This window comes from Lampetra planeri, chromosome 31 (assembly GCF_965212315.1).
Source record: "Lampetra planeri chromosome 31, kcLamPlan1.2.h2, whole genome shotgun sequence".
NCBI lineage: Eukaryota > Metazoa > Chordata > Hyperoartia > Petromyzontiformes > Petromyzontidae > Lampetra > Lampetra planeri.
The window spans coordinates 654,402-768,141 of NC_136137.1; the positions used below are offsets into that span (position 1 = coordinate 654,402).

Below are 113,740 nucleotides of genomic sequence, written 5' to 3' on the forward strand. Positions count from 1 at the left end.
GAACCAATTATCATACTTTTACTGGCAAATGAGGTTCCCATAGTGTAGAAACTGGGTTGTTGCTTGCAGATGGTCATTTACGTTGTTACTTAATTTGTATTTTTTGTTGCACATTTATTTTACATGTGTAAATATTTTAGGTAAATAAGTTCAGTTCGTTTTTTTAAACAGTGTAATTTGTATCCTTGGTCCCTCCGTTGAAATGTGGGTGGAACCACAATAGTTATTCACATCTAATTTAGCTTATGATAATGGGCCAATGTGTTTTTTATTGTTTATCATTAGAAGTAAAAATCTCCTGACCAAGCAAAACAACTCTTTATATTCGCTACCTGTTTAAATAAAACAAAAAGTGAACTATTAATTATTTTTGTTTAAAGCAAGGGCCATGTTTATAAATATTTTTTAAGATTTTTTAAATCTTTGCAAACTCTTTTTGTGTGTGGGGCAAGTCACCTTGCACATCTTTTTCCTGACCTGTACGTAAAAGTGGTAGCACAGTAGGTGGTGTCAACATGTTCGGCGTTCCTCAGTTTTATACATACAAAAAAAGGAAAAATATTGGTGTTATCATTTTATTAAAAATGTTATGTGATTGTAAGATATAGAAACATGTTTGAATACTTGCATGCTGATATGTAAGAAACGTAAAATAAATAACTAAAGGTTACATTTTACAACAAGTCTGTTACTGTTAAGGCTCGCTTTTAGGAAATTAAGGCGCTTGTTAGGTACAGGTGTGTCCGTTCAGTAAGAAATTTCCCCTATCACGAAAATTACTCCAGACCTCACTCATTCAATGACCTGGCTGCAGCTGTAGCTTTAGGCAATAACAGCGTTAAGTTTAATATCTTCCTTTTTAAGTAAATGGAGGCTGTCACTTCCATTATTTTAAGAAAGGCTTGTACCAACATTCACAAAGGTTGGCTGTGGCAATATTCTAATACTAAATAACCAGTCTCAAAATGTATTGCTCACAACAGAATGGCATCAGTCTCAACAGCAGCATGTTCAGATGTGGAATTTCCGTGTTCCATTTTTATGCATCAGTTATTACATTTAAAACCTCAGTCTTGGCTCATCTATGAACATGTCCACTCTGCCTACTTTGCAAGCCCTGCATTATCTCCCCACTTATGGTTTTCTCATCTGTTGACTTTAAAATAAAAGTGAACAAAACATAGGTGGTTATCTCATCTGAGGAATGGTGCGCAATCGTGTAATTCCATTATAAATCCAAATTGTTAAGAATATTTATGAGTTATGTTTTACTTGGAAGTATAACTTTAATAGAATGTAATCTATGCATTGGCAAAGGTAATCTTTTAAACGTGACAGGGGTTAATGACAAGAATTTTGGCATGAAACGTATACATGGCCTGACCCAAAACGTAGGGGGTCATATATTGGAATGTTTCATTCACTTCGTTGTTGGCTTAAATAAAGGGACTACATTTTTGTGTCTGACATTGCAAGGTTTGGACGCAAGGTGTGTTTTTCCTTTGCAAGTTTAAACAAACGCTTTTAAGAAGTTGTCAGCAGCTCCCATTGGCTGCGTTTCCGTTAATTTTCTAAACACAAGTAGGGCCCTGCCTTTTGTATTATGTAATCGAAATGTTTTATTGCCATTTTCACTGTGCTCATGAAATTTAAGATCAATTGTGAGTCATCACATTATAGATGTGCATTTTACGTCTTCATTTAGCTTATTAAAACTTACATCTTAGTGGACGCTGTTTTGCTTCTTGGGTGAGTTGTATAGGGAGCTTAACTTTTGACAAAATCTACAGGAATTGCCACACGAACAGATCTTTGAACATGGATTCAGGGCTTCTGAAATATGTGGGCATTTGTATATACAGTAAATAAAGCCAGAACAGTTTTCCATTTATTTGAAATGTGTTAATTCTTTGAAGATCTCCGCCCTTTCAGCAAGTGTTTCATTTGATGTATGGCTTTTCAGAATGTTGGTATTTTGTCTGAGGGCTTTGCATACATTTTACTGAGATTTTGATAATACCGTAATTGTAGATTTTATATACAAAAAAAATCTGCCTTTTTCAAGTTTTCTGTCTTATCATGTAGACTCTTTTTTTGACTGGAACTGTAATACCGACTTTAAAATAAAAGTGAACAAAACTTCAAATATCGTCACACTTTTTTAATGCTTTTCTACTTATGCTAAGTGGTGTTTTTTAACGTTTGCGTTTGTTTGTGCACAAGGCAAAGTGACGTTTGAACTAACGTGGTAGTAATTACCACCAACCCCAAATTTGGTGTTAATTGCACAAGTTTAATATGCATGTGCACCCCTGTTGTCAATCCACTGCTGGATGAGGGCTACCCCACGTCGTGCAGGTAGTGAAATGTTATTTGACCATTCTTCACCTTCGTGAACAGAACCGTTGGGCCAATGTTGGCCCAACGGTTCCAATCTCATGCCCAGCGTCGCATGTTTACTGGGACGCTGGTCAGTGCGGCTTCATAAAGGTGTACAGCATAGACATGGGGACCCAGAAGTGCAGCACAACAATGGACTTTGCTGAATTAGCCTCTGCTGCCCACTTTGTAGCCCTGTAGTAACCTGTAACAACCTGTTACGCATGGTGGTCGGTCACCCATTCATCCACGAACTATCCAGGCTTGCTTGGCTTGGTTCATTCCTGGTGCTAACACTGTAACAATTTATTTTTAGTTCCTGGGTAGTAAGTGTTATGTCCTAATTGCTTATGCCTCAAAAGTACAAAAAATGGCTATTATTCCCCACAAACTTTGCTTTTGTGACCAGGACAGTGATATTTAGAAATTTACATATTTTCAATCCTAAAACGGGGGAATTTGTGTCTTAGTTCACATAAAGTCAGAAAAAACGACATGAATGAAAATGAACATGTATTTATACTAAAGTAATAAAAAAATGACTACAAAAGATTTAGAAGTGAGTAGATGGAAACATCACAGCCAGTTATGACTTAAACTGGTTGATGACGTCCTTTCAATGATTACCGTATTCGTCGTCCACATAAGGCAGATTTTAAACACGGGAGGACCCCAACACTTCAGCCGTGGCTGATCATTGTTTTAATGCGGTTGGCTCACGAAATTGATTTCTCTAAGACGAAGGTACGTTGCAAGGCCACTGGCTATCAACAGTGATTCGTTCATGAAGCCATCCATATTTACAGACATACACAATTTCAACCGAGAGGATGGGTACAAACTCAGCGATCATTGGAAGGACGTCAACTACCAGTTTAAGTAATAAATGGCTGTGATGTTTCCATTTAGTCACCTTCCAATGTTAGTTGTTATTTTACTAAAGATGGGATAAGCAATTCCAGTCCCTGCGGTGTCGCCCCTGCGTTGGGCGTACCACAAGTTGTTAAGTTCTCCACGGCTCATGCGTCTACCCTTTTCTTGCTATCCGATCTGACATTTACATAACCATCTCCGCTTGTGCTGGCCCCAGGGCACTTCTACCCATCCACTTCGTTCTGATACCAGGACGCTTGGGCTACGCCCATTATAAACCTTGAAAACAGCTTCCCTTTAGTGGCTCCCCCCCCCTCCCCTTTCTCACCTGATGACAATTGCTTGTGTTGCGATCGAAACGTCATTATTTTTGTTTACTTTTTACTATTTTTTTACTTATCTGTAGTGGTTTAACGCGCGCCAAGGGGGGTAATTGTACACACGTGCGGGTTAGGAACAGTGGGGTCGAATCGGGACATGCTGCTGTTGCTGGGGGCCAACGAGTGAGTCAGAGACGGCCGGTTTGGCAATTATAGTGCAGGGCAGTGATTGGCCGGTTGTTGTTGTTGAGTACAAAGTGGCGCCTCCAAGTCTGGGAATAGAGACAGGTGGCAGCAGGGGCCGGGGGCGCGGGGGGGAGGGCAACTAATTAATTGGGAATTAATGAGGAGGGGGATAAATAAGGGAGCGTCAGAGAAAGACGGGGAGTTGTGCTGGGAGCTGGACGCAGTTGGTCGAGGCAGAAGAAGAAGCATAAAGTAGCAGTAGAGAGAAGCATAGAGTAGCAGTGGAGAAGAAGAAGCATAAGGTAGAAGTGGAGTAGAAGAAGCATAGGGTAGCAGTGGAGAGGAAGAAGAAGTGTAGGGAAGTAGTGGAGTGGAAGAAGACGTATAGGGTAGCAGTAGAGACGGGGAAGCCGAACGAGAGTGATAGTCGAAGTGAGACAGGGAAGCCGAATGAGAGAGACAGTCGGAGTGAGACGGAGAAGCCGAGAAAGAGCGACGGCTGGAGTGGGACAGGGAAGCAGAGAAGGGAGTCGGGAGAGAGGGAGAGAAAGAGGGAGGAATGGAGCGAGCGAGGCCCGGCGGGGCGTGGCGAGCGAGCGGAGATAGTGTTAAAGAATGGCGGCGAAATGTACTGTGTTGGACAAATAAAGTGATGACAGAAACGAAAGAAGTTGTCTGCGTAAAGTTCAGCACTACACCTATCTACGTGACTTACCGAAAGACCCAAAGAATATGAATTCCTGCAGTCACGAAAGTCAAGATATAATCTCTAACACATTAGCCATGGGTGAAATAAATTTATTTTTGTAGGATGGTACAGAGTCGAAAAGAGAGCCATGAAGTTCGCTATCCCAGGAATTTGGAGGGAACCCACTGACCACTCAAGCAACTGCTACTTCTGCATGGTGGACCCTTCCAAACGTCGGACTGGCAAGAATGCACCTGCTATCACGTATCCAGACCTTCCTTCATCCATCGCCCCGGTGCCACACTGGCATGAGCTCCCCGTACCCAATCCACCGGAGAGAGAGCAGCCATCTTTAGAAGAGAGCAGCAAGTCAGAGAGCGAGGAAGATGTAGATCCAGATGACAATTTCAGAGGTGGAGCTGAGGAGAGAAACCCATACTACCCCCAACCAAAAAGATCTCAATGACTTGATCAGAGATCTTGGTCTCAACAAGTGCAATGCTGAGCTTTTGACGTCTAGGCTCAAGCAGTGGAACTTGTTGGATGAAAGTGTTTGCAACTTCTTCACCCGTCAAGATGGGCTCTGCTTCTGCCACAATGTGACCAGTCTGTTTGAGGCCATCGGAATCACCTGTAACCAGAATGAGTGGCGCCGTGCTGCTCCATAATGGTAACAAGGACCCATCTCTTCCCATGGCTCACTCGGTGCACCTCAAAGAGGATTACAACAGCATCCAGACCTTGCTGGATGCCTTGAAGTATGATGAGTATGGCTGTGAGGTCATCGGAGACTTCAAAATGGTGGCATTCCTGATGGGTGTCCAAGGCGGTTTTACCAAGTTTCCCTGCTATCTTTGCCTTTGGGACAGCAGGGACACCAAGGTGCACTACCACATGCGGGACTGGCCACAGCGGACCGAGTTCTCTGTGGGGAGGAACAACGTCAAGTGGGAGCCACTGGTGGACCCCCGGAAGGTGCTGATGCCACCACTGCACATCAAATTGGGCCTTATGAAACAATTTGTCAGAGGTGTAGATAAGAAGTCGGCAGCCTTCAAGTACCTTCAAGACTTCTTCCCTAAGCTGTCTGAGGCAAAGGTCAAATACGGTGTCTTCGTCGGACCACAGATAAAGAAGATCCTGGAGTGCGATTAATTTTCTAAGAAGCTTACTAGTAAGCAGAAAGCGGCTTGGAACAGCTTTGTCGCAGTGGTTCGTGGCTTCCTGGGCAATCACAAGGTCGAAAACTATGTGGAGCTGGTTGAGACTCTGGTGAAGAACTACGGCACAATGGGCTGTAGAATGTCCGTCAAAGTCCATATCCTTGATGCTCATCTTGATAAATTCAAGGAGAACATGGGAGCGTACTCGGAGGAGCAAGGCGAGCGCTTCCACCAGGATATACTGGACTTTGAACGCCGCTACCAAGGACAGTATAATGAGAACATGATGGGAGACTACATTTGGGGGCTGATTCGTGAAAGTGATTTACAGTATAATCGTAAATCTCGAAAAACTACTCAGTTCTAAATCTTTTGTAGTAATTTTTGTTACTACTTTAGTATAAATACATGTTAATTTGGATTCATATGTTGTTTTTTTCTGACTTTATGTGAACGAAAATACACAAATTCGCCCGTTTTCTCATTGAAAATAGGTACATTTCTAAATATCACTGTCCTGGTCACAAAAGCAAAGTTTGTGGGGAATAATAGCCAATGTCTATGCTTTTTAGGCATAAGCAATTCGGAAATAACACTTACTACCCAGGAACTAAAATTGTGTACCAGTGTATTTGCTCAGAGGTCAAAGTCAATTCCTCTGCTGCGGAACGTGTGCAGACGATATGACGTCACTGCGCATGTGTAGAATGACGTCATGCAACACTATGGGGTGACGTCATTCTGCGGGATTTTGGCGCGAATCTCACATTTTGAGAAACCGCGACGATGATGGAGTCAACGACCCTCTCCTGGGGAGCCACGGCGGGCGCGCTCGCTCACCTCGAGGAGCTCTTGGGATGCGCGCTCTGGTGAAGTCGCTGAGATGTTCAGTATTCATTCGAATTTTGACCGAGGCGTCCAAATGGCGAGTTGTTTTGGGGCGGGGAGGAATCGCGGCGTGCCTTCTCGCCTAGTTCTCCCGCGGTGTTTGGTCGCCCCTTTCCGGCTAAGCCGTAGACACCACGTCGGTGTAGGCCTGACCCGTCTCCCACTACAACACAATCGCTGCGTAGCAAACCTCTATACTGTAATTAGCACAAATGCTCACAAGCCTATTGCGAAAAGTATTGTTGTAAATAGTGAAATACGACTGTTGTGTTTAAGTATGCATAACTCAAACCGCAATACGCTGACGTTTTACCACTTAAGCCCACTTTAGAAGTTAGTGCGATGTCTATGAAACGCAAATTACATTTGTATTAATTTTTGACTCCACGATTAAAGCCCACTGGGCTACCCAACTTTCGTCATTCTCATCCCCACTGACCACCGTGTGGTCTAATAACCTCTGGCCAGCACGGTGGAGGAAGGCCGCCACCCAGCAGTGGAGTGACATAAGAGCTGTACGGTACATGTACTCGTATAACATACCTCAGCACATTGAGAGTATCGATATCGTAGGTATCGCTGCTATTGCTGTAACTTGCGACACGCATTCACCGCACCTGCTCGTGGTTTATGTTGATGTCTATTAATCAGAATGCATTTTGTCAAACATCCCAATGCAAGACTCCTGAAAACGTCTCTGACTCATTGAGGCCTTTATGGATATATCAATGATAATACAAATTACGCCCAACTTACGATTAATGGGGTTTGAATTGCATTAATTGTACTGTCCATTGATGGTATACGCAATAACGGTAGCGTAGTGACGTTTGCATTGTCAATCGAGCTTAACATTTTACCACTAAGTTATGTTTAAAGTAAGGGGTTTTAAAAGCAATTTTCCGTATCTTATCACCAATGCCTTCAACACCAGAGTACGTCACTTGCACAACTATAAGCGTGACATGTCAACTTTGGACGCTGTCACTATCTCTACAAACTTTGCTATTTAAAACTAAATGTGTTATTGCGTTGTTTAACAGTTGAATGTGTTCTTGTATGCTGCTAAATAAGGCTAATATTTGGCATTTTACAGGACTGGAATTCATTACGAACATTTTACCAATTCCTTTTTAAGGATTGTTTTGCATGACAAATCCGAGACCCCCCCCTCCTGGCTGTCCTGTCTCCTGTCTACCTTGCAGCTCAACTTAACAGATTTGGGAATCTCATGAATCCCCAATTCCCAAATCTTGTTTGCAAAGCGTTGGATTGCAGGCGTAAATTAAGTACCGTACTTAACTGCCACCCTGGCAAATATTTCATGATGAAACAGGGAAAATGCGATCCCAAATAATCTCCAACTCAGCATCAGGGCTTCTTTTTGTGCAGCTCTTTATGTTATCTTCGCGCAAGTTTGGTTGCATTAAAGAGCATGCATTTCCTACGGATTCATGCTTTAACTTATGTCGTGTCGCCCGTCTGCCTTGTGGCTTGCCAGTGGAGGCACGCTGTGTGAGCCGTGCGGCTTGGGAGGCTGTGAACACGTTTTCTGCCGGTGAGTTTTATTGATTTCTTACACGGCTTCATTGACACTACTTTTGTGCCTCCCATTGAACCCAAGCAAAGAGCAATGCCTATGCTCGCTTCCATCTTGTATTTCTTCCATGTCATTGTTATAACGTGATATGGTAGCATTGTTTTGCCTTTCATTATTTTATTCCGTATTGGGATGTATTGTTACTCTTATGATGTAAATGTTATGTTAGTTTAACACGTAGGCTGGTGAATTGCCCGATGATGCTGGATGCAATTACCAGCGAAACGTCATACTAAAAAATTGTAAATGTTGTGGTTTCACGCTTCAACACACCGGTGGGCTAAAGTAGTGAACTATTTGTCTTTTGTCAACGTGACACTTTTTTGCTGATTGGCCGTGTCGGGTGGTGGAGTGTTACGACACATTTATAAATAACGCGATCTAACCCAAAAAGTTGATTATGATTATGAAGTTTAATATGTTCTCAAATGCCAGTCATTTATAAGTTGATCTTTACCTAATTATTTGTATGTTAAACGACTATCTCGTGACTTGTATTAATTAATTACAGATAAAGGAGAATCATGTTTTGCATTAACCGGTCACCACGTGAAAAAATGGGAAAAAACAGTTAACGACTTGCAGCACATTAAGAAATGTCGATCAACAACATAACATTTTTACCTTTTCAACTCCGAAATAAAGGAGCTTCTGTGGTGTAATGGTTCACACCAATGCATTGAACCAAACTGGTTTTCACCGCTTAATTTTTGGAGCAAAAACTGGACCCCTCTATCTTTTCTTGTCATCCTGGTAATAAGTAAAAAAAAAGTCTGCAATCTCTAGTGCAGTGGTTCTCCGGTACCACCAGTGAACGCTCCGCGACGGTCCTCCACATGGTCCTTGGGTTGTGATGCAAACGCAAGTTGATTCGGAAATAATTACAACGTTTACCTTTTATTTCAGACATTCATTAATTTTTTACTTTTGATTTTAAATAAATAAAAAATGAAGTTGTGTAAACTACTCTAATAATAGCCCTACCATAACCCATCTTAATCCCCCCCTTCCCCCAGAAAAAATTATGGCTGCATTTAAAAAATAGTTTTATGTTCCAGTAATATGCATTATTTGGTATTACTGAAATGTATAGAGATCAGTGAATGCGTTTTAACACCAGTGGTGGGGGACTGGGTGGTCCGTGGAAATTTTGGGATCGGCTGAGCAGTCCACAGGCCAAACAAGTTTGAGAAGCACCACTCCAAACCAGTGACACTCGAGGCCACCTTGACCATTATCACTCAGTCACGAGGTGAAACGTCTTATGCACAGCTACTTACTACGGCTGTAAACGAATCTGCACGTCGTCGAAGCAAGGGTTGAGGGTGAGAGGGTTACACGGAGAGTTGGTGATATAAACATAAAGTCAAGATGCACAAAATTGCAATTTGTAAACGTGAGTTGTTAACTAGCGATAAGCAGAGGTGGGACAAAGTCATTGTTATGCAAGTCCAAGTCGAGTCGCAAGTCATCAAATTCATGACTCGAGTCTGACTCGAGTCCAAGTCACATGACTCGAGTCCACATCTCATAGGTGGGACAAAGTCATTGTTATGCAAGTCCAAGTCGAGTCGCAAGTCATCAAATTCATGACTCGAGTCTGACTCGAGTCCAAGTCACATGACTCGAGTCCACACCTCTGGCGATAAGTAGAGGCGACTACACAAACATTGAAATAGTCCGTCAAGTATATATGAAGGATGCTGAGCAATGTGTATTGTTGTATGTTATTGCTGACCATGTTTGTATTATTTTTTGTACTGTGCTTTAGTGCTTGCAATTAAACAAACATGACGACCAATAAAACATAGCAATACACACTGCACAGAATTCCTCATTCTTTCATGATTATTTTATTGATTAACATGTAAGAAAGACAGCAGTTAATTCTATAAAATGAACATTAAAAAAATATTTATAATATAAAATGTATGCCGAGTGTCTGCTGCTGCTGCTACGTCCTGTACAGCGCTTTGAGATCCTTTATGAAAAGCACGATATACATGTAATTATTCTTATTATTTAACTAACTATTTTAGAGTTACATTTTACAGTTTGTCATTGCGTCTCCATTTGTGTCTCCATCTAATCGCTTCTTGCAAGTTGCAACAAGCGTGAGTACAACACAGGCCTCAAGTTTATCTATGGGACCTTTTTGCCAGTATCCAAATGATGAAAAATATGAATTGGGGTTTACACTTTCTGGCACTGAAACAGGTGTTAAGATGTCACACATTTAATTGGTGTTTGAACATCTTAACACCTGTTTTATTGCCAGAAAGGGTAAAACCTATTCCTATTTTTCACCTAAACTGTAGCCTACATGGTTGCATGAACTATAAACTACACGGGAGCTCTTTTTTTCGAATTTAATATCCAAAAAAGGCCATTTTTATCTAGTTGCACCGTATCCAGTTCATAAGTTTGATTCCCAGGTTTGCACGCTACACTTGCAATCCAGAGGTCGCCGATTCATTTCCATTGCCTGTTGCGGCAGTGGAGACAATGGATGGATGCCACAACTCAAACTCGGGTTACTATGTTCACGGCACAGCCACTCCCCACATTTAATGTGTTATCTTGGATTATTTGCGTCATGATGTACATGTGAATGTTGGAAAACATGAAAAATTTAATGGAATAAAAATGCACCTCTGCAGTCGCTTAAAGCCATGTCCCTTCCTGTGTTCATGAACGAATTCCTCAGGGGTTGCGTGAGCGATCATGTCGGCAACAGCTGCCCCATCTGTCAGGCGCCGTCCTGGGTCAGAGATCTGCAGGCAAATCGGCAGCTTGCCGGCATGGTGACCCTGTGCCGGCAGCTGCGTGAGCTCCTGGCAACCGACACTCCACCCTCTGACAAAGCGTGTTCATTCTCCCTACAGCAACCAGGGCCACGTGAGTGAAACATGCATATATACCCATTTACATGGAGATACAGTGGGGTTATTTTGCTGGGCGGTAGAGGGCAGGGTAGAAACATCTGTTGTACTGAACTAAATTAATCCTGCGCTCGCTGCCTTCACCAACCCGGACTGACCAGTGTGGTGAAGCACGATCAAATTATCCCAAGACCTGCACGGTGTGGAGAGGCACCTATCCATCGTTGGTTGACAAAGGGCTGTATGTGTACTCTTTTGCCTAAAATATTTTATTTTATTCCATAGTCTTTTTAATCAAAGAATTCTGTTGAGTACATTGAACAAATACATTTAACAACATTGACCCAGCAGCAATTGAATGTAAAATACAGATATTTGAATCAGAATGTTAACTGTAAGAATTTAAGTAAATTGAGATTACTAAGGGGAAGAGATGTATGTAATTTCATCCTTCAGAGAATGGGAGTGAATCACTGTGGATTAGTCAGATGTGACACTTGTGTTTTGTACACAGGAGAGAAAGATATCAAGCCATCACCTGAAATTATAAAAACGCCGGAACTGACCAAAAAAGCCAATGTGGTCAGCATGCAGTTCAGTCCCCGCAGTAGGCAGGTGCGTTGCCGCATCAAAAAGCCCACTCAGCCACTTGAGGACAAGGAGAATGCCAAGACCAGTGCTGCAGATGGAAGTTACGCATCGGTGTATGACTTCCAATCCTCCCAGTCGTCTCCTGATCAGACACCGATTCATCCACCACAGCCCAGGAAACTAAAAACGGTACGGAAGAGGCTATCGGCTATTAACAAGTCATGGGGTTTTGGCAAAAAGCGGAAGAAGAATACAAGCGAGAGCACAGATGTTGCCAGTACGATAGAAGTTTTACAAAAAGATCCGGCTGACAACCGCCTCATCTCGTTTGGCCCCGAGCAAGTGTTTCTAATCGATAGCAGTAATGTGACATGTAGTGCTGTAAGCGCGAGTGCCACTCCATCCCCGGACGCTACCAGTGCCGTGGCCGCTGGAAGTACAATTTTCCAGTCATTGTGGAGCCCAACGATGTCAGGAGAGTCGGTCGAGAGCAACCCATCAGGCGGAAACTCTGAGTCAGAGAAGACGACAACTGACTCTGCCTTGGGAGCGACGAGCAAGCGGGCCTTGGAGGAGCCGAGCGGTGCAAGTCCTTCCAAGGTGTGGCTGTTAGGCGCACAGTTGACAGATACAACGGTTAGATACATAATTTGATGTTCCTTAAATGCTACATTTTTTACATCGTACATTAACATCTGTCTCATTCTCACTGCTGATCAGCACTCCGTCACTGACTATACATCACTATTAGAAAATATAAATGAAGTTTATTTTTTTATTTCATTGCATGGAATTTAACTCGTACTTATATATGTAAAGTGAGGTACGTTGACCAAAATGCCATTAATCCCTCAAGGTCCAGGGGTTGCTGTGTACCAGTGTAGGCGCTTATTTATTATCTGCTACAGAAAGCAAAGAGTAGCTGGAATGGAAGCATTTTGCAAAAGTCGCCCCCTGGCGTTGGCGGGAGGCGGAAGGCCGGGGGGAGTGTGGCTGGCTCTCCCGGGACCTCGGAGATCCTGAAGAAGAACCGAAAGGGCGAGACACCGCTGCACGTCGCTGCCATCAAGGTGCCATGACTTAAATAATACTTTACCCTTTATTTCCTCTAAAATGAACAAATGTTAGTTACTAACTTTACACATAGAAGCCACGTCATTCAATTTCAAGCACTTGTTTTTTGTTACTTAACATGAGCAGATTATATCCAGGTTGTGGATTAACTGGTATTGCAAAATAAAGACCAAGAAATGTCAAATCTGCAATTCCACGCTAATTCGTGCCTTTTACACATGCTGGTGCTATTATTAGCTGCTTGCTAACTCGTGTCAATTACTTTACGAAACAACACAAACGACACATTACACCTTCACCCAAAAACGCACATTATCTATTTTGTAGATAATGTGCGTTTTTACACCCGAGTTAACATGTTTGGCATTGTCTGTTTTTGTTTTAGCCATGCTATCCCTTCCCTCCATTTGGCCCAGATAATTTTGAGTTCACTGGAGCATTTTTGTGTTAAAAGTGTTTTAAGTGCTGATATTAAATTTTGCTGTCATGGTTCGTGAGCAGATCTGAAATCGTGGGAAACTTCACAAGCAAAATGAAAGAAGCCAGTGCAGTAAATTACACTGCAATGTTGTCAAGCCCCCGTTGCCAGGCCCTCGTTTCAATCTGTTGTGTTGCGGTCCACTAATGTGTCTTGTGTGCAGGGTGATATTGATGGAGTTGAACACCTTCTAAAGAATGGTGCAGATCCAAACATCAAGGACAATGCTGGATGGACCCCTCTGGTATGTAGAGGATAAAATTATCGCAAGTTTATGTAAACCTTCTCCATTGTCTAATATTTTAAGCCACATTAAAATTAATGTGTGGTGCTGTTTACCAATGAGGTTAAAGGTATCTCTTATGATACTGTGTCATATTTACTTCTGAAACTATAAATTGGACTGTAGCACTGTGTCATCCTCTACCCAACTGGCTATATCAACAAAAATTCAAATGTTTGAACCTACATACAAGGCGTCATCCCCTCCACGTGGTTTATTTTAATGACGCTTGTGGATGCATTTGTTTCGTTTCATAATTGCTTTATTCTGTGCGCACGCGCGCCCTCCCGTGCCGCCCGCACAGCACGAGGCGTGCAACCACGGACACGCGCGGGTGGTGGAGCTGCTGCTGGACCATGGTGCGTTCATCAATGCTCCGGGCTACGAGAACGATTCCCCGCTGCACGACGCCGTCTCCAACGGGCACACGCACGTGGCTGGTCTGCTCGTGGGTCGCGGGGCCGACCAGCACGTGCTGTGAGCGAGCACGCACAGCACAACCCTTACTACCTCTTTTTTTCCACTGAACCAACCCAAGCTGTGCCGAGCCAGTCTTGTGCCGGGTTGTTTTCCCACTTCTGATGCGGAGATGTACCGTTGACATGACGCTCAATGATCGAGTCCAGACACTAATTAACTAACTATTTTTATTTTACCACTAAGGCCCACTGAGCTATGTAGCTCTTTTTTTCAGAAGCGACCTGACCACAAATTATAGCCCAGCAAACTAGCTTATCATGTGCACATTTATTGAAACTAAATAAATACTCTAAATGCAAGGAGATGACAGCAATAATACTACTTTCATTATAAATATCGTCATTCATGCCAACAGCATCCTACAACGCTGTACATACATTTTACATAAGGACCAAATTCCATATACGCGGTTGGCTACATATGGCGCGAAAGAGGGCCAACACACACGTACATACCAAGTAAATGAAAACCCTCCTGCCAAGCTAAATAAAAAATAATAATAAACAAGTTAAGATATTGCATTAAAAAAACCATGAACAAAAAACGTTTTCACAACAAGATTAGCACCACAAAATATTTATTTACCAACTGACTCCTCATGTCTGGGCTTTCACGTTATTTTTTGTTCAAAGCAAAATGGATTTAATCCTGTGCAGGAACATGCTGGGCTTGCAACCGCTGGACTATGCCAAGAGTGAGGAGATGCGCACGGTGTTCACCAGCCAGCCGTTGGAGCCCAGCACGCTGCCCTTCAGTCTGCCCGCGAGCGTACGTACCCTCACCACACAGCCTCCCGATGCCTCATCTCTCCCCACAGGTGGAGGGCAGCTAGCACTGTAGCGTACAGAAGCTTGTCCGGAATGGCTCAATGCTGACTGCTGTTGTGATCATTTATAATCATTGTCAGCCATTGTCTATCCACTGCTTCATGAAATGCCTTCCCCACGCCATTGACATCCCTCATGGTCCAGGGCTATTGCTATCCATCTCACTCCTGCGCATGAGCTGAGCTCATTGCTCCATCTCCATGATGGGTCATCCACTTGGATGCATTCTCTCCATCGGCCACTATTTCTCGTCTGTATTCCTTATGATCCCAAGCTCTGTTCCCTCATCCGTATGTTCCATATTCTGTCTCTCAGTGTAATTCCAAGCATGTATCTCTGTAATTCATACTTATTTAGCATAATTACAGATATCAATTGCTTAGCATCCGCATGAATATTCAGGTACTGTAGTGCAGCAGTCATAAAACCACAGTACCAGAGGAGACCGGCAGAGGGGGTGTGCTTATATTTATCGCGGCACAACAAGCTGCCTGACTTTAATCTGAAAGTGAGTTGCAGTTGAGGATTGGTCGACCAGAACAACTGGTTCCGGTTGTCGAAAATGTCAGGCAGGCTGCTTTAACACGACGTTTGTAATTGATTGGTACTGTAGTAAAATAGCACTAAAGTTGCACCGAATTTGGCATAGCCAAGGATTTTATTGGAAAGTTATGATTTAAACATTGCATTTAAGGGGTCGTGTTGCTGCATTTAGTTTTGTCCAGCAGTGTCCCTCCCATTATAAACAACATTTACATGTCTGTGTGCACGCACGTCTGTGGTGAACACTGTGAAAGGATCGTGAAATAGTGCCGTGTTACACCTGATACAGCCGCCCATTACCACTGTAGACAAGATGAGACAGTGGAAAGATGATACGTGCTGCTTTGAGAAATAAACAATGCATTGATGTCATGTGGTGTGGATTGATGCATAAACCTATGGGAAAATATTTCCCATCAAATTTCTCAAGCCGCCCATGAATAGCCTGTTGCATTTAGGAATAAGGCAACTGCTTATGGGAGAATCACATATTTTGAACACGGCAAGCGGAGCACAATTAGCCGAAGCAAATGGCTACTGTAGAACCAGTGTGTTTTATTTCGACAAAATAGAAAAGTTGAATGAATACTGCCGTTCCAAGCAGCTGGTAAGAGGGTGAGTACACCATATCGCCGGCAGTACCATAGTTCCAAGTGATAACACAAGTCTTAGTACAATGACATGGTATGTAGTTGAAGCTTGTGGATAATTAGAGTTTAAAATAAAAATTTGTCTGCAAATTATCCCTCACTACGTCTAACAGCTTGTATTTTTATGCATCGACACAGAAAGTAGTACATGCCACCTCACTGGCTTTGAGAATCAACCATGGGTTTGATCGTTGACAATTGAATGGCCTTGTCTTATGTGCTCAAGTGGTTCACAGTCATTTTTACAGAAACATAATAGCTAGAATGAAGGTTTTTATTTTTCAACTATAAATCTATCACCTGTTACAATCTATGCGTGGCGAATGCCTACCTAAGCTGTCTCCATCGCTTGTGACCTTGCGGCATAACAGTCCGTTTTCACATGGGCCTATTTCTCACTTGTTCGCTCCTTGGGCTGCCACTCTGTCGTTAGCCTCAACCATCGGCCATCGTTCCTCCCAGCAGCGTCTCATACTGGAGCACAATTACCTTGGTGGCGTCCTTGCTGAGCCTGGCCCTGTATCCAGACAAGGAGAACGCCGGGTTCTCTCTCCTGGCTCGAGTCTGGGATTCACTTCCTCCGCTCACTGTGCACATCCACCTCTCTCACTGTCAGTGTTGTCCTTCTGTCAGACTGACTTTTTCCTGAATATATTCTCCCACGCCTCTGAATGTCCTTTTTAAGTTAAATTGGTGTGTTATAAAACAATTAATGAATGTCATATACTACTGTATTTATTTTGAAAGGATGTTTTCTATATTATGCCGTTCATGAATATCGTTTTTCATGTGGCTTTGAGCATGAAAAACGAAGAAGATATAGCCCATCCTGAATAATTGCCTAGCCCCTCAGGTAATGACTTCAGAGTTTAAACGATTCGAGGATACGCGTTATATGATATGACAAATTCAATATTTGAAAGTGCAGCCTGTTTGGAATCTACACAAATGTATTCCTTCCAGCCACCTGGCCAGACACATTTCTAGTTTATGTTTAGTATTTAATGGCACGGATGTCAAATATTGAAATGCTACCAAGGGGGGGGTATGGTAGCCATTCTTGTTTGTACTGCATTTTAATAAGATACAAATGTGGATACATTTTCAGTTAATGAAACAATCAGTATTATTTAATGTTTTGAACAAAGTTTAGTCATATTATTTGGGTCTTTAAAGTATCTCGCTTGTGTCTCTTGATCATATTGAATGCGAGTGTTTCCACGTCACCTAACTTTGTTCATAGACGTTACATAACCCCCATTTATATTTCAGGTATATTACAAAGGATATGCATCAGTTTTCCAATTCATAATTTGCAAACTTAACCAGAAAGATAACTTGGGAGTTGGAGAAAAATTGCGATTTTGTTGTTGTTGGAAATCTGGCACATGAGACGAGGTATCTTCCCAGACTATTACTTAGTTGGAATGTCAACCATCTATAAATAGTTTTGAAGATACTTGTCATTATTTGAGTGTGTATGGCCTGCGAAAATCAGTAAAATCAAACTTGAGTCGGGCGTGGGGACGCACGCAATGTAACCCAGCACTGGAGGTAAAGGTTGGTGTATCGCATGGATTTATAAAACTTCCAAACTGTAAGGGGGCTAAAATAGTACAGTACAGCAAATTAGATTGTCAACCTACCTGTACATACCTTAGTGTGTTATCTTGTATGCATGTGGTTTCTCTGGCTACTCGGGTTTCCTTCCACACAAAAAGCTAATTATAATCAAATTATCCGATCATTCCATTGGAGGACCCTCCTGAAAAGAATCTTGACACTCGGTGAGGTTGTCCTATATGTATATATGTATATTGTAACGATACTGCTATTTAGTAGTTGCTTCATGACCACTCAATCATGTGCCTTGACAGCTGCAGTGCAAGATGCTGATATTGGTCAATGTGGCTGAAAGACCACCCAAACTCTTGCTTCACAGAAGTTTGTCCAAACCTCACTACGGGTCCTCGCCCCTCTTTATTGGCTTGCCCTCGCTGAACCACAGCAGTGTAACCTGGGGGGCAGCATCAATTCCATAAACATTTAATCGGCAGCATTAAAACTTTCTTCTAAATTATCGAATCGGCTAAGAAGCCTTCCTCTATCGTCTTAGCGAGCCTGATGGCATTACAGTTGTGGATGTAAAGTGTAAGCACATAAAGTGTAGCCCTAATGGCAGCTCGGGTATTTTATAGTTTTTTTTTATTGCTCATGACTCCACAAGGTTACGTGCAATAAGTAACCAGGCAGGTTCTGAAACCCGGCCATGTGGGCCCATCTTCCCTATCTTAGCCTTGAAAGGGACATGGGAGAGACACACCCAGTTTTTATTTTTACGCCTACGATTTGAATAGATTGTGTGGGCTGCTGAAGTGTACCACAAAGCCCAACACGAGATGGAATTTTGAGATTGTAACCACTGCCCAGCTCATGCCAATTCTGAATGTAAGGCAGTTCATTTTACTTTAAAGGTGTATGTGTGTGTGTTGGTATGAGTGGGTGTGTAATATGTGTGTGGGTGCGAGCAGTAACACAGCATGCTGTCCTGCAGTCCCAGTCAACTGGATTACATGCTGTACCAACAGAGTGAATTGTTATCTTACTTGGCACAAGCCTTCTCTCAGTTGACCGTGTCTAAAATGAGCATGCAAATGCCAGCGACATTGAACGTCTCCAATGTATGCATTCCAATCAGATGTTCGCTGATAGCATACATCCAAATAGTTTAACCAGGATAAAAAGGTTAATGCGTGTGTGTTTGACCTGTTTCAGCTTCCGAGTGGTCCCATTGGCCCCATGGTTTTGCTGGACAGCAGACTGTCCGAGCATCAGAAGGAGTCCCTGAAGAGAGTTGCCACAACACTGGGAGGACGAGTCGTCTCCACGTTCAACAACTGTGGTGCGCTATCTCTCACTACAGTCCGCAGTCTTGAGAATTCCTGTTGTTAGCAGAGGAGGTTGGGTGCCTCCCAGGCTGTAAAGGAATGTTCGAGTATTGTGCCAGCACCAATCAGAGCTTGGCTTTGATTCCTGGGCTCCCACCCACGTTTGAATTAGGTTCAAAAGTATGACCTGTTAAGGTTCTCATCTCGGTCAATGATAAATATGTAACATTTCCCGCATCTTTCTTTTTTGATTCCCACTAGGAGTAACGTTTCTCCCAGCCCCCTCGGGTTCCCATGCACGGCTTTCTACAGCTAGCCATCCTCGAAACACCCTTCCATGCAGATGCTCCTACAATTCGGGAAAGTTACATGAGTCACTGGGAGCTGGTCTGGAGAAATAGGCAGGATGCGTCTTCTCCAGTTTCCTTGAAGCGGCCTCTTTAACTCTCGCAGTGTGTACTGCGACACTGCCATTCAGAAACCACAGTGTGGTTCTCATCTTTCCATGGAACTTTTCTTTGATCAATTCATGTGGTCGGTGAAGCACGTCTGTATCATAGTGACCTTTGATCATCTCCTCAAAGTCAATATGAACTGCACCTTTAGCATACCAAAATTAGGTGCAAGTGATCTTGCCTGCATTGTGTGCTGACTTGGATTTCTTGCGTGTTGGAGAAGTTGGATTTTTCCATTGCATCGACTGCCATTTGGACTTTGGAGTCATAATGGTAAATCCGGGTCTCATCACTGGCAATAAATTGATCCCTAAAGCTGGCCTAGTTTGCCTTCATCAGACCAAGATAGTCATGTGGAGTTATCAGACGCTCCCTCGTAGTGTCACGTGCCAGCATGCTGGGGCTCGTATTTTTAGTCGGCATTCGTAACGATTTCCTTTGTTTCATGTTCTCTAGCGTCATAAATTTTATGACAGCAAGATAATAGATGTATTTGACATTTAGCATGTATTATTGTTTACCTGCAATAAATGACATGTAAATTATGAACAAAGCAGTCCAGAATGTTGTTCCCAAGTTGTTTGGGTTTACTTATGTGGACTATAAGTAGCTGCGAGATCGGTCGTCTCTGATTTTTCTGTATTCGGCTCAAACTTTTTGTACCACCTACGTCAAATTATAAGAAAACTCGGCAAGCTTTTGCACATTTGTAGTAATTACATCTGATGCACACAATGGTCCAACGATTCATTACAACACAATTTAATTCACGGTCAGATTTTTTGTGGAAAATGTTTAATACCATATATCTTCGGGCTGTATACATACAACAGTTTGAATGTACCTTCATTCTTATTTGTGTAGAACTGTAAACCTTTATCCTTTCCCTGTCAACAGCAACTCACGTCATCGTCGACTCCACAATGCAAATTCCCCGCACCATGAAATGCTTCTTGGCCATCCTCAACGGCTGCTGGATTATCGGCTTCCAGTGTAAGCATCACCTGCACGCCTCTCCAGTTGCTCGCTGTACAAACTGAGCGCGTTTGCTCTGAAGCCAGGGGCAAAGCTTGGTTCACCGACTGCTGCTCGTTGATCAGGGAGTTTGCACGCTGCAGCACTCTTGTGTGGAGAAGCCAAGCAGAAATGCACAGTTTGTGTGTCCAGAGTCTTAAAGGGAAGGTCACCGGAGGATATTGTCTAGCTCTGTGTGCAGGGGACATTTGTGGGCTCCATTGTTTGTCATGGGATGATCCCTGTAGGTTTAAAAGACAAACATAAGTTAGTTTCAAAATCTTTATTTAATCGTTCTGTTCTTAATACATAATTTTTTAGGTCACATTTTGCATTTAACAGTTTGTGCCGCCTAAATGCGCATTGTTTGCTATCGAGCACTATGCATAATTGCTTAAGGCGGACAAACGATCACATTTGAGATGGCACATTTTTTTGTATCCTGTATAAATATACATTGAATTAAGTACATTTAAATCAAAGGATTCCTTGTCATCGTCACGTTTGTTTGTTTCAGGGGTGCAAGCCTGTCTGGCGAGGCATGAGCGCGTGCCAGAGCAGGACTTCGAAGTGAGGGGACGTGACGGCTCCCTGCCGTGTCGTGGTCCGGAGAGAGGGAGACTCAACAAACTTCAGCAGGTGATCATCATCATCAACAGCCGTGGTCAATCCACTTCTAGATGAAGGCCTTCCCAAGCATCTGCCACCTCCCATGATCCTGCCGTGCAATAATCAACCTTGGACCTGCATTTGAACTAATTCGGTGAACATGACAATGGCCAAAATGGTCTGTCGTGACGTCGCAAGGGATTGTGGGGGTTTTCTATGATGCCGCATCCTTAAATATCTTAAACATGAGCATGTGTTTCAAGGCATTACATGCCAATGGGTTACTACACAATTATACATTGATTGGTTCTGTCTGTGTTTTTGTTATATCTGGGTATTCGTAGTGACTTGCAAATGGCCTGTTGTACTTTGGCCTGTCATTGTCGGGCGTGGTGGCGCATGCCTGCAATCCAGCACTTTGGATTGGAGACAAAGGCTGGTGGATCACGCACACTTCGTCTAAACTGCTGGCCTACGAGAATGACCATACAGTAAATGTGTTCCTGAACCTATCTCTGCAGACCTTACGGTGTGTAAGATGCTCAAAAGTGTCAGTTTCCAACCACACGCAAAATACTGCTGAAAATGGAAATCGGGCAAATTTTCCTAATGCTGGATCCTGATTAATAATATCCTTGAGATTGGGTTAGACTTCTAGTATAAATATATAGATTAACTTTATATCCAGTAAAAAGACCATTGAAACCATAAGTCTCCTTTTTAATGAACATATAGGTAAAATCTAGAGGTACAGCCCTACAATTCCTTGCTCGTGACGCTGCTGGCACAGGGGACTCCACTAGATGGAGCTCTATAGAATCCCTCGAGAGGGTATTTGGCCTACTCTGCACTGGCAAGATGTCTGAGAAGAGGTGAAAATTTTCCACGCTTTTCCCTACCACACATGATCTACCGATTGATCAACTCTGGGTGTATCCATTTAATTTCTGCGCCTGGAGATCAAACCGACGACATCTGGATTACAATTCCAGCGTGCACACAATTACAATTGCAGCAGCATATTTTTTTTCATTAACACCTGGAGATGAAATAACCACAACAAATAGAGAAAAACAAATCCGAATGCTGCGCTGCTGATCTTTTGCGTGAGCGCAGCTTCCGGGCCTCTTCGACGGTTGCCACTTCTTCCTGGGTGGCCCCTTCGACGAGCCCTGCCGCTCCGACTTGGCAGAGATGGTGCGCGTGGGCGGCGGGCACATGCTGTCGCGGCAGCCAAAGCCCGACAGCGACGTGACGCAGAGCGTGCGCCGCGCCGCCTACCACGCGCGCCGCCACTCGGACCAGGAGTTCTGCACGCACTACGTGGTGTATGACGGCGCGTGGCTGGGCGGCCGCAGCGGAGTGTCGCGGCTCGGCAAAGTGTGGACCGTCCCGTCTGGGTGGTTGGTGGAGTGCGTGCTCGCGTTCGAGCTCTTGCCGTTTGACGTGTAGAGGGGAGAGAGGGGGGGGGGGGCGTCGCGAGAGTCGTTGGGTGAACACGGAACAAGGCCTGTGGTGACGGATCGATGTTATTGGGTTGTTAAATTTCGTGTGCACTAAGCCTGCCAACTATTTTTGTCCTTTTGGAAAATTGTCTTTAACTTGGCTTTGACCATTAAGGGCAGGTGATAAGCACCTGGTTGTATGTTGAACTTCTTTCATACCGCACGTAGCCAAACATTGCTAATTGGAGGTTGGCTTTTAAAAAGCAATGATGGATACATCAATTGATGTAAGACGTGCAAACTCTACTACGTTTAAACAACAGTCCACCTCAACCACACTTTGTTCAACATTATCTGTGTCGTTAATCACTTCACAGCTTGGAAAAAAGCATGAGACACAAATCTGAAGGCATGTGATTGCAGTGGGGGGGGGGGGGGGTATGTGCAGTCCCTCTGATTTTTGTTCTACATTATTGTCACGTGATATTTGTGTGGAAAAGGGTTCATAAAGATCACAAATTGCATACTTCATAGTAATACAGCACTGCTTATCAGAAGTTTTGATTTTGACATCATCTAATGTGTTTTATCTATGCCTAATTTACCAGTAGTAACTTGTTTTGTCTGGGTGACTTTAAAAGTTATTTTGCACCGTGCTAATCGGAGGTGTCTGGATGTCCACTGAGGAGATGGAGCAATGAACTCAGCTCAGGTGCTAGGGGGGAGTGTTACATCTCAAAACTAAAAGTTGGCAACTCTTTGGAGAGGCCTTCATCCAGCAGTGGATTGATAATGGCTGATTGTGATGACAAATGTCTTGTAATTACTTTGAAAATCAAGCTTGCACTTCAATAGTAATTTCCAGCTCTTTGTCAGTCCACTGCTGGATGATCGCTCCGCCCCACTCTGTGTCCAGTCATGGGGGTAGTTGGACCATACCTCACCAAGCTGGTCAGTGTGGGTGGGTGATGAAGCTCGTACAGTACTCTGTACTGAATATTTTCTTTTGATTCATTTTTATGCCTGGAAATTGTCAGCCGACTGGCCGGTTGCCCTGCTGCTGCTGCTGTACAAACCAAAGTGGAAGTCGCTCAGGCCCCGGCAGCGATATCCCACCACAGGCTGGCTGAAACAACTTTTCCAATGGAAGAGTTTGACGGTGCAGAATTTGCAGTGAGGTCTGATAGCAAACATGTTTTTTTGAGGTTTTACAACTGCCAAGGCAACTGGCATGGACAGCAAGTCAGGTGTGAATTGGGTTTTTTTCCCTTGCATTTTAAATATTTTGGAGGTTTTTATCTTGGTGTTTTACTTACTCAGGTTGCCTTGTAACCAAATACAATGTTGGAGCCTTAATGCATAAAATGCATAATAAAACATTTTTTGCGTTTGGAAGTGACTTTACTCATACAGCTGGCGTTTAGACACTGCCCCTAAAACGTGACAAGCTCCCACGTGGGGAACACGGTCATCAACAGCCATGATCCATCCACCGCTGGATGAAGGCTTCTGAACATCATTGCTATTGGCCAGTCTCGTGAAAATAATCTTGTTCCGACTTCAGCTAATCTCATCGCTGCATCTCTGCTAGTTTTCCTCTTGGCTGGATCTTTGCCTGCCATTATCATCTGTCTTGCCTACATGACGTCATCCCTCTTAGGATGTGTCCTGCCCAAGCCCACTTTCCAAACGGTCAATATATCTAATTTGTTTTTCTCTGATGTATGTGTTCGACTTGCTCTGAAATTTAATGTTGTCCATGTGTCAGCAGACAATTTGCAGTGATTGAAAACGTTCCTCTTTAGGCTTTTTTTAGTTTTTTTGTTAGTTTTCTAATAAAGTAAAAAAAGTACACCCTGCCTCTGTTTGATTCTATTATATTTTGATCACGGTTTGCCTTCAATCATTCATTGGATGTGCAGTACCTCTACGTATGCCGTGCGTTTAAATATTGTTCCTCCAACTTTTAATTTACCAAGTGTATTCATACTTGTTCTTCGCACTGCCCTGTATACTTTACAAATCACTGGGTTTCCAATTAAAAGAATCCATAATAGAGGGTTTTGGTTGGATCGCGTGTGTGCTGTACGAGTGACGAATTGGCATGTTCTGTTTACGTGGCAACCCATAATAGATGGCTGTGTCGGGTGGTGGCAGGTTTAACGACACATTTACGTGCTCTAACCCAAAACCTCTGATTGATGATAAACCAATTAAAATAAGTTCAAGTTTATTTCCTTTAACAAGCTGAGAACTCAATAGACGGTGGCGGCGCATGCCTCTAATAAAAACCGAGGCCAGGGTTTTGGTGGATCGCACAAATGTGATACCCCCCGTGGGCGTTGAGGTGCCATACCCTGGCTCACCATGAGAAGGCAGTAGAGCGAGTGGACTAATCGCCATCTGTTTCTATCGCTACCGGCATAGTGTTGCCCCCTTGTGTGTGTGGGTGAGCTCCTGTTTCCTCCCACATGTATAATAAACAGGTCAATAGGCTGAAAACATCTTAAAATGAATACTTAAGAGTCCAATTCAGTGGGGCTATCTTGCGTAAATAATTAAGAGATGGGTCAGGATGAGTTTCTTTTGCAATCGTGATGGGTTACCAAAATGACAAGCAATTGAAAATAGTGCAACAATTTGGAAAGCAAAAAACTTACATTATAAGTCGAAAATATTGCAGAAACAAATCAACATTAAATAATAACTTGCATGGGTTAACCTATCGTGAAATTGATGAAGTCGAAACAGTGCATAGGAATAAATGTTGAGGTCGCAAGAGTAAGGCTACGTACGTTTAATTTATCAGAACATTTGCAAAAAACATTCAACAGACGCCCATGATCAAATCGCCTGGAATACGCCAGATTTCGGGAAAAAATCGCTTGGATGGGCGACCGCCAATGCATACCACACGGGTTGCAGGCTGCTGCGAGACTGTCGTGGGTAACAGTGCAACAGGGGGGAAACATTATACTGTACTTCTGTGCTCCTGGACTTTAGCACCAACCCTCTCTGGCCAGCGGGGTGCAGTTGGGTCAGATAACCACTCGCGACCCGCGTACGGTGTGGGGAGGCCGGATCGACACAAGCGGTGAAACAGCAGCACGACACAGCACTTGCCAAACAGCGCTAAATGCGAGCAAATGATCTCATTGGATCCTCCCTCGATTGACGGAGTTCCCCTTTGACCACGAGTAGAATGAATGAATGAATTGGGAACGGGCATTGGTGCCGCTAACGAGCCGAGAGGAATTGGGCGTTGATCCCTCCCAAGTGTGGGAGCCACGACCGGCGCTGTGCGTGCGAGGGAAGGGAGCGCGGGGAACGGCGACGACAACGATCTTGGTCGAGTGGCGGTGGAGGGCGGTGCCACGCGGCTCACTGCGCGCTCTCCGAGCCCCGCCGGGACGGACCCCGCTCCACCGCCACAGCCCGCAGCTCGCAGCAGCAGCAGCAGTAGGTGAAGCAGCAGCAGCAGTAGGTGAAGCAGCAGTAGCAGTAGGCGCAGCAGCAGCAGCAGGTGCAACAGTAGGTGAAGCAGCAGGTTCAGCAACAGCAGCAACAGGTGCAGGTGCCTCCCGTATCCCGGGGCTGTTCCGGGAGGAGGCGGTGGGAGGCGTCGCGCTCTCGGGCCGGGGCACACGGAAGTGCGGCCCGGGCACGGCACGGCTCCGAGGTACGACAGCGCGCACACACACACACACTCTCACACACACACACACTCTCACACACACACACACTCTCACACACACACACACTCTCACACACACACACACTCTCACACACACACACACTCTCACACAGACACACACACACACACTCTCACACACACACATACACAGACACACACACTCTCACACACACACACACTCTCACACATACACACATACACAGACACACACACACTCTCACACACACACACACTCTCACACATACACACACTCACACACACACTCTCATACACACACTCTCATACACACACTCGCACTCTCACGCTCTCACACGGGGTACGTACACACACTCTCACACGGGGTACGTACACACACAGTACAATGTGTGTAGGATACACGCGCGTGGTATACACATAGAGGTTGTACAGTATAGTAGACGCACGGTACATTAGGGTACATGGTACACACAGTACCTATACATAGGGTACATAGCATACACACTGAGTGCAGGTAATAGGGCACATGGTATGTGTGCATACAGTACACGCACACACAGTACATGCTCATACATAGGGGGTGTACGTTACATACTCTACATATTTACGTAGTACATCTGCACATGATACAGAATACAGAATGCATGCTTAATACCTGCACACACGGCGTACTCAGAGTGCACAGCAGATTTACACAACACAAATATATATGGTGTAGACAACACAACCTGTGCATCACATACACAACACAAACACACACTGTGATTAGTGAGTGTACACACTATGATTAGTGAGTGTACACACTGTGTTTGTATTAGGCCCACGCGGTCGAGACGCGTGCACGTCATGGGAGGACAGTGATCACCTACACACCTACACTACCTACTACACTACACACTACACTACACACTACCTACTACACTACACACTACCTACTACACTACACACTACACTACACACTACACTATACACCGACACTACACTACATACTACACTACTGTAAAGGAGAGCCGACACAAGGTTGCAGGGGGTTCATCTTTTAATCCTTTTCTCCCATCCACACCTGTCCCCAGCCGTCCCAATCTCGTTCCCGCCAAATGCCCCTTCTTCCCGCCCGTTCTCCCCTTATATCTCCTCGATCACCCCTCCCACTAACCCTCCTATTGGTGGGAATCCTTCTGCTGACACCCCTACATCACCCCCCCCCCCCCCCCGGAGAAAAAAAAACGTCCTCGGTTCTGCCTCCTCCATGGACCATTTAAGTCTCCCCATGCCTCCCCCCACTGACAGTGACGACCGCCCTTAACCCCCCCACAACCATACAATGCAATATAACGCAACAAAATCAATTGAACGGCCTGCCCGGGTCTCCAGCCAGCGTCCCGTAGCAGCCCGGACATCCACAGGCAGCAGATGACCGTGGCGGCCCCCTCTCGTCGCGGTCCCTGGTTCGGTGGTGCCGGTGTCGCCTCCCAGTAGCGCCGCGGCAACGGCTCGGCGGTTCCCCCCCGCCGCGCCAGCCACCTGGCCCACGGGTAGCGTCCGGCCCATGACCTGTCCGTGGGCTTGGATGGTCCAGGCAGCCCACAGCGAGGTGCGTTCCCCCGGGGTCACCACGGGTATTACAACGCCAGCGCGGCAAGCGTAGGCGATGAGGTGCTCGACCACGAGGTCCTCGAGCGCTTCTTCAGCCAGGCGAGGGAAAGCCCTCCTCGCCAACACGAGCAGCGCACCCCTGTAGGCTAAAGGGGATTCTCTAGCCCCTCGCTGGCGGTCCTGGAACCGTTTAAAGGCGCCTTCAGCTGGGCAGTAGATCTCCCCCAAAGCCTCGTAGGCCGCCTGTAGCGTGGTCTTGCTGTGCGAGGGAAGGGAGGTGTAAGAGGCGAGCGCATCGTCGTCCAGTACGGATGGCAACGCTCGTAGTGCCTCTTCGTCTGACCACTCGAGAGCGTGGAAGGCAGCCACGAATCGGCGGACAAACGCCTTCCAATCTCCTCCCTCGGCCACGAATTTCTCGACGGGCCCCAGCCGACGCGCCCGTCCTGCCACCTGCTCCCCGTGTTGGGTGTTTAGCCCTGGGGGGTTTTGGCGGCAAGCGGCGGTGGCTGGCGTGACGAGGTTGGTTGCGGCTCCTGCCCGGCCGGCTGGTCGGCCTCCGGGTCCCGTGGCCCCTCCTCCCGTAGTACGCGTGGGGGTGGGGGTCCCGGTGTCGGCGGGCCTCCCATAGGGAGCCTCCGCGGTAGCTCCTGGAGTGGCCTCTCCACGCGGGCCATGCGGTCCTCCATGCGGTCCTCCATGCGGTCCTCCATGGGGTCCGGGCCTCCTGCTGCTGCTCCTGGTAGCAGGCCCCCGTGTTGCCGGGGATGGGAAGGATCCCCGGCACCTGCTTCCTCTTCCCTTGGCTCTTTTCCGCGGGGATTCTTCTTTGTAGCCATTGTAGATCCTACCGCTGCCACCAGATGTAAAGGAGAGCCGACACAAGGTTGCAGGGGGTTCGTCTTTTAATCCTTTTCTCCCATCCACACCTGTCCCAAGCCGTCCCGATCTGGTTCCTGCCAAAAGCCCCTTCTTCCCGCCCGTTCTCCCCTTATATCTCCTCGATTACCTCTCCCACTAACCCTCCTATTGGTGGGAATCCTTCCCCTGACACCCCTACACTATCTACACACTACACTACACACCACACTACACACCGAAACACTACACTACACACTACACTACACACTACACTACACACTGACACTACACTACACACCACCGCACGCGTTCCCACTTCACGTGCAAAGCCGCACGTTTACCCACGGGGAGATCTCTGTCTCGATTCCCCACAGAAATAGTAGGAGATTGATCATTATCAAACAAGCCTCATGACACTCAACACGCTCTCCGCGTCTCCCGCCAATCTCGACGCAGACATTGCATCTTCTCACATTGTGGGGAGATGTGGTGGAGACAATCGTGATCACGATATTTGTCAGCTGCTGAGAAGACGGTCATTAGAATCAATGGGGTACCTAATAGGGGCCATCCATTAGGGGCCATTCATTGACTACGTACGCATGGAGGGGGGAGTAAGTAAACCCAAACGCGTTCGCTTGCGTATGGGGGGGGCTACTGACAATGTTCGCATAGGAAACGGGGTGAAGCCTCGATAATAATTTGTCTCCATTGGCCTTCAAGTGAGTTAGTTAGTCCGGCGGTGGACCGTCTGAAACACGTTAATATTATTCATCCTCGATCGTTTCTGCGTGGTTTAAATATCGGCCGCTCTATAGGATTCGGGGGGGGGGTCGAGGGGGGGTCAAGTTGAGAGATCTTCGTGGACCGACTCATTACGCCTGCCATGATTACACATCGCCACCAAATTACTAAACATGTAGACATCACGAATGCGACGTGCACAATGTTGACAGTCAGTCCCCACGGTTAGCCTGACCATGACGCCCGTGATAGGAATGTGGAATTTCCTCCACTGGCGCTCTTTAGTAGGGCTCGCCAATGGATGGCCACGGGTCGTGAATGCACACGCACTGCCATAATGTCACACACGCAGTGCCGCAATGTCACACACGCAGTGCCGTAATGTCACACGCATGTATCGGCACACACACAAACACCGCGCACATCACACACGCGCCACTCGCCAGGCCGGGCCGGTGCCAGGACGGTCCCAGGCGGGTTGCGAGATCAAATCCTGCTTGGTTGGGGACGGGGTGACTCGGCCCATCATCACCATCATCCATCCTGGGTCGATAGCAATATGTACTATTCTGTGGGGAAGGCAAGTGGTTGTCCTATTGGATAGACTCGCCGCCGCCAAAAGGAATGTGGAACTTCCACTACCGAGGGTTGTCAGCGGCAGATGATCACTTGAGCAGGACACCACTTTTAGGTGTTTCTTGGTAAAAAAAAACTCGCAAATTCCCATGGAAATGCCTCACAGTCCGTATACAGCATCTCTGATGTACCTTGATTCCTGGTGTATCATTAGTAGTAGTATTGTTGTTGTTGTTATCATTGCGTTTGTCGACTCGGAGAAGCCACGCCGAGTCTCAAGACCTTTTCAGGAGGGCGCTGTAGGGCCGACTCTGTCGTTTACGTCAATCTTTCAGGATTGAGATTGTTCGGTCAATCACATTGACATTGCGCCTGTTTTGATTGAGCTATGGGCAGCTAACCGGATAAACCCTGAGCAGAACAGGGGGAGAAGTTACAAACTTACAAACGCCTCCACACAGAAGGGCGCCCCAATCGGGAATCTCACCCCGGCTTGTCTTGGTGAGCCTCAAGTGACAGGCCACGGCGCCGGCCTCGATTGTAACCCGACTTGTCATGTCCGTGTATGTTGTGGACATGCACGATGCGTGTATGTTGTGGACATGCACGATGCGTGACACTGCTACCTGTGTGATGCTGCAGCTCTCTTCTCAAGTTGTGCGCTCACCTGTAGTGTGAGGACACCTTGGTTGCAAGGATACCTGGATTATAACGAGTACCGTACACTCGTGTATTGCATATCTGTGTTGTAAGCTACATCTGTTTTGTAAGGATACTTCGCTTTAAATAGCAGCTGTGTTATAAGTAAGGTGCTGTAGACTTGTATGGTAAGGATATCAGAGTTGTAACGATACTTGTTTTATTAGGATACCAATATTGTCCGAATACCGTTAATGCATTAAAATGAGACCTTTAGTGAAGGACGCCTGTGATTGTGAGTACGCGTGTCATTGTAAGTATCGTACACCTTTATTGCAAGTACTGTACTGTGTAACTGTGTTACAGTGTTAGGATATCTCAGTCGGTATACTGTAGCTGTATTGTAAGAACACCTCTATTGTAAATAAACACGTATTATAAGTGTAATGCGGGCTTAAACGACCTTCCGGATGTGACGTCATGAGGGGAGGAGTTACGTCACATGGGGGAGAGGGTTCAGGTCTATAAGGGGAGAAACCGGAAGAGGAAGGGGAGTGATTGGAGACTGGGAAAGAGTGAGGCCACGCAGGGCGGAGAGTGAGTGAGTGGCGAGATCGCCACATACACGGAGAACGAGGTTCGGCACCGTCGGCCAACGGTGACCGACCCCGGAGCAGCAGGAGCAGCGAGGAGGCTGCAGGGAGCAGCGGGTCTGCAAGGGGAGTTTGGCAGCGGGAGTCTGCACACAGAGTTCAGCAGCGGGTCTGCAAGGAGAGGAAGGAGGCTACAATAGTGACAGCAGCCTGGGGCTGCAAGCAGAGGGTCTCTAGGGGAGTGCCGTGAGGGAGTGCCGTGAGGGAAAAGCTGAGAACCCAAATAAAGGACACGGAGTCAGAGAGAAGCGTCCGAGTCTTTTATTACATTGGAGTCAGAAGTGTAACGGCATGGCAAAACAACTGAGAAAAAAGAATATTCCGTCTCCAGCATCGGCTTCATCTTCCGACGACGACGACCTTCCTCCAGCGGGGGACCTGACTCCAATGGAAGAGGAGATGCGTGCTGGGACAAGTGCGGGTCCGGGGGTCCAAGATGTCGCCGCGTCGGCGGACCCTTCTGCACCGCAGGACGCGGATTTGAGATGGAGTCAGATGGCGGAGCAACTTGAGGCACTGAAAAACGTAGTGGCGCAGTTGTGCGAACTCGTCACGCCGAAGACGGCGTTGGGAGGAGACGTTGGTGGGCCGCAGGACTCCGCTTTGCCTTCGCCTTCAACGCCATCGGCCACGCGGCACGAAGACGCCATCTTGGGCGGGGCAGGCGAAGAAAGGCGGGAAGCCGCCATTTTGCGCCCTCCGCGGCGAAGCGCCGCCATCTTGTCTACACTACGTTGCGACGCCATGTTGAACATGCCACCAGAAGAGTCATCGGCTGGTGAGGGCGCGCCAAGAAGTCGCAGTCGTCACTTAACAACTGTTAAGGAATTCTCCATCGGGGGTGATTGGAGTGCGTTCGCCTGCAGATTTTTGGCGGCGGTGCGCTCGGCGAGGTGGACTGACGCGGAGGCATTAGAAGTTCTGCCGACTCTTCTCGACGACGAGTCGGTTAGATTCTTTCGCTCTATAAAGGCCGCGAAGAAGAAAACATTGCGAGGTGTGTTCGACGAAATGGCAGACGCTTACGAGCCACCGGATGATGCCCATCGCCGGTTTGTTCAACGACAACGAGCACCCGAGGAGTCACCGGTGGCATATAGGGGCGCGGTGCTGGAGCTGGCTATGGCCGCTTACCCGGAGACGGAGCCTGACCTGCTGGAACCTCTCATCCTGGGGAAGATGCTGGAGTTGTCCCGGGATCTCAGCATTCCTATGCCGGTGTGTGGTCATGAGAAGCTCACATCCCGGGCTGCGGCTAAATGTCTGGACGCTCAGTTTAACCTTCGCCGCTGGAAACAAGTTACGGCGTGGACGGGTGGGCCCATCGTCGAGGGGGGAGCCTTGGGGTGGGACCCCAAAAAGGCAGTGTACGTGCCTGACGAGAGCAGCCAGCAGGAGCTGTCAGCCGCCTCTGCTCCGTGGCCGGCCCGCGGTGGGCCGGGGCCGCGGGCTGCGCCGCCGATACGGCCGCGTCGGGACAGGGTGCCCGCCGCGCGCCGCAACAACATCGATTGTTTCCGCTGTGGGCGCAAGGGCCATTACGCCAGGTACTGCTGGGCCTGCGTTCCTGGTCCGCCCCAGCAGGAGGCCTTGACAGCGGACGCTCCAAGGAAGGATTCTCCAGCACAACCAAGCCGGCCGTGACGCCGCAGGAGGGAGGAGGCTCTGCTCGGGGGGTGCCTACCACGGCTGCGGAATCTCCGAGACCTGCAGCCCTTCCTACCCCGCCGCGGACGCGATTGCGGGACACCTCTGACGCTGGGCCGTCAGGAATACGGGACCGGGACGGTGGCAGGCCTCCAATAGCGACAGACGAACTTTATCCTGTCGCTCTCAAAACCCTGCCACGTTCCCGCTCGGCGGGAGGGCCGCCGACCGTCCGGGACGGCCCGGCGACCCGCACTCGCTCGAAATCCCTCACATTTCGTTAACTTTTGTGTTGTGTTTTTGTTTCTGTATTGTTGTTGTATGCTTCGTGTCCTTTAACGTATTCGGTATTTTTCGCTCGCATTACTTGTTGGAGTTGTTGTTCAGCCGAGGTCGGCTGGATTTTCTCTACGGGGGAGGGTGGTGTAATGCGGGCTTAAACGACCTTCCGGATGTGACGTCATGAGGGGAGGAGTTACGTCACGTGGGGGAGAGGGTTCAGGTCTATAAGGGGAGAAACCAGAAGAGGAAGGGGAGTGATTGGAGACTGGGAAAGAGTGAGGCCACGCAGGGCGGAGAGTGAGTGAGTGGCGAGATCGCCACATACACAGAGAACGAGGTTCGGCACCGTCGGCCAACGGTGACCGACCCCGGAGCAGCAGGAGCAGCGAGGAGGCTGCAGGGAGCAGCGGGTCTGCAAGGGGAGTTCGGCAGCGGGAGTCTGCACACAGAGTTCAGCAGCGGGTCTGCAAGGAGAGGAAGGAGGCTACAATAGTGACAGCAGCCTGGGGCTGCAAGCAGAGGGTCTCTAGGGGAGTGCCGTGAGGGAGTGCCGTGAGGGAAAAGCTGAGAACCCAAATAAAGGACACGGAGTCAGAGAGAAGCGTCCGAGTCTTTTATTACATAAGTACAATATAGATGTGTAGTAGAGTGTGTGCACGAGTGCTGTATGTCTCCCTGCAGTGTGTATATTGTATACCTATGTCTGTAGGTGTACTGTGGGGTTGTGTGTGTACCTGCACCGCATGCATACCTGTAATGTGCATGCCTTTAATATTTGCATACCTATAGTGTGTGTACCTGGAGTGTGTGTAGCTACAATAGTAGTGTTTGTGTGTGTGTATCTCTAGTGTGTGTAACTACAGTAGTAGTGTGTGTGTGTACCTGTAGTGTGTGTAACTACAGTAGTAGTGTGTGTGTGTATACCTAGAGTGTGTGTAGCTACAATAGTAGTGTGTGTGTGTGTGTACCTGGAGTGTGTGTAACTACAGTAGTAGTGTGTGTGTGTGTATCTGTAGTGTGTGTAACTACAGTAGGAGTGTGTGTGTGTACCTGTAGTGTGTGTAACTACAGTAGTAGTGTGTGTGTGTATACCTAGAGTGTGTGTAGCTACAATAGTAGTGTGTGTGTGTGTGTACCTGGAGTGTGTGTAACTACAGTAGTAGTGTGTGTGTGTGTATCTGTAGTGTGTGTAACTACAGTAGGAGTGTGTGTGTGTGTGTGTAACTACAGTAGTAGTGTGTGTGTGTACCTGGAGTGTGTGTAACTACAGTAGTAGTATGTGTGTGTACCTGGAGTGTGTGTAACTACAGTAGTAGTGTGTGTGTGTAGCTGGAGTATGTGTAACTACAGTAGTAGTGTGTGTGTGTGTGTATCTGTAGTGTGTGTAACTACAGTGGTAGTGTGTGTGTGTACCTGGAGTGTGTGTAGCTACAATAGTAGTGTGTGTGTACCTGTAGTGTGTGTAACTACAGTAGTGTGTGTGTGTACCTGGAGTGTGTGTAACTACAGTAGTAGTCTGTGTGTGTCTACCTGGAGTGTGTGTAACTACAGTAGTAGTGTGTGTGTGTACCTGGAGTGTGTGTAACTACAGTAGTAGTGTGTGTGTGTCTACCTGGAGTGTGTAACTACAGTAGTAGTGTGTGTGTACCTGTAGTGTGTGTAACTACAGTAGTGTGTGTGTGTGTACCTGGAGTGTGTGTAACTACAGTAGTAGTCTGTGTGTGTCTCCTGGAGTGTGTGTAACTACAGTAGTAGTCTGTGTGTGTCTACCTGGAGTGTGTGTAACTACAGTAGTAGTGTGTGTGTGTACCTAGAGTGTGTGTAACTACAGTAGCAGTCTGTGTGTGTCTCCTGGAGTGTGTGTAACTACAGTAGTAGTGTGTGTGTGTACCTGTAGTGTGTGTAACTACAGTAGTAGTGTGTGTGTACCTGGAGTGTGTGTAATTACAGTAGTAGTGTGTGTGTGTGTCTACCTGGAGTGTGTGTAACTACAGTAGTAGTGTGTGTGTACCTGGGGTGTGTGTAACTACAGTAGTAGTGTGAGTGTGTACATGGAGTGTGTGTAACTACAGTAGGAGTGTGTGTGTGTACCTGGAGTGTGTGTGACTACAGTAGTAGTGTGTGTGTGTGTCTACCTGGAGTGTGTGTAACTACAGTAGTAGTGTGTGTGTACCTGGGGTGTGTGTAACTACAGTAGGAGTGTGTGTGTGTACCTGGAGTGTGTCTAACTACAGTAGTAGTGTGTGTGTGTAGCTGGAGTGTGTGTAACTACAGTAGTAGTGTGTGTGTGTGTACCTAGAGTGTGTGTAGCTACAATAGTAGTGTGTGTGTGTACATGGAGTGTGTGTAACTACAGTAGTAGTGTGTGTGTGTGTACCTAGAGTGTATGTAGCTATAATAGTAGTGTGTGTGTGTACCTGGGGTGTGTGTAACTACAGTAGTAGTCTGTGTGTGTCAACCTGGAGGGTGTGTAACTACAGTAGTAGTGTGTGTGTGTCTACCTGGAGTGTGTGTAACTACAGTAGTAGTGTGAGTGTGTACATGGAGTGTGTGTAACTACAGTAGTGTGTGTGTGTACCTGGAGTGTGTGTAACTACAATAGTGTGTGTGTGTACCTGTAATGTGTGTGTACCTGTAATGTGTGTGTGTACCTGTAGTGTGTGTGTGTACCTGTAATGTGTGTGTGTACCTGTAGTGTGTGTGTGTACCTGTAGTGTGTGTGTGTGTACCTGTAGTGTGTGTGTGTGTGTACCTGTAGTGTGTGTGTGTACCTGTAGTGTGTGTGTGTACCTGTAGTGTGTGTATGTACCTGGAGTGTGTGTGTACCTGTAATGTGTGTACCTGTAATGTGTGTGTGTACCTGTAGTGTGTGTGTGTACCTGTAGTGTGTGTGTGTACCTGTAATGTGTGTGTACCTGTAATGTGTGTGTGTACCTGTAATGTGTGTGTACCTGTAATGTGTGTGTACCTGTAATGTGTGTGTGTACCTGTAATGTGTGTGTGTACCTGGAGTGTGTGTGTACCTGTAATGTGTGTGTGTACCTGTAATGTGTGTATATGCCTATAGTGTGTGTGTATATGTAATGTGTGTGTGTACCTGTAATGTGTGTGTATGCTTGCAGTGTGAGGATGCCCGCAGTGTGTAGTGGGTGTACTTGTAGTGTGTGTACCTGGAGTGTGTGTGTACCTGTAATGTGTGTATATGCCTATAGTGTGTGTGTGTATATGTAATGTGTGTATGTGTAATGTGTGTATGTGTAATGTGTGTGTATGCCTATACTGTGTGTGTATATGTAATGTGTGTGTATGCCTATAGTGTGTGTGTATATGTAATGTGTGTATATGCCTATAGTGTGTGTATATGTAATGTGTGTATATGTAATGTGTGTGTATGCTTGCAGTGTGAGTCTATTCAATCATCGCGTTCAACAGCCTCTCTCCACGAGAACCCGACGCATTGTAGTGCGCGGTTCCCATGGCGAGCCTCTAACACACACAGCGACACACAACTACACACTGACACACACAAACACACACCGTGAGACACACTGACACACACAAACACACACCGTGAGACACACTGACACACACAAACACACACCCTGAGACACACTGACACACACAAACACACACCCTGAGACACACTAACACACACCCTGAGACACACTGACACACACAAACACACACCGTGAGACACACTGACACACACAAACACACACCGTGAGACACACTGACACACACAAACACACACCCTGAGACACACTGACACACACAAACACACACCCTGAGACACACTGACAGACACAAACACACACCCTGAGACACACTGACACACACAAACACACACCCTGAGACACACTGACACACACAAACACACACCGTGAGACACACTGACACACACAAACACACACCCTGAGACACACTGACACACCCTGAGACACACTGACACACACAAACACACACCGTGAGACACACTGACACACACAAACACACACCCTGAGACACACTGACACACACAAACACACACCGGTACGTCTCACAGACACACCTACACACTGACACACGGATACAGTGTAGATAGCCACACAAAGCTCCCCCGTCCAGCCTTAACAGACTTTTGAGCAAAGTGCTATTAGCGAGCACCTATTAAAGCCGGTTCGGTAGACGAGCGGGCGATGTTTACACACCGCTCCAGGTACTCATTTAAGGCTACGTCGACCTAGGGGAGGCCCATGACCGGTTCAGAAAATCGTCACCGGTGTTGGCCGTGAGCGGGAATCGAACTCGCGTGGCCGGCTTCGTAGCGCAGGGAAGCGCTCCCCAAACTCGCGCCCCTCCACACACAGAGAGAGACGTCTCTCACCACCACCAACACCACCACCACCAACAACAACACCACCACCCCCACCACCATCAACACCACCAACACCACCACCAACACCACCAACAACAACACCACCACCACCCCCAACTCCACCAACACCACCACCCCCACCAACACATCGTCGTCTCTTCCTCCTCCTCCTTCCTCTCTCTCGCCGCCGTGCGGGAGCTCAGGGCTACCGGACGCGTTACCTGAAAGCGTTACCTGCCGGGGGCCATCCAGCAGCAGCAGCCGCCGCCGGGGAAACCTCTCAGGTGCCAGCAGCGCCAGTCGAGCGGCAGCCCCGTGAGGAGGCGGCGGCGGCGTGGCCGGCTGTGTGGGCACCGCGCTGGCTACTGGCAGCAGCTGCGGCAGCAGCAGCAGCAGGAGGAGGAAGAGGAAGAGCAGCAGTATCAGCAGCAGGAGGAGGATTATGAGGAGGTGTGGACCCTGACTCGCACACGCTGCTCAGCCACATTCGAGCCACCTGAGTTCGCATCGAGCAGGACGCGACTGCGCCGCTGGGGACTCGAGTTGAGTTTCGCCGATGGGATTCGCTTCGACTGCGTGAGAGATCGGGTTAGTCCGCCCGCCCAGACGACTACACGCCGGCACAGGTGAGGCAGACGGACAGACTAATACACACAGACACAGACTAATAGACACAGACACACAGACACAGACTAATAGACACAGACACACAGACACAGACTAATAGACACAGACACATAGACACAGACTAATACACACAGACACACAGACACAGACTAATAGACACAGACACACAGACACAGACTAATAGACACAGACACACAGACACACAGACACATAGACACAAACTAATAGACACAGACACAGACTAATAGACACAGACACAGACTAATAGACACAGACACACAGACACAGACTAATAGACACAGACACACAGACACATAGACACAAACTAATAGACACAGACACAGACTAATAGACACAGACACACAGCCACAGACTAATAGACACAAACACACAGACACAAACTAATAGACACAGACACACAGACTAATAGACACAGACACATAGACACAAACGAATAGATGGACAGACTATGGGGAGTGCGAAAGGGCGGATGTGCGGGTGGACAGATATGCGAAACGGATTCTGTATGACACAGAACGTCCTCTACATGTGTGCCGTACAGGTAACCCGGACACTGTCATAAAAGTGTTCGTGTGCAGGAGAAGTGTGTGAGACATGTACATATAGAGGTGTGTGTAGAGGTGTGTGTAGAGGTGTGTGTGTGTGTGTGACAGGTACATGTAGAGGTGTGTGTAGAGGTGTGTGTAGAGGTGTGTAGAGGTGTGTGTAGAGGTGTGTGTGTGTGTGACAGGTACATGTAGAGGTGTGTGTGTGACAGGTGTACAATGCTGTGTGTGTGTGACAGGTGTGTGTAGAGGTGTGTGTGTGTGTGACAGGTACATGTAGAGGTGTGTGTGTGTGACAGGTGTACAATGCTGTGTGTGTGACAGGTGTGTGTAGAGGTGTGTGTGTGTGTGACAGGTACATGTAGAGGTGTGTGTGTGTGACAGGTGTACAATGCTGTGTGTGTGACAGGTGTGTGTAGAGGTGTGTGTGTGTGTGTGTGTGACAGGGTGTACAGTGCTGTGTGTGTGTAGAGGTGTGTGTAGAGGTGTGTAGAGGTGTGTGTGTGTTACAGGTACACTGCTGTGTGTGTATGTAGAGGTGTGTGTGTGTGTGTGTGTGACAGGTGTACAGTGCTGTGTGTGTGTGTAGAGGTGTAGAGGTGTGTGTAGAGGTGTGTGTGTGACAGGTGTACAGTGCTGTGTGTGTAGAGGTGTAGAGGTGTGTGTAGAGGTGTGTGTGACAGGGCTACAGTGCTGTTTGTGTGTAGAGGTGTAGAGGTGTGTGTGTGACAGGTGTACAGTGCTGTGTGTGTAGAGGTGTGTGTAGAGGTGTGTAGAGGTGTGTGTGTGTTACAGGTACACAGTGCTGTGTGTGTGTAGAGGTGTGTGTGTTTGTGTGTGACAGGGAAGCGGTAGTACAACGGTTAGCGCGCTGTGCTACGAACCCGGCGACTCGAGTTCGATTCCTACTCATGGCCAGATAATGATCTGAATCGGTCATGGGCCTCCCCTAGGTCGACTCAGCCTCAAATGAGTACCTGGTGCGATGTGTGAACATCCCTACCCCCTCCTGTGCCGTGGCGGCCTTTTATAGGTGCTCGCTAACAGTACTTGCCTCACCAGTCTGTTAAGGCTATACGGGGGATCTTTGTTTGTGTGGCAGGTGTACTGTATGTGTGTGGGTTTTACAGGTGGTTAAGACAGGTGAGATAGGTTTATACAGGTGTGTGAGGCAGGTGTACACAGGTGTGAGAGGTGTATACAGGTGTGTGAGTCAGATGTACACAGGAGTGTGAGAGGTGTGTATGAGGTGTGTGAGACAGGTGTACACAGGTGTGTATGAGGTGTGTGAGAGGTGCGTGAGGCAGGTGTACACAGGTGTACATAGGTGTGAGGCAGGTGTACACAGGTGTGAGAGGTGTACACAGGTGTGTGAGTCAGATGTACACAGGTGTGAGGCAGGTGTGTGAGGTGTACACAGGTGTGTGACAGGTGTACACAGGTGTTTGAGTCAGATGTACACAGGTGTGTGAGACAGGTGTGCGAGGCAGGTGTACTGTGTACGTGAGGCTGACAGGTGGTTGACACGTAGTATACTGTGTCAGTGAGACGGGCAGGTGAGTCGCTACTGTGCCGCAGTGAAAACATTTCACGCCTTCCACCAAGTCGCCATTCAGCATCCCAACAGAGTTCATTCCACTGCGTGGATTTCTAGGAACTTTTCCCCATTATGAACCTTTGACAAACGAGGACATCCCCCATCTTCCTCCGGCGGTGGCAGATTCTTTATTTCCCAATGCCTGACACTGACCCTGACTTATTGTATTTGAACCTATCTACGTGACTTTACCGAAAGACCCAATAATATGAATTCCTGCAGTCACGAAAGCTTTAAGTCAAGACTGACCCTGACCCTTGCCCCAAGAGTCTTCCTTGGGCTTAGCTCGAGAGCCACTTGACCAGACGTGTTTTGTGGGCTGTGCACGCGCACAGGTCCGCGTGATGGGGTTTGGCGAAGTGTCTGCGAGACTTGCTACGCAGCCTGATGTGTACGGCATATTCTGCATGAGTTGAGTAATATCAACCAAGACCCCGAGAGCTTTGCTATTGTAGGGAGTATTCATTCGAGTGTAGGGTAGTGAGTCACGTGCCATGTTTGGACACCTGGATATAGAAGTAGTGTACAGGACATGCAACGTTAGGACGAGGATAAACATGACACTCCCTATATGTTTATGAAGCTGGATTCTCCTGTTCGTTTGGACTAAAATGCCCAACAGCAATGTTGCCGTGTGGCCTCGCAGATGCTTTGGTGTAGAATTCTACCGATGCAATTGTGGTGGTGGATCGGGTGGCCCGTGGGTTGGTAGTGCACTGCACTTGTAAACCCGGCCACCTGAGTTCGATTCCCGGCCTCCGCTATTGCCTGTTTGCGAGTGGCATTTGAAGTGGTCCTGGGCACTATCCCATTCACCAACCAAGCCGCACTGATCATCGTGGTGAAGTATGGTCTTTTTATGGTGATTTGAGAATGACTGGAATGTATGATATTTCACAGTTTGTGTTTATACATTTTCCAATTATTTTACAAATTATCTCTTATCGATGACAAGTATAAAACGTTTATGGTCCCTGTAAAATAAGATTGTTTATACGTACGCTAAGCTGGGTTTAATACGTGCCCCAATACGTACGAATAAACTAAACTCCTCCATCTGTTAAATCGAATTGGCCAATATTCTTAAAATGACAGGTCATATTTATCGCGTGCGTTACGCCGGACACAAATGCCACGTGGTAGCTGCTATCAGCTCCGATCCGTGCCAGTGATGGGAGGAACTGGTGAGGAAGAGGCCGGTGTCATTCTCCTCTGAATGACAAACGAATCGTGGTGCGCGCCTGCAGTATGCCCGTGTGCCAACAACACATTGTGACACGGCCATCGGGGATGGAGATCGCATACTGTACACAGCAGCTGTGTTACAATTCTGTTCTTGAAGCCGCATGCAGAACGTTTGTCTTGTCGCGTTTAATTTTCCCTTTCCAGCTCCAGGCTCGAGTTTGCTCGCAGGGGTTTTTGCCCCATGAATTACTTTTGAAAGACTTGGAGTAACCTTTGTAAAGCTCCACACTTTTTGTGTTTAAGTACTGTACAAGTTTGACCAAACGCACTTCCCTGTTGTATTCTCTTTGTAACGCTTCCTGCTTCGCTGTCTGTGTGCTGTGGTCGTGGGCCACAGCTATTGGTTTATCATCTCCTCCGCGTGGGATAAGGAGTCGTCTGTTGTTGCTATAGAGGGTGCCCTCTGTCAGCTATCGTGTGTGAAGTTCAATAGGTCAAATGAGTACACATTTCATTTTAAAACAAATAACTGATCGGCGTGGCGGGTGTAGGGCGAGTGAGTTCGTGTCACGGCGCGCCTCTGCACGCCGTGACGCGGTGTTGGGGTCGCCAGGAAATTGTTCAACCACTGGGTCCATCACTCCGCTGTTCACGTGCAGGGCGGTGGGTGAACGAGAAGCCGCGCGTCTCGTCGTTTGATCATGGAGGCAGCCCAGACTAAAACGTCACGGCCAGAGCCAGGAAGGGCAAGCAAGAGAAACCAGCCAGCCCTCTGACACCGCCTCACTGTGGCACTTGACAAAGCAAAGCTAATTGATGATTGCGATGGTGGTGGTGTGAGACTGGCTGGAGACAATCCCTGGCTTGCCGTGGTGCCACGTCGCTTGCGAGGTGCCCCATCAACTGCCACCGCCTTGTGAAAGGACACGGAAGCTCCCGGCCTTCTTCGTCGAGACCCGGCTCCCTCCCTCCCTCCCTGAGAGAAGTTCGGTTGTCCGTGATGCCGTGCTTGCTCCTTGTCTTGTTTGCGTTGCTGCGCCTCCCTTGTTTTCACAGTCCGACATTTAACATTGCATTGGGGTGACCTAAGAACATTAACATTCTTCTTGATTCAAACAGTCTCGTTTTCTACACAATTGCTTCGGTCCCGAGCGCAGCCATAACCTCATGGGTGCAATAGTCATATCCAGCGCCTTTAATAGTACAGTACTAATCGGCACTGCCGTTTATACAGCAGTCGAAGCCATTGCACTTTGCGCCCACGTTAAACTTTTACACTTTGGCAATTGTTTTTTTTTCAACTGCAGAGTTCATTTATTTTATAGCATTCTCGTTTTTTTATTTATAGCACATCCCCGCTCGTCCCTCTCTATGAAGCTCTCTCTGTACATTGCGGTATCCTGGAGACGTGTAGGAGCTATAGGACCTGTCGGTTTATGTTTGAAATCGGTGGGATATCTGTGAAGGTCCTAGACTCACAGTCTCACGGGTGTGGCCTTGGGAGGCTCGGTGCGTCTGGCTTTGCAAGAGGTTACCACTTGAGCTCGGTGACCATTTACATAGCTCAAATAAATTGACGTGAGCTTTGTCTGGACCAGCCACGTGGATTGATGGTGAAGCAATTGTCTTCCAGGGGTTACGTTGACCCCCAGTTGCTGCCCCCCTTCTAGGGTTATTACTATTCATAATTATTGATGAGTGGTGGCACTTTGGTTTTCACACTGCACGATGAGCTCAGACGCAACGAATTCGATTCCTGGCCAGTGCTGTCGTCAGTGGCAAGTGATATCTGAACGGATCCTGGCCTCCCCATCCATCACCAACTCGCTCTCACTAGTGTGGTGAAGTATGGTTAAACAACTACCACTGGCACAGCATGAGGGAGCTCCTCATCCACCACTGAAGGACTGAAATGTGATTATAGTCGTTGGTAAAATATATTTTGTAAAGCCCTCTCTTTATGTTCATTAGTTAGCCTTGCAGTTATTATGATTTATAATTTGCTGTGTATTCTAGGCGGTCTGTTGAGGCTGCTTTAAACTTGGCCAACGCACCACACAAATGTGTGCAGGGATAAGTTCAACTGCATGTCGGATGTCCCAGTGTCTCGTCTGTTTCTCCGTGTCTCTGTGCTTCCATAACCGCACTTGACTCGGGTGTAAGATTGAAAAATATATACACGAAAATGTCGTTTCACTTTTAATCGGGCTCGTCGCTCTGTGATGGAACACTCATCTCACAATTGAAAGGTTATAAACAAATTTCCTGTTCAAGGTTCATTCATAATCATCTACACCATCCCACCAGGATCAATAAAATGAGCACCACTTAGTGGGTAGGCAGCAGTGCTTGTTCTGGGTACGGACTTGCCCCTACATTGGGAATGTGGAATTTCCACGACTGACTCAGGGCTTCCAATGAAGCGGATTATCACCCAATTCTTGTGCAAGCATGGAGAGATACTTTGGGCCCGGTGCACATCTTGGCGAAACGGCCCATGTTTGTCGGTGAGTGATGGAGACATTGGCACACCTCCGAAAAAGAGACACCACTACCACCACCCGGTTGGGACTATTTTACTCTTTTTACTTTTACGAACCAACCCAGTCATTCTGGAAAACACCCCACGACTGCCAATGCTGCTGATTAATTGCGAGTTGGGGACTGATCGGCTTGCGAGCAGCAGCCCCGGAGCTGGGGCATGTACGTGCCCCATGCCACGCCGAGCGACACCCGCGGAGTGTCCTAAGAAGCCCTCGCCACCCTCGCCAGCGCCGATGCGTCACCGTGCCGCCGAGGGTAAAGTTCCCGCAGAGCGCGTCCCGGGCAGTGGCAATCGCGTGCTGTATCAGGGGACGCGCCGGCGACTCGTAAAAGCTAATATGTCTCCAGCTTTACGTGACCGGCACCTCGACGAAGGATTAGAGTGGAGATAGCGGGCGGGCGGGCGGGCGGGCGGTGCTGGGTGATGTCGGAATGTGGTCGTGGCTGGCGCCCGCTTTCTATTCCTGTCGGGACTTCACCGCCCCTCGCGTCTGCATGAATGGATGGCTTAGAAATGAAAAAAATCCTCTCCTGATGCAACCGGTCACCTTTTCTTTTTTAGTTTTTTGTTGTTCACGCAACTGCTTTAGGCTTGACGGTTTTTGTCACAGGTCACGCCAATGAAGGGCGGTAGCAGGATCACGAAGGTGCGGTGACGGCGCACTTAGCAGCGCTGCGGTTCCAGTTTGCGCGTAAGCATTTGATTCACGTTAAGATGAGTTCGGGGGACACTTTAAAGTTACGTTGCTCATGGAACGGAAGAATAGGGAGTACTTGTGCTGACACCATTACGTTCTGAACTAGATGGCCAGGTTATGTCCCTGTATTCCTGCATCGGGTGATTATCTTCATCTAAATTTAGCACTTTAAACAAAATAAACAAACAAAGCAATGACTGGTTGCAGCCAGTTCCTACGGCACAGCCTAAGCAGCCGAGTATTCTTTCTGCCTGGTGTCTCCAGTCCGCACTGTTCCACGCTGTGACGATAATGCCCTTCATGTTTCCAGGAAATCCTTGCCGAGTCTCAAGACTTGTTTCCAGAGATGTTTGGCTAATTCCTATTTTCAAGCAGTACTTTGCATGTAGGAGGACACTGTCGTGCCCGGAGAAAGCCCACCATGAATACGAGTGGATACAACTCACGAGTTCCTTATTCAGACAAATTCATGAACCCATTTGCTCTACTGCCATCTCCTCTCTACCGCATAGCCCCGCCTGTTTTTGGAGTGAAATCTACTGGATTGACCAACTTGTGTCTCCAGAGCTGTGGATTACAGCCATGTGCCACCACGCTCCAGCTGGGGGGGGGGGGGGGGCACAGTAGAGCTGGTATGTGGGGGGCCACGATAATAACGGCGATTGACCGCTAAGCAGAGTGAACTCAGCTGGTCCAACGTTTGGTGACGCAGGGCTCTCCCCAGCAACCCGCTGGCATTGGCCTTGCACCACACTGGGAACGAGGTGAAGGTCAAAATTGGGTTTGAGAAGCGTGTCGGATCTCGGCATGTCCAGATTTCTCAGACGCGCACGCACGCGGCTCTGTGTACGCAAGGAGCAGGTGATGTGTTTTGATAACGCGACGCAGAAAAAGTCCCGCGGAGCCTAATGCACGTCTGTGGACGCGTGGTCCCGTCTCGGTAATTTGACACGTGCTACGTGTTTGTCGTCTTGCCTCAGCAGCATGTTCGGGTCGCCGTTTCGTAAAGTCATTTACCCCGTACCCGGTAAAGCGCGCGCCCCGTGCGAGCACGCTTTTCAGCCTCGTTGCCTGGGTTCAAACGCGCGCTGCGCACAGCCTTCCCAACAAGAGCGCTCGCGGTCGTTTTTACCACGCGTATCAATTTGCCGGTCATCCTTTGCTCACTGTTGGCCACGGTCGACATGTCTCACCGGCGCTGGTTTCATCAGGAAAAAGCACCGTCGCCGATTCTCCACAGCCAAACTCGACTTCAAAGGCCACGGCACTTCTGCTGTGGTATGAAATGGGCTCCCGTGATAATTCCTACGGCTGATAGCTGCTCCGATATGAGATGCTGTGCAGGGAAATGCAGGCCAGAGTGTTAAATGTCGGAAAGTTAAGCAGGTTGGTGAGTGTGTCCCACCTTTGCGGTTTGTGTGGGTTTAGTGTGCGTGTTTGTGTGTATACACGCGCGTGTGTGTGTGTGTGTGTCTTTCTGTGTGTGTGTCTTTCTGTGTGTGTGTGTCTTTCTGTGTGTGTGTGTCTTTCTGTGTGTGTGTGGCGAGCGACGCTATTGTGGTTAACGCGCTGCACTACGAACTCGGTAACCTCAGCTCAATTCCTGCTCACGGTCAACATCCGTGTCAAATACCTGAACTGGGCTTGGGCCTCCCTTAGGTAAACTCAGCCTTAAAATAGTACCTAGTGCCGTGTTTAAACATCACCATTGGGGAGACAAAGGCGGCCGGGCGTGTTGCTGCCCACCACCCCCTCGTATGTCGTGTCAGCTTACATATGTGCTCACTATGCACTTGCCCAAACAGCCTGTGTTGTCTCTATGGGGGATCTTTGTACGTGCATGTGTACTTTAATTCCTCATCGTAATTTTCTCATCAAGGAGCGTAAACCATCACGGGGACTCCGGTCATCCTCGCAGCGGCTCTTGACTAGCCATCAGATGCGCTTCTGCGGCCGTCTGGAACGCTCTTCCTTCCGATATTAGGAAGCCACTGGAGCTACACACTTCTAAATCATCATCTAGATTATAATTTCATTTCTTTAGAACTGTCTTTTGTGTTTAGTTTGTTGTCCTTCCCTGCAACTCCGATTAATTGGCTACATATGGGGCGAAAGTTCAACATGCGTACAACATACATCTTGCGCACTCGTATAGTGGCGAATTGTATTTTAAAACCAGCTCAGGTCTCCCCTAAGTTGGCTCGGTCCAAAATGAGTACTTGGTCTACTCTTCCGTGCTGACCAAGAAGTCTTGGAAGAGGTGGGAGTAACCACACTCTACCCCACCACACCCGACCTGTCCATTGACTAACTGTGCTATTCACATTTATGGACAGAGGCGGTGGTGGGCGGGGGGGTGTTTCAGAAACTTGCAACGTTATTTAAACTGCCACACCGGCAGATCGAACTGGCGACCTCTGGGCCACAAGTCCGGCGTGCCACCGGTTGCTGCACCGCTGTGGCAGCATCCCCGCACGCCGAATTGGCACAGAGCCGCGTGTTCGATTTGTGCTGCACTCGGAGCGATGTTTGTGACGTCGCCGGGGCGAACGTCGTCGCTCGGTAGGAAGTGACGCTCAAACAATGACTAATTAACTCCGCTGCATACCCGGAACTTTAATGGGCAGCCAAAGGTCAGTCCACAAGTGGTGGCCCCTTTTGTCTTTATGACGCTAATTATCTGTCGTTGAGAATCCCTGTAAAGATTTATAGCACAAGCTGTAGAGTACAGGCCTTTACCAGTCCACTGCTGGATGAAGGCGTCTCCAAACCACGTCAGTCGTGGGGGTTGTTTGACAATATGTCGCCACGCTGCTCAGTCCAGGCGAGGGTGAGGACCCAGGCAGAATTCAGATATCACTCGCCACTGTTAGCCTTGGCTGGGATTTGAACGGTGGTTGCCTAGTTTATAGTGCAATGCACTAACGACTGCACGACAATTGCATTCCAAAATACAATCATGCATACCACTTATTTTCAGGGGTATAAAGACTTTAAGACAAACTAGGAGAACTTTTTTGAGATATCTCTTTTGACGGAGATGTGGGACAATGCTGTGCACGAATGGGTAAGAGCAGAGCCGCCCATAGCGAGGTGCGGGGCCCAGGGAAACTCACATCGTGTGGGCCCCCTGACACCTTCAAACTAAACCAGCAGTGTTACATCTGACACCACCGTGATGTCGAAGCGCGGGGCCCCCCAAAGCACGGGGCCCGGGGAGGTCGCCCCGATTCGCCGTACCCTAGGCATGGCTCTGAGTGCGGGCGTGACACAGAGAAGTGAAAATATTTCTGCGAATCTGCGTTTCCTGGCACAGAGTCGGAGTTCAATTAGGAGGGGATGTGGTGCGTGTGTTGAAGTTTACGGCGCTCTGTCGGAGGGTGTCTGTGTCCTTGTCCTTGTTGTAGCTGTGAATCTGTCTTTGGCCGAATCACAGCACATGTGTCAATAACTATGTGGTCCTAAAAGGAAACAAAAATGTATTTCAAAGGAGTAATTTTGGGCGATGGTTCTTCTTTATAGCAGCGGGTGCGTGCTCTCGTACATTTTACGTCCGATCGTTTGCTCCCTGCGTTGTGGCCATGGAGATCCATTGAGATCCGAATTCGTCGTTGACAACAACAACAGCGTTCATTCATCAGACGCCAAATCACCGAAACAAAGTCTCAAAGCGCCACACGATCGGCGGTGCCGATGGCAGTTGGAGCTAAAGACGACATCCGCAAGATCGGTGCCCAGTTGCATCTCCACGCACTCTCCTCTAGCCCTCTTCCGTGTTCTTGTCGGGGTGTTGATGGGGGCCGCTCCAGGCCTCTTTCCCCTGCTCCTGCGTCGCACCAGCCTCACGGCTTCCTGCACTCGTCGCCCTCGTATTGTTCTAGATCACTGGTCCCCCGTGTCGATGCAGCAGGCATCTTAGCTCCACCTCCATTTCTATGTCTGTGTGCCGGTGCGAGCCACGTGTGGTCTTCGTTCCGGATTCGTTCTGGACTCATGTCCAAGCCACCCGAGTCTCCGAACATTTCACCTCCGCTCAAAAACCACCGACAACAGACAACGCGCACGACGGTACATGCAATCATTGCACGTGGCCCACCTGCACAAACATCTGCTGTCAGCAAATTGGTGAGAATTGTTTTCTTCTAGATTTGTTTTTCCCTCCTTGCATGACAAATGCAGGGCAGTTTCAAATAACGTTTTTTTTTATATATATAACAATTTCCATGCCTTATGTTTGTGTTGCTGCTGCTTTCTTCCGTGTAGCAAATCATAGCATCTCTGCTCCTTCCTACTGGGTAAGGGGTCATCGCAGAGTCACGTGGGTGAGTGGTGACAGCTCCCTAACCGCTGCCCCGCCACTCGCTCGCCTCTCCCTCGCATGTCCCATCTTGCATTGCTGCCTATGTTGATTTTGTGGTGAGCCCTAATTAGGCGATTATCCGTCTAATGGCACATAATCACTACCGAGGGCTCGTCGTCCCATCTGCCCCGTTGGCCTGCAACTTTCTGTGACCGCCACACTCGACGGAATCGGTTGACTGACGAGACACAAAGCAGTCGAAGTCGGCAGCTTGCAGATAGCTGGGTGGCAGTGAGTGGGCACAGCGGGAGGTGTGAGCTCGCCCGCGCTGCCCGTGGTCCGGGCCTTCGCCGAGCGTTGTTGATCGTCCGGGAATCTCGTCTGGTTGAAGAGGGGCAGATCTAGGAGTTTGGACGTACCTCTAAGACACAAATTTTTCTTTTAATAATTTCATTTAATAAATTGTATTCAGTTTATTTTTATTTTATTTTTCTAATTTTATTGTTATTATTTTTCTATCTACGTGACTTTACCGAAAGACCCAAAGAATATGAATTCCTGCAGTCACGAAAGCTTTAAGTCAACATTAGCGATTATTGCGTCATTTATTTAGCTATTCGTATAATTTTCAAACATATATTTGTTTTCCGATTTGCGTTATGGAAACCCAGTTGAGAATGAAACACCGCCGATAATCATAATAACTAGAACAGCAGCAGCTGTCTGCTGCCTCGTTTCCAAGCAGAGCCATCAGAGATGCGGTTCGCGCACGGACCGTGGGGGAATAACGGAAGGGCGTTGGACGAGAGGCTGTGCAGAGACTCGAGCTGTGATTCTCCGGCCCACAACGCTGCACGGGGAGAGGGGGGTTAGCGACTTAGTGGCGCACCAACCCCGGCACGGAGAGGGGAGACGCACGGGCTCGCCATGTTCCATCCTCACGTGGCCCGCCAGCCTCTCGAGTGGCCGGGTTTACGCTCGGCGAGCGCCAGCTCTTCCGTGCCCTCGCATTCTTTAATAAAACTCCCCGAAGATCGTTGTTTACCGAGAAATAATATGACACCACTACAAAGAATGCCAACCTGGCAGCATATTAAGGCGCAAGAAGCCAGCTTACATATGCAGCCCGGCGGTGTTGGGGGGGGGGGTGGAATCTGTGAAAGGGTGTGATTCTTCCGACAAGATGTCACAGCTTTTTGATGTAATAAAGACAGCACTGGCATTCCTAGTTTTTACTAGAGAGTCGTTCTGAGTAATTCTGGTGGTTTGTATTTTTCCGTCAAGAAGGGAAAAGCGTGCATTCTTATCGCGTGAGTTCTCACTTCCAGGTCTCTCTACCAGCCCGGCCGCCACTGCCACCACGAGATGCCTCTGCATGCGTCGCACCTCCCGGTTCGCGCCACGCGTCCCGGTTTGTTTGTCTGGAAACTAAGCGCGGATGTTGCCGTGAGGTTGGTGGCTTCTAGAGTCCTCGATAAATGCCGCTTCGCGGTTATTTCTTCTCATAAATTCCAGTTAGCTCTGTAAGTTTAGATTAACATTTCAATGCAACCCTAGCACAGCTTGTCCAGGTATAATTATTAAACCGATGCATCAAGTCCACCGTGGTCGACGCCTAGGGTTTTTGCGACCGCTATGAAACTGCGTTACACGTTTTGAACAGGTACATGATTTTCTATGGTGAATGGAGGGGAATCCGTTGACTCTTAAAATCAAAAAAAAAAACTATTTTTGTTTTAGTTCTTAATCGTGAACGAGTCGGTTTCCTAAAAATGAAAACTTGGAAAATGAAAATTTGGAAGTTTTCATTTTTGTTTCTGCCGCTCAGGAGAAGCTCTGCACTCGCCGGGCACTGGCGCCCCAGCTGCGCCGCCGACAGTGACGATGTAATGAAGTGCCATCAGGCGTATTTTATTTTATCTTAAGTGGCCGATTTATTTAATGCACACTCTCGTGACCGCAAATCATTCGGCTTCCTCTCCGCGGCAGCCCGATGCCGAGTGAGCGTCGTGGGGAGTAAACGGCTTTGGATCTCGGCGTGCGACACGTTTGTCAGTGGAAGCGCGCGCGCTCAGGTGGTCCCTGCTGTGAACGTGCGGGGCGCGATGCTCCGGCGTGTTGCGTCGGATCTTCGTGGTTCGGATCGTGGATCTCGGTGCGGCTGACGAGCGTGAGGTTATTATCGAGCTCGTGCCCGTAGGTAAACGCAACCGCAGCACCGGGTCTCTCGGAAGGTCACAAGGTCAGGTCATCGCCGAGCCACGGGCCGGGCGCTCTGTGCTCGCTAATCTTGGGACGTGTTCGGTTTTGTTTGGCATTTAGAGAGAGAGAAAAAAACCGGCTGTTTTATAGGAGCATTCTATTCCATTGTAAATCTGCAGCATGGAAATGGAAAGCTCGGTGACCGCACAGCCCTTATCAGATTCGTGCTATTGCTTATTTGTTTATATATTTAAACATTTTAATAAGGGGAACCGTCACCCGACTTCACTTGAGCTGCTGTCGCCTGCTGATGGTATCGCGCGCGCGAGCGCGTGCCAAACGGAGCGCACGGCTTCTGGGTGCCTGGCTGCCATCCTCCGTTTAAACTGCCAGCCTCGCCCGTCATGACGACTCGAATCTCTTGCGAAGGAGCCTTTGGATAAAAGGGATCAATCCTGGGGCAGGGGTGGGCAGCGCAGGTGTGGGTGCAGGGGTGACTTCACAATGCACGTCGGCCGCAGGGCAATGCGCAGAGCCCGCTGCTGCGGTGCAATGTGATTATTGTTTTATTGCTATCACGCTTGTTTACCAAGTGAGTCTCAAGAAACTTTTTCAAGAGGGTTCGGCCACTTGAGTTCGGTATTTGCAATAGGGGGCGACGTTGTTCCGTGTCAATCCCATTTAAGTGCATTTGGAAGTGATTTTTCAACATTGGGATGTTTGGCCATTAGCAGACGACAATAATGATTAATACAAATACAATTTATAATGCGTGCATATTTCTCGAATTAGATGCAATTTTTTTGATCGAGCACTCGGAGGCACAGAGCCAGAGCTCTCCGGCCCTCGTACTCCTGCCTGAATACGTTGCGTTGTGTATGTATGCATGTTGAACTTCTTTCGCGCCGTACGTAGCTAATCGTGCTAATCGGAAGTGTGCTCTCGATAGCGATGGGAGGAGGAGAGTGGAGAACCTGGAGGAAACTCATCCAGGTCAGGGGAAGAGCTATGCAGTCTCCACACAGCCAGGCGCCAAAGTCAGGAGCCAAACCAAAGTCCCATCTTGCTGTGGGGCACGGAGTGTTGGGCAATGGCCCTTCTTTGTAGCACATAGAGAGATCAGAGAGAAAGAGTGGATGATAAGAATTGGAGACTGCACGAGTTTACACCATAGCGCCTGATAATAATTGTTGTAAAATATTTAGTGTTGAGCAGTTTGTAAATTGGCACACGGATAGTTACCTAATCGTAGCTACTGCATAACATCTTTAATAAAAATGAAATAAAGAAATACGACGAAATCATCTAACTGGTATGAATTCATAAAATGTTGCCGGGGCACGATGGGAGGACCGGTTGTCGTGAGGTCAGTGGAGTGATCATTCGCATCATCCACTGAGTGACTCGCTCGACAGCCCTCCACTAAATGACAGTGAACTCATGGGGTTCAAGTGGAGCGTGGCGTGCTGCCTGATAATAAAACAAATTGAGCTGTTGTATTAAATTATTTAAACTATTAAACTATTTATTATTTTATCAGATCAGGCCCACTGAGGTATAGAGCTCTTTCAGAAGCGACCTGGCCATGCGACCGCGGAGACAACACGCAAACTCCAAATACACAGCAGCAGGCGTCAGGGTCGGGATCGAACCCACAACCTCCTGTATACCAGGCGAGGTAGTTAACATCTCATAGCCACCGTGATGATGATGAGAGAGAGACACGCAAACTCCAAATATACAGCAGCAGGCGTCAGGGTCGGGATCGAACCCACAACCTCCTGTATACCAAGTGAGGTAGTTAACATCTCATAGCCACCGTGATGATGATGAGAGAGAAAGACGCAAACTCCAAATATACAGCAGCAGGCGTCAGGGTCGGGATCGAACCCACAACCTCCTGTATACCAAGTGAGGTAGTTATCATCTCGACACCGTGGCGCCCCTTCTGTATAACAAGGCCTGATTAATATGATTGGGCAATTATACAGAAAGGCACTAAAATCGGGAGTCGAACCCAGGACCTTGTTGCTGTGGTTACAAAGTGGGTGACTTGGCCGGTCTGCTCTCCGGTACCATGCCAAAACTTGCGACGATCTCCAACAAAATCAAAACAGAGTCCACACGGACTCCCCGTGGTCATGTCGATTTTTCTCCGGGTCCTCCGGTTTAGAAACATGCGTTTCGAGTATTTGGCTGCTATAAATGTATCCATGATGAGTCACTTCGTTGAGCTGTCATCTGTGGCCAGGTCGCTTCTGAGAAAGGGCTGTGTAGCTCAGTGGGCCTTACCTGTTAAAATAAAAATAGTTTAATCGTAAATAATTAAAAACTGTAAATGCTTCGAGAGGAATTGTCGAGCGAACAGTCTGAAAAAGCCACGTTCAGTCGTGGTCGGTTTTTTTCACTGTGTTAATTTGTCTTCGAAAAATATGTATGATAGGGATTAACAGCCGCACGCACGCACGTGGGCTGAGATAGAGACATTCCGTGTGGTTCACTCTTTCCATGGAACGTGTTGCTGCCTCGCAAGCGCTGACAACTGGGAGACTGCACCCGGAAGAATGCTTTGTACGGAACAGCCCCGCTCGCACGAGCTGCAGCAGCAGTCGCAGCGGTAGCAGCAGCATAGGCAGCAGTCGCAGCAACGGCAGTAACAGCAGCAGCAGTCACAGCAGAAGCAGCAGCAGTCACAACAGTAGCACCAGCAGAGGCAGCAATCGCAGTATCGGTAGCACCAGTAGCAGCAACAGCGGTAGTATCGGCAGTAGCAGCAAGAGCTGGTTCCCCCTTCCCCCCTCTCTTACCCCCCCCCCGCCCCAAGGCCGGAGTTACTTCGTGAGGCACACACAAGTTTTTTCTTGTTATCGCGGTTGCTGAGCACAGGGCCCAAAGGTCCAAAACGCCAAGCGGTCGGGGAAAAACAGCACTCATGAAGGTGTAAGAGATCAGGATTTATTTGTTTCCTGAATTTGAGCAATGTTGTTTTCATAAGAACTTTGTAAAATAGAAGATGAAGCGTTGCGGTTGAGCACCGTGTGCATGAGACGAGCAAGGCGGAGAGTAGACCCCAGTCCTCAATAGGGGCGGAGGAATCAGTGAGTGAAGTTCATGGCTAACGTTTGGCTGGAGTTGCCGTTCAGGTTGAATGTGTTCCGGGTCGCTTGTAGACCGGAGTATGCGGCACGTTACTAGCAGCCACGGTGAGAGAGACACTGGATGTGATGTGCCGGATGACGAAATATTGTCCATATCGCCAACCCTGACCGACCCGGCTGGTTTGAAACCCTGGATTATGGAGACAAGACTCTGAGCATGAGTGTGTGACAAGTGTTTGAAGAGGAGGTGGTGATTGCTCATGAAGGGGGGGGGGGGGGGTGACGCTCGCAACAACGAGTGGAGCCCCGGGGCGGCTAAAACGCAGAAAGGTGGCACAGTGTGGAGTGCAGTTGGTGCATCTGTCAATCATCTCGGTGAACCCATAACAGCCGGGCCTGCTCCGTGACCTCCAGGGAGCCTTCGACACTTCCCTTGGCTTCGAAGTGTACCGAGTATGGCACAAGCGCCTTGGTGACACAGCCTTCCCGTTGTGGCGAATGGTGGTTCATGTTGTGTAAATGTCAGTAAATATATGGAGTGTGGTAGTAGCAGTAGTGATGGGGCAGAGGGGCTGTGACTACGAGTCTAGGACATGAAGGATCTGGGGCAACCGGGTAAGACCAGGACGCAGAGTGACGATGGAACTAACCTGGGGTTGCGACCTGTCTGGGTTTGACTCGTGCAGTCCGGAAATTGGCATCTGTGTTCGGGTGACAGTGATTGATTCGTACGGCGATTTGGTACCGGTGTTGTGTGGAACTTTATCACAGGAGGCTGCATGGTGTTGATAGACCTGGTACTGACTGAGAAATGTGCCCACGAGAATGGCTCACTGACGAGTACTTGACGGATTCCCTCGATGCAATCTTTGCGAGAGCCCACCGAGATGGTCCGTCTCTTCTTGCAACGGAGCCGCGGAACTCGGATCTCACGACATTGAGTTGCTTCTCGCTATCATCAAAGCTCGCTTCCATGCGCGTCAGCAGCTCCTGCCTTCGCCGTGGATGTGGGGATGAAACGTGAGATGGGCTCTGCAGCCGTGGTTGTGCTGGGAACAGCTAAACCAGAGATTAGTATCAGCCGGGTCCATCCGGGTGAATAACACAGTAAAATATTTTCGCACCCGGCACACCACATCCAGTATAGCTCTCGCTGTGACTGTGCCTAACCCAAGGGTCGGCAACCTGCAGCTCCGGAGCCGCATGCGGCTCTCTAAGGACCTCTTAGTGACGTTATATATTAAGGACCATCGTCTCGTATTCACGTGCATTGAAACATCGAGTTTTCTTTTACCGAATATAAAAACAAATATCTCTTCTCGTTATTGTGATTGCCGAGCGCCGGCCTAACCAGTCACGTGCCACCTGAATATATCCGGAGAGAAATGAGGCAGTGGGCCAAACGGCGCGTTGTTGTGCACCGACCGGCGCGAGCGGGTTTCGTCGTATCCGGCAAGCGCCGTGGAGCGCCCCGAGAGTGCCACGGCAGGGAGCGGCAGTCCGGGCAGAGCGCCGGCTGGCGTGGCAGAGTAGCACGCACGCTCGCGCGTTATAGCCATCGCGCATCTCGGCTGAGTGGTGTCATACATACATTATCATTTCTATAATGGAGGTTTTTTTGGGTTAGATCGAGTAAATATATAAATGTGTCATTAAAACCCGCCACCACCCGACACAGCCAATTAGTAAGGGTTGTCACGTAAACAGAACGTGCCAATTCGTCACTAGTACAGCACTAACCGGTGTGTTGGAGAGCCAAGCCACAACATTTACAATCTGAGTAAGACGTTTCGCCAGTAATTACAAACAGCTTCATCATTGTAAATGTTGTGGCTTGGCTCTCCAACACGCCGGTGTGCTGTACTAGTGACGAATTGGCACGTTCTGTTTACGTGACAACCCTTACTGGTTGGCTGTGTTGGGTGGTGGCGGGTTTTAACGACACATTTATATCTTTATGCCATCTAACCCAAAAAAAACTCTGATGGATGATATTGGTCGCAAAAGCCTACATATTATAAATTATATTAAGCGCTTCTTGTTTGCAACATACGGAATGACATTCACATGAGTGGCACCTATTTTTGTTAAGTTGGTTCAGTTTTTAAACATGCAAGATTGCACCCGTGTGCATCCTGCGCGCTAATGCCGGATTCGCGACGTCGTAGAGCGTGCGCGTGAGCGCGTGCGTGATGGAGGAAAATTGGACAAATACTGAAAAGTGCGCAAAGAGGCACGGAGAGATGCGTGCTTGTAATTCCATTAAGAGACAGAGGAAGAGGAGCACACAGGTGAGGAACTTCGCATTGACCGTCAGGATACAGGTGGGTTCTTGCGGGACGCGTCGCTAGCAGGGTAGGTGGCAGCCGACAGTCGAGGATAATGACGGAGTGGGAGCCGAGGGAGGGAGCGCGCCCTAGCGACGTTCACTGCGGAGATGGAGCCATGATATCGGCTTGCGTGCGGCTGCTCGGTAGGATAGCACGTCGCAGGATCGTGAGAGAAGGCAGCAGTGGTGGCTTGGGGGAACCCTTCGTCCGGCAACGGATTGAACATTGCTGACGACGACGATGTTGGATTTGCGGCGGCGATAAATTCCAGCGGAAAGTGAATAATGAACGCAATGTCAAGAGGCGGCGAGGCGATGCGCCGTGCATCGCCTCGCCGCCTCTGTGCTGCACGTCTCGGCTCGCGTGTTCACGCGCGAGCGCACGTGAACACGTGAACACGCGCGCGGCACGGTACTGTGCCGGCACGGTTGGTAAACATTCAGCGGCGAACAACGGCAGCGGGAATAATAAAACGTGGCTTCCATCGTCGCGGTCGAGTTGCGACATTGTCGCGGAGGGGTGGGGGGAGGCAAGCAACCGTCTCGTGATGTCACCGAACGCCCGACGGACGTTGGGTTGGCGCGGCGCTCAGTGGCCTGGCCAGGTACAGGCGTCAGGCGACAACCCTCACGTCCCGAATGACTCGGCTGCTCCGGCGGTGGGACTTCGCGCGGCACGGTGGGATGCCGCTTCACCTCCACCGTCGCAGCGCCGGTTATTCTACGGGCGTGGACTGCCCCCTCCCCCGTCCCCAACCCCAGCGATACGAACGTAGAATCTCCACCCCTGGCGTTAAGGGCAGTCGGTGGAGATGCGTGCCGACAAACGCTCGTTTGAGCGGACGGAGAATGCGTGATTGAGTTTTCAGGTGTAAGGGTGGCGTTAGGGGTTTACTTGTTTTTGTCTGGAATGATAGCCGGCTATTTCGTGGGTTACTGTTCGGGCGTTCGCTTAATGCCTTGACAGGCTTCACGAAGACGCTCGCCACCGTGCCGCGTGCTGGAGAGTTTCGGTAACTCGGGGTTCGTTTTTCGCGTCGGCGGGGATTTGAGGAAGGCGTTTTTCTGGCGCCGAATTGCACAGCGGGTGTTGTTCGCGCGTTCCAGTTTGACTGCCTTCAGCGAGAAGCTGAAGCTGCGGGTTTAGATTTTTTTGCCTAAAATAACCCTGCCGCGTACGCGGACACGGATGCGCCCCCCGAGTTAACGCGCTGCCGTGGACATGCACGTGCCCCATCGTTTAAATACAGACGTAGACGCGACGTCCTTCTAACGAAAATTGACTCGCCAACCAGAGCAGAGGCTTTCAATGTCATCGAAAACTTCGGTTAAAGATAATATCACAACGCCGTCATCACACTTTGCGTGCCGTGCCTCGGTTTTATATTCATATTCTAGTTTTAGCGAATTTTTTTTTACCTTCAGCCATGGATACTGTGATAGGCATTTCCTAAGAGAGAATTTAACGTTCACTGAAGAGGTGGCTGGTTGGTGACTCCAGCGCGATATGAGAATAGATGTGGAATGGGAATCTCCAGCGAGAAATCTGAACCCGGCCATGACCGCCACATCCATAATTCACGGCGGCGGCGGGGGGGGGGACCTCGAGACCTGAAAATGAATTCCCGAGCGAGCGAGCGGCAGAGGGGAGAGTCGTTTCGCAGTCTCTCATTCGACGAAGGAGCCGCTGCCAGTTGATTGGTACCGCATTATTACGCCATGACTGTCAAGAATTAATCCTCGCGTTGAATGTCTCTTCACATTGATGATGTATTCTAGTGGGAAACATTCACTTGAGCTTTATCCGCGACCTCAGTCCCTCTGGAGCCGAACCCTGGGACGCCCGTCAGGGCAGTCCTCTCGCCGTGTTGGTCGCGTTTTGCAGCTCGTTTTTTCGTGTTTTTTTGACTGGGATGATGGGGGGTGAAGAACGGCGCCGTGGCGGTGTCGGCGCAGCGCCTCCCCCCCTACAGGAGGGGGGGGGCAGTTCGGCCCCCGAAGCGCGCGATGGAGAAGCGAGCTCTTCGCTCCTCCACGACGACGAGGACGAGGAGGAGGAGGATCCGTATTGCGAACCCCGTCACCGCCCCGTGTCGGATCCCCCGAGGCAAAGCGCAGAGAATTAAATTAAAGGTGTTTCGACATCTTGGCTGGCATGCGATGCAAATTAAACAATTTCCACCACTTGCCCACAGCGAGCCGTCTTGTAGCATTTTTCTGTTCCGCCCCGATATATGTTTCTGTGCGCGCGCGTGTCTTTTCTGCCTGATCATGGAATGTTTCGGCCACTCCTATGAACAAAAATATTCCACCATTCCGGCTCGGCGGGTTCGGGCTTGGGGCTGCTGGAATAAGCGTGGAGGCTGTGCCTGTCTTACGCTCGTGTCTGGGTTTTTTTAATTATTTTCTATTATTTTATATTTTATTTTAAGAGCGAAGAAGCGAGGTGCCGGCTGTGATTTTACGGCACCAGGGAATTGTACCGATTTAAGAAACTCAGAAGTACCATCTCGAGAGCTTAACATCTTTGGCAGGTACGTTTACCGTGACACACAAGAGACAGTGTTGTGTTGAACTTGCTGTCATGTGAACGTCACGGAGGGGGGTCGTTTGTCTATTTTCTATCGGCTTAGGCACTGCTTGATTTGTACGGGCATTTTGTGAAGCTGGCTGAGAGCGTCGGTCAGCGTCGATAGTTTTACTCACAAGCTCCGCAGATTTAATCGCGTATGATTAGAAAAGCAAGAGAGAAGAGATAACACAGCAACGTAAAAAAAACTCTCAAGCTCAAGTTCGCCGAGCTCGGGCGCTGCAAGATTTTAGCCATTTCGCGTCCGTCCGTGCGAAGTGTGGATCGCGCGGCACGGCGGCGACCAGCGATAGCGAGCCCGCGTCTCTGCGCTGCGGTCGGCGAGCGCGTTTGCCGTGGCCGCGCGTCTGCCACGGTCCGCGACGACGAGGAAGGGGAAGTTTGCCGTGGCCCCGGACCCTGTGCCGGCAGCACGCCGAGAGCCCCCCTGACCCTCCGGCCGTCGTCGCCGCCGCTGCCGCCGCCGGTTGTTTGCGTCGAGCGAGCGCAGTGGTGCAACCGCGTAATCTTTAGTTTGCGATCTTCGATGAAGTACAGTGACTCGTTTAAGAAGATTTGACCGAGAGATTTGAGGAGAAGCCCAAAAGACTTCCGCCCGCGCTGCGCCCACTCTGCCGTGAACTGCGCCCGCTTCAAGTGCCCCTCGAGGCACCTGAGCAGCAGTCGCTGCCGCCGTGGATTTACAAACGCGGTTCCAGCACGTCACCTTGAGTTCTACTGCTGTGCTTCGCACGTGCCTCTGATGATAGTTTTTTTTTTCTTATTTTATCAATCGTTGTGGAGCACACAGAGCGAGACGTCCACTCCGATTGAACCACCCTCGAGGCCGGCTGCTGCCTGAGGCCGGGCGGCGTCTCAGACTCTCCCGGCAGCGCAATGTTCGATCTAGAGTCTTGCGTTGAATAATAGTATTTGATTGTACGTTGAACTTCTTTGGCGCCGTACATAGCTCACTGTACTAATCACAGGTACGGGGGAAGGACAACAAAATTAACACAAAAATAATTTCTCAAGAAATTAATTTTCAATCCAGATTATTTCAGAGTGCATAGCTCCAGTAGCTTTCGAATATCGGAAGGAAAGCGCGCGATGTAGTGGACCGTCTTTATTCAATGGTTACCTAATGATAATCATAACAATCATTGTGTCATTGTGTATCTTGGAATACCTCACCGGGTCTCGCACCGTGAGGGGAAGGTCCTGCATTGGGATGTTTGTCCATTTTGCATGAGTCGACGTCTTTCGCAACAGAAGATGGCATCGTCGCAGGACCGAAATAAATACTTTAAATAATTTTCTCCACTAAAGAATGATGAGAATGTCGAGATCTCTGGACAAGTTAGCAGTCGCTATTTCATCAGGGGCACGAGGAAACGACTCGCGACAGAAAAAGGAGGTGAGGTAAATTATGCCAATGCCATGAACTCGGGGGTGACTCACAGGAGAAGATTTTCGTTTTGGGAGCGCAGACTCAAAATGCCAAGTGACCAGCAACAAACAGCACTGTAGTGGGTGCGGTAGATAAGAGATAATAGGTTTGCCGAGTCGAGCGAGGTCGGTAGAAGAACTTGGCTTGAACACAGCGTGGATGAGACTAAACGGTCAGGGGCTGGCAGTGGCACAAGTCCTGACACACCGGTGGGGGAATCCGTGAGTGAAGTTCATGGCTACCGCTGGGCTACAGTTACCGTTCGGGTTGACAGCAGTGCTGAGTTTCTCACTGAAAATGTTCCGGGTTGCTGCCAGGCTGGAGTAGCCGGCACGTGACTCGTAGCCACAGCCATAGCGAGAGGTATTCTGGATGCGGTGTGCCGGGTGCGGAAATATTGTCTGCTCTCGCCGACACAGAAAACCCGGTTTGTAGCGACAGCACGTTGCACGCGAGTGGGTGACGCGTGCTCGCAGAGGACTCGTGGCTGTGAATTGTAATTTGCGTCTTGGAGCCAATTGACGGCGGCCGTCGCATTTCACAGGTACACGAGGCAGAGCGAGCTCACGTGTGTTTTTTTATCCGACACGTGCTCGGTTACCCGTGCCGCTAATTGATGAGGCTCCAGTTGTGGAATTCCCATGAAACATGCCTGCATGAAGGTCATCGTGAAGAATCCACACTCGTGCAAACTAAGCTTCTCCCAGTTGTTGTTATGGACGGTGTTTTCCAGCGGTTTACGTAATCCACGTTGATGTTGTTATTGTCTGCCCGTCACCTCCTACTACTGGGCAACAGCCTCCCCCCATTGTTCCATTCCTTCCATTCCTGGAATCGCTCCTGCCCGGTCGTGACCTCCGAACTCTGCGATGTCGTCTCCTCCGCCGTCTCCCTCCGCTTCCCTTCTCGATTCGGCCTCCACTCCGTGCTTCTTCTCTCGTCTCTCATCAGCGGTTCTCATCCCGCGTCCTCCTGCCCATTCCTTCCTGATTGCTGTCGCTTTGTCACCGGCGAAGTCGGTGAGCGCTACTTCTCTATTCCTGAGTCCACCTCGCCGACTCACTCACGCCTCACAACCTTCTCACCACAGATCTCTTGCAAACCTGTCGCGTGTGCGTACACGTTCAACCAAGTGACAATAGCCAAGTCGAATGAAAACGCATCACCTTGGGGATTGCGCTCTGGATAATTTCCATTTGTCGTAAAAATATAATGTTTTATTATTCGGTGAGTAGAAACAAGCACTAATGTCGCCCGTTCCTTGAGCTGTAAATGTTTTAAGTTGTGAAAATGTGACCGCTGGAGTTAACATGGGTCCTGGTGCAGAAAATTAAATGCCCCCCCCTTCCCCTCCTTCCCCCCCCCCCTCCTGACCAATTTTTGTCCCTCTCTTGGTAGCCCAGCGCCTGAGCCCCTGTGCAGTTGCACCGCCTGTGCACTCCAAAAGCTGTGCCGCTGTTCGACGTGTATGCTCAGTTAACTATTTAAAACTAAACAATCTTTACTTTACCAGAGCTATATAGCTCTTCTTTCAGAAGCGTCCTGGCTATCACGAATGATAGATCAACGAAGTGGCTTACACGTGGAAAGGTATAGCAACCAAATACTCAAAACGCTTGTTTCTAAATGTGGAGAGAATAACCGCGACCACGAGGAGAGAACATGCGCAAACTCCAAATATACAGCAGGCGTCAGGGTTGAGATCGAACCCACGACTCCTTGTATACCAGGCGAGGTAGTTAATATCTCGCCGCCATGGCACCCAGTTCTTCGATGCCAGCAGCCTTGGGTGCTCTCGACCCATTTCTCGCCGCAGTATGGGCACGGCGCTCTCCCTCCGCACGTTCAGCAGTCTACGTGGTCGCCGTCGTGCGATGCGTCTCAGCACGGCGATGCTCTCCAATTGATTGAAATTCACTCCTCCCAACGAATGCCCTTCTCGTGCGGAGGAATCACGTCGATGTTATTACTTGGCATCAAACTTGCCCACTCCCCGCCCGCCCACCCGCCTCTATCTCTCGCTCTCTCCATGAAGCATTTGCTCAATTGGCCTTACCGCATCCCTTTTGTTAAATAAGCAGCTTTGGCAGTGGTGCACAAGCCACGATGAACAAATACTCAACAGATTCGTCAATGGTGCTGCTCTCAAATGAAAACTACAGTAGACGGCGTTTCGCGCAGTTGCCCTTTTCTGTAGCAGAGATCTCTGTGCAGAGATCGCAACTTGTTATATATACAGAATCTATTTTTCGTTTTGGAGCAGTGTTATTGATGAAAGTGTTCAATAATACTTTTCCTACTACTATAGTGTCGATTCCCACTCCGATCTCTAGGTAGCATCTATTTCCCTCTTCCTGTTTAAACCGCCCCCCTCCCCTCCCTCAGACTCTGTGCGCGTCGTGTTGAGTTTCGGCCGCAGCTCAAAGCTTCGTGAATCCGCCCTGTCTCGCGTGCAGCACCGGCGTGGCGCTCGCTGTCCTTGGGGATGGGGCGCGTCGTTGAGGCTCCGGTGCATTGCTGCATTGATTTCATTTGCGCATTTTGTTGAACTGTCTCCTCCCATGTGTGGGTCTTCTCCGGTCATTCTGGGTTCCTTCCACCGCCCAAACACTCGTCAATGGAATTGGCCAAACGTCGGCGTGTATCAGGACCCTCCTGAAAGAGTCTTGAAAATTGAGCAGGATTTCCTGGCTACATTTCTTTTAGCCAAGCTTTTATGGCTAAAAGAGCGTATTATCCTCGTCATAATCATAATCGTCATCGTAATATTTCTACGGATGATATTTCTACTGCAAAGTAATTGCTTTCCTCTGCATGTCAGCAGTGAAGTAATTTACTCCAAAGGTCATGTAATATGCCTGCACACAACACACACCATTCTTTTAATCTCGTTGACTTATCTGCATTTATGTTTGCTTGGGGATACGCACATCCGTTAATCAGCAGTGGCATGGCTTTGTTCATATAATCACCCAGTCACTCAGTTGGTATTGCTTAAAATGTTTACCGTGGTATTCATAATTTCGTGAGGTGATTTTATTTCTCTTACAATAAAATTTTTTCCAATTTACAGCCGAGTGGAAACTGTGCAGTCAGCCAGATAGGGGTGGGAGTGGGTGGGGGTAACGCAGGGATTTATGGAGGGAGTGGGGGGTAACACAAGGATTTAGGGTGGGAGTGGGGGGGGGGTAACACAAGGATTTAGCGAAGGAGTGGGGGGGGGTAACACAAGGATTTAGGGTGGGAGTGGGGGGGGGGTAACACAAGGATTTAGGGAGGGAGTGGGGGGGTAACACAAGGATTTAGGGAGGGAGTGGGGGGGTAACACAAGGATTTAGGGAGGGAGTGGGGGGGGGGGGTAACACAAGGATTTAGGGAGGGAGTGGGGGGGTAACACAAGGATTTAGGGAGGGAGTGGGGGGGTAACACAAGGATTTAGGGAGGGAGTGGGGGGGGGGTAACACAAGGATTTAGGGAGGGAGTGGGGGGGTAACACAAGGATTTAGGGAGGGAGTGGGGGGGGTAACACAAGGATTTAGGGAGGGAGTGGGGGGGTAACACAAGGATTTAGGGAGGGAGTGGGGGGGGGGGTAACACAAGGATTTAGGGAGGGAGTGGGGGGGTAACACAAGGATTTAGGGAGGGAGTGGGGGGGTAACACAAGGATTTAGGGAGGGAGTGGGGGGGTAACACAAGGATTTAGGGAGGGAGTGGGGGGGGTAACACAAGGATTTAGGGAGGGAGTGGGGGGGTAACACAAGGATTTAGGGAGGGAGTGGGGGGGTAACACAAGGATTTAGGGAGGGAGTGGGGGGGTAACACAAGGATTTAGGGAGGGAGTGGGGGGGTAACACAAGGATTTAGGGAGGGAGTGGGGGGGGTAACACAAGGATTTAGGGTGGGAGTGGGGGGGTAACACAAGGATTTAGGGAGGGAGTGGGGGGGTAACACAAGGATTTAGGGTGGGAGTGGGGGGGTAACGCAGGGATTTATGGAGGGAGTGGGGGGGTAACGCAGGGATGTAGGGTGGGGGTGGGGGGGGTAACGCAAGGATTTAGGGTGGGAGTGGGGGGGGTAACCAAGGGATTTAGGGTCTTCAGATCCCTGGCCTCGAATTTCGAGGCCCACAACTCTCCTGAACAACAATATCGCAGCAGCAGCAGCACTAAGCTGTAGCGCAGCACTGCCGCTTGTATATCACAATGTAGCAACTGGAACTGAAATAACCAGGTGACCAACAGTGGAGTTACTATAATGGGGCATGGGTGGTGGTTAAAGCAGTCAGGGGAAGGACTTAAACCTGCAAAGAGGGAGTGAGTAGTGCATCACCTGGAGGAGTGAGTCGTGCATCGCTGTGATGGCGCTGCACCGGTGTTTGTTTTTCCTACGCAGGTCCCGGTGCTTTATTTATTAATTTGTGTTTTTTGATGACTTCCCAGGTGTGTGGATATGATAATGGAAGCGGACAATGAGAGTGCCGCAGGCAACCAGCCACACACAGGTACGGTCTCTCCCTCTGCCCCGCACAAACGCATCGCTACCCGGCAGTCCCTTTCCCACCGACGTCTCCCGGAGACCTCGTGCTACACTCACGATTGGGGACGCTACTAACGGCGAGCCACAGAAACGCGTGCCCGGCGCGCGGTCGACGCGTCCGTCACGGACGCATCTTACTCCAACGTTCAGGGTTGTCGGCGTTGATACAAATGTAGTGCCCGGCGCGACGAGCGCCCGTGGCGACAGAAGGCTGGCCAGCGTGCCGCACGTCTCGAGGCAGCGCCGCGTGTCGCCTCCTCGAGCAGTGGGAGGTGTGATTGGGCCGACACCCACTGCAGCCAACCCTCAGAGTGACCTTCCGGAGGCTGTTCAAAATCAAAGGCCCTCCTTCGACATTCGTGTCTTTCCACCGAGTAAACCCCGGGATATTTCTAATCCCTCTGGCCATTGTTACGAAGACCGTAGTTGTATCCATAAACACTCAAATGTGAGAGAGCGAGAAAAAATATCTATTTTCTATGGAGGGAGGTAAGAATTTCAGACGTCGGTATGCGACGTTAATATTGCGTGACGGCTTTCAGATTCTTTAGCACGCATTTCCTGAAAATTCTCGAGGCTGCGTCTGTCAGCAGCGAGCTTTTGTACCTGTTCATACTGCCAATGCGGCCATTTTTAGTCCGAGTGCTGCCACTTGTCGCGCTCATTGTTACATTTATCAGCAGCAACGCCAAAGCTATAACGACCTCCACTAAACGCGGGGTGCGGTGACGCGGCCGATACCTTGACCTGATGTTTTCAGTTCCCACCAGCTCGCCACGAGAATGAGTCATCGTGCTACCACTGGTGCCGTGTTTGTGATGGCTGCATACGGGAAAATTTTTGTTCAGTTTAATTTTAATAAAGCACTTTTCGCTTGCGTATGAAATGCATTTGGAGCACGTGTCAATTGCGAATGCGTTTCAGCTTACTGGTGATGCTCGATATTTAGTGTGGCCTTTTAATTTTCTCGTGTGCTTTGTTTTTTATTAATGTATTCGCTTCTGAAAGGTTTTTGCTACTGGCAAAGGAGGCCTCGTGATGATACAGACGCATGTCGTTTATAGCTAACGCGTAGCGGGTATCCCGACACCCGTGGTGTCTGCACGCTCCGCGGGCCGTAGAATTCACCGCGACTAGTTTCCCACGACCACGTTCATGCACCACTGCCCGTGCGAGATCGTCGTTCAAGACCTTCACGGGGGTCCGCACCAGTCAGCTGCGCTCCCTTTACTCACGGCGGACTGACGGTCGCGAGTGATGGCAGCGTTATCGCAACCGTGGCTCGACTCGGCCCATCGTTATTATACCACCATTCCGTCACGGTCGATAAAGTCGGTACCACTTCATGGAAGATGGATCGCGACCGTCCCACGGGGGGAGCCTGGCCTGCACCACAGGAATGCGCGATTCCTACAGTTGGCACAGATCCATCAGTGGACGTGAGCACTCCCTTAACGCTCGTTTGAGCGAGGAGAGACAGAGACGGAGATGGAGAGGTGCGCGTTTGCCGTTGGGACAGCCGGTTTGCTAATGCATCCGGAGCCCCTTTGAAGCGTGCGCCTGTCGTAGGCGAACATGAGCTGATTGCGCGTGCGTGCCTGTGCGCGTGTGTGTGTTTGTGTGTGCGTGTTCGCCCGTGCGTGCGTGCGTGCGTGCGTGCGCGCATCTCTCTTGCGCAGAGGGTTGGACGGACGGAGACCGAGCCGGTGCCGCCTCCTCCCCATCGCCCAGCAGCCCCCCGGGCGGCTCGGATCACATGATCCAAGGTGAGACGGCAGGCCAGCGGCGAGCACGTGTCCGATTACACCGAAGCGCTCCGTTTCTGTCGGAGGGAATGAAAACTTGTGAGCGGCGAGCGGCGGTCTGCTGTGAGCGGAGCGAGACCAAGCGACTCGTCTTGGGGGTTTCCCTTGCGGCGGTTTCGTAGCAGCGCAGGAGGCGGAGTGCGGGCTCTTCTTCGTTATCGTGTCTCTTGTTATTAATTATTACTAATATCTGCGAAGATATCGCGGAGACGTGTTTGGCCGTGCAGCGCTGGCAGGATTGGGCAAGGCTGCGCGGTGGGAGGATCGTTGGCTCACTCCGTAAGCCACGCAATGCTTCGCCTCTCCGCTGAGTGATATCTCGGGATCTGTTAATGTGTGCATGCGCACGCGGGCTGGGCAGCGGGCTTAGCATCCCGTCTCAAAGCTCCGAGGACTACGTTTCCTTTCACATAATCACCGTAAAATGTTTAGCATGCGCATGCAAGGTTGGGTTTGTGTTTTTCTTATCTTGATGCCATGGTGAAATATCTCCTGCTTATTGCTCAAAGGGAACACAATGGTTCGCGGTTCCCCGCTCACGATATACAAATGCAGAATTACTAATTGAAAAGTTAGCAGCTGAGAGCCGAGTTAACAAGCTCTTAGCATTCTTCAGCGAGCTGCAGCTCGTAATGCTGCACGCCCGCGTATATAGGGGGCGCCACGGTGGCGATATGTTAACTTTCGCGCCTGGTATACACGAGGTCTTGGGTTTGAACCCAAACCCTGTCGCTTGCATATTTAGAGTTTGCATGTTCTCCCCATGGTCGCGTGGAATTTTATCCAGTGTCATTACCACTCCCATCTGGCTTTGGGCACCGCGGTGGGAAGATGTCAACTGCCTCACCTGGTATACAGGAGGTCGTGGGTTCAACCCCACAATCAAAATCTTCATCATGATTCTTTATTTATACTGCAGGAATCTGATGAGCTGCAAAGCTCTGTATATTTGGAGTTTGCATTTTCTCCCCGTGGTCACGTTAATTTTTCTCCGGGTCCTCCGGTTTTTATCTCCGCATTTAGAATCAACATGCGTTTATAAGAGTATTTGGCTGCTATCAATGTCCACGTGATAAGCCACTTCGTTTACCTATCATTCATGATAGCCAGGTCGCTTCTGAAAAAGAGCTGTACAACTCAGTGGGCCTTGCCTTGTAAATTTGAAGTAACTTAGTGGTTTTAATGTTTTTTATAGAGTAGGCACGAAGCAATGTGTGTGCGAATATTCAGGGAAGGGAACCGGTCTAAAAGTGGAATATGGTGCCACTCGAGCATCACGAGCTCCTCCATGAGCTGCGACCGCATACAGCGCCTCGTGTTCACGCCCATCCATCAGAATCTGTAGTTATCCTTATTTAACCAAAACGTGGCGCCAGTAGCTGCTCGTCGACGTGAAGCTGTGGCCCTGTTTCCATGGGAGGGACCTCCTCCTCATCCACCTCCTCCACCTTCTCACAAGCAGTCGCATCTCAGCGACGGGTGGGAACGCCGCGGGCTGAGACTCGCCCACGCACGTACTCGCTCGCTACTCGCTCACCCACCCATTCGCTCGTGCGCTCACCCATCCAACAATTCACTCGCTCACTCACCCACCCATTCACTCGTTCACTCACCCACCCATTCACTCGCTCGCTCACCCACCTATTCACTTGCTCGCTCAGTCACTCAGTCACTCAATCACTTCCACTCTCGCTCGCACATGCCCTCACCAGATCTGCTTCCTCTCTTATTTTATCACTCGTGAATTTACTCATGCGCTGACTTGCCTCCTCGCTTACCTCCTCACTCATTCCCTTGCTCACTCGCTCATTCACTCGCTTACTCCACTAGCTCACTCATTCACTCGCTCGCTTTCCCATGTAAAATCCAGATGGTATTGTACGTCAGAGCATGAGTCGCCATGCAAATCCTTTGCTCTCCGTGCAAGTCTGTGATTGCCAACGCCTCTCAGGCTCCTGGGAAACTGCCCAGTGGTGTATCGTGGATGGCGTGGGCTCTGGAGCAAGGAATGAAACGGTAGTGTTCCCCCGTCAGATTTCCCCATTTTGTCCGTGGCACGGCGCTCAGGCGCCCCTACGCCCGCTCTCTCTGCTGCGCCGTTCTTACCAAGCCGATTTCCACCCCTGCGGCGCTGTTTCCCCGCTACCGGGAGTGCGTGGGCGCGGCCGCCTTGCGCAACGCGGCCCGTGTCGCCCCCCGGCTCTCGGGGCGGCCCGCGGGGCCGACTGACCCCCCGCCGGGGCAAAGGTCGGTCGGCGGGGGGGCGAAGGTCGGTCGGCGGGGGGGGTGGGGTGTCCTTATTTCTCTCGTACATACGTGACGATCGCCACCCCGGACTGGGTCGCTCCATACTTATATATGTATGTTGAACTTCTTTCACGCCGTGCTTTGTGAAACCGCGCTAATCAGAGGTGCGGGCAACGGGCAATAAACTAAACACAAAACTCATTCTAAAGACTAATTTCTCAAGAAATGAGTTTTGGATGGAGATGATTTAAGTGCATAACTCAGTGGCTTCCTAATATCAGAAGGAAGAGCATTCAAGACGACCGCAGAAGCGCATCTGAAAGCACCGCGTGATGATGCAGTGACCGTGTTTGTTCGATGGCTCTCCATCGCACACCAACCGTGCGGCGACGATCACGACGCGACAGGTGCAGTGGCTGAGCTGAGCGCACCGCACCTGCACCCGGCCGGCCGGGCGGGCGGCGAGGGTTGCTGGCTCGCTCGGAGATATGGCCCCCCATATGCTACGGGGCAGTACAGCAAGTAGATTTCTGACCCGGCTGTGTGAAGTGTCGATTTTTTTCTCTTCTTACATATTTGGGTTTCTTCCAAGCCCTCTGGTGCCCTCCCACGCAGAAAATTTCTCAAAAATAAATTGGCTCGACCTCCCTGCCATGGATTTTCAGCTAATTGAGGCTCGGTGAATGTTCGCTGAACAACCGCTGCCGACTCCAATAGAGGCAACCGCTAAGTTTGCTTCTTGCACTCCGATGCTCAATGTATATGTACACAAACTTGCTTTTCTTTTTATAACGGGGACCCATCTTGTATATGGAGTGCTCTCTCCAATAACGTCTATAATCCAGCAGCATTGTGTAACAAGGCTCGTTCTGCTGATGGGACCCAGAAAGTTCAAACCTGTCCAGAGTTTTCTTGGTTAAACAAATGTTGCTTGGCCATATTGATCTGGAAAGCCAACAGACCAGGCAGATGGCGATGATGATGACGACGCAGACGAACCCTTGGTGGCAGAAGCGCATAGAGGGGGGTCAACGGGATGGCATCGTGCTACGGAGGCAAAGGTGGTCGTGACGCACGTCACGTCCTGGCCCAAACGGCGGCACGGGCAAGAGCCGTGCACTTCCACGGACGGCACCGCCACCGCAGGCCACGGCCGAGCGTCTAGCCGGACCAGGTGTCCGGCTTCGGCAGTCGGAGGAGAAGAAGGGGGACCATCGGGTCACCTGCCCTCGCTTCGGTTAACTCGGCCTCACCCGAGGCCCAGACGTTTGCGTTGCCGTTTGCCGAGCCGTGCGCCAGTCAGAGGAGAAGGAGGGCATCTTCCTGCAAACGAACGCGGAGATTTTGCCAAGAGGGTTAGAGAGGCATTAACAGAGCGAGACGGAGGCGACGTGAGGCCGCCGGGCCGGGCGCGTGATAGGCAAGGCCGTGCGGAGGCTGCGATTCGTAGGAGAGCCGTTCCCACTCCCGGATTCGCGTCCCAAGGTCAGCGCCGCTGTGCGAGCGTTTTTCGTCTTGATGTCTACATTCCGGGCCCATTCCTCGCCGCTGTTTTGTCTTCACAGCAACGAGGGATTGTGCTCGATTCGGAGCGCGTTCTGGCGCTGGTGCTAGAGCGCGTTTCGTGCCGTCGACCGCCATACGGCTTTAGTGTGGGGGAAAAAACGGTGCCATATCGAGCAGATAGAGCATTGAAATCAGTTAATGTTCAGGTGCTTTGTGCATCTAAGCGGTAGATTTCGTTTTGAAACTTGTTCAATAACTTAATGGTGAGCCGAAAGAATAATAGTTGCCGCGTTAAACGCTTGCACATGCGGCAATTCGTATTATTTGGCGGTGGCGAAGGGTTTGAACGACACAAATTTGGTCAGATAATTACGTGGCCTCGTCCAAAAATCAATTGTGAAGCAGATGCTTGGTGGATTATTACATCACAGGATAGTGACAGCTTGGCCAGGCCTTCATCCAGCAGTGGATTGACCGTGGTTGAGAATGATGACGTTCTAATAGGTTGTACCGCGTAGTTCGGTGTAATGTATGACATTTCGCTCTGCGTGCTGAATCCAGTTCCTGCAGAAGCTGCCAGTTACATGGTGCGAAACGCCAGACTCCACCAGGAACAATTCGCAGTGCTCTGAAAACGCATCGGAGACCTGTGCAACGCAGCCACAAACACCTACGCAGTGAGAATATTTTTTTTGGGAGGGGTATTTTTTCAGGCCTATCTTGCTATACGCTGACTTTTGAGAAGTGGCTGGACTGGGTAAGCAGTGCCGGACTGAGAGCCGGGCCAGTGGGGGGGCGGAGGGGGGGCGGCCCGCGGTGGGCGTGCTGGCCGCACCTTGCCCTGGGAGCGAACTCATCGCTTGGCTTTGTGAGGCCGTGCTCGGGGGAGGGGAAACACAGGGAGAGGGCGCAGACACCAGGTGGTGAAAAACACAGCTCGAGTGAAAAGAAATGATCATGTGCGATATTGGCAGGAACATAAGACGTTGCTGAAGGATGGCAGAAGGTTACGCATTTTATGTCTTATTTATTTTTCGAAATTGCAATTTAACTGCATCCTCGATGGTGCGTTCTGCATCACGTCATGAGGGGAAACAGATTTTTTTAACTCTTGCAAAGCAGCGGCGACCCTGCGTGTTAAAGAACGGCCCACGGAAGTAGATGTCACAGAGCTACTTTTGAGATCCCTTCCAGTGACCTCTGATCCACACACAGTAGGGGGCAGCACTGTGCCACGCGCTCTGCCATATGAGAGTAACGTTTGTTACCTGACGACATAACCGATATATTCTCTCTTTAGCCAAATTAATTACAAAACCAAATTTTGTGCGATGAGTTTTGTATTATTATTTTCTTTAATCATTGGTGACCGGGCTGACTAGGGCGGAGAGCGCCAACTCGCACACGCGTTGGGTCACCTGTGATTTAGCCGAATGCAGCTTGATCCCAGGTGACCTCTGAGCCAGCTGGCCACCTCCACAGATGTTCTCTCCTCTTGCCAGAGGTGTCATCAGCTCTGAGCGGACAAGGACCTGCAGGCAGGAGGCTGCCTCTGCACGTGTCAGCGCTCCATCTGTGGGAGATGAAAGTAATACATTTCCCTGGCAAAATAATAATGTACGAATGTACAGAAACAATGTTTCATTTGCAACTATTACAGTGCAACGTTATTGACGAATTAACCACCCTCACCCATTTTTCGATTTAAAGCTTTTGTGACTGCAGGGATTCATTTTCTTGGTTCTTTCGGTAAAGTCACGTAGAATGGAAACAATCACCCAGTGCAAGTGCTTGCGCACGGTGCCCCCGTGTTAGTTTTTATAGATGTTTCCAAATCTGACCACATGACAACGCAGCGACGCGTTCTCAACATCGCGTACATTAGCGTGCAGTACTTTCAAAGTACAGCACAGTAGTTAATTTTCCCACGCTTAAAAGAAGCTTGCGCTCCAGAAACCAACACGTGCAAGGTCGCCATTTTGTTTGTATAGATATTAGCAGAACCGACGTCGCGTACGGTCCACGAGCCAGCCGCGTGCACGCAACGCAGCCTGCCGTGCATCTAGAACAGTGGAGTGTCTCCGATCTCAGTATTTTCGAGCAGATTTGGTAAATTGTATTTCAGCGAAGGCACCGAGCAAACGAGTTGGACACCAATCCAGTGCAGGCGCATGACAGGTACAGTTTGTGTCTCGGAGCTCTGTAGGGTGGGGGGGGGGGATTGGGGGTTGGAGGGAGGAGGAGTGGCTGTCAAACGAGCCGGTTGGTCGAATTGCACCAAATTTGCCCCGGGCCTTTGTGAGTCAGGCGCCGATCCCGTGGAACATGGGGGGGGGGCGGGGGGCGGGGTGGCGGAACTCTGGCGCACGCAGCGCTGCCAGGCAGCCCGGGCCCTGCCGCCGCAACCGTGGCTGCAGTGGTTCCCAACGTGTCGAACGTGTCACGAATGTTTGGTGGTGACGCATTCCAAACAAACACAAACATCGTTTGTGCGAGGGGAGGGAGAAGATAGGTTTTTGGTATTTTTAATCGAGCCTGCATGGATTTTTAAAAATAGGCCTTTCGTGTTTATTAATAATAAAACAATGACCTCATGCAGAATTTATTTTCAAATCTATTTTTAGTGTTTGCTGACGCATCAAGGGAAGAGTTTTTTGAGCGATCATAAGCTCGGGCTTTTTTAGCCACCCAGTATTGCCTCTTATCAGGGTGAATGGCTTTTTATTTCATTTCATTTTGTTCTCTGCTGATTCTAATAAATCATAAACAATAGCATACTTGACTTAAAGCTTTCGTGACTGCAGGAATTAATATTCTTTGGGTCTTTTGGAAAAAGTCACGTAGATATGTTCAAAGAAAATAACAAAAAACTATGACGTTTCGATCGCAACACAAGCGGTCGTCATCAGAAAAAAGGGGTTAGCTTCTAAAGACAAACTGTTTATAAAGGTTTGAAACAGCCAATGTTAATGTAAGTGGTGGGCAGCGACCGCGATGGTGGTGGGTTTTCCACCAATCAAAGGGCTGCCAAGTAAACAATGAGCATGTTAATGTAAATCGTTGAGCGGCCTCCACAGCCAGCGCCCTGAGGTGGCTATGTTAATGAGAGAGATGATCATGTTAATGTGAGAGATTAACATGTTAATATGAGAGATTAGCATGTTAATGTGAGAGATTCGCATGTTAATATGAAAGATTAGCATGTTAATGTGAGAGATTAGCATGTTAATGTGAGAGATTAGCATGTTAATGTGAGAGATTAGCATGTTAATGTGAGAGATTAGCATGTTAATGTGAGAGATTAGCATGTTAATATGAAAGATTAGCATGTTAATGTGAGAGATTAGCAGAGGTGGGACAAAGTCATTGTTATGCAAGTCACAAGTAAGTCTCAAGTCTTTGCTCTCGAGTCCCGAGTCAAGTCGAGTCAAAGATGAGGCAAGTCCAAGTCGAGTCTGAAGTCATCAAAATCATGACTCGAGTCTGACTCGAGTCCAAGTCGCATGACTCGAGTCCACACCTCTGGAGATTAGCATGTTAATGTGAGAGATTAGCATGTTAATGTGAGAGATTAGCATGTTAATGTGAGAGATTAGCATGTTAATATGAAAGATTAGCATGTTAATGTGAGAGATTAGCATGTTAATGTGAGAGATTAGCATGTTAATGTGAGAGATTAGCATGTTAATGTGAGAGATTAGCATGTTAATGTGAGAGATTAGCATGTTAATGTGAGAGATTAGCATCTTAATGTGAGAGATTAGCATGTTAATGTGAGAGATTAGCATGTTGATGTGAGAGATTAGCATGTTAATGTGAGAGATTAGCATGTTAATGTGAGAGATTAGCATGTTAATGTGAGAGATTAGCATCTTAATGTGAGAGATTAGCATGTTAATGTGAGAGATTAGCATGTTGATGTGAGAGATTAGCAGAGGTGGGACAAAGTCATTGTTATGCAAGTCCAAGTCGAGTCGCAAGTCATCAAATTCATGACTCGAGTCTGACTCGAGTCCAAGTCACATGACTCGAGTCCACATCTCAGAGGTGGGACAAAGTCATTGTTATGCAAGTCCAAGTCGAGTCGCAAGTCATCAAATTCATGACTCGAGTCTGACTCGAGTCCAAGTCACATGACTCGAGTCCACACCTCTGGAGATTAGCATGTTAATGTGAGAGATTAGCATGTTAATGTGAGAGATTAGCATGTTAATGTGAGAGATTAGCATGTTAATGTGAGATATTAGCATGTTAATGTGAGATATTAGCATGTTAATGTGAAAGATTAGCATGTTAATGTGAGAGATTAGCATGTTAATGTGAAAGATTAGCATGTTAATGGGAGATCGCAGAGCAGCAACGTCGAGCTCAGCAAGCGAGGAGGCTGTGTTCGTGTGAGACATTTAACCTGCTAATGTAAAATTAGAGAGCCGAAAATAACAACTAACATGGGAAGGTGATAGGATGGGAACATCACACCCAGGTATGACTTAAACTGGTTGATAACGTGCTTCCAATGATTCCTCAGTTTATCCCCATCTTCTCGATTGAAATTGTGTCTGTATATATGGATGGCTTCATGAACGAATCTTTGTTGATAGCCAGTGGGTTTGCAAAGTACCTTCTTCTTCGAAAAATCTATTTCGTGTGAGCCCACCGCATAAAAACAATGATCAGCCACGGCTGAGGTATTGGTCTTACCGTGTTTCAGATCTGCCTTATGTTCACGAACACAGTCTGAGACATGTCACTTAGTTTCCCCAATGTAACTACTGCCGCAGACACAGCTTCATTTGTAGACGCCGGGGTATTGCAGGTCAGGGATCACATCCTTCACAGATGGGATCAGATCACGAATTTGATGTACTGTGTTAAATCGAACCTGGATCTTGCGTTTGTTCATGATTTTGGAAATCGTTTGGTGACCCTATGTATGGCAAGGTGATGGTTTTTATTGGGTCCTCAGATGGTTCTTTTCCAACGGTTGGGGTGATAGCTTTACGGATTGTGTGGTCTGAATATCCATTCGTCTTGAGAGCTTGGTGTACGTGTTCCAGTTCACTGGCTAGGTGATGATGGTCGGAAATGCATCGAGCTCTGTGGTGTAAAGTTTTGATGAGGGAATTATTCTGGGAAGGATGGTGGTGGGAGTCAGGTTTTAGATATGCATCTATGAGTGGCTCTCTTGTAGACAGTGTCCCATTGAGCCATCTGGTCTCCTTTAAATTGAAACATCCAAGAATGGTAGCTTGCCATCCTTTTCCACCTCCATGGTTTGATGGCTGGGTGTATGGAATTAATATATGTGGGGAATTGGTTCAGAGCTGGTCGTTTATGTGGGCAGATGATGAACGTGTCATCTACGATTAGGGAGAGCCCATTGGGTTACCTTCAACTTGTTTGTAGAAAGTTCCATTCCAGGTGAAGTAAGTGGTGGTGAGGCAGCGTCTCACCAGGGCCGGTACATCAGCATTCAGTCCTTGTTGGACCAAGTCTTCAATGATTGCAATTGTCTGGCACAGGAAGTTTGGTAAACAAAGAGACTACATCGAAACTAACGAGCAAATCACCTGGAGATAGTGAGATGTCCTTCATTAAAGATACAAAATGAGCCGAGTTAAGTACAGCTGAGGTGATCTTACCATTTAAAGCTTTCGTGACTGCAGGGATTCATCTTCTTGGTTCTTTCGGTAAAGTCACGTAGAAGGGAAGTAATAAAATAATAAAAATAAAACATAATAAAATAATTCTCACGACGTTTCAGCCACAACGCAAGCAGCCGTCCTCAGGTGAAAACCAGGTCTGCCGAGCATATATTTAAGCTGGGTCGGAAGGGGGAGAAAGGGCGCCTTGACAAAATAATTTGCATATCAAGAGGAATTTAGCATATTTATGGGAAATGCAGGTATGTGATTAGTACTACTTATGCCCGTGCATTATGCAGGATTAGCAGCATCAAAGAGAGGGGATATGGGAAATGCAGGTATGTGATTAGTACTACTTATGCCCGTGCATTATGCAGGATTAGCAGCATCAAAGGGAGGGGATATGGGAAATGCAGGTACGTGATTAGTACTACTTATGCCCGTGCATTATGCATAATGCATAATTATGCATAATGCACGGGCATTATGCATAATTATTTTCGGATCTCTTATTTTACATGAACAGGTTAAATATATCACACTAACACAGCCACCTCACTTGCTGTGCTCGATCTCCCATTAACATGCTAATCTCTCACATTAACATACGAATATCTCCCATTAACATGCTAATCTCTCACATTAACATGCCAATCTCTTACATTAACATGCTAATCTCTCACATTAACATGCCAATATCTCCCATTAACATGCAAATCTCTCACATCAACTTGCCAATATCTCCCATTAACGTGCTAATCTCTCACATTAACATGCTAATCTCTCACATTAACATGCTAATCTCTCACATTAACACGCTAATCTCTCACATTAACATTTAAAGCTTTCGTGACTGCAGGGATTCATCTTCTTGGTTATTTCGGTAAAGTCACGTAGAAGGGAAGTAATAAAATAATAAAAATAAAACATAATAAAATAATTCTCACGACGTTTCAGCCACAACGCAAGCAGCCGTCCTCAGGTGAAAACCAGGTCTGTCGAGCATATATTTAAGCTGGGTCGGAAGGGGGGGAAAGTGCGCCTTGACAAAATAATTTGCATATCAAGAGGAATTTAGCATATTTATGGGAAATGCAGGTATGTGATTAGTACTACTTATGCCCGTGCATTATGCAGGATTAGCAGCATCAAAGAGAGGGGATATGGGAAATGCAGGTATGTGATTAGTACTACTTATGCCCGTGCATTATGCAGGATTAGCAGCATCAAAGGGAGGGGATATGGGAAATGCAGGTACGTGATTAGTACTACTTATGCCCGTGCATTATGCATAATGCATAATTATGCATAATGCACGGGCATTATGCATAATTATTTTCGGATCTCTTATTTTACATGAACAGGTTAAATGTATCACACTAACACAGCCACCTCACTTGCTGTGCTCGATCTCCCATTAACATGCTAATCTCTCACATTAACATACGAATATCTCCCATTAACATGCTAATCTCTCACATTAACATGCCAATCTCTTACATTAACATGCTAATCTCTCACATTAACATGCCAATATCTCCCATTAACATGCAAATCTCTCACATCAACTTGCCAATATCTCCCATTAACGTGCTAATCTCTCACATTAACATGCTAATCTCTCACATTAACATGCTAATCTCTCACATTAACACGCTAATCTCTCACATTAACATGATCATCTCTCACATTAACATGCTAATCTCTCACATTAACATGCCAATATCTCCCATTAACATGCCAATATCTCCCATTAACATGCTAATCTCTCACATTAACGTGCCAATATCTCCCATTAACGTGCTAATCTCTCACAATAACATGCTAATCTCTCACATTAACATGCTAATCTCTCACATTAACATGCTAATCTCTCACATTAACATGCTAATCTCTCACATTAACATGCTAATCTCTCACATTAACATGATCATCTCTCACATTAACATGCTAATCTCTCACATTAACATGATCATCTCTCACATTAACATGCTAATCTCTCACATTAACATGATCATCTCTCACATTAACATGATCATCTCTCACATTAACATGATCATCTCTCACATTAACATAGCCACCTCAGGGCGCTGGCTGTGGAGGCCGCTCAACGATTTTACATTAACATGCTCATTGTTTACTTGGCAGCCCTTTGATTGGTGGAAAACCCACCACCGTCGCGGTCGCTGCCCACCACTTACATCAACATTGGCTGTTTCACACCTTCATAAACAGTTTGTCTTTAGAAGCTAACCCCCTTTTCCTGATGACGACCGCTTGTGTTGCGATCAAAATGTTGTAGTTTTTTGTTATTTTTTTACCTATTTACGTGACTTTACCGAAAGACCCAAGGAATATAATAACATACTTATTATTCATAAGGTTTGCTTATAACCTAAATACCATTACGGTAACGAGTCTATGGAGAAAAATTCCACGCAATGTTTTTTTTATATCGAGCCATCTTCCACCCAGCTTCCCTAAATCCATAGCTTCAGTTACTATTTAACATCTTTTTTAAGACCCACATAGTGATAATGCTCTTTCTCAGTTATTATAAGTGTGACAATTTACTTCCCCCCATGAAACAAAGAGTTATGGATTGTGTTTTAATCCAATTCAGTAATATTTTTTTTCTCATTTGTGTTCTTGTCTTAAGTGAAGATTTTTCTTGCCCCATGATCCAAAATTTGAATACAATTCGCATGGAATTTGTATGCACCGTAAACATATATATATACATTCTCACACGTAACATGAGCCGCACATCTCCTTAGCGTGAATGCCTGTGAATAAGTGCATCGTGATATTCTAATTATCTACGTACCATAAGTGACGATGCCAAACTTAATTAAACATGGTGGCTGGGTAGGTCAGACGTCAGAACGTTGAGCTGACACCACTGAGCTCCTGGGTCCGAGTCACCTGTGATTAACCCGCAATGTCAAGTGTCACTGTTTTTATGGGCTTAGCCTTGTTACCAATGGCTTCCCAAAAACCGCGGCATGGATACTGTGCAGGAGAAATTTCGAATGTGGGGTGGGGGGCGGAAGGTGAGCCCCACGTTGCGGCAACAAGACACGCTCGTACTGCAGGTGTGGGCACGCGATCTCTGAGTAAGGGGGGCATTGGTGGCATTGGTTGTGTGTTTGGGGCTGGGCAAGGGGGCCGCGGGGACTGGCGCTCTTCACTGGAGACCACACTTCCCTCGGCGCTTTTTGGAGGAAGCGACGGTCGCTGGCGCAACGCTCGCCAGGCGGGGGCATCTCAGGACACTGGAGGAGAGAGAGAGAAAAAAAATAACTCACCGTTGCCCAAAAACGTGGCGCTCGCTCGCAGCCCTCGTGATGGATTATCTTTGCCACGGAACTGGTCCACACGCCCCTTTGATGTGACTTTTACTCCACAAAATATCCGGCTAAACTGGACCGGAGGACAAAGAAGGAGACGCGCAGGCCATTATGCGTCGCGCCCGATTGAGAAACGCCCACCACCGAGCTTTTCCGAGTTGCCTCGTGGACAGCAGGACCCGCGGATAAATAATCGGCGCAATTACGGTCGTCGGCGCTCGTCGCCTGCTAACTGGCCGGGTCACGGAAGGGCCATCCCACCCCAATTACGCTCAATTAGATTGCGTCCCCTTCACCGCCACCGCGCCACTGATGGGTACAGTTAAACGCGCGGGTTTTTATAATTTCTGTTTCACTGAAGCAGGTGAGAGTTGTGCCGGACGTTTTTATCTCATGCAGTGAAGCCTGCGATGCATCACAGTGAAAACGAAATACGAATGTGAACAAGCTTGTAAGATAATGAAATATGTAAATATCTCTTTATTTCACTGGACTTCCTTACGTACATTGGCTGCAAGTCTGTTTGTTCACTGCCAGGGTTTGACAAACCACTCCAGCACAGTGGTGAGTGCGCCGCGCTAAGAGCCCAACAGTCAGAATTCAACGCCCGGCGTTGGCTAACATCAGTGATGAGTGATGTCTAAAGGGACCTTTACCAACCCAGACTGAGCCGAGTGCTATGGTCAAATAATCCCCACGACCGATACTGTGTGGAGAGGCCTTCAATCCAGCAGTGGATTGACAAAGAGATGTACATTAGATTATTAACGGTGCACATTTCCCGAGTTTGAAGGAATCTTCTTTTGTTTGCAAGGCAGCGTTTGACAAACCATTCTGCCAATGCCAGTTCTACTATACATATTTTGACAATGTGGGCACTTTTTTTAAATGTGGTCACGCTGTTCCAATCCCAAGTCGTGTTCTCACAGCATTACATCTCTCGGTGCAGAAACTGCAAACACGAGCAAATAATGTGAATGCGATGTGGCTTGGGCCCCGTAGACCTGAAGTTGGCCTTCACGAGCAACGTTAAAACGAAGCCAATAAACGCAGAAAAACGTGTACACGCAGTCACAACATTAAAACCAAGAGCGCATCTCTGCTTTTTCTCTGATTGCACAACACAAATAATAATAATAATATTATCGCTTTGGCCCAAGTGTAATTTATTGCAAAATAATTGCATTTATATCTCCCGATGAGGTCCCACGCTAGCAAGGGGCCTCTTGAATTATTTATGTCGGGAGCAGATGCAATGGCTCTGGTTGTAGGATTTGGTTTGGCGAGAGCGTTCGTCGTTTATCCGGCATGGCGTGCGGTGCTGTTAAGTTAGGCGACGTGTGTACGGGCCCTGTGCACGTACGGGAAATTACTATTTCCACGTGGAGTGAGTTTTTTTTTCTTTTTCAAAAACCCCAATGAAAAATGTTTTTTCGGAAGTTTCCAGCCCCGGTGGCGAAATTTCATAGCGGTGAAGTGGCCGACGCGGTCGCTCAGAAAGAAACCAGAAGCCAGCGGTGGCAGGTGCCTCATTGTTCCATGTGCCACGTCCCACGTCCCACGTTGTCGCCCCCGTCCTCAACCCGTGCCTCTCACCACAACCCCCTCACCCCATGTCACTCACCACATACCCCTCACCCCATGCCCCCCTCACCATATGACCTCACCCCATGCCCATCACAGAGTGGTCCCACATCCCATGCACCCCCGTCACTCAGTGCCCCCTGTACCCGATGGAACGGGCCCCCCCACTACGACCCAGTGGGGGAGAGCCGTGGGTTTCTTGAGCAACTCCGCGGGGGACCCGGGACCGGATTTTCCAGCCGAGGTTTCCGGGGGGAAGCCAAGGCGCGTTGCGCAGCAGCAGCTGAGGGACGGGAGTTTTTGTGGCCACTGTTGGCGTGGCGCCAGACGCATTCTGAATTTAAAAAAGTTCTTAAAATAGACGTATTCCACAATAGCGTAGTTTTGTGCGGAGCTTTTGTGCGGAAATGTGCACTGCGTGTATCAAGCATCAGCGGGCCCATTGCTATACGTGCGAGAACCTGCTTGGGAACTTCATCACTTGACTTGAAAGGGATCTTTTGTTTAAACATTTAGTGGAGAGGCAAAAGTATTTTTTTCCACTCATCTTGGACATTGCTTTCGGTAAGATTGGACCACCCTCGGTTCCAAAGTTGCCAATTCACTTCCGGCTTGTTCATCCGCAGCGAATGCAGCTTTTCCATCTTTCCGTGGAATCTCAAATTGCGCAGACAAACAAGTTCCGTGCTGCGACCAAACAGCGCGCTTGAATGCGTACAGCAACAAACTGCTTCTGAGGAACCAAAAAAAGACAACAAGTTTGGGAAACCCAAAAAAATGTCACACTCGGCAGAGGGCACCTGTGGCGCAAACCCTCATTTCGTGCCAGTGTCGGTACAGTGAGCGGAACGGCGTAGTGAAATAATAATAAAAATATGCCCGTGGTTGGTTGGTACGCGCCTCCCACCCCCCAATGGCAATGCAGCCACGCAGGAAAGGGAAGAAATTCTCGGGGCTCCCGCCGAGAGGGAACCTCCCGCTCTCCCGCCACTGCGCGGGCCGTGCGCAGGTGGCCCACTCGCTCGGAGCGCGGCCGGCGAACGAGAGCGAGCAGCGAAAGGGCACGCGAGTTGTTTTCCATGCCTTGGATCGGTGAGATTTTGCGTCGTGAGCGATATGTGACCCGATACGAATTCTAATTCGGCGGTGAGTCTCAATTCAGCAGCAGCACCTCAAGATGCCGGACAGCGGCAAGGGAGCGCGGGTTGCAGACAAAGGTGAATGGACGGGGACGGATGTGTGAGAGGGCGGAGGGGATCTGCGTGACAACAGCAACAAGAAGCTGCGCTAAGGTGCAGCTGCAACAGCGTGGAAGATAGGTGATGGTGGGGGAGATGGACAGAGGGGAAGAGGAGGATGGTTTGGAGCGCAGATGGGGCGCCGAGTGTGAACTGAGGAAAGTTAGGGCAGGAAGTTCGTCTGTTGTTACTGCATTGATATCGAATAATTGCAATTATTTCAGTGTTGATGCCTGTGGCCAGTGCATCCATAGGGCACGCTGCACAGGAAGCGTTCTACGCATTCAAAAGAAATAATAACTGTTGTTGTTGCAGCATTATTAAGTGGTGTCATAATTATTTAATGTTGCGATCATGGCATGTTATAGGCCACGCTTTAGTTCTTGCCCTGTGATTTTCATGCCCATTGCTCTGCGGGGTGTGTGGTAGAGCATGGGCACCCTCCTTCGAGAGGGGTCATCAAAGTTCACGCCGTAACGTGTACCAACAACATTACCCTGCAATGAAAATCAGCCCCACGGTAATCGCGCGGTGCAAAACCCCGAACGAAACAAACGTACGTGGCATTTACCGACAGCGCCCTCGAATTAATCCACGATAAAATGTGGCCTTGATGCCAAACGTGGTGGTTGTAGCTGAAGAAGACCAGTGGCGTCTTCCAACGCAGGAAAATAAATGTGAAAAGTTGGTCGACGATCGTTGGGATGCTCGCCATGGGTCGCAGGCCGTCTTGTCGCCGCCGTTTCCTTACATCTGTCTGGCGCGCCCTCGTCTGGGAGCCTCGCTCGCCTTCGTAGGTCTGTGCGCACGTCCCTGGAATGGAGATCGACAGCCGAAAAGGAATTTATGATTCTCGTCCAATTCTTTATTGCAGTGTCTGAGCGGTTGAAGTGTAATTTCTTCGAAAATGTTGGGAAAATAGGATCGTGTTAGGAGCACAAATATCCATGGAGCGTGATTTATTTTTTATTTCCACCCTTATGGTAATCCACTGCTGGTTGAATTAAATCCTAAATTCACACCAAATGTATGGATTTGAAGACAGAGGGAAGAGGGAAGGAGGCCAGGGTCTAAGGCCACAGATGGATTTAAAAGACGGTGTCATGGAGGCCTTGGGAAAGACAGGACAGAGTGGTGAGGACAGAAATAGGAAAGCATGGAGAAACATTGGCTACCCTGGTGGTAGCGCCTGGACACAATGACCAACAAATGACGATGATTAAGTTAATGGGAGTCCACATCCAGAAAATGGAATGCTGTGACTCTGGCTCAGAGTGCTGCGGTGAGCAGAGGTGTCATTTGGTGTAATTAAGGGGAAGTTGTGTGTGGTCAGGACAGCCTTGGGAACACAGATCCCAGGCTGGCTCGCATGGTGTGTATGTGTGTGTGCTTGTCCTTGTGTATGTGTTGTGGGGGGCGGGAGTGTAGTGGTTAGCGCACCCGGCCCCCGGAGTTCAGTTTCTGCTTCTGACCAATAACAAGTGGGGAATATTTTAAAATCGCCACTGGGGAGACAAAGGCGGCCGGGCATGGTGCTGGCCACCCACTCCCAACAGGCTATTAAGGCTATGGGGGGGGGGGGGTCTTTGCCTTTGTACGTGTGGGTGCGAACATGCATGCGCACGCGGTGTCACATTGATGATGTAAACCTGACACACCGGTGCCATGTGAGTGCCATGTGAGTGCCATGTGAGTGCCATGTGAGTGCCATGTGAGTGCCATGTGAGTGCCATGTGAGTGCCATGTGAGTGCCATGTGAGTGCCATGTGAGTGCCATGTGGGCTTTTGGTGACTTTCTGAATGGAGGACGATGTTCCCACCTCAAGTCTGGGCAGCGGACAGCTGCGAGCCAGGTCTGCAGGGCCCTCTGTGGTGAACGGGGAAATCCGTACAGAAGTTAATTTGTACACAGTTGACGTGCGGCAGTGTATATGTATGCATATATACTGTATAAAGCAATAGGGAAGCAATGAGGCTCGGTTTGACTGCAGAAAGTGCCGCCAATCCTCAGCTGAAGCAAAGGGAAGCCTTGACATCTGTTCTCACAAAATATTTTTGTAAAAATCACGAAGCACAAGGACATTTCAGCGTTTTTGTGAGCCTGGCCAATTCGCTTTTTGAAGCAGCATTTAGCGTGTGCCGACGTACAGCACAGGAGCAGGTCGGCTGTTGCGCCGGGCGTTGTCAACCGTGAGCACGGCCATGTGACGGTGGTGATGGGAGACTTCTCGGCATGCGAGGGGACGCCACTCAAAAGGCCCGGGCCCAGCAGCAGTTGCCACTTTGGCCACGAGCCCATGACGAGCGAGGTGGACGATTGACGTCACGCTGCTCTTCTTTCGCACCGTGCTACTCGGAGGTGCGCGGGGAGGACAGCAAACGAAACAAGCACTCGTCGCGCTGACCACGTCATTCGGTGAGAAGAACAAAGCCCAAAGTGCCGTTTCTGTCGGCGGTTTCTGTTGCTTCTGCGAGAGCGTGAGCCGACGGTGTGAAACGCGATTTGTCTTGTGGGTTATTGGATGATGAAGGTTTAGATATTGTAGAGGGGGTAATGACATACAGTCGTGTGTGTGCGCTCTTTTACATAACCAATTGTTAGGCAGCCAGGTGGCTCCCTCGTCTCGTAGTTTACTTCACCTCTGTCGAGAGAAGACCGGCGGGCAAGAGGGTGGCGGTGACTTGCGTGGGTTTCTAGAGGAGGCCCGCCTGCTGCACAGGGTGCTGGCAACCACCGCGAAGGTTGCGCTCCGACGGGTCCGTTCCCAATCTCGGCGGAGTTTCCGTCTCGTCACGCAAACACAACGCGCCGTTCAAACAGCCGCGCGGGGCCTGTTTGAGCTGCCGCGTGTGTAGCTGAACTGGAGGCAGAAAATTTTAAATTGTGACGAAGATTTTTAGGGGTTTTTTTTTCCTTATTCCGCTGGGCGTCGAGGTAGAGGCGGGTGTGGGAGTCTCGGCGTGGCTTTGTTCGAGAGAGGATTATTCGTCGTGAACTCTCAAGACAACAGTCGATGTACGGTGGACATTGTCCCTCCGTTGTCGTCATCGTCGCCGTCGTCCTCATCATCATCATCATCGCACTCGTCTTGCTTTCTGAGTGGCGACCGCAGGTGAGGATTCCGAGTTATCTCCTTCAAATGTTCGAACGTCTCTCATAAATAAACCTTCACACCGCACGCAGGCTCGATTGAGCAATCGGTGTTTGCTCATCTCCATCACTGGTGATGAGACAGTGGTGGGAATTCAGCATTCTTCTGACAAGAACCAGTCTGTCCACATGGCAGCTACTCATTGACTTCCCACAAAGGGGTACTTAATTTATTTACTGCAGACGAATGATGATGATGGGTTGACTCGATCACGGACTCGGCTTTGAACTCCTTGACCTTCTGCTCGGAAGTTGGGCATTTGGCCCTTGTGCCACCTGACCAGAGTACAGTGTTCAGCCACTCAGAGGTCCTTTACAACAACAAATGGGAATCTTAAAAACCGCGGGGGCACTTTTAAGGCGTGATTATTTAATCAAGTTGCTGGCGACCCCAGAGCGGAGCTTCCTCGCTCTACCCCCCCCCCCGCCTGTGCCTTCTCCGTGGCGGAGATTCGTTTTTGTTTTCCCGTAAACTCCCGAGAGCTCCGTGCGGGTCCAGCCAGCGGATTTTTTCCGCTGGTCCCAGCTCTCTTCACTTTCCTCCTTTTATACCAGCTCTCTTGACTTTTCTCCTTTTATACCAGCTCTCTTCACTTTTCTCCTTTTATACCAGCTCTCTTCATTGTTCTGCTGTTATATCAGCTCTCTTCATTGTTCCGCTGTTATACCAGCTCTCTTCATTGTTCTGTTATTATGCGAGCTCTCTTCATTGTTCCACTGTTCCCAGCGCTCTTCACTGTTCCACTGGTCCCAGCGCTCTTCACTGTAAGGTCCACGGGCCACTGGCGGGCCCCTGGTGTCAACCCCGATGGTTTCGAGCGAGTGGCGGCCCTCACACTGACGATGTCTTATCGGCGAAGGTGGTCCCCTCCCCTCTAAAGAACACGGCTCTGTCGGCTGCTTGTGTCCACGTGGTTCCTGTACCGCCCGCCTGTGCCACTCGTAGGCGAGCCCCAGCCCCAGGCGCCTCCTCCTCCTCGCGGGGCGCTGCGCTGTTTGCCGGCGGGTGCTTTGTGTGCGGGGCCGCTCCGAGTCCAAAGGTGCGCGGCAGCGTTGAGCGCGACCGCTTTGCCTTTTATTTGTTTGCGTTTCTCTGGGAATTTCAAACTTCGGGGTGTGTGTGTGTGTACAGTACGCCTTTTACAATCTTCACAGATGCCATACAACATGTTTTTAATGACTATAATTAACGCAGGATTATTCATGGATTTAGAAAACAGCCTCCTATGTTTTATTTTGATGGAAAGTGCAAACGTATGGGTGGGGGGGTCGTTATTTCATAGTGAAATATATATTTAAATACATTTGTATGTATCCCTGATCGCTGGGGAAATGTGTGCATCGGTTATGCGTCCATCGTGTCCTCGCCACTGGCCACATGCGCTTTGTACGGGGTGGTTCAGATGTACAGTATTGTGACCCCATTCAATTCTCTTCAACGTAAATGTTTTCGTATACCGATGGGTGTGAAAACAGAAATGAATAAACAGAGGACAATGTTACCGCTCAATTAATTTGGGGGTCACGAGACATCTGGAGCACCACCCTGATCAATGCACGCCCGTGTGCTGCTGTGTGCGGTACATATTCACGTAACGTTATTCGCGTTAATGAATTCGTGTAAAGTCCGCATGTTGAGAAATGTGGTGTCCACGTCTGTGCACTCGTGCCTCGACATGCGCTGCTCGCCTTATGCACGCGCAGCACTGTGGTGTGTATACTCTTGTGTACTATTGTGTAAACTGCTGTGTAAACTGTTGTGTAAGCAGTTGTGTATAATGTTGTGTATGCTGTTGTGTATGCTGTTGTGTAAACCGTTGTGTATGTTGTTGTGTATGCTGTTGTGTAAACCGTTGTGTATGCTGTTGTGTATGCTGTTGTGTATGCTGTTGTGTAAACTGTTGTGTATGTTGTTGTGTATGCTGTTGTGTAAACTGTTGTGTATGTTGTGTATGCTGTTGTGTAAACTGTTGTGTATGATGTTGTGTATGCTGTTGTGTATGCTGTTGTGTAAACTGTTGTGTATGATGTTGTGTAAGCTGTTGTGTATGATGCTGTGTATGTTGTTATGTATGCTGTTGTGTATGCTTTTGTGTATGTTGTTGTGTAAACTGTTGTGTATGCTGTTGTGTATGCTGTTGTGTATGCTGTTGTGTAAACTGTTGTGTGTGCTGTTGTGTATGTTGTTGTGTATGCTGTTGTGTAAACTGTTGTGTATGCTGTTGTGTAAGCTGTTGTGTAAGCTGTTGTGTATGCTGTTGTGTAAGCTGTTGTGTATGCTGTTGTGTAAACCGTTGTGTATGCTGTTGTGTATGCTGTTGTGTATGCTGTTGTGTATGCTGTTGTGTATGCTGTTGTGTAAGCTGTTGTGTAAGCTGTTGTGTAAGCTGTTGTGTATGCTGTTGTGTAAACCGTTGTGTATGATGTTGTGTAAGCCGTTGTGTATGCTGTTGTGTATGTTGTTGTGTATGCTGTTGTGTAAACTGTTGTGTATGCTGTTGTGTATGCTGTTGTGTATGATTTTGTGTAAGCTGTTGTGTATGCTGTTGTGTATGTTGTTGTGTATGCTGTTGTGTAAACTGTTGTGTATGCTGTTGTGTATGCTGTTGTGTAAACAGTTGTGTATGATTTTGTGTAAGCTGTTGTGTATGATGTTGTGTAAGCTGTTGTGTATGCTGTTGTGTATGCTGTTATGTATGCTGTTGTGTATGTTGTTGTGTATGCTGTTGTGTATGTTGTTGTGTATGCTGTTGTGTATGTTGTTGTGTATGCTGTTGTGTATGTTGTTGTGTATGCTGTTGTGTAAACCGTTGTGTATGATGTTGTGTAAGCTGTTGTGTATGCTGTTGTGTATGTTGTTATGTATGCTGTTGTGTATGTTGTTGTGTATGCTGTTGTGTACACGCTGTGACTCTATGTTGTCAACTTGGCGTTTATCTTACGTGTTTATGCACTGTGACCCAAAATTCCAAACACATGCGATTGTTATATTGATTTATTTTAACAAATTACATAGGGTTATTGAATATGTTTTAATAAATCGTCATACGGACTTCCATTAACGGTAACGCACACGTGAATTATCTTTTGAAATTAATTCAGGATTTTTTTTTTTAAGTTGCCAGCTGTGTAATCTTTGAACATTCATCATCCGTTACGTTTTGTTGTTTCATATTTGAGGTGAAGAAGAAACGTAGATATGAATAAAACATTAACTTAAATAATAAACAGTTTAAATGTTTTAACGTCACCGCACGTGTTCGGAGGTGGGGAGGAAGCGCAAGAAACTCAACAACACAAAAGGCACTCGTAGAGAAATGAGTTTTCAATCTAGAAAATAAATAAATAGCCAATGTGCCCTGACTTTTGGGTCACCCTGTATGTACAAAGGGCTCGACTTAAATGTTTATACACACACGTGCCGTTGTGTCGTGCGACAGACTAACAATGTCGATTTAGACAGCGCTGTCTGAATTGCGACCGCATCTCAAGACGCCGTCCCGAACCGGCGGGCACGTGGATGTTATTGGGAGCGGCAGTCGGACATGGGCCGAGGACGAGAGGGAGGTGTCGAGTCTGGACTTGAACGGGGTTAGAGGGAGGAGTGGTAGACCGGCCTGTGCTGTGGATGAGCGAGACCAGCGGTTAGCGTCCTACCTGACCATTATGACACGTGATTGCCCTGTGCACGGAGGCAGGGAGTGGATGGCACACGGGTGCCTGGGGGAAGGGAGTTTCAGAACATTGTGTGTACAGAAATGTATTGTTGAATCTCTCCGTGCAATCCTGTGAGTGTTCATGCTCTAGTACGCGAGGGTTTTCCTTGGCTCACTCAGGATTTCTCCCACAAGCAAGGCACTCATTCATTCACGAAATTGGCCAAACTTCCCAGGCCTGACTCTTGCTGAATTCAGATTGGGGGAGGGGTAGTAGAGTCGTAATGGGAGGCCACAATAACAGTGACACATCGCTAAGCAGAGCGAACTCGTGAGGGCTAAAGGGACCTTTGGTGGTGCAGGACCCCCCCCCCCCTTGCACAGCCCTGCCTGAGACTCCAGAGGGAGCCTGTGCATTACAATGTCCGTGCGCGTATGCGGCTCTTTCCCTCCCCTAGCGAACACCATCAAGGTGGAGGCGCCGAGCGATGACGAGGAGCTGGAGCCGGGCGCCGGCGTGGCGGCGCCCGGCTCGCGACCCGGGGGAGACGCGCGGTGGAGCGGCGCGCGGGACGCAGCGGGAGGGGACCACGGAGCCCTCGACGGAATCGGCGGCGGTGGCGGCGAAACACCGGGGAGCGGCAAGCTGGCGTGCGACATCTGCGGGCTGGTGTGCGTGGGGCCGAACGTGCTGCTGGTGCACAAGCGCAGCCACACGGGTGAGTGAGTGCGTGAGCGAGTGGGAGTGAGTGGTGAATGAGTAGGAGTGAGTGGTGAGTGCGAAGGAGCGAGCGAGTGTGTGCGAGCGAGTGGGGAGTGAGTGAGCGAGTCGTGAGCGCGAGCAAGCGAGTGGTGTGTAAGTGAGTGAGTGAGAGCGAGTGGTGAGTGAATGAGCGTGTGGTGAGTGCGAGCGAGCCGATTCCCGTGACAATAATAATAATGGGCTGTGGCGTGGCCCAGCCGTAGCGCATTCCCCCGCTTGTTTGCAGAGGTTCGCGGTTATAATTTGGCAAGCCACCCCGGTGAATACTGCGGTGGGTGTATTATCCGTAAATATGTGCAGTCTGCTTCACAGTGGGCGTTAATGATCCCGTGACGCCGTCGTTCGAAATGAATCCGCCATTGTTTGGCAGTTACTCAATTGGGATCACACGGCAATCATTGGCGCCCGGCTGGCAGGCGAATGACAACGTCCAGGCCCAGTGCTGCGTCGCCTTGTGCCGCACAGGGGGACACCTGCCCGGGGGTGCCCACGGAATATTTGAGATGAGTTGTGATGCGAGGCGCTTTGAGCTGCCGAGGCATTTACGCAGCTCCATATGAATACAAAAATATTCTTAATGTGAGCAGTGACGTTGAATCTGATCGTGATGCTGATTGCCATCGCCCCGTAGGAATCAACGTCACAATCAGCATCGCAATCTGACATCGTCGTTAGAAGAAACGTTCCCTTCGTTTTCGGAATTGTCATTGTAAGATCGATGAGTACAAGAGTCGGTGTCATTGTCATGGTAATCATCATCAGATGACTTGTGAGTCGTCATCAATATCAGAATCATCATTGACGTGAGTAAAGAGTATGAGAATGCCCAGGTCGTCGTCATTGCTTTTCAAAGCAGGGTGCTTGGGAGAGTGCAGCGCCACCTAGTGTACGGATAAGTGACATCATGTTTAAAGATCTCAGAAGTAAAGTCATATCCCACTGGAGTACAACGTTTAGACTTCTCTCGAAAAAAAACAATAAATCATCCTTTTATGTACAATCGCAACATGCCCATTGTCTCCCTTGGCCTGCAGCGTCTTGACATGCGGTCTTACTCGCAGGGTCGGCAGTGCCGCTGGAGGGGTTCGGTGGTACACTGAAGAATGCTCATTGGTCCAACATTGTGCCATAGGAAGGGTGTTGGTGGTAATAATTGGCTGCTGATTGTGGTAATAATGATTATCATCATTAGCACAGTTGGCTACGTACGGTGCGAAAGAAGTTCAACATTCATGCATCATAGGAGTTGGATGATGAAAATGCTGATGGATCCATAATACAGGTTTTTTTGGGTTAGATCGCATAAATATATAAATGTGTCTTTAAACCCGCCACCACCCGACACAGCCAATTAGTAAAGGTTGTCACGTCAACAGCACACGCCAATTCGTTAGTAGTACAGTACACATGTAGTATGGGTGATATCGGTCGCGAAAACCTACTTGTTAAACTGATGCTGATGGATGTTTGGTAACGATTATTACGAAGATGATGATAGGCACTGGATAATGATGAAAGGCCATTGGATGATGATTATTATAATGACGATAATGGGCATTGGTAGATGTTTGGATGATGACGACGATGGTGGCGACGGTGCTGGGGTGTCTGTGGCTCACTGCTGCTACTGCCGCCGCCGCCGTGTTTTATGCCACGCAGGCGAGCGCCCGTTCCAGTGCGTGCAGTGCGGCGCGTCGTTCACGCAGAAGGGGAACCTGCTGCGCCACGTGAAGCTCCACTCGGGGGAGAAGCCGTTCAAGTGCCACATGTGCAACTACGCGTGCCGCCGTCGCGACGCGCTCGCCGGCCACCTCAAGACTCACGCGAGTGCGTCGCCCGCCCGCCCGCACGGGCTCACACGGTCATGCTCGGCTCGGTTCCTCGGGAGAACGGTGGTGTGAATGAGGCCCGAGAGTTTGCGTGGGTCCGGCACGCTTCCCGGCGTGCCGCCGTGCGGGGACCGGGCCACGTTGTTGCCGGTGGTCGGTGCGGTGAAGTCGGTCCTTGTGACGTTCTCACCTCCCCTGCTGGACATCTGTGAAAAAGAGCTTTCTAGCTCGTCGGATTCCTCCAGCATAAATAAATATTCTGATTGTGATTCTGTCGTGCTGTATTATGTTTCAGGAGGCTATGCTCCTCGCGTTCAGCAACCCGCACTGGCTAGCGTGGGTCCACTCCGATCGATTGACCTCCACCACCTGTGTGGCCCGTTTAAGGCCCTCATCCAGGAGTGGATCGCACCTCCGACTAGCGCGGTTGGCTACGTACGGTGCGAACGAAGTTCAACGTCCGTACGGCAGCGAGAGATGCGGCTGAGTTTTGTCGTCGTCTCTGCCCGCAGTCGGGAAGCCCCACAAGTGTGCCTACTGCGGGCGCAGCTACAAGCAGCGCAGCTCCCTGGAGGAGCACAAGGAGCGCTGCCACGCGTACCTGCAGCACGCGGCGCTCAACGGCCCGCACGCCGCCCCACCAGGTGCCGCCCCCCACCCTCGCCCGCACCCACACGCACCCACCCACCCACCCACCCCACCCTCGCTCGCACCCACACGCGTCCACCCACCCACCCCACCCTCGCTCGCACCCACACGCGTCCACCCACCCACCCCACCGCACGCTCGCACTCGCACGTACGGATGGCTACATACAGAGCGAAAGAAGTTCAACATACATGCCTACACCCCCCCCCTCCCGCAAACTCACTCACACCCACACAGGTCCGCCCCCTCCTCTGCCGCGGGGCGAGGAGAGGAGGAGCGGTGTCGGCAGGAAGGAGGGCGGCGTTCATACACGCACTGACCGGCGGCGGAAGTTCTTTTGGGGCAACGTGTGGTCCGAGATCGTGGTGGTCCGAGCGTAGTCCGGGAGCGTGGTCTGAGCGTGGTCCGGGAGCGTGGTGGACCGAGTGTGGGCCGCGTGTGTGGCCCGGCCAAGGCGCTGGTTGCCGCTTGAGTTGGGCCGTTGGCGAGGTGTGGGGTGGCATTCACGGTTTTTGCCATCGTCAAGTCTCAATCTCGATGGCAGTGGCAGTGAGAGGTTTTCCATCTGCGGTTAAGTACTGTGACTGAGTACGTAGCAATTACATATTGAAGACATTTTTAATTACCTCATGATTTAATGAAGCAATTCCTCATGACATAAGAGTTACCTCTAGATGCATTTGTTGTGAGGACACCCAAGGCGCTTCCTGGGTAGGATGAGGTCCGTGGTGTTGAACTCTGCGAAAGTTTTTTCTACATTCCTCATACCTTGATACTTGAAACTACGGCATCCAGACATTTTTTATTGTTGTTGCAGAACACCATATGTAACGCGATGTGTGTACTGCAGAATTAAACACACACTTGGAAAAGCGGAGGGAGTAGTGCTGGTTGGCACACGTGGTGCGCAGGGTGGAGGAGGGCAGGTCACTGAGACGGGCATTGGAGTGGGGACCGAAGGGAGGACCTAGAGTCAGACGATGGTGATGCGGCTGTAAGAGCGATCCTCGAACGATGCATCAACCAAAACTATAGGGAAGATCTAAACTTGACTTAAAGCTTTCGTGACTGCAGGAATACATATTCGATGGGTCTTTCGGTAAAGCCATGTAGATATAAAATAATATAATATCACGACGTTTCGATTGCAACACAAGCAATCGTCTTCAGGTGAGATTGCGATCGAAACGTCGTGATATATATATATATATATGTTTTTTCTATCTACGTGACGTTACCGAAAGAACCAAGAATATACTTTTCTACTTTACCAGGTAAGGCCCACTGAGCTATAAAGCTGTTTTTCAGAAGCGACCTGGTCACACATAAATGCTCAACGAAGTGGAAATTGACTCTAAACGCGTGTTGTTGATTCTAAATGTGGAGGGGAAAACCCAAGGACCCGGATAAAAATCCACGTAACCACGGGGAGAGAGACACGCAAACTCCAAATATACAGCAGGCGTCAGAGTCGGCATCGAACCCACGAACTTCTGTATACCAGGCGAGGTAGTTAACATCTCGCCACCACAGTGCCAAAGCCAGATGGTAGTGGTCATGCCCCTGAGGTTGGCTGTAACAAGTGCGTGATCTAGCAGACGGAAGCTATCGCTCTGGGTTTGGTGGCATCTGCAGCATTGGGTGTGATGACCTCTTGACCTTGGCCATTCATTGATAGAATCGGGTCACTATGAGACGATATTCACAAAAGCACCTTGACAGCGGCTGTGTTCGTTGCCGTGACTCACAGTGGCCGATGGGGCCATGAGAAGGGTCACCTGGGCCTCGTGAGTGCCACTCTGGACGCGGTCTCCACCAGTCAGGGATCGGCCCTGGGCAGTTTCAGCGCAACAATAATAACAATGAATGATTTAGTTCATTTGGTAATTATCACGCCATTGTTACAGTGCAAGGCTATCATGAAGGCGCTACTTTTCACAGACATTGTTTGCGATAGTTACAGTCGAAAGTGACGATGCTGCTACGTGTAATCCCGGTGTGACTTTTCTCATTTGGCAAATTTGGACCGTGACGCCGGCACACAATGGCCTTCTACTCGTTCCGAATGATGTCAGGAGATCTTTAACGTCCACTGTGAAGCAGACGGTGCACGTCACTTTACGCTTAATACACCCACCGCACTATTAACCAGGGCGGCTGCTGGATTCGAACCGTGAAGCTCCGTAACAAGCGGTGAAGGCGCTACCGCCGGGCCACGTCACCGCCCTGCTAGACCAGATGATTAGAAACGGCAACACGCAAAGGTGCTGCGCTCAAAAACAGCAGGAAGGCACAACTCGCATGGTGCCGTGCATGCATATCATGTGACCACCACACTGCACAATGCTATCAGCCTTGTCTCGGGACCACCTGCTGAAAAACGAGCTGGACGTGTGGCCATATTTGTTTCCAGCCAGCACGTGTTTTGTGCTGTTTCACGTCTGCCGTCCTGTTTCTGATGGTTTTATAATCACTGAATTCGCTGTGACCGCGTCACTTGCAGAGCTCGCGACGCTGGAGCCCAAAGTTGGGATGCCAGAATCTCGCTCGCCATGACGCTCACAGGGTCACGTGTCCACGGTGGCGGTGTGCGAAAGGGCGGGGGTGGGAGGGGGGGAGTTTTTATGCTTGTCAGGAATTCAGAGATGTCAGCCCAGATTAATGACGAAATGCATTCTGCGCATGCTTCCTTAAGGCACAGGAGGTTTGTTTTGCCGTCTGTGCGCGCGTCTTCGTGTGTTGTGCTCACGACAGGGTAAGCAATAGCGTGGGTCCGCACGGCGCACTGCGGAGCCCCAGTAGCTGGTGTTTCCGGTTGAGTTGAGGAGCACCAGGTCATTCTCCAAATTAGACCCATTCGGGTCTCTTGATTTCTCACCTCGTTAAACAAACAACGACCTTCACTTGATTTCAGGTCCTGGCCTCGGCTAACGTCGGTGGCGTCAAAACTTGCCTCGGGCATCTTTTAGGTTGACTGAGCCTTAAACGAGGAGTGAGTGCAATGTGTGAATATCAGTGGCGGTGGAGTCGCAGGTCTCGCGCACATGCCGGCCTTGAATGGGCGCTCGCAGCTCGTGCCCCGAGTCGGAATGGCTGCCGAGGAGGGTGTTTGATCTTTGTCTGGTAGAATGGGAAGGAAATAATTCACCCGGGTCTGTTGACTCACAACACTTTTGTCTGTCCTGAGACATCCTATCAGTGAGCTTTAGCCACGCTATGTCAACTCAAAGTACACCTAGCCTGGCACAGGGGCATTGTGACATCACGACAGTGCCTGGCAGCTGGCATCTGTTTGTTATCATGAAAGTCCCCGGCAATGTGAAGCTAAACGTCGGACATTGTTCCGAAAGAAAACACGTGGTGCAACCTGACCACACAGCGGAGAGCTGTGAAAGCACTGATATTAATTTGACGCATCTTTACACACGCACGTACACCCTTATACCTGGTTCTCCTGGTAAGCCGATGCTCTGGTGGCGGTGGCGGCGACACGATGTTTTCCGGCTCAGTCTGCCAGAGCCAGTTGAGTTTTTGGTAACACACACATGGCCACATTCCCACGCACGCGTAGCCGCTCCCCCCAGGCGATCCCATCACCTTGGTGTAAAAAAAACGACTTCAAAGTTCCTGCAGGGTGACCCTGAATTTCCAAGAAGTAAGGCCGCTGCGGGCCGTCGATTGAACTCTCGTCCAATCACCAGCAGCCACCCAACAGATGGATTATCTCAGCAGCCAAGGGTAATACAGGTGCAGCACCCCGCGAGTGGACATTGGCAGCAGGCAAAGCCCAGTGGATGCGGCACAGCCTTTAAAACACAAGCCCCGTTCTCTGGATTGTATGACTCTGCAAAGTTAGAGGACACCCCAAACTTGTGCCCGGTGTCAACAAAGTTTTACAAATCTGGTCACACACGCACCCACAAGCACCTACCAGATCACAAGACGCACCCACAACTTCTACTTTAAATACCCTGTTGAACACAGTGCGTGTTATAATGAAGAGAATGTGGGCTATTAACTTTTCCCCATGACACCGCTCTCTCGATGTGGATCATCGGTGCCACCGTGATTCATGATGGGACTTTTGGGTCAGGCCCCGTAATGATCTGAGACCAAATCTCTGCCATTAGAACCCTCCACCACAAGACACAGCCAAACACATTCAATTGTCACGTGGTGTCAAAGCGTTTAACGACGTGCCAATTTTGTTCTCTGGATTGTGTGACGCACTTTGTTCCCTTGAATTTTAAATCAGAAGTTGTGGGTGCGTCTTCTGACCCGGTAGGTGCTTGTGTGTGTGCGTGTGGACAGATTTGTATAACTTTGTTGAAACCGGGCACAAGTTTGGGGTACATATCATTTTCCGGAGCCTCTTATGATCTGGAGAATACAGTTTCTATTTGTTCAAAAGTTTGATTAGCAACGGTCGCGCGGAGACACGTCATGACCATACCAGCAGCTTCACGTTGCCCCTGGGCACTACAAATGCAACCAGGTCCATGTAAACACTTGTGTCGCCGTCCAACCTCATTTCGGCAGCAGCGGCGATAGCGCCAAACCACGGACCTCGGCCGGGTGCCATCATTCAAGCTGCCGCTCGTCCACTTGCGGGCTTTGCGATGAGACACGGGCGTAATCAATCAGTCGGTCAACTTAGCGACCGCCCAATCGACAGTCACCCGGTCACCGCGCACCTTTATTTTACACGGCGCGCAATTTATGGGCGTCACGAGACGAGTGACGTGCGACCGCAAACAACACCGCGACGCGTGACTTTGCGGCGAAGTGAAACACCCGCAGCCGTCCGCCGCGCGCCCTTCGCAGGGGGCTGGGAGCTGTGGGCCTGGAGAGTCGCCGCCGACGCGTTGTACAATGGACAAGCCCGGGCACGACAGCCTGACGTTGACAAAGGCCACGAGACAGAGCTACACTGACAGTGCCTATGAATAGCTCTCATTAGGTGAACCCTAAATGGAATGCGGCACTATTCTTTCTCCGACCAAATAAATAAAAGCAAACTCTGCACCCCACACCGCACACCGCAGACAAAATAAAATACAAAGGCAACGACAAGAACGGTGGCGGTGGTCTCTACGTCTCACGGTTGTCGTGTTGCGGACGTTCTCTGTGTTGTGCATCCGTGGTGTTGACCGGGTGAGCTCAACAAAACCCACGGCCGTTGTGTAGAATGACGCCGCCTGTTTGAGTCACGGTCGTCAAACAAATCGACGTTCCACGGCCCCCTTCAAGGTTTCCCGATTGGCGAGGGAATTCGCGTGGAGCAGAGACTCGCCGCACACGCGCTGGCTCCTGTAGCGCGCGGCGCGTCGACGCACGTGCCGTACGGCGCACACCTGGCGCAGAGATTTGTAACACTCCCAGAACCCCCTGCCGGGCTGTGAAGGTAGCCAGGGACAGCGGCTCGGCGAGTCTGTTCATGAATCGTTGCTTGCGGGCCAGTGGGTGCTGTCCCCTCGCATCGCATGGATTTCCTCTCATGGGCACAACGTTCCTGAAAACAGGAGTCGGTCAAACGTGTGAGAGCAGGAGCCTCATAGCACGATCTTGAGACTCGGCGAGGCTTTCCTGGGGGAATTCAACGAATGAGCAAATTAATAAATGTCAGACGGTCGGTGGCTTGCGTGCGGCTCACACGGAACAGTGCAGAGGGACACGTGCCGGGTGATTGTCAATCAGGATTCTGCACCTGTAATCTGGTCGCTTGAGGATTATTCTTCCATTTTATTTTCATAACCGTTTTCTCTTGCAGTAAAAAAAAAGTATTTGTGAGTAATTGGTACGTATCATACGTGTATGGTTTAACCAAAGGTTTTTTAAACTTTTAGGTAATTCAGCAAATGTCTGTTAGTGTTTTTTTTTTATTATATTAGCAAATCATAGATTTAGTTTCATGCGTTTTTCTCGTGCTGAGTGTCTGCTTGTCTTGTGCAGCACTTTGGGACTCTTGATGAAAGGCGCTCTATGAATAGAAAGATGATTGTGTTAATGTGTCCCGGACGTGTCGCGTTGATTGGCAGCAATAGAAACACAACAGTTGCACGGGAATCCTTTGCCTCACTGGCGCAGGTATCACCAACCCAGCCTCGCGATGTGTTTTAATTTCTCTCTCTGTGTCAGCCGGATTGGCAAAGGGCAGCAAATTATAATAAAACTATGCTTGAAGAAACGCCTGAAATAAGAGGAGTGGGGGGGGGGTGTTCCCGGTTCACGAAAGTGGCCACAAGCAGCACAGATGCCCACCAGGGGCCCCCGCGCCGTTGGCTTGACACCTTTTGGGAATCCGGTTGTTGGATCTCGCGCATTTAAAACCCCCGGGGTCGAACCCAGGCCGCCTCGGCAGTGGCGGCGGCGCCTCTGACGCGGCGTCGTCCCCGGTGGGCCACGGTGGCCGTCCCCCTTGGGATTGCGTCGCGGCTGACGAGTGGATCCTGTGTGCCGCTCTCACGCCGGGGGCCTTTCCCAGACGCCGAGAGCCGCCCTGCGCAGGAAGGACGCGGCCGCGGAGCCGAGCCAGCGCAGGAGCCGGAGCATGGCGGCGCTGCGCCTGCAGACCGCACTCCCGCCTCCAACCTGGGCAAGCGCAAAAGCTTCACGCCGCAGAAATTCATCGGTGAGCGGCGGAGGAGCGTGGCGCTCGGCAGCGTGGCGCGGTGTGGCGTGGTACAGTGTGACGCTCAGCGGGGTGGTGTGGCGTGGCGTGATGTGACCTGGGATGTAGTAAAGGGGAAATCTTTTCGGGTTGTCCCCTTCTATTTGTGGGTGATCTCTCGGCATACCCGGATGTGCTGATTCAGACATTTATGATAAATAAAGATGTTAAGAAGCATATAAGATTCATAGATAATAAAATAATAATAATTCACAGCCCTTTGACCATGCTGGTTAGTGTTGGTTGGTGACGTGGAGGTCTTTGGACCGTAGAGCAAGATGCGCATTGGGCCGTGGCACGCGATGGATATAGTGGGGGACGCGTAGAGCGCGCGACACCAGGCCCCGTCTAACACGCCCCGTCTAACACGCGGCGTCACGTGCGAGGTGCCGCCGTGACCTCCCGGTAACCTCCCCGCCCCCGCCGAGCCCCCATTACCCGTGCGGTCGCCGTCTCCTGCCGCTGGCCATCAAACGTCCTTCATTTCGCATTTTTATTGCGCGGCTTTTCCAAACGGGCATTGTTGCCGTCCCTTGGGCGAATGGGTTAACGGTCAAATCGGCGCTGTTCCCGTGCCGTTTGACACCACGGCACGGCCTCTAATGCGCGCTTCCGTTTGGATCGCACAGCTCGTGCGTGGAAGGCAGAGCAAATCCCGTTACTTTGGAATTTGTAAGTGCGTTTTTTTGGCACTTGCGTAATGTCTGGAGTGTATAAAGCTGCCCTCGGAACGTAGTCATCATTTCGGCCTAAGGTGTCATTATATCCATTTAAATATAGAAATTGCCGGGGACCCTGATCCCTAACGGCGCTCCCAAAGCTGCCATTCCCACCGTCTGCACACAGATTACGCCAGTCTGTGCCACAAACAGATGTGCAATATATAATTAAAAGAGCAAGAGGACAAAAAACATCATCACGTTACTTTATTACCATGGAGAGAGACGCATTATAATTCGTGGCCTAATATTTGTATTTTAATATGTTTTGCTTTAGATTAATTTAGTTTAAATAGTACAATTTACATCATCACTACCGTGGCGCTCATTATTTTAGCATTATTTAATACAAATATAATTCCGGGGGCTGCGTTGTTAGCATCGGAGAAACGCGTTGTGCAAACTCTTGCCGCTATCACCGTCAGAAAAAATGCAGACTTATTGCTGACAAAACAAATATACAATCTCCGTTGCCCTAATGTTAGTGTATTTTTTTTATTCATTGCAAGGCGGTGTTCAGTTTATGACAATTAGGAAAATATTCTCAGCGTTTTATAAAACCTATGATACATGGATGAAAATATGGACGGTGCCAAAGACAAATCTGACGAGTGCACAAGCAAGCGTGGAGAGCTGCGTGCTTGGAATTACACCAAGTGACAGAGGGGAACATGAATTGTAGAATAATTACCGTTCGCAAGTTACGTGGCGTTGGGCAGATCACATCGCTAGATGGGATGATGGCTGGTGGTCGAAACTAATGATGAGAGTGGAAGCCAAGGGCGGATGGATTGTGGCCGATGGCGATTATTTTATAAAACATCGGTCCGCCGCTAAAAGTGAGCGAGAGCTACAACGACAGCGGGCGGCGGCGCTTTGACGTCACGCCTGACGCCGTGTCGCCCCTCGCCCCGCGTGTCGTCCCCCCGTCCCGCAGTCGAAAAGCACTGGCGGTCGAGCGGCGGCCCCGACGTGCGCATCCCTGCCCCGCAGCCGTTCCCCAAGGAACAGGAGCTGGTGCCGCCGCTGATCATGTCCTACCTGGGCGCGAGCGGACTGGCGGGCGACCTGTCGCACGGCCCCTACGCCGGCATGGTGTGCCAGCCGTACGGCCTGCCGTTGCCGCTCCCTCCACGGTCCAACACTCCGATCAACCGCGGCGGCGCTGTCGACGGCCACGGCGGCATCGCCGAGGGGCTGTGCTTCCCGACAAAATCTTCGAGCCGCGCGGCGGCCGCGGCCGCGGCCGCCGACGCGTCCTCGCCCGACAACGGCGAAAACAACAACAACAACAACAGCGGCGGGGCCTTCAACAACAACAACAACAACAACAGCGGGCAGGAGTCGACGGACGAGGACGGCAGCCTGGCAGGCGACAGGAACGGCGTGCAGGAGATGAAGGACGAGGAGGAGGGGGCCAAGCAGCAGCGCAGGCCCCAGCGGCGGCGCGACCGCGACGTGTTCCGCGTGTTCCGCCCGGACGGCACGGCGGTGCGCAGCTACCGCTGCACGCACTGCGAGGTGCTGTTCCTCGACCACGTCATGTACACCATCCACATGGGCTGCCACGGCTACCGCGAGCCGCTCGAGTGCAACGTGTGCGGACACCTGAGCCGCGACCGCTACGAGTTCTCGTCGCACATCGTGCGTGGGGAGCACTCGCGCTCGCTCGACTGACGGCGACGAAGACGGCGTGAGGAGGAGGAGGAGGGAGCAGGAGGTCGTTGGTGTTGTTGTCGTCTTTTTCTTTTGGTGAAGGAGTTTGTTAGGGACTGGCAAGATGAGGTGGCGAGTGGATGAACCGTGCAGGCCTGTTGGCGAGGAGAATTTGAGGCAAGAAGTTTCCTTTTTACTGGAATGAAAAAAAATGTATCCTGGTCGATTGTAAAATTCAGGTAACTGTTTTATGTTGTTGCAGATTACTTAAATCAGCGCAATGTTTCTGGTGGGTTTTTTACGTTTTAATCGTTGTTTGGTACTTTCATATCGTTGGCCTGAGAGGCTGTTGTCGGGACTGTCCGTGCTCTTGCCTGTGGTGGTGCACAGGCGTCGTAGCTCGTTTTTAGGGCAAAGCGAGTGACCAACTCGGGTGCGCGCGTGCTGACAATCTCAAAAAGCACAATCCGTTAGCGCCCGTTGCGTTGCACAATTGCCATTGGCAATTGCTGACCATGAAGGTACGTCGACCAAAACAAAAGTTGATTATTCTTTATTTTAGGAATGCATTTTACATTTGTAAAAGAAAATAATATATACTGATTTGATTGCTACTGTTCTTGACGTCTATGTGACGTCGTTCACCACTGTTTTTGTGTTGTGATATCGCTTAGGAGTTGCTGATGCTGCAGGTGAGGATGCAGTGCGAGCTAAATGGTAATGGATGTTTGAAAATATCATGCCAAAATGCCTAACGCCTATGGGATTGGTTTCACGTTAAATAAGTTTGTTAGACCGAATTGGTTACATTTGACTCAATTAGCACTACTCAAAAAATCCTGTAAATTCTGCTCCTTAAAATGTTCAATTTACACTTATTGGATCCCCCTTCACAAAATGGCTTCTTGCATCCGGACGTATCTTAGGTGTTATTGCAAGTCGTATTTTCCCTCCAAAAGTTGACAAACACGAAACCCTTATGGTGCTTCTGTGGTAAGCGTAGAATGAGCTGCATTTAAAAAAAATGCTGTGATCACAATAGTTGCACACATCCCTTCAGAATAATAACTGGTACAGAAGTGTATTACCTATCAGTAGGCTTATAATTATCGTTGTTATTTTCTTCTGTTAAGCTGGGATATCAAATTATTTTAGAAATCGATTACTCTCCCCATTTTGGCTTAATCACTTCGGCTCATGGGGAAGAAAGTATCCACGTGTGCCTCTGGACGGGAGGTCATTGGCGGGGCATGGCGAAGGCCTCAGGGCCATCAACCGCGTCACGCTGGCCGTGGCTTTTAGAGGGATTCGTGCCTTTGGAAGGCAGGATTTCGGGGCTGGTTGAGCTTTGAAAAAGGGCCTCTGTAATCGACCACAAAAGAGAAGCTGATTACAATTTTTTTAATCGATGAATCCACTCATCCCAGCTGCAATTTGTTGCACGCGTTTCCTTCCACATTCTCCTGCCTGATTACGTAGTCGGTGGACTCTACCAGCATTTGGGCCAAACTTGGAGGGCTTTTCTCAACCAACCCTGACTTTGACCTTGAGGATGATCACCTGGTAATCAAGTACTGTAGTTTTTAGTGCCAGAATTGTGTCCACCTTTTGAGCACCTTTTATACTGTGCAGGCCTTCCTCCCTCGGGCCTCCTTTGGCCTCTGTGTAAGAGAGGGCCTCAGACGGACTTTGTGTGGACCAACTCGAGTCACTATTCCGCTCACCGGCTGGACGGCACGTCAGGCAGATTTGCTGCCACCAAACAATATTTGTCGTCTTCGTACACACGAATCCCAAAGTAATTTGCTTGCCTACGAAGCAACCCAAACGGCTGTTGTGTGCAGCACATAGCTTTAAAAAATGAAGATTACGTTTGATTTATATAATGTATATATTTTCTTTATCAGTCCTTGACTATTGGTGTTGCTAAGAATAAGCAAACTCAGAAAATGTTTACCCCCCCCCCCAAGTAGCTCAAGGGGAGTCAGGTTAAAATAGAGGTGCACCAAATATCAGTGCCAACTCAGATCCTTATCAAATAAAATAATTAAAATGATACTATTAAAATAATAGTAATTAGTTTATTTCCTTAATGATTTCATCCAACTTGAAAATAGGTACGTAATGCCACTTGGGCATCGTACAGTGTGCGTAGTCAAAGTGACGCACCCAGAAATGGCTTTGCTGAGTGCCCTAGCACCACGATCGCCCCTGACCCAGGACTTGATTCCCACATCACCAGAACGCCGCAGCGATAGCACCGGTGGCGAACAGTGCCTTAAATCCGTGCCGTCGCAACCCGCGATTATATAGTTCGCTCGCACTGTTGGGCTACAACTACTGGCTACATTCCTAAAGCCCCCTGTACATCGGCAGTTTCCACATCGTTAATTTATAATCGCTGTTGCGGTTGTTGTCGATTGTTAAAAATAAGGAGAATAGTTTGTGCAGTTAAAAAGATCACACCAGAAGTGCTGTTACTGGGCAGTCGTGATGTACGCGATTGGCTCAGGGTGGTTCAGGAAGTTGCCTTTCTATTCCAGTCGGCCACCAAGCTGGCCACACAGCCAGCAATGCAGCTCGCTGTCCTGTCAGTCGCATAGCTGCCCACATAGTGGGCCAGTCGGCTGTTTGCCACATGGGCCACACAGCTGGCTGTCCCATGGGCCACCAGAAGCGCAGAATGAGTCTGTCTGGGCTCCCTAAACACACAGTGACTCCTCGGGAAGATACAAGGGTGTCTTGTAATATAACTTCGTTATTTAAAATTTAAACTAAAGGTGTGAAGTGTACAAACCATTCCATTAGGGAACAAAAGTATATAAAATGTAAAAAAAAACTTTTTTTGGACATTTTTTTGGATTTAAATGTGTAAACCACATTTCTGGTTGGTGGTTGTTTGTAAACAGCATTAATATATTTGATTTGGGAAAGGGGTGTGAATTATTTAGTGGGTATGGTTTTGGACCATTTTATTTTTAAACGGTTAGCCATTAAATATCTCATGTTATGTTTTTTTTTACATTTTTGTATACTCGTTGCCTTATCTCCGCGACAGAAGAAGTAACACTTTTCACAGAGCGTCATTACTGGTCGAACGGGTGCCGCAGGTGAATGTGTGTGCACGAGCGCGCCTCGCGCACAAACACGCAGGCGTCGTCGTTTGAAGGGCTACTACGTAATGCACTGTGTTCCTTGCGTCATGAATACCTCCGAGTTCCTCCACGAATAACCCACGATGCCTCAACAAAGAGGAGGAGGAACATCCATACCTGCTCAGCACACTCAGGGAAGAGCGTGGTTCCGCTGTGACGTCTGCCCCCCTCCCTCCTCCCCGTGGCCTGGGAGATTGAAGTCTGGCAGGAAACAAACAAAAACAGAAAACACACAAACCCACGGCTGTTGAAAGCGACCGAAAGCTGCCGCTCACGTTTTGAGAGCGAGGCGGACAGCTTGCGACTCCGCTGCTCATACGGGGACAGTTATGTGCGTGTGTGCATCTCGGCGTTCTGCTGAGAGATTGAGGCCTTGGTAACGTGAGCGGAGAGAGAGAAGACCGCGCCCGTGTTTCACACTCACATCGGGTGAAAGGTCTCACTGGCGGAGGTCCCCTCTCGGTGGTGCAGTTTATCGGGTGAAATCTTGACTTGAAGCTTTCGTGACTGCAGGAATTCATACTCTTTTGGTCTTTCGGTAAAGTCACGTAACGTCACGTCACGTGACTTTACCGAAAGACCACTAGAATATTGCTCGGGTTGTTTTTATAGATGTGTTGGAAGCACCAAACGTGGGAGTGGGGTTCTCTGATGTTGGAACTGTTGTCCTTGACCTTTAACATATTCACAGGTGACAGAATAAGAGGTATAATCAAAAGAGGCCCATTTTATTTAAAGCGCTGTACATAAGACGCATTTTAATGCAAACACTCAAACCCGGGGGTTTAACACGGAACGCAAAGTTGATTTAATATATTCACAAAAAAAACTCAAACGTATAAAATCATATGGACTTAAAAAAATTGTCCCTGCCTTGTAACAATTGTGATTTTGCAAGGAATGTGGATTTTAAACATATGGCACTTAATTCAAATGTTACCAAAAAATCCCCCGATACACTTACAAGCACTTACTCCGATCCTTGGACCCTTTGAGTCGTTGAACCTGCTTAATGAGTAGCGCTGACAAAAACGGAGGGAATTTAGTAACCCTCGTTAACCTTTGCATATTTACCGGAGACACAAATTGGTGCCATCAAACGTGGCTGGGAGCCCACAATCGCTGGCCCATCTTGGGTGCCTCTCCGTATCGGAACCGATGCCATGGTCACCGTTCCCCGTGACCTTCACTCCGCGATTCCTCCTCTCACGTCGAGGGCTCTGTCTACCGGATTGACAGTTTCGTCTCATGCCTACCGTGTTCAACCAAAGTTTGTACAATCTTGCTGAATTCGAGAGCCGTATTAACTCTGATCTATTCGATCTTCAGCAATGCTGTTTGGGCCTTTGAGCCTGTGCGCAGCAACCTTGATCAACAAAAACAGTCGCTCTCAACATGAAGCAGGTTCCGTCTTCGCCGTGTGGCTCACGGCGATTCACTCTTCTGGCAGGGGCGGAAGAGAAACCCACAAATTTTATTTTGAATAAAGTTTTTTTAATCGTAAATAAATGCTAAAATGTGAAACGAATTACCGGACTTTGCTTTTGCGACACTTTAAAAGGCGCAGGCCTCCCTGACTTGTCGTGGGGGTGCGCGACGTGGCAGTGCGGACGCGTCGGTGGTGGTGGCGGCGGCGGTGGTGGTGGTGGTGGCGGTGGTGGTGGCGGTGGTGGTGGCGGTGGTGCGCTGCTTCCGAGCCGCGCTGCAGCAGCTCCTCGCGTCCCGACGCCGCCGGCTGAAGCGTCGCGTCCCAAACCCATAGACGCACTCCTTGCCACCGACTCGGTGTTGTTCTTTTTTTGTGGAGTAAATCAAATACTGTCGTCACTCATAATTTAGTTTGTTTTACTTGCGCATCCGTGATGTCATCACGGTAAATAATGTCGAATCATTTTTGTTTTATCCCAAAGCTCCGAGACAAAGCTACATTTTGTGAATTCGTCGTTGGCTCCTTTGTCACGCATTCCGCTGGTCACGACTAACAGCTGAAGGAAGAGATATACAACTACAATCAACACTGGAATAGATTGTGGGCACCCTGTGGCTGATTGACTATTACACAGTATATACTGTATTATATACTTACATTGCTTATTTTAAGTAAATACTGGCCAAAGTCCAAATAGAGGTGTCTGCTTTTTTTTGTAATTTAAAGAAAGTTGATAGTGCAATAATTCATTGATGAGAGAATGTGTTACTAACTGTATACCTTATAATATAATTGGAGGTTTTTGTGTGGGTTTTATTCGCTAAGGCTTAAACCTTTTACTTTGTATTTAAGTGAACATCGTCTGACTGGGAGACATCATCTGTATATATTGGGTAATCAAGGGAATTAAGCCAAAGATTTTTCTCTGGCAAAAACAGGCTCGCAATAAAAACCACGGTTTTACAAAAGACGAAGTTTATCGACTTTTTAATCTTTTGCTGGTTTTTTTTGCTGATTAATTATTTTCTCTCTTAAGATTATTTCAACAAAAAACATTTTAAGGTCGTGATGATGATTGTTTTTGTCCATATCGAGCAGGCGCCGGCAATCACAATAACAAGAAGAGCCATTATTTTCGAATTTGGTACAAAACTCAATATTTCAAAGCTCTGCAATGCGTGTGAATACACACACACACTAAGTGGCGGTGACGTCACCACGACGCTTGTGCCAGGCTATGTGCACCTTGAGGCCACGTGAAGTGTCGAACGCCCGCTGGCAGGAGGTCAGGGGGCAGACCCAGATGCCACAGGTCGACTGACTGAGACGACTGTCTGATGATGCACCACCTGTGCCCCCTACTGTGCCAACTTGCTGTGCTTTAGCCACCAGGTGCTCCGCTCGTTGTTGTGAGCGTCGCTCCTCCACCCTCCGTTGTTGTTGGAGGGCGACTGCCTCCAACTGCCCAGTAGCAGCAGTAGCAGCGTCCTTCACGAGTCTCCTCCACAGAGGCCGATCTTGACACCACTGGTACCAGTCATCGGCAAGTCCACTCAGCTCTACATCCTCCTGTACCACATCACTCCATCTCTTCTCGAGCCCGTGCCGCGCCCGTTTAGCCCCCTCGATCTGGCCGAACAAAAGCTGTTTAGGCATGCGGTGGCTGGGCATGCGGGCTACATGACCCAGCCACATAGTAGACACGTACATCACGTCACGAAGCGGTCCGTGCAGAGCTGCATGCGGCTCCGCAGCCACAGGTTGCCGACCCCTGGTCGAGAGAAGTCCGTCTCATGGTCTGCGCGTTGTTCGGCACGGTAATCACGGTATCCGCGTTACCCACGGTATCCACGGTATGCACGGTTTGCCCTGGTTCGCCCTGGTTCGCCCTCAAGTGCCGGGATTATTATATTAATAATAATTTCATAATTATAATGATCCGTGTTGTACGTACAGAAGAATAGCCTCATTCAGTTTAGAAAACAATTCCAGAAGGATGCTGCATTTGGGACGTTTGGCTAATCCCACTGATGAGAGTTTGGCTTCGTACGACAGGGAACGGAGAACCCGGAGAACACAAAACTGGCATACGAGGGGAGAAAACACTGAAAGGTCTGCACAGATTTGAGGAAATGTGGGTCATTAGTCATATGCTTGAAAACTGCCAGGAACTAAACTTAAACACTCTAGAACTATTCCTTCCTGACCAGGATACCTTCATCCAGCAGTGGATTGAACATGGCTGATAATTCGATGGTCATCTTTTCACAATTTATCCAGTTTGTGCTGTTGGTGTCTTGTCATGAGAGGACGAATAGATTCGGATCTCTCATTGAGGACCGCGCTATTTCACCCGCTCTGCTGACAGTCAAACATACAACAATCCTCGCTCAATTTGGCCACATTTAGGGCAGAACCAGTCATCGATTACCAGACTTCAGACCAAGAACTCGCTACACCCCGCGAACTCGGTTTGATCACGCGTGGCTGAACCTCGCGTCCAACCCCGGCATCTCGGGCGGGGCGAGTGCAGCGCTCTGACCTCTGTGCCACCCGGGCGACCCAACTAAAAAGGGGGGCACTGCGACGATTGCGCACCGCTGCTGTTTACTGGACAGCGCCGTGCTGCGAGGTTCGCAGAATACCAGGTGCTTGGTTTGTTTTGTTTCCACGGAGCAGGGGAGAGGCATCACCTGCGCTCCTCGCGAGCGGATTCTGACGTTTTGATGTCCGCAGCCGCGGCAGTCAGACGTCCCGTATCGGGGTATCGTCCTCCGCACATGACTCCGGTGCGCCACGTGTCCAATCTTCTATGTGATGGTGCTGAGGTTTACAAGAATGCGAGAACGTCATTCGTCACTTGACCTGAACAGCAGTCGGGCACCGTAAAAACGTCAAAGGTTTACGAGTCGCAAACTCATCGGTCCTCATTCATCTGGAGGTGGCCGAAGTCCATTGATGCCTAATTCCCAAACATACTCGGTGTGATTCACGTGCTGGTGAACGGGTTTCTTTTTCTCGTGTGATTTTCGGTGACAAGATGCCCATGTCTCCGTCACCAACAATGGAGCCAGTCACCAGGATGATGATGACGATGAGTTTTGGCGATTGTGTCCACAAGGACAAACGGCAAACTGGAGATGTGAAGGTAGAGGTGGAGCCCTGCAATTTCTTATTCGCACCACTGCTGGTGGAAGAGACTCTGCTGGAGACGATTTTGGCTTCATCTTCTATGCTGGCCAGACATCTAGGAAGAAGTAGGAGTAGCCCCACGTGACCCCCACCCCCGCATGCGACCTGGCGATCGCCTGTGTTGTATCCATCCCATTTGCACTTCTTGGTGGACAGGGGGGGGGGGTAAGAGACTTGCCCCATCATCTCAACTGCTGTGCCAGGAGATCAAACCAGTGACCTCTGGATTACAAGTTCAGTGTGCTAACCATTACATCACAGAAGCGTCCCTGCTGTACTTGTATCTTTGTTGAACTTCTTTCGTGCCGTACGGAGCCAACCGTGCTAATCGGAGGTGCGGAGCGGTTGTGATTGTACAACCATTTGGGAAGAATCCTGTTTGTTTATGTAAAGTGAGGACAGATGGCAGGACCGTGGCAGAACGGGATTAATGCGAATCCTCACCCCTGGGTTGGCAGCTACTCAGAAGTTGAATCTGCCAATGTTCACGCGCTCCTGCTTCAACCGGTGGGGATCTTTATCACTCTTTGTCTGGTCCCACACACACATATATATATAGGTACTGTGTGCGTGTATCGTGTTATCTGTCAGACGCCGTGACCTAGGACAGGTCACATGAAAGTTGGGCCTGGCAGGCGGCACAATCGGCACAGCAGGGAACGTTCTGCCGAATGTCGCTCGCAGTCCGCACTGTGACGCAGTTCCCATCGGAAATTCTAAGTCCGCGCTTCAGTCGTCACCCACTTTTTGAGTATTATAAAAGCGTCGCGTACAGGAGCACATTCAGTGATGCAAAGTCTAGTTATATTGACATTCCAAGGTGGGTTACACAACCCGATATGCCAGCGTGTTGAAGGATTGCGACGATTCGTTTTAATGAACGTGTAAATACAAGCAACAATAAATCCGAGATTCAGCCTTGCGGTTCTACAAGGTGCTTTCCAGTCTATATTTAATAATGAAGTTAGTCGTAGGGCGATCAAAATAGACGCACAAAAACAACACCACCCCTCTCCCCCTTCCAGCACGCGTTGTCGTTGTGCGCGTTTCACTTCGCCTGACACCGCCAGCGACGCTGCCGCCCTCCTCGCCAACGGGGCCGGTGGTGTCTGGGTAGGTGGCGGATTGGGTCGTTTCAGTTCGCCAACACCCCACACCAACTTCATCGCAGAGCGATGAGTTTGCTGTGTGTGCGCTGCCGTGCATGCCAAAGGCTCCGTAGTCGGCACAACCGGCATATGTGTCACCTTGTTGAAGGAACCAAAAAATACGCGGACTCAAACATCACTCTGAATATTGTGGAATTGTCTTACCGTCGCTAAACCGTGGATCGTGTCGGGACACCCACAATCGCTGTGCCGCTGCCTTCAGCCGATGTCAGAATCAGATGTTTTCTTTTTAAATCCAGAATATTTACATAGACCGTAGGAATCCGATGAGCTATGAAGCTCTTTTTCACAGATGCCGCCGAGTCGGAGTTTTTTTCCTCTCGCGCACCTGAATGTTGGTGTCGCGAGCGAGAGGCGCAATGGAAAACGCCGTCGCGCCAAACTCCCACGGCAGCCCGCGGGGCCCCGCGCGTGCCGTGACCCCCACGTGACCCCCACGCGGCCGCCGCCACGTGGGGGCCACGTGGGGGTCACGGCGCTCTCCTGAACTTTGCCCTTCCCGCGCTGCCCGCCCGAGCTGATTGCCGCTTTCCATGCGCAAATCTCTCCCCCCACCCCACACACACACACGCGCGCAAGTTTCCCAAGAGGCTTTTGCAACCGTCGGGTGGATGTGGCTTCTTTTGTTTCGTGGCCAAAGTTGCCAGATTTCCTCACGATTCGTTTCACTCGAGATAATTTAGGAGGAATCATTGAATGAGCCGCAGGGCAGCTGCGTGCAGTAGCTGGGGGGCACAAGGCCTCTGCCGCTGCGGCAGACAATTTGCTTAATAAGTTTTGGATGCCGTAGAGTGTTGGAGCCAAAGTTTAGCCCGACGCTGCGGCGACAGCAGCGGTGTGGTTGTCAGTCAAAGTGCGCGAACTTGCTTCGCTTTAGCAGCTGCAAAAGGTGACTCGTTTGGTTTATGGCCACTGCGATTAGCGACTCTGATTTTGGAGGAATGTGAACAGCTGTCGTAAGTCCCGGCGTAGGACTCTGATGGATGGATACATGCGCCTTAAAGTCCGCTTCCACCAATGGTGTGACCTTTGAAAATCTGCTTTGCTGAAGGCTGCAATAATTTTCCTTTTCTATTTTGGTGATAATTGCAGCTTGTGTGACTCTGCATGCGTTTGGCTTAAGGTATGAAACCCCAATCATTGGTCATGACTTGCTTTATATGATTATTTCGTAAACATATATGTCATGGCATTGCAAGTTAATGTTGATCATTTGGTGGTTTAGGAAACCAATGTGACCACGATATTTTTTTATGGATAAAGATCCTCCATATAATCTTAACATAATCTCATGTGATTGTCTTTTCCGAGACCAAGGTGCTCTGCAAACCTTCTGGCTACCATCAGAGGTTTGTGCACGAAGCCATCCAGATATACAAATACAGACATGACTTCAACCGTGATGATGGGTACAAACTGAGTAATCATTGGAAAGATGCTATTAACCATGTAAAAAAGAGTTAACTACACATATTTGTACCATCTTATCTGACAGGTACTATTCTACTTTACCGAGTGTTGACATCCCCAGCGTTTACCAGTGTTGCTTACTTTTATGCTTATTATCAGCTAACACCGGCCACAACTATGAGCCGATGTGCACCATTGTTCTCTTTTAGCCCCGCTCCCCAGGACCATCAGGTCATACCCCTGGCTACCACATTCAGACAAGCCCCTTCCTCCCCCCCTTAACTTGTATTTAAGGGCTTGCCTCTTTAATTTTTTTTCCTCACTTAATACAGTAAATTCTGCTGTGACGGTCCCACCTGATGACGGAGACTTGTATTGCCTCCGAAACGTCGTGATTTATTATTTTATTCATATTATTATTCATATTATATTTTTATTTATTTTTACCTACGTGACTTTACCGAAAAAAACCTAAGAGTATGTCTTAACAGGCTGTTGGGGCAAGTGCTGTTAGCGAGCACCTATTGAGGCTGACACAGCACAACGAGGGGAAGGGTGATCAGTGCCGTATTCGTCACCGATGTTGACTTTGAGTGGGAATCGAACTCGGGTGGCAAGATTATTTGCGCAGTACACATCAATCACACATCGCCAATACATACTTTACACTCACATGGTGGCTGCAGCGTATTATGTATGTATGTAGAACTTATTTCGCACAGTGCGTAACCAATCGTGCTAATCCGAGGTGTAACGTGGACGATGTCTGCACACATCAACAGTGCCATCTTGTGTTCAAGTTATACAGCTTGGGTTCCATTATTACTATATTGTATAGGAGATGTCCCTTTAAAGTAATTTTCTTCTGAAAGAGCATCCACAATAGTAGATGGCATTTGAAAAGAAAAAGAAAGTATTAATATACTTTATTGCAATGTGTACATATGTAATAACCTGTAGAGGCCAAATACGTGTTAATAATAATTTACCACTGCACCTTCACTCCCTCTCATACATATTGTACACTTCACACATTGTGCGTCTGAAAATGTGTTTAATAATTAAACTAACATCTTGCATGTACAAATAATGTTTATCTATTGCAAAGTTCTGTATTCTAGTTCCTGTACCAGACTTGTCTGAGTGCGATTTCAATAGTGATGGGTTTTTTTTTATTGCCTGCAACATTTTAGCTGTAGCTTTTGTTGTTTTTATTTGGTTTTCATGCATATATTTTTTACTTTAATACACCTTTTTGTTAAGGAAATAGCTCACTTAGGCCTTTGGAATAAGGCTCGCATCGTCAAGAATATATTTTGGTCGTGAGTTTTGGATTCTGTATGAATAGAAATTCCATTGAGATTTAAGGGTCATAACGTGTGACACCCTCAAAGTTGACACCCCCGTGATAACAATGTCGCACCGTAGACAAAGAAATGTGATTCAAAATTGCGCTCTGGCCCATAGATTTGCTTGTCAGTTAAATATTTTTTTTTTACAAAGTTTAGGGGGCTGGATGGCTCAAAGGGCAGTGTTGTTGAACGAACACAGCTAAGAGGCCAAGTTTGAATCCAGGCGGTTGCCTGTGATTAAACCGGATTTTCAGGTGGAGTGAGTTGATGGTGTCAGCCCAATCGCCAATGACTGCAACGACAACAAAAAAGGCCATCACATTTCATTTGGTGCTCCGCTTAATTTTACTACATTCCAGCTCTGATATTGTAAAATATAAATAGCAGAGCGGGTGGGGAAGTGCTGCCTCTCCTCCCCTGCTGTGCAGACGAGAGGTATCAAGAGGGAATCTCAGAGGTAGTCCTGTAATACCCGTTTCCATGGGCCAATTCATGTGAAAAGTGTCTTCACATAAATCTCAATTCCA

General features: G+C 49.0%; 2 protein-coding genes and 1 long non-coding RNA gene across 6 annotated transcripts; 2 read left to right on the forward strand and 1 right to left on the reverse strand.

The window, feature by feature from the left end:
- Positions 1-6,044: 6,044 nt before the first annotated feature.
- BARD1 (BRCA1 associated RING domain 1) lies at positions 6,045-24,170 on the forward strand. 2 transcript variants are annotated; one of them, XM_078608904.1, is made up of 12 exons: positions 6,045-6,478; positions 7,999-8,055; positions 10,805-10,995; positions 11,494-12,170; positions 12,479-12,640; positions 13,286-13,366; positions 13,710-13,882; positions 14,542-14,653; positions 18,681-18,807; positions 20,146-20,241; positions 20,780-20,901; positions 21,988-24,170. In XM_078608904.1, the coding sequence occupies exons 1-12, from the start codon at positions 6,396-6,398 to the stop codon at positions 22,321-22,323; spliced, it is 2,217 nt and encodes a 738-aa protein (XP_078465030.1). In that variant the 5' UTR covers positions 6,045-6,395; the 3' UTR covers positions 22,324-24,170. The 2 variants fall into 2 exon arrangements, with proteins under 2 accessions (XP_078465030.1, XP_078465031.1); XM_078608905.1 differs by lacking the exons at positions 6,045-6,478; positions 7,999-8,055 and adding an exon at positions 8,076-9,521 and having other exon boundaries at positions 9,753-10,995.
- Positions 19,995-37,725, reverse strand: LOC144729052 (uncharacterized). The gene is made up of 2 exons (XR_013587623.1): positions 37,573-37,725; positions 19,995-22,304 (listed from the first exon to the last, which is right to left on the reverse strand). It is a non-coding gene; the product is annotated as an uncharacterized LOC144729052 (long non-coding RNA).
- Positions 25,370-107,060, forward strand: LOC144729051 (DNA-binding protein Ikaros-like). 3 transcript variants are annotated; one of them, XM_078608907.1, is made up of 9 exons: positions 25,370-25,995; positions 37,542-37,964; positions 64,943-65,004; positions 66,719-66,805; positions 89,680-89,940; positions 91,644-91,811; positions 92,326-92,457; positions 98,946-99,092; positions 100,788-107,060. In XM_078608907.1, the coding sequence occupies exons 3-9, from the start codon at positions 64,953-64,955 to the stop codon at positions 101,525-101,527; spliced, it is 1,587 nt and encodes a 528-aa protein (XP_078465033.1). In that variant the 5' UTR covers positions 25,370-25,995; positions 37,542-37,964; positions 64,943-64,952; the 3' UTR covers positions 101,528-107,060. The 3 variants fall into 3 exon arrangements, with proteins under 3 accessions (XP_078465033.1, XP_078465032.1, XP_078465034.1); XM_078608906.1 differs by having other exon boundaries at positions 37,542-37,788; XM_078608908.1 differs by lacking the exons at positions 25,370-25,995; positions 37,542-37,964 and adding an exon at positions 57,041-59,018.
- The last annotated feature ends 6,680 nt before the right edge of the window (positions 107,061-113,740 follow it).

What these genes read in the sequence shown, in the direction of transcription:
- BARD1 (XM_078608904.1), top strand. Translation starts at nt 6,396, where the DNA reads ATGATGGAGTCAACGACCCTCTCCTGGGGAGCCACGGCGGGCGCGCTC. An exon ending in GGGGCCGACCAGCACGTGCT is followed by an intron (nt 13,883 to 14,541) that starts GTGAGCGAGCAC and finishes AATCCTGTGCAG; the next exon opens with GAACATGCTGGGCTTGCAAC. An exon ending in CCTTCAGTCTGCCCGCGAGC is followed by an intron (nt 14,654 to 18,680) that starts GTACGTACCCTC and finishes GACCTGTTTCAG; the next exon opens with CTTCCGAGTGGTCCCATTGG.
- LOC144729051 (XM_078608906.1), top strand. An exon ending in GCACAAGCGCAGCCACACGG is followed by an intron (nt 89,941 to 91,643) that starts GTGAGTGAGTGC and finishes TATGCCACGCAG; the next exon opens with GCGAGCGCCCGTTCCAGTGC. An exon ending in CACGCCGCAGAAATTCATCG is followed by an intron (nt 99,093 to 100,787) that starts GTGAGCGGCGGA and finishes CCCGTCCCGCAG; the next exon opens with TCGAAAAGCACTGGCGGTCG.